The 143,083-nt window shown below is 46.2% G+C and overlaps 9 protein-coding genes and 1 long non-coding RNA gene across 10 annotated transcripts; 7 read left to right on the forward strand and 3 right to left on the reverse strand.

Moving 5' to 3' along the window:
- The first annotated feature begins 3,866 nt into the window (after window positions 1–3,866).
- On the forward strand, window positions 3,867–9,570 carry LOC126374729 (tafazzin). The gene is made up of 4 exons (XM_050021463.1): window positions 3,867–4,139; window positions 6,103–6,228; window positions 7,321–7,744; window positions 7,812–9,570. Exons 1-4 carry the CDS (start codon window positions 4,025–4,027, stop codon window positions 8,050–8,052), a joined length of 906 nt encoding a protein of 301 aa, XP_049877420.1. The 5' UTR covers window positions 3,867–4,024; the 3' UTR covers window positions 8,053–9,570.
- A 67-nt stretch (window positions 9,571–9,637) lies between these two features.
- On the reverse strand, window positions 9,638–12,805 carry LOC126374721 (enhancer of mRNA-decapping protein 3). The gene is made up of 5 exons (XM_050021455.1): window positions 12,501–12,805; window positions 12,271–12,419; window positions 11,751–11,867; window positions 11,329–11,522; window positions 9,638–11,245 (listed from the first exon to the last, which is right to left on the reverse strand). The coding sequence occupies exons 1-5, from the start codon at window positions 12,653–12,655 to the stop codon at window positions 10,439–10,441; spliced, it is 1,422 nt and encodes a 473-aa protein (XP_049877412.1). The 5' UTR covers window positions 12,656–12,805; the 3' UTR covers window positions 9,638–10,438.
- A 633-nt stretch (window positions 12,806–13,438) lies between these two features.
- Window positions 13,439–20,392, forward strand: LOC126374703 (uncharacterized). Its single transcript, XM_050021420.1, has 8 exons — window positions 13,439–13,851; window positions 15,144–15,290; window positions 15,389–15,493; window positions 15,582–16,003; window positions 16,096–16,489; window positions 16,712–16,944; window positions 17,328–17,394; window positions 19,284–20,392. Exons 1-8 carry the CDS (start codon window positions 13,569–13,571, stop codon window positions 20,390–20,392), a joined length of 2,760 nt encoding a protein of 919 aa, XP_049877377.1. The 5' UTR covers window positions 13,439–13,568.
- Window positions 20,393–22,375: 1,983 nt separating this feature from the next.
- LOC126374649 (endoplasmic reticulum metallopeptidase 1-like) lies at window positions 22,376–35,865 on the forward strand (the record flags this gene model as incomplete). Its single annotated transcript, XM_050021340.1, has 12 exons — window positions 22,376–22,649; window positions 22,813–22,935; window positions 25,178–25,558; window positions 25,689–25,808; window positions 26,010–26,195; window positions 26,436–26,849; window positions 27,284–27,417; window positions 31,424–31,547; window positions 32,005–32,184; window positions 32,505–32,708; window positions 33,261–33,436; window positions 33,504–35,865. Coding segments are annotated over 12 exons (2,478 nt in total), but the record flags the coding sequence as incomplete, so codon positions are not given.
- Window positions 35,866–41,261: 5,396 nt separating this feature from the next.
- On the forward strand, window positions 41,262–43,997 carry LOC126374658 (transmembrane protein 209). Its single transcript, XM_050021349.1, has 6 exons — window positions 41,262–41,378; window positions 41,447–41,578; window positions 42,200–42,369; window positions 42,445–42,670; window positions 42,738–42,945; window positions 43,030–43,997. Coding segments are annotated over exons 1-6 (1,365 nt in total). The 5' UTR covers window positions 41,262–41,376; the 3' UTR covers window positions 43,657–43,997.
- Window positions 43,998–49,021: 5,024 nt separating this feature from the next.
- Window positions 49,022–50,832, reverse strand: LOC126374135 (pachytene checkpoint protein 2 homolog). Its single transcript, XM_050020588.1, has 2 exons — window positions 49,871–50,832; window positions 49,022–49,779 (listed from the first exon to the last, which is right to left on the reverse strand). Exons 1-2 carry the CDS (start codon window positions 50,594–50,596, stop codon window positions 49,234–49,236), a joined length of 1,272 nt encoding a protein of 423 aa, XP_049876545.1. The 5' UTR covers window positions 50,597–50,832; the 3' UTR covers window positions 49,022–49,233.
- Window positions 50,833–52,062: 1,230 nt separating this feature from the next.
- LOC126374588 (uncharacterized) lies at window positions 52,063–52,778 on the reverse strand. Its single transcript, XR_007567467.1, has 2 exons — window positions 52,587–52,778; window positions 52,063–52,209 (listed from the first exon to the last, which is right to left on the reverse strand). It is a non-coding gene; the product is annotated as an uncharacterized LOC126374588 (long non-coding RNA).
- A 4,473-nt stretch (window positions 52,779–57,251) lies between these two features.
- Window positions 57,252–63,316, forward strand: LOC126374578 (guanine nucleotide-binding protein subunit beta-5). The gene is made up of 6 exons (XM_050021269.1): window positions 57,252–57,344; window positions 57,457–57,674; window positions 61,686–61,822; window positions 62,121–62,239; window positions 62,356–63,028; window positions 63,111–63,316. Exons 2-6 carry the CDS (start codon window positions 57,539–57,541, stop codon window positions 63,120–63,122), a joined length of 1,077 nt encoding a protein of 358 aa, XP_049877226.1. The 5' UTR covers window positions 57,252–57,344; window positions 57,457–57,538; the 3' UTR covers window positions 63,123–63,316.
- Window positions 63,317–68,257: 4,941 nt separating this feature from the next.
- On the forward strand, window positions 68,258–73,159 carry LOC126374572 (neuroplastin). Its single transcript, XM_050021259.1, has 4 exons — window positions 68,258–68,512; window positions 71,304–71,445; window positions 71,839–72,453; window positions 72,572–73,159. Exons 1-4 carry the CDS (start codon window positions 68,440–68,442, stop codon window positions 72,582–72,584), a joined length of 843 nt encoding a protein of 280 aa, XP_049877216.1. The 5' UTR covers window positions 68,258–68,439; the 3' UTR covers window positions 72,585–73,159.
- Window positions 73,160–138,810: 65,651 nt separating this feature from the next.
- On the forward strand, window positions 138,811–141,279 carry LOC126374651 (uncharacterized). The gene has a single exon (XM_050021342.1). It carries the CDS (start codon window positions 138,811–138,813, stop codon window positions 141,277–141,279), a length of 2,469 nt encoding a protein of 822 aa, XP_049877299.1.
- Window positions 141,280–143,083: the final 1,804 nt, after the last annotated feature.

The raw sequence follows: 143,083 nt of genomic DNA on the forward strand, positions 1-143,083 counted from the left end.
TAAAACAATACACTCAATAGAATGCATGCTATTTAGAGTGGTTCACAGAGTTAATTATGTGTAACAGCTGGTAAATACCGAAACAAGTAATATAATATCACAAGGCTGTATGGTGCAAGGAAACCCGCATATTTCGTGTTATCTGTGGAAGTGTGCGGCGGGGGACGTCCACCGCAGACCATCTCCCCGGCTGACGCACAGCAGCCGTCGGAAACGAACCTCCAATCATGGGGAATTACGCTCTCCACTCCAATTTTAAGATTAGCGAATTTTGCATAACCAGTTGAAAACGGACTCACCGGCCCCGCGGTCGTGAACTTACCGCACGCAGTTTTTATGACAATATTATGATGTCATCGAAATACTCCACACCATTGCACCTGCCGAGAATCATTATTGGTCCGTGAGTTTTCCCCGCCAACATACCTACACATGTTATAATCGAATGAGGAAATCTAAGTGAATCAGTTAGTGTGGCGCGCGTAGTACCGCGTGCTGTTCATATAAGTGTGTCTCGAATGTGAGGGTTGTAGTGCTCCGACAGCTTCCCAACATGGCACACACGACACACGCCGCTTGCTTGTTGCTGCTGGTGTGCGCGGGCCACTGCCTGCCCGCGCCCTCACCGGACCACGCGCCTGGACCTCTCCTTGAACACAACCAGGAATATCCAGCAGTTAACTTCAGAACTCTATTCCCATCGGACAACCTTCCTAAAACAAAAGAGACCGGGGTTGGAGTTTCCTCGACAGAACTTCGCGCTCGAAGACCAAGTGATGTGAAGCTGGAATCCAGCACGAAAGTGGTAGTAACGGCTCCGTGCAGGGATAAGACGAGCAAGTGCCTGCGAGCTGAGGTGTACGAGTTTGTACTGTTAAATGAACCCTCGGCGCGACACGCGTACGTCGCCGACGACGCCGCGCCAGCAGCGTGGTGACAGTCAGCACGGAACAGAAAAGATTAATTAGTTTACCTATAAGTTCCTAGTGCTTTATTGGTCATTTGCCTCATAACCCACACAAGAGAAGAACGTAATACTTATTCGTAGGGGCTAGATATTCTAAATATCCATCAACAGTGATTATAAATATTACCATAAGTAATTATCTAGATGTAAAAATCTTAGTTAGTGAACAAACTGGCTGTGATAAATAAATGTACGTAGGCTAATGTACACAAATATTAACGACGATAATTTCGTTATGTTTTACGGCCTCCGTAGTCCAGTGGTTGAGCGTTGGGCTCACGATCCGGAGGTCCCGGGTTCGAATCCCCGTGCGGAAATATCACAAAAAAATTCTACGTGATCCCTAGTCTGGTTAGGGCATTACAGGCTGATCACCTGATTGTCCGAAAGTAAGATGATCCATGCTTCGGAAGGCACGTTAAGCCGTTGGTCCCGGTTACTACTTACTGATGTCAGTAGTCGTTACATGAGTCATGTCAGGGGCCTTTGGCGGCTCAGTAGTAACCCTGACGCCAGGGTTGATGAGGTTGGTAATCCGCACCTCACAACCCACACGAGAGAAGAAGAACGAATAATGTACTTAGGTAGTCTGAAATGTGTATTTATACCTAGAACAAAACATTAAGGTTCGATTAGAACGAGCGAATAAATCATTATTCCTATTGCAATATATCTGTGTTGTCGTTTCATTAATTTATTTTCTACGTAGGTAATTGCCCCCTGTGCGGAGTGAAACTAACTACATGTACACTTTACACTTCTGCTCACTACTTCGAGGATACAGACGTGAAGTTATATTATGTTATTGATGTAAGTTAGGTATTAAACTCTATTTGTTATAGTATACCTACTTACTTTGAATTTGTTACAATCTCCAAAGTGATTATTATAATATACTAAGTAGGTAGTACTTATTACAATTTTGTATTTACAAGTAAAATGCCATACAATAAAGTCTAATACAAAATCGTTGAAACAAAAAATCAATGTTACTTATGTACTATGTATTATACATAGTATATTGAACTCAGAACTAGAACAAGACCTGCAGCTTTCAATCCCTCCAAAACCGGTAACAACACGGTAGGTCTGAAATACTTACCATCAAATATCTAAAAGACAGAAAAGCACCTGGCTTTGACCTCATTAGGTACCAAAAAAGTGCTGATACACTTACCTAAAAAAGCTGTAGTTCTGATCATTCTCTTAAACGGCATTTCAGAGTTCGATACGTCTCACGTTACAAGTATGGAAGGTGACACAGATACTGATGGTGCACAAAGCTGGCAACCAGCTAATGAAGTCACTCCCTGCAGACCTAGCAGCTTATGACCAATTCTGTCTAAAATCCTCGAAAAGTTGCTTTTGAGTAGAAATCTGCCAATTTTGGAAGAAAATAATACAATACCTAATTACCAATTTGGATTCAGACAAGATCACTTTACAGTAGGACAGTGCATAGAGTATGCGACACCATAAGAAATACCTAGAACAAAAGGAGTTCTGTTCATCTGCAATCCTGGATATTCAGCAAGCTAAAAACTAATCTCCCACATAGTTATTTAGGGATCTTCAAATCATACCTACTTGTCAGAAAGGCTGTTCCAAATAAAATAACGATGAGGCAACATCCTCACTGTGTGAAAATAACGCTGGAGTGCCACAGTCGACGGTGTAACGACTAATACATTTGCCGACGATACAGCAATTCTCTCCAGTGATAAAGTTCCTGTAAATGCAACACAAAAGCTACAGAGAAGCCTTATCCAAATCACAAAGTGCAATAGTGCAAAGAAATCTGTGCATTGCACCTTCACTTCACAAAACTTTGACCAACGATAGACTCATCTACTTAAGAAAAAGATAAAGATCATTAGATAAAGTTATCCTGAAACCAGTCGTAATGTATCCAACTAAGTACTTATGAAGAAGTGCCTGCAGCTGAAACATCTCAATTATACAGAGAATGCAAAACAAGATCCTGAGAACCATTTAACGCTCCTTGGTTATGAATTTCAAACGCTGAAATTCATAACAACCTGAAAATGAATACAGTGAAGAAAGAAATCAAAGGTTCAATCTTAAACTATCAAGTAATGATGAAAAAACATTCCAATGAATTGGCAATCCAGCTTACCAAACAAACATAAGTATAGGAAAATAAAAGAAAATATATAATAAAATATACAGTATTCAAAGAATGAGTGGTCATACACTCTACCCGAAACAACTGTTCATGATTAAGTAGTAAAAAGAAAAAAACAGTGAAATGTTTGAAAAATATTTTTTATTTGTTAATTGATCATTTCTGAACTGAATTTTTTTAGGCAACCCGCTTGCAATAAAATTGACATATTTAATTGAATATAAAATACTTTTCATCCATTAACCAGCTCGGTGAAGGTCGTTTTGTGGTGGGATCCTATACTATGAGTGCAGATATAGCAAACACAAAAAATATATTCAACTCATAACAATAGTAACAAACCGCTTATAGGTATTATTTAAACTCGTGCCGCCGGTACTGCAACTCGATCACGCTCACGCCTCTTTCACGGTCTAGCAAATATGTTGAACTAAACAATCAAGATAAGGACCAGGCAGGACTCAGAATAAGGCAAAATATGTGGAGTGGCTATATTTTAAGGAGACTCTTCACTCTACCCACTCCGATGGGAATACGAGTGTGGCTTTATGGCAAGAAAGTAATTATATAATAATTATATAGGTACTTACTTAATTCCATGCTTTTGGCATGTAGAACCCATTGGTAGGAATCACAGATAGGTAGGAATACTCGCGCAAGTTGTATATTATTCAGTTTCATTACTATAAAGTTTATTAGTATTTCTTGTATGGGCTCAAAATAACTGTACTCAAAGCCGTAACAGTTATTTAGTAAAAAAAAGCAGTTGTCATTTTTGTCAGTCAGCTGTCAATTTCGTAACTAAGACACACGGGTGTCTTGTTGCGTATTGAAAAATTGATTTTTATTCAAGTTAATCACAGTAATGATGTCGGTTTAACACGGGGGGGTATTGGAGCGTTCCCGCAGCCATGGGCTACGACATCGGATGGATCATCCCGCGGCTGCGCAGCACGGGCCGGCTGTGGTGGTGCGCCAGCTCCATCACCGTCGCCGTCGTCGGCCTCTTCAGCAAGCTCATCGTAGGTGAGGCTCGGCCCCAGCTGCGGGCTCATCTTCCACCCGCTCCACTACCACATTCCTTTCATAAAAAGCAGGTGGAGCCCGACAACGTCTGCTATTGGGCAATATCGCTCCGTGACGAGAACTGGTTGCGAGTTGCTCGCATCAGCGCAACATGAAACGAGCGCGGCCACCGCCTTGTTTGTCCCTACTCAGCAGTTTCTCTCTTTTGCGTCATGACTCCTAATTCCGAATTTCGTAATCCATTACTGTAGTAGGCATCAGAATATTTATTAACTAGGTAAGAAAATACAAATTTTATTATTGACTGTTCACTGTTAGAGGTACACCTGTAGTCTTCATGTTCATTGATTACATTCAAGATTTGTCTGATAGGAAGGAAATGTCTATGAAGTAGGTTATAAGGGTAAACTTTAGCTACTTTGTCATATTTAAGGAAAATTATTACTTTATTTTTAATAAGGTACTATTTCTTTATAAAATATGAAGAATACATTAGGTGTGACTACAAAAATGTACAGTCATCAGTTACATCATTACATTGCTTATTCTATCACTACTGTGAACTGTACAATGCCCAACAACAATACCTCTGCTCTCCAAACGTACAGTACACACGGAACTACAATTGAAATCAACTGTCTCATCAAGTGCAAGGTTACCAGGACATTGTGTATAAATACAATTTTTAAATGTATTTTTAATTACTTGAACATAGTATGTACAATTTTACTTATCAAATCTGTAAAAACCTTGAAAGTGTGAAGTTCATTTAATGAAAAAAAATAATTTACATATTTAACACAACAATATATTATTGATGAGGACCACAAGTAAGTACCGGTAATTTGTGTCATGGTCTAAAGTTCAATATTATTTCCCGATCTAGCTGTCTGTGTCTGTGTGCTCTCCCCGACCCCGCAGTGGCGTGAGGGCCCTCCTTGAGCCACTGCTTCAATAAGTACGATTGACCAAGCTTATTGAAAATATAAAATTATTTTAACATTTTTGAATGTTTAAAGTTGTTTCATTGTGCAGGCGGCATTGGGGGCGGTAATTATTAGATTGTATGCAACTACAAGTTTATGCTCTCAACACCGCTTTATCGGAACACTTTATTCGCCTGTAGTGTGTTTGAGAATCTTCAGCAACTAAGTATACCTTATGTTAGCTTGTATTAGTGCAGAGTGTTCTACTATTTGTTGTATTGTTAGTTTGATATCTCTCTTAGTTAACACACCAATCATTTAAGTTGCACTTTATCAATAGCTTATTGACTTATTTTTTAAATCTTTGATGGTATCCTTATCAAACCAAATTTGACCATACAGCAATATAAAGAATTACTGGTTTGTTATCAAACAATATTTATTTGTAGTATAGAGCAATTTGTAACGTATTTTGCTAGCAAATTATTGTTCTGACTTTTTATAACAAAGCAAAATTTAATTACCTTCTTGAAAGTATAAAGAAAATGACATTAAAACATTTACTGGCTTGGTAGTGTGACTTTGCAGACATTATTATCATTCACTAGTTTTTAATAAATTTTAATAGTGTAAGTAGTTTTATCTCATTGAAGAAATAAATATCGGATGTCGATATCGCACCCCCCAGCGGCGGCGTGAGGTGGATCGGCACCTCAGGCGGTTTTCTATTAAGCACCCCTCAAAATTAAAATGACTATAGTTGGGATGTATTTCATAATAATGATATTTCATACCTGTTTAAAAACTAGGAGCTAGCTACAAGAATAGGTAGTTATTTATTGATATGTCTTTATAGAGGGAGGTTTTTTTATGCATTTTATAGTTGTATGGGTGAGTGGGCTTGGCTTGGCACCCGAGGCGCACCGAAACTCAACCCCGCCCCCCCACCCTTTACGCCGCCGCTAGCTCCCCCTCATCAACGGGAAGTACAAGTGGCACAAGGGGAGTGTGTAACCGCGGTTCCGTGTACGTTCCAGAGCTGCTGAACAAGACGACGGTGTACAACCGCGAGGCGCTGGCGCGGGCCGTGCGCCGCCCGCCCGGCGTGCCGCTGCTCACCGTCTCCAACCACCACTCCTGCTTCGACGACCCCGGCCTCTGGGGTACACCACCCACCTTACGCCCTGCACCATACACTACGCGCACTTCGCACACACCCACACACACTAGCTCATACCATACACCCATATAATGCACACACACTTAGCAGGAATACCTATAAAACATTGCGAAGACACATGCATGGTGCTTTTTACTTTCGTAACAAAAAGTCATTCTTGAAAATTGACGAATCATCTAAATATTCATTGAACCAAGTTAACTGATTATTTATTATAATGTACCGATGTCCGTGTAGCTATTTTATTGATACGAGGTATGACCTACATTTGCCCCATAGAATCGTACATTCAAACTTATGCTTAACGCGTGCAATTACACTGATAAATATAATATGTATATACGAAAGAACAAAAAGTATCAGTTATCAGGCGATGCCCTGATATGCGATAAATAAAATGTTTTGTATGTAAGTTACGCTGCATGCATCTTGCTTATGACATTATTAGGATTAAGGTCAGTTGATAAGAAATTATTTTATAATATTATACACAGAGACCCTCGGGCGGCCTGTGCCGCGAGCTGTATGTTATAATCTGGACAAATGATTTACGTCATACTTATTGTATTTGTACCATTATTTACATTCCTATAAGGAAGATGAGTTTGCTTCTCGGAAGTAGGTGGTCACTGTCGTTCAAGAGCAAGACCTCTATTAGGCAGTAACATAAGCGGCGGCGCTCGGTTAGCATACAGCGTAATGAACGTAACATCGCAACGGGGAGCCGCGTGCGGCTGCCTCGCTAGATCGCTATTGGAGCGGCGCGAGTCGCACTTGCCAACTGGAACGTACTATTTTTTTATGCCGATATTTATTATTTACTATTACCTGATATGAATACTATGAGTAATGTTCAGTACCTACGTAATTTGGCATATCATGAAAACTTAGATAGGTAGGATGATTTCGCACATTGCTCTGCCAGCCTGAGATGATGAAGGTATATTTCGTCATTCAAGTATTTTCTTTCTGGTAGCATTCCCATCATGACGATTATGTTTTTTTTCCCACACCAACAGCTATATGCGGCTAGAATATAAATATTTAGTTGCGCTGAGAGCAGTGTCGCTTGCAGGCGTGCTGGACATGGGCGTGCTGGTGCGCGGCTCGCGCATGCGCTGGTCGCTGGCGGCGCACGACATCTGCTTCACGCGGGCGCTGCACAGCTGCTTCTTCGCGCTGGGCAAGTGTGTGCCCGTGCGGCGCGGCGCCGGCGTGTACCAGCCCGCCATGGACTTCTGTGTGGAGCGCCTGTCGCGCGGGGACTGGGTGCACATCTTCCCCGAGGGGCGCGTCAACGTCGACAAGGAGCACATCCGCTTCAAATGGGGCGTCGGCCGCCTCGTGGCCGACTGCGGCCCACCTCCCCTCGTGCTGCCCGTCTGGCACGAGGGCATGGACCGCATCCTGCCCAACCGCGAGCCCTACCTGCTCAAGTTCCGCAAGCGGGTCTTCATGAACGTCGGCGAGCCCATCCAACTGGACACGCTGCTGCACCGGTAAGTGTCCCCCACCGCCCCGCCCCGCCCCTTATGCTGTGCCCCACTGACGCCGTGCCCCCCGCAGGCTGCGCGCGTCCAACGCGAGCGAGGAGGAGACCCGCAAGGCCATCACGGACCGCATCCAGGACGAGCTGCTGCGGCTGCGCGAGCGCACGCACGCGCTCATCCGCCGCGCCGTGGGCGCGCACGCCGACGGGCTGCTGGACGCGCGCACCGACATCCTGGTGCGGCCCGCGCCCGACCCGGCGCCCGACCCCGCGCCCGAGCGCCTGCCCAACGGCCGCGACAAGGAGAAGGACTTATAATACGGCGTTTTTATAAGTTTTACTTTTACTTATATTTTTTCTACTGGTTTTAACTTTAGAGTCGCGTTTTAACCGCCTCGGTGGAGCCCGGCGCGTGCCGCCTCGTCGTCGTAGGCGAGGCGAGCTCTGCGTGATATGTTCGCTTCAGTATAACCGTCGTAGCGCCGCCCGCCGCCGCGACCCTCGGCTGCAGGGCGGCGCGGCCGGCGGATGCTCGTGTTTACATGTACGACAATCATATCAATTTAGAAACGTAATGACGTCTTCGAAGAGAACGATTTTCAAAATGGTAACATTTTAAAATAGAAGAGATTTTATATGAATATTTATATTGTTATCGATCTTCAAGTAGGTACCCGTAAAGACATGCGCACGATGCTCCCGCGCCGCGGCGCGAGGCGGGGCCGTGCATTTATTCCAGAGCAAATGGCACAATAAGCTTGTTTTAAGTATTATTAGTTAATGGAGGCCGCGGGCCCGCCCTTGAGCACTCCACGCGGCCCTGGGGCCTCGCACGTTCCATGTTACATTACACTGTTCTTTTACACTTTGTTAAATTTTATCGCAAGATGTTTATAAGTATCGCGAGTGGTCGTCGCGACCTCGTGTCGCAACTCGCACCCTATTCCGAAGCAGCTGGTTTTTATATCAATTTTAAATATTTTTACTCGAGTTTACCCTAGTTGTATCGCTCTCACGCTGCGTGAACGATCACACTAAATTACTTATAGGGAATAATGTTATATGAATCCGCCATGTCTACGACCAAAGACTGCACTCAAAGTGTTTTATATCCAAAATATTTTATCAACCCCTTTTGAAATTTAAATCTATTTCATTAAATCATGTTTAAAGAATATATTTTCTCAAAAAGCAAAAAATGGACGATGCGCGAATTGAATACATGTGTTAATAATTGTGTGTACTCGGAGCAGGCATAACAGTGTGTTCCCTTGTCTATCTGTCGGTGGGCTTACCTGTAATTACCTACATAAATGACAGTGTACAGATTTGATGAAATGATCCATTTATTAAGTAATGCTTCTGCGAGATTGCCAAGAGGACTTAACAGCGTACCTAACCTCTCCTACATTCAGCGACATTGAGTAGGTAACCCCATGCAGTATACACCTACCTGCCTCGTGGTTGTACCTGCTCGCGAGTACATACGTTTAGAAATTATGGATTGCCATGTGTTAGTGGAGTAGTAAAGTTTATTTAAGTGACGTGTCGCCTGTGACGTCATCGCCCGTCAGCTGTTACCTTATCGAGTCTTCCGTACGGTTACGGTGTATTATTAGTTAATTTGTACATTTATATAATTATAAGTGTGTACAGACGGGCAGCGCAACCTGTGTATATAATGTTTAGTTAGAAGTGTTCGCGTCTTGTGTTGTAAGCCATAACGTTCATAATAACTTGATTATTGTTGTTCTGTTATCCGGGATTATATGTCGTGGTGTGCTTTTTGAGGAACTAAGTCTGTTTTATTTCCACAAATAAATTGATGGACCTCGAGTTGTGGTTTCACTGTACCCCGCCCCCCGCTCAACCCGTATGCGTGTCTCAATAAAATATGCCATAATCAATTTCAACATTTTATTTGATCGAGTTCATTGTCAATGTAGCGCGAGTCGAGTTTTTTAATAACAAAATCCCGCGCTTTATGTTAGTGGTGATTCCTGCAGACACCTCTTGTCCGATTTGTACTTTCGTTTACTCATCAGCAGATAAAAAAATGACAAGTATAACTCTAGAAAGTGTCTATTGGAATCAGTACCGTCTGTTAGCAGATAGCAGACGACACAGATAACCTGTTCAAAAATAATACTTAATTCTTCAAATATACATTATATCCATATAAAAATAGAATAATTCTTAATTTGGGGAGGTTAAGGCATTGACTCACTGCGTCCGATACGATATTGCCGCACGCGATCTCCGTTGTGTAGAACCGAGCCAGAAGGATGAAGTGAATGCGTTTCATCATTGAGCTTCACTTTAAAGTGATAGAAGAGGTATGATAGGAAAATATAGCGAATAAGAGACAGATCGAGAGCCGCGCTCCCGGATCGTGCCGGACGCTGGCGGTGCAGGCCTGTACAGACGGGAGGCGGGAGGACACTTGTATGGCACGTGGCGCTCCACGCATCAACTTACATACAACATTACACATAGAGATATTACGGTCATTGTCGACCGTAACGAGGACACGGTCACTTCATTCAATTAATAAAATACAGAAATCATTCGAGATACAGGCCACTGTACAAGGTGTTCGCTACAGGCGAGAGTTCAACACGCAGCGCAGCGGCGTCAAAATAGTCCGATTCAGCCCAACTGTCAGTCGTCACTCTGCGACGGGCCACGAGCGCTGGCCCCGCGGTCAGTCGTCGGCGGGGTGCAGCGCCAGCAGCGAGTGCGCGCCGAAGGGCGGGCGGTAGTGCACGCGCAGCTCCTGGAACACGCGCAGCGGCGGCGCCACGTCGGCCAGGAACACGCGGCCCAGCGCGGCGCCCGCGCCCGGCAGCAGCGCGAACACGCTGGCGCGGCACGGCACGTCCCAGCCCGGCGCCGGCTCCAGCGCCACGGCGCCGGCCCGCGCCGCCCGCGCCCACTCCGCCACGGCCGCGTAGTGCGCCGCCGGCTCGTCCAGCGCCGGGTCGTGCAGCGCCAGCAGCAGCAGGTCGGCCCGCGGCAGCAGCGCCAGGCGGCCGCACACGGCCACGTCGGCCAACGCCAGCGCCGCCACCTCCTGCGCCACGGCGGCCGACGCGCCCGCCAGCGGCGGGTGCACGTACACGGCCACGCGCGCGCCGTGCGACGCCAGCAGGCGCGCGGCCAGCAGGCCGGCGGCGCCCGCGTCGTGGTGGCCGGCCAGCACGGCGGCGGCGGGCGCCTGGTGCGCGTTGCGCGGCTCCAGGCGCCGCCCGCCGCCCACCAGCCGCACGCACACGTCGGCGCCGGCGCGCGCCAGCAGCACCCGCGCCGTGTGCGCCTGCCCCGCGCGCGCCAGCGCCGCCCACAGCCGGCGCCGCGCGCCCGCCGCCGCCGCCGGCACCACGCAGCCGTCGTCGCTCACGTAGTCGAGCGGGCCGCGCAGCTCGTCCGGCACCACGATGGCGCGCCGCGGCCCGCCGCCGCCGCCGCCGCCGCCGAGCACGTTCTCGTCGTGCCGGAACTTGCCGTGCGCCTCGTCCGTCTGACAACAGACACATCAGTATCCCGTGCGCACAGAGAGCGTCGTCAAACGACAAAACGCCGTACCTGTCTAACGAGGTCCGGCTTCTGATTGTTGATCTGCTCCCAGAGCGCGCGCTTGTCGAAGAGCGCGAGGTTGCCCTCGAAGTCGAAGTCGCGGTCGAGCGCGGGGTCTGCCGCGTCGCCGAAGCACGCCTCGTTGCGGCGCCGCTGCTTGTCCGCGCCGCCGCCGCGACCCTTCGGCGTCGACCCCGACTGCCCGTAGCTGCCTGCACGTTTCAATTTCAGTAAGGAAAGTTGTTCCTTCTAATGGTCTAGTTCCTAATGAATGCTTTTCTTTGTTTGTCTGTGCCTATTGAAAAATATATTCTCAACAATTCCCTTTTTACAATAAAACATGTAAACGATTGAAATGTAATATTTTCTTTTACAAATAGTTTAAAAATATTATTAAATTTAATATTGGAAGCTGTGTGATGCTGGCCCAGATGGCAGACCTGCATGGTTGTTGCTCTTGCCGCTGCGTGACGGCTGGATGTCGATGGGCTTGCTGCGCGCCGCCCGGCCGCCCCCGCCCCCGCCACCGCCACCCCCGCTGCCTCCAGCCTGATTGCCTGCAAAAAAAGCACCAACCAACACCCTTTTAATACAACAGAATAAAGGTACTATAAACCTGAAGTAACAACACAAAAAAATAATATTACTATAATTTACCACACACTTGACAGTAGACATGATCTAAATTAAAATCAAATCATTACCGACTAATAATGACACAATACACATTTTTCTCTTGGTAGTATTAAGGTTTAATATAAAAAAACTTCTGTTTTTTTTAAAAAAACCTTTGAAAAAAGGCATTATAATTAAATAAATAAATTAAAATTTATTTTGTCTTTTTTTTCATCATTTAAAATTAGTATTATTTTAAGGATGAGGGTAGTAAGTATACCATATTTTTCATTTGTATTGACCCTCAATAGAACGTGCAATAAGTGCAACATATGTATAGAGTACCGGAGCTGGAGGGGTTGGCCTGCAGGTTCTCACAGACTGTGGCCCGCGCCGCCTTCTTGTTGGACTTGGCCACGGCCACCGTGCTGTGCGTCTGCTCTGCCGGCTCCGCGCGCGCCTCAATGATCTTCAGCTCCTTTATATCTGCCGCACTGGAAGGAAACAGTACATTGTACATTTACTATCAGTATTCGCTTCACTTCGACCCTCGCTTGTTAAACGACGCAACTTACTTTAAAGTGACTTGTGACTTAGGGTAAGGGAATCCATTACGGAAAGCTTTAGTCAGGGTGATGGTGGTGCCGTCAGCGTTCAGGATGGTGCCCTGGTAGCAGCCCAGCGGCTCGCCGCAGTTCACGGACACCGCGTAACCTACCCAGTTCGCCATCGCAGTATTCTATCTTATAACTTGCTTTCGCTGTTAACTACGACAATATTTGCAATGAAACTCTGTCACCATGTTAATCATGCAAAAAAAGCAACCACATTTCAGTTGATTTCACTTATTTTATTTATTGACTTGACAGTCAGTCCTATACATTCATTCGTTCGATTGACGAATGAAACATATCTATCAAACATATTCGACTGCGTTCAAAATATTGGAGACCCGTCCCTTCGCCGCCCGCTGTTTCGGGTTTCGGTGCTCCTTCTAGATTGCCTCAGAGAAAGATAGAGACGCATGACATCTACACTTTCTTCATCTATCGTGTTCAAGAGCCGTAAACCGTAAAATATTAGACTTATTATCATCACTCACTAATTTACGAGCCACGCTCTTGTCGGTTTAGCATTTTCCGGAAGATCTAAGATCAAATCATAAGAGATAAGATCTTATCATAAGGTTCCGTCTTTCTTTTTACCAAAAACCGTATATATAAAAGTACTCTGTGCCAAAAACTCAGTTCCTTTGGATATAGACAAAAATAGGTTTACCAGTCAGTCACTCAAATTTCCTATCTCTATGCACTCAACTCACTCACTCACAATCAGTCAGACACATGTCAGTGTCAGACACACAGTGTCAATTACTTGCACGCCGCGTAATCTGCGTAGAACGGATGTTGTCGATAGGCGCCATATTTCTTTAATGACGTATGACAATTATGCTGGCCTGTGATTGGTTAGCGGTGACAGCCATGTTTTCCGGCCGGCCATTAAAAAAAAAATCTCATCTCAAACTTTTTATCATTACAAGGTACTGTGTGATCGAGTGAAGTGTATTTGTGCTTATCCTCTCCACTTTATCTTGTAATACAAAGCCCAGTGAATCTTTTGGCATACGTTTTCTTTCGTTGAAAATGTATTACAAGTGCTGTGTTTGCAAAAGTTCGCGACAGGACGCTGTTTTGCATCATTTTCCATGCACTGAGAAAAGACTCAATAAGTGGTTAAAGTGCCTCGAAGACCAGGTTAATTTAAAAGATACACCAAGAATTGAACTTTCGAAGCTCTTTGTGTGTCAAAAGCATTTCGAACGTAAATTCGTTACTGCAAAATCCCATCTACTAGGCAAGGCGTACCCATCTCTATTCACTGAAGAAGAGATTGTTAGTGGAATACCATCCAACAAGAATCTTACTGGTAAGTATTTACAACCAATAAGCTCATCATCATCAGCCGTATGACGCCCACTGCTGGGCATAGGCCTCCCCCAAGGATCTCCACGACGATCGGTCCTGCGCTGCCCGCATCCAGCGGCTTCCCGCGACCTTCACCAGATCGTCGGTCCACCTTAAGCCCTACCACCAATAAGCTAGATAGGTATATTTAAATGAAAGCCAATTTAGGTATATTTGAATGATTTGAATAAATAACTAGTTTTTGCCCGCAACTTCATCGACCACGAAAAGACTATTACTTCACATTTTAATCTGTTTAGGCATTCACACATGTAGTAAAGACTACATGCTAACCACTCTGCACTGTATTTTAGCGAATTTAAACTTTCTTTTATATAATGTAGGGTATCCTCATATTGCCTTCTTTCATTCTTCTTCATAACTTCTTTCATTTAATTTTGGTTAAGATTTGAGTTGACCAAAATTGTAAATTTCCCTAGTTTTATTGGGTTCAAATAGAAGGGTGGGTGGGATATTATGTCTTCGCACAAAATGCCTTTTATAATTATGATAAAACTTACGTTTACATTTAATTATCAATTAGTAGGATGTTATGTTAAACAAAACAGACAGAGCCCCACCCACCAAACTGCATTAATTTTGTTTGATATACCTAACACAACTTTGCAGTTACATATTGTTTTATATTATATTGATATATGTTTCAGAAAATAAAGATCCCCGGATTGAGCATAATTACTCTCGAGAACAGCTAGTTTTTTTCTTGTTAGTTTTTTTTAGATATAATTAATTATATTTTTTCACATGTTCTGCGGTGAAGGAAAACATTGTGAGGAAACCCACATTCCCGAGAAATGCATTTTCGGAGGTATGTGACGTAACCTGTATTGGGCTGGTTTTCCCTTCGCGGGTTGGAATGTCAGACAGGCAGTCGCTTCTGTAAAAACCGGATCTGTAAAAATCTTCAGGTTAGGTAGCGGACCCTGTGAAAAAAACGGGATAATTTTATGAGACTGTCCTTTGTTTGGTAAGGACTTTTCAGGCTTGAATCACCTGATTGTCCGAAAAAGTAAGATGATTCCGTGCTTCGGAGGGCATGCTAAGCCGTTGGTCCCGGCTATTAGTCGTAAAAACACCTCCACCAACCCGCAGTGGAGCAGCATGGTGGAGTATGCTCCATACCCCCTCCGGTTGATTGAGGGGAGGCCTGTGCCCAGCTGTGAGACGTATATAGGCTGTTTATGTATATGTTATGTATTACATTATTTATTAAAATGTGTTTCTTGTGTACAGAGATACCGTTGAATCAAGTCCATAAAGAGGATGGGTTGGGTGGCATTAGCTACGAGCCTATACCAAGACAGAGTGAAGGCTCTATAAAAATGAGCAAAGACAACTTAAGCGGAAATACATCAGTCCAAGCCAGAGTTAAAATCTCGGGTAAGTAAATAGTTTTTTCTAGCACAAAGATTTCAAGGAACATGTAAAAGATTTTTAAAATCATCTTATTAATACAGTTTTTATATTTTTGTGAATAGATATTAAAGAAGACAGATTAGGGTGCATTACCCTAGAGCCTATACCAGGACCTAGTGGTGGATGCACTGTAAATACACCAGTCCAAACCACATTACAAGTCTCGGGTAAGAAAATAGATTTTCTTGTACATTGAATATTTTTTTAATACCCTTATTTTGTCCAGCATTACTAAAAGGTAATAATGAATTTCAGGATCAGTAAAACTAAGAAAGCGAGTGATTTCGAAAGTAAAAGATTTGACGCCTATGGGGCAAAAAATTTATGATGCTTACCAAAAAGCAAAAAGGCAAGCAGACTATTTTCAAAGAGCCAAAGATGCAGCAAAATTCAGTAAAGGGCAGGCTTTTGAAGAATTGACTAAAAACTTAAATCCATATGCTACAAAGATAATATTAATGCAAACAAGACTTTGCACTAAGAGAAAAAAAGGACGCCGGTTTACAACTGAAGAAAAAATGATTGCCTTAGCAATCATGAAACAAAGTCCAAAGGGTTACCGATTTTTACATCGTATATTTATTTTGCCTTCAAAAACAACATTAAATAAAATGATTGAAAAGCTTTCGATTCATACGGGAATTAGTTCGCAAGTCACTGGGTTAATCAAGAAGGAGGTTTGTATTTAACACAATCTTACAGCTAAACTCCAGTATAAATAATAAAGTTTGCTTTGTGTTGCAATAATTAAACATGTATGTGTTTGCAGGTTGGGACATGGAATGAACGCAAGAAGTTGTGTACAGTCATTTTCGATGAAATGTCATTAGACACAGCCCTTATTTACAACAGAAAACAGGATACCATCACAGGCTTTGTAGAGCTGAAAGAAAAAAAGCGCCAATTTGCTGACCACGCACTAGTGTTTATGTTGCGTGGAGCAGTCTACAAGTGGCAGCAACCAATATCTTTCTACTTTTGCCAAGGCGCCACCTCGGGGGTAGAGCTGAAAATTATTTTGAAAGACATAATTGCTGCAGTTGTGGAATGCGGATTAAAGCCGATAGCAATATCATGTGACCAAGGCTCTACATTCCAGTCTACATTATCTTCTTTAAGGCAGGATACTAGGCGGGATCAGCTTTTGGCAGATGTACCTCCAGGTTGGTACTCAGTTACTTCTTCACTCCTACACGGTCGGGATGCATTGAGACAAAAGGAATGGAGATAGTTTAAAGTCTAACTTATCGAGTGAAGCCGCAAGTGGATGCAAAGAATAGTTATTTCCTGACTTACGCTACATACTATATAATAACATATTTGTGTTAGCCAACTATATGGGAATTTACAGGTAAAATCAATAATTGTTTATTTTACGTTTTCAGATGGCACAGTCACAATCAATGATGTCAAGCTGAGCATCATTTATGACCCTCCACACCTGATAAAGGGCATAAGAAATAATTTTCTGAATAAAAATATCACCATTGATGGCAAAATATCAAAGTGGAGTGATATTGTAGATGTATACAAAACTGACTGTGAACACACCGAAGCCAGGCTGCTCCACAATTTGACGGACCAACATGTAATTCCAGAAAAAATAAAGAAAATGAAGGTAATTACTTTTAATCAAAACCTACTACAGAAACTGCAGTTGACAGGGGTGAACTAAGAATCTATAGTATGCTAAAGTTTGCTATTAGAGTTCTGTACCTAAAAGGTAAAAAACGGTACCCAATTACTAAGACTTTGTTTCGTGATTGGGTACCTTTTGTTACCAGACGTCTGTTACCAGGCTGTATTTCATGAACCGTAAGAGCTACAGACTTATTTTTTTTTATAGATGATGTATTTCTGTTGCCGCTATAAGAACAAAAACTACTAAAAATATAATTAAATCAAGCGGTGCTCCCATACAACAATAATGTCTCATTAGATAGTGTTGTGGAACTCTGCGCGCGAGTTGCCGGTTTATTATTATTTTCTTTTCGTTTCTAGGTCAAAAACTGTGTAAAGGTGTTCAGCAGTACAGTATCTGCGGCCCTGTCCTATACTGCAAAATTTTGTAAGTAAATAAATTAACCCTTAGTTTCAATATGTTAGTGTCTCTGTTCAAGACATAGCTGTTCGTACCTGAAATCTGTAATTTTGCATGGATGGAAAAAATAGATAGAGGCTTATTGGCTACCAGAAACACCCCCATATATGTTCAACGATTATTTGGGTGAATATCAAAATGTGCCAAGTTTGGTACTATTAGGTTAAGGAACCTAAATTAAGTTAAGTAAGTAGTAAGTTAAGTAATTAAAAAAGGAACCTAAGTTCGCCACCAAACATGGCACATTTTGATATTCACCTATTTACGGTTTAGGAGACATGACACATTTTGTACTTTTTTCTAGATTTTCTACCTTACATCAAAAATCATTGCTTTGTCGCTATCTCTTTCTTAATAATTCTCTTATTCTACATCATATCTAATCCTAAGAAAGTGGACCACTAGCTGAAAGATAAAAAAAGCCAAATCAAAGATAAAAATATAAATATTGGAAGTCAAAGTGAGAATTCGAGCAAAATTCTTACTGTTGTTAAAACTTTGCAGAAGAATAATAACCACATGAGGTTGTCATGCAGTTCCTTTTAACGTTCTTAAAGGTGGTAAATAACACATTTTAAGTAAAAACATACATATCTTCTAAAGTGTGAGTTGTGATTGTGAGGTGGATTACCAACCCCATCAACCCTGGTGTCAGGGTTACTATTGAGTCGCCAAAGGCCCCTGACATGGCTCATGTAACGACTACTTACTTACATCACTAAGTACCCGGGACCAACAGCTTAACGTGCCTTCCGAAGCACGGATCATCTTACTTTCGGAAAATCAGGTGATCAGCCTGTAATGTCCTAACCAAACTAGGGATCACAAAATGATTTTTGTGATATGTCCCCACCGGGATTTGAACCCGGGCCTCTGGATCGACATACATAAATTATCACGCTCCTAATTCCCAACAGGGTAGACATAGCAACAAGCTGAAGACAAAACTTGCAGTCACTTTTGGTGTTTGTAAGTATTTTAAACTTGCATAAGTCCATTGACACAAAGGATTTCTACGATATACCCAGGAGGATCAGCATCGTGGTGCATTCTAATATTGTCAAGTAAATTTTGTAACTTAAAGTAAGCGTAAGCACAGTTATACCAAAGTGATTGTGAGTTTGTCTTCAGACCGTTGCCACTACCCTGTTAGCGATTATGAGCGTGTTTTTTTTTAAGAAATGTGTCATTGAGCACCTTTAACAACTTTAGAAAGAAGCAGCTACAATGTATGAGAATGTCAATTTTTCCTTCAAATCTGTTTTGCAATCTTTGAGGGCCAATTACTTAGTTTCTTGCTCCTATTAAGGGTACTTTTTCAGGATATTTCTAAAAGCGTATTAAATGGAGCAGTTTTTAGAAATACCTTTAGGGTCCATGACAACCTCAAGTGTTTATTATTCGTCGGCGAAGTTTTAACAACTGTAACAATTTTGGTCGAATTCTCACTTTGACATCCAATAACTATTTTTCTTTCATTTGGCTGTTTTTTTTTTAATTTTTCAGCTAGTGATTCACTTTCTTAGGATTAGGTATTATGTAAAATAAAATAATTATTAAGAAAGAGATAGCTACAAAACAATGATTTCTGAAGTAAGGAAGAAAATCTTGAAAAAGGTTCAAAATGGATCATATCTCCTAAACCGTAAATAATCGCTGAAGATAGGTACATGGGGTGTTTCTGTTAGCCAATGAGCCTCTCTATCTAATTTTTCTCATCATTTTTTAAATTGATCTCATATTATTATTATTATTATTAACTCAGGCAGGCAGTTTTCACTGATAAGTGCCTGTATTCAACTATTCAGTTACAACTATTCAGTTCAGTTGTTATATTGTGGCGAATTTATTTTCAGCTCACTACGCTGATGGCAAGCCAGTAAGTGACACATTGAAAAATACGGCAGAAACTGTGTTGTTTTTGGATAAATTATTTGACAGCGTCAATGGAGCTGCCACTGGTGCCAAAGCAGCGAAAAAGCCACTGCGGTTAGCTGTTACTGAAAACTCTCAGCACCACGATTTTTGGCGAGAAGCCATTCAACATTTAAAGAAAATGAAATTTGTGGATGGAAGTGGTAAGGAAAAATCAGTGCCTTCTATAAAAAACTTTATAACCACATTAGAGTCCTACATGAGACTGTGGCAGATTTTAAAAGGTCAGGGTGTAAAACTTCTGAGGCCAAGATTTTTTAGTTCTGATCCTATTGAAAACTTCTTTGGCCAGGTAAGGGCCTATAATTATAGAAATAATGACCCTAACTGCCACAGTTTCCAAAGCACATTCAAATCATTATTGATTACCAGGTTTCTACAATTCCACAAAGATACATTTAATTGTGAAGATGACCCGGCAAACCCAATATTAAATTTAAAACAATTATTCAACGAAAAAGAAAGTAGCGGTCCGGGTCATTCGGTTTCAAGCATAGAAAAAATAGTGGAGCAGGCCCGTAGAGAACGTATTAATATGCACTCTTGGGCCTTCACTGCAGGATGGGTAGTGCGGAAATTGCAATTGTCATGTGATGTCTGCAAAAAATCCTTTACAAGTGACGAAAATGACCTACATGAATGGATCAGTCACAGAGAATTCTCTAAAAACAAAAACCGTTTATGCTACCCATCTGAAGGTGCTGTAAGGTGTTTCGGTGCAGTTATCTCTGAAACAAATGAATACTTGGAAAACAATGGTCATAACAACAATATTTTACAAAATATCAAATCATTAATAGTATCCAAGTATTCATTTGATTTTATTAACTGTACCGAACACAGATCAAGGGTGCTTGAAAAATTTATAATTATTACCATCAGGTTCTCAGTAATGAATTGGTGCAATGTAATAAATCGTATATTAAAAGGCACTGATTTATCTCGACTAAAAAAAAATTTACCGCCCATGCAAGAAATGGCACTTAAAAAATATTGTAAAAAATTGAAAAATAAATCATTTAATAAATAACTTCTCACATTTTTTTTAACCCTACGAAACAAGCCCTAACTTATTGAGGTCAGTAGGTCTTGTTTCCGGGTTCGGTATTATTTTCTACAGATTGTACGTTTATCTGAGACTTTGAAATAGGTACTTTCTTGTTTTAAAGTCGAATTAAAATCTGTAAAATAATACCGATCCCGGTAACAAGACTCTATCTTTTGAATATCCCGCTCCAGTACATAAGGCCGTCTAACGCGTAGTCCTTTGCCAAGTGAAATTCGATTATTAAAAAAAAAACAACTGTCATGTATCATTAAAACCAATCAAACAAAACCTAAGTACTAGAGATGTTCGTCTGATACGTAGTATCTCTTATTAGTCTGTGATTACTTGAGAGGAGGTTGTTTGCCGTTATTCGTTGTGATAGTTGTGATAAAAATATTACACAAAAAATATGATTTAAATGGTTTTTCATACAAAAGTATTCTTTCGTAATAAACAAAACATATTATTATAAAACGTAATGGTGAGTATCCTAAACTTAATATCTAATAGGATATTTTTTTTTTATTATCATTAACATCAATTTCCATGATGTGAAACATAAAAAACGAGTTCTTTATCTTTGTAACTTCGTACTATAACTTTTTGTGAATTAAAAATATACAATATAATATTATGGAAAAATAAGATTAAGTAAACTAGTTATTTTAATTTATTATTTCTGTTTTTTATAATTATATTGTATTATCACTAAATTGTATAAATCTTGAATTCAAATAATTTATCTGCCGAATAAGTCTCTGATGGCAGTACCTACTACCATCTACCAGTTAATTTTTGGTTGGTGGTCATCTGATCAGACTCTTATCAACAAATGGTGAAGCAGGCCCTTAATCTTTTTTTTCCATTAGGTATTATTGTACTTATTAATCAATCAATCAATCAATAATACTTATTAATGCTTTGTTGTTTCATTTCAACATTTTAGCTAACAATCATAGTTAAACAAGATGTAAAATCACGTAAACTAGGGGTCACCAAATGGCAACAGTAATCTGCATCTGGACTGCCAAACTATTTAATGTAGATCCCGAAGAATCTAAAAAAGTATTCAATTTATCTCGTCTCTGTCATTCATCAGATAGCCACATGACAAAAGACGGACAATGTGAACAAGACAACAGCTCGTCATGGTAGTATTGTATTTGTTGGGGGTGGAATTGATATTGTAAAACAGACTGTGAAAGATGTACATTTTTAAACAGACCCACAAGAGAATTAATTGGTGACCCGTGACTTAGACTATCCATTAGATAATATAACAAATAGCACAAAAGCTCAAACTTACTCAAAATATTGATTCTCTTTTGTGCATACTTTATTCATAACTTGCTGTAACTTTTTATAACAGACACTGTTTCAAAATATTTTTTTCAGAATGATAATATTACATGTTGTCTTACAGTGGAAACCACATACTTACCTAAGTGTCTTTTTGAAATATCTCATATTGGTGAGATTTTCTTAACAACCCTAGGTTTCTGTTAATTCATTTCACTCTAGGTAAAAATGACCAAATTGCAAATGTGAGTTCAAAAGTGGAATTTAGTATAATATTGAATATTAAATAATAATAATTATATGTTCTTTAATTCAGACATCACAGGGCCATATTTCGACGTACTTACAAAAAAACATCAACGTCAAAATTCAAATGAAGGATACTGTATCACAATAATAATATTAAACAATTTGTGTTACACGTGTGGAGGAATGGAGGTAGGTAGGATGTCTTGTAATATATCAGATGATAGCCTGAAGATTGGGTTGTGTATAAATAAACATATTTCCTTACAATTTGGTGGTTCGTTTTGATGGTAGGAAGTGTGTTTCGGGCAGGAGGGGCGGGAGGACGCGGTGGGCGTGGTGAAGGAGAACACGCCCCGGCGGCGGCCGCTGGGCGCGCGTTGGGCGTGGGCGGCGGCGGCGGCGGCGGTGGCCGCGCTGCTGCTGGTGCGCGCGCGCCACGACGCGCTGCCCGCGCCGCGCGACGAGCGCCTGGCGCCCGCCACGGCCTTCGTGGCGGCGCGGGCGCAGCGCCACCTGGGCGCGCTCACGGCGCTGGGCCCGCGCGTGGCCGGCAGCTACGAGAACGAGGTGGCGGCCGTGGCCGTGCTGCTGCGCGCTGTCAAGGACATCGCGCGCGCCGCCTCGCCGCACAACACCGTCGAGGTGGACCTGCACCGCGCCAGCGGCGCCTTTCCTCTCTCGTTCTTCGACGGTGCGTCTCTTGTAGTCCTTTTCGGTCGGTCCCTATTCGCCATCGACACGATAATCGTCGGCGTTATCGTAGTAATAAATATCGGGGTGAAATGAGGAAGCTCGGGCGGAGAGTGTCCGTTGTATGCGTATGTGGCATGATTGGCTGGAGCACGTGGTTGCAGGCATGACCAACGTGTACCGCGACGTGCAGTCGCTGGTGGTCCGCGTGGGCGGCGCGGGCGGCGGGGGCGGCGATAGTGCGCTGCTGCTCAACTGCCACTTCGACACGGTGCCCGGCAGCCCCGGTAACTATACTACGCGCACATTTATTTTACATTTGGGAGACCAACAACTCTAAAACAGTCTTACTAAAAATCTATAAAAACAATAAAATAATTTAAACTAAAAACTTACGTGCACAAAAGATTGAGATCAATTTTATTACACACCCCGGACACTTCGTACAAAACACTTCGTTTTACACAGACACTACATGTTGACGTACATCTGTGTATGTGACGTCTGAGGGACGCATACTACAATAGGGACCTAATTTAGCAAGCATGTCTTAGGTAGGTACTACTACCTACACAAGAAGCTTTTATAATTATCAGTTTATATAAATATGTTTTTAACACCGAACGGGTGTTATACAAGGTTCACAATAAAATGAATAAATAGGCACTACACTTCACTTAAATATTCACTGAACTAATTAATACAGTCATATTATTAAACCTAGTTCAGCCGCTGGTGGGGAACGGAGAGTTGCCGTTCTATACGTAGTATTAGTGCTTATTCTATGCTGCTGGCTAGCCAAATAAATACATTCTGCCAGTAGTCAACTTCATTTGCACATGCTAACTAAACAATAGTCGGCCTTATCGCTAAACGTCAATAAATAGGTCGGCGGTAAACGGCCCAGTTGTTGAGCGTTGGGCTCACGATCCGGAGATCCCGGGTTTGAAACCCGGTGGGGACATACCTATCACAAAGATCACCTGATTGTCCGAAAGTAAAATGATTCGTGTTTCGGCACGTTGAGCCGTTAGTGCCGGTTACTACTTACTCATGTAAGTAAGTAATCGTTACATGAGCCATGTCAGGGGCCTTTGGCGGCTCTAATTGTTACGAAATTTAGTATTACACTGCTATTGTGAAATTACTTTCATGACAGCCATTAAAATGACAACTTATAAATGCTGGAAACAGGTGTGAGACTAATTGCAATTTGTAATCAGCATGTGAAAGGCGTACTAAGTATAATAAAATCGAATGTGGTAGAACACCTAAGTACACCGTACAAAAAGAGTGATAATAAATAACCGGTTGAATTTCTTTTAGAGCGATCGGTGCGCGCCGAGCGTTCATTTCGTGGCCTAAATAATTGCACCCCGGGCATATTCATAGTGTTGATAACAGTTGAACACCAACACACGAATACACGAATACCAGTTGAAGTTAACGAATGTCACAGTAAAACATCGATTATAAACTAGGCAGTGATAAATGGCCCCGTCGGTTGTATTTGATCGTGGTGCTGCGAGCTGCGGCCCGGCAGCCGCGTTATCACCGGCCAGTGCCGCGCTGATAGCAGTAGCTTCATTTCATTCATTGTATGTACCTATAACAGCCGGGTACGGCTCGTTGTTACACAGTTGTATTCCAAAGATAAACGACTCTTTATAAAATTTTAGACAAAGTAGGGATTCTTTTAGTCGACACGTTTGATGACGGAATGCATCTTGTTGGTAGATGCCCTAGGCAGGAAGGTGATTCTCGTGGGTGTAAATTAGTAGGATACCAATGTAGTGCCGTCGGAGAATAGTGGGTCAATTATACGTGGTACAGCGAGCTGCGCTAACTGCTCAAATTGGAAGTAGATCGACTGCGAGGCACGCGCCGCTCATTAGCGACTGCGAATCATCGTTGCTTGATTGCAGAGTAGGTAATATGCGTTAACAATTATCTAATTATGTAGCGAGGAAATAGGCCAGGCCGGGTCATTCAGCGCGCCGGCGCTGCGACGCGGACGTGCATACAATCGCCGGAGGACGCTGCGGCCACGTCGACACACGTCACATACACACTTCTCTTACTGCTCTCCTAAGTATACATAATCTCACAAATCCAGTAAAATCTATTTCCCCAAAAATCCCTAATTAGTTCAATCCGCAGACGGCCAGACAAGCAGTGCCCCTCAAATATGTAGGTACCTAGGGATTAAGGCAGTCGAGTTATTTGTTTATACTGATCTTAGCTTAAGACCTGTTACCTGCCGCTAAATACCTGTTTGAGGTCACGATGTAAATTACATAGTGGTCCGTGGAATGCACGGGACTGTTGGCGACATATTGTAATAATGTGATACAAACCTTTGCAAGGATGTGGCCCGGAACCAATTAGGCGGAAATGTCCTACGTTCATAATTAGCTGAGGGTTTTATAAAAACTCGACATGCGTGTCACCGCGTATAATATGTCGGCCCTGGTACTGCGTGCCAACGTCGCCGGGGCCAGGTACAGCGTGTAACGCGTCCCGCGGCAGGCGCCAGCGACGACGGGGCGGGCTGCGCCGTGATGCTGGAGGTGCTCCGCGCGCTGGCGGCCAGCCCGCGGCCGCTGCGGCACCGCGCCGTGTTCCTGTTCAACGGCGCCGAGGAGAACATCATGCAGGGCTCGCACGCCTTCATCACGCAGCACCCGTGGGCGCGCTCCGTGCGGGCCTTCGTCAACATCGAGGCGTGCGGCGCCGGCGGCCGCGAGGTGCTGTTCCAGGCCGGCCCGCGCCAGCCCTGGATCATGGAGGTGTACGCCGCCACCGTGCCGCGCCCCTACGCCTCCTCCGTCGCGCAGGAGCTCTTCGAGAGCGGCACCATCCCCGCCGACACCGACTTCCGCATCTTCCGCGACTTCGGCAAGCTCTCCGGTGAGAACCCTCTAATCTAATATTTTTTTCGGGAGTTGTTCTTTTTTGATCTGATCAGTCACTAGAGATTTTTTTAGAGCATAACGTAAAATATGAACTTGTCTTTTTATGATTAAAAATGTTCCCCCAGGCGTGGACCTGGCGTGGAGCACCAACGGCTACGTGTACCACACGCACCTGGACACGGCGGACCGCGTGCCGCTGGGCGCGCTGCAGCACACCGGCGACAACGTGCTGGCGCTCACGCACGGTGCGGCCTGCCTCGCCTGCCTCGCCTCCCTGACGAACAATTGGCGGCAGGGAGAGGAACACCTAATTCGAAATATGGCGACAATATTTGACCAAATTATGTTTCAAGTAGTTTCAATCAACAGTAACATATTATTATACGTCGATAGTGTTTGAATGAATACTTGCTTACAATGTTTTATTTTACGTGCATAATACGCAGGTCTGCTGGCGAGTGAAAAGCTGGAGTTCTCCGGGGACGAGGACGAGGGTCAGCCGGTGTTCTTCGACGTGCTGGGGCTGTTCGTGGTGTGTGTACGGCCGCCGGCGGCCGCGGCTGCGGTGGCGGCCACGCTGCTGCTGCTGCTGCTGCGGACGCGGGCTGACGCCCACGACGCCCGGCGACAGCGTGAGTAGCAATGGCTTCACGTCCGTTAGAGGGGCGCGAGCCTTTCTCGCGGTTGCATCTCGCAAAAACGACTGGACGGATTCAAATGAAGTCTTTCAGTTTTATACATTAGGTGCTCGTCGATCAACATCTGCAATGGAAACCATCACGCTATACCTGTTCAGTGTTACCTCGGATTTACACAGGCGCGGGAATCACTAGCGTGATTTGAGTAAATGAATATATTGGCGCGTGCCGCAGTGTACGTGCCGGCGTCGGCGTGGCTGCGCGCGCTGGGCGCCATGGGCGCGCGGCTGGCGCTGGCGGTGGGCGCGGGGCTGGCGGCGGGCGCGGCGCCGGCGCTGCTGCTGCACGCGGCGGGCGCGCGGCTGAGCTACTACTCGCGGCCGTGGCTGCTGGCGCCGCTGTACGCGCTGCCGGCGCTGGGCGCGGCGGCGCTGGCGCTGCGGCGGCTGGCGCGGGCCGTGCGCCTGGGCGGCGCCGCGGCGGGCGGCTGGTGGGCGGCGCGCCTGGCCGCGGCCGCGCTGGCGCTGCTGTGGGCCGCGCTGCTGCTGCTGTGCGCCGCCAAAGGGCTGCGCTCCGGCTTCGTGGCGCTGCACTGGGCGCTGCTGCCCGCGCTGCTGGCGCAGCCCGCGCTCGTGCTGAGGGCCTCGGGTGAGCCGCCGCTATTGCCGTAGGAGGCGGGACGAATCCACTTACCCTCCTTGTCCGAGCACGCCCACACGTACGCACGGGGACACGCATACACACATACAATACGACACAAACACACATCAGCGCTCGTAAAAAGTGTCAAGTGTTAAACTCCTAACATTAACATTTAGTTTAGTCTATTGCAGTAGGTATGTTAAGAGTGAAGAAAGAGCTGAGCCTCCTGACACAGACTTTCTTACATTTTATGCAACGTGTACTAAACTGAAGTGAAGAATTTTCATTTTATTGTTTTTAGTATTATGTTTAAATAAATCGATTATTTCCGAAGGTGGTTTCCTAGAACACAGGTTACCCTGGTGTAGTTTCAGACCTCTACATTTTACGTCTCTTTGAAACGTATTGCATTATACGTATAACCATATGCGTCGTTGCAGAGGGCTGCAAGCTGGCGTGGTGGTGCGTGGGGTCGGTGGTGCCGATGCTGCAGACGTGGTACCTGGCGCTGGGCTCGCTGCACATGTTCGTGCCCATCACGGGCCGCGCCGGCACCGCGCCGCTGCCGCCCGACGTAATACTTGCTCGCACCACACTAGCCTCATACATATGAACACTATACACCTCACCGGGTTTAACAATATACTAACATCTCTACTGCCCAAGTAGTCGTTATCACATCACTTCTGGTGTTTAGTATAACATCCATCTCCCTATGACTCTACAAAGTTAGTATGTATAAGACGAGCCTGGATTTATTAGGGAGACTACCTATACGTTCAGGTTGCACACTTTTTTCTTTGATAAAATAATGACAAAAGCCCAAGCTATCTTCGATCTGTCTTGGGTTTCGTAGATAACCGATTAGATTGGTCGTCGAATGCGTGAGTGTTCGGCGTGCGGCGAAATGTCTGCGAGTATAGAAGGCGCGTTAGGAGTGTTACTGGTGAATACTACACTCGTTGAATCCTAACATATATAAAAAAATGATATTTGAGATGACGACTCTTCACACAAAAAACCTCATTTTTCTCAGACACTATACACTTTGACGTTATGGTACACTTTGTATGTGACGTCGCAGGCGTCGCAGGGCTGGCAATACCTAATTTAACCTGACATACTTAGATATGTACTTACTACAATTTACACAATAAGCTTTTATAATCGTCAGTCGATATCACAAATTATTTTCGAACAGTCTGGACGGGTTTTATAGGTTCACAATATACTTAAATAAATATAAGTTTAAAAACTGAAACTCGACTACGGAAAAATCACACTCTAAAAAGTATGAAACAAGAAAATAGGTACATAGCGGTCAAACACATCACCCTCCTTTTGAATCGCCGCAATCGGGTAATAGACACTCTCTTTATTTAAGAGCGCTCTGGTCGGTGGAGTAATCGCCTCCATTTTCATTACTCCATAGACACTACACTTCCCTTATCATCATCAGCCGTACGACGCCCACTGCTGGGCATAGGCCTCCCCCAAGGATCTCCACGACGATCGGTCCTGCGCTGCCCGCATTCAGCGGCTTCCCGCGACCTTCACCAGATCGTCGGTCCACCTTGTAGCGGGCCTACCCACTGAGCGTCGTCCGACACGTGGTCGCCATTCCAGAACCCTTCCGCCCCAGCGGCCATCGGTTCTCCTCGCTATGTGTCCTGCCCACTGCCACTTCAGCTTTGCAATTCTCCGAGCTATGTCGGTGACTTCAGTTCTCCTGCGGATCTCCTCATTTCTGATTCGATCCGGCAGGGAAATACCGAGCATAGCTCTCTCCATTGCCCGCTGAGCGACACCGAGCCTCCTCACGAGACCCATAGTAAGCGGCCACGTCTCACTGCCGTAGGTCATCACTGGCAACACGCACTGGTCAAAGACTTTCGTCTTGAGACACTGAGGTATTTTGGACGAGAAGATATTCCGCAGCTTCCCGAACGCTGCCCATCCGAGTTGGATCCGACGAGAGATCTCTTTCTCGAAGTTGGACTTACCTAACTGGATTATTTGTCCTAGGTAAATGTACTGGTCTACAACTTCGAGTGTAACGTTCCCAACCTGAACTGGAGTGGGTGCGACATGGTCGTTGGACATAATTTTTGTCTTTGCCATGTTCATGCTAAGACCCACTCGTTGGGATGCGTTACTGAGATGCTCGAGCATGGTGTTCAGGTCTTCCAGGGTCTCAGCCATTAGAACTATATCATCGGCAAATCGAAGGTTCGTCAGGTACTCGCCGTTGATGTTGATGCCAAATCCTTTCCAGTCCAGAAGCTTAAAAATATCCTCCAATGCAGCAGTGAACAGTTTCGGAGAGATGACATCTCCCTGTCTCACTCCTCGCTGCAGTTGGATCGGATTAGAGGTCTGGTTCTGTACTCGAACTGACATAGTGGCATTTTGGTAGAGGTCCCTTAGCACTTCGATGTACCTATGGTCCACTTGGCAAAAGAGTTGATATCTCGAGACATCGGTAATAGATATACTTAAGTACCTAAACAATGAATATGGATGTTTACAGTTTTTTCCTAACGTGTCTGTTTCTCGAAGATATACTTAAATGTAGCGATAATAATTTTACCATAATACATAACCGAGGAATATCCGTCGGGGGCTGCCTTTTCTATATGAAATTTAATAATATTGCAATATAATATTAATTTTAATAATATTGCAATATAAACGTTTCACACTAATATAGCAGCGCCTCCTAGTGAGTTAATATCATAAGACTTATCTTAGACCATGCACCATTCAACTACGAACCCATTGCTGAAAACCGCATTGAAATTGGACAATGCGTTTTAATATTATTGCAATACTATTTTTCACTAATATTGTAGCACCCTCTAGAAAGACGTAATTTTTATATTATTTGGGAACATGCAATAAGCTACCACGTACACATTGCCGAAAACAGAATTGTAATCGGACATTTCGTTTTGATTATATTGCAACATTGTTTTGCACTAATATTGTGGCACCGCCTAGTGAGTTACAGCCATGACACCTGTCTAAGAACATGAACTCATCAAACACAATCCCGTTATTGAAAACCGCCTTAAAATCGGATCATTAGTTTAAAAGATAGGTGGTAACGTTACTTTGCACAAACGCACACACAAACATATCTCACCCTAAACGCATATACCTGCTCCGTTCCGTCGTGGGTAATAAATGTAATTAAAATTATACTAACCGTAATTAACAACACTTTGCTTTACTTAATACATAACACACATAAACTGCCTATATACGTCCCACTGCTGGGCACAGGCCTCCCCTCAATCAACCGGAGGGGGTATGGAGCATACTCCACCACGCTGCTCCACTGCGGGTTGGTGGAGATATTTTTACGGCTAATAGCCGGGACCAACGGCTTAACGTGCCCTCCGAAGCACGGAATCATCTTACTTTTTCGGACAATCAGGTGATTCAAGCCTGAAAAGTCCTTACCAAACCAAGGACAGTCTCACAAAGTGATTTCGACAATGTCCCCATCGGGAATCGAACCCGGACCACCAGATCGTGAGCCTAACGCTCTAACCACTAGACCACGGAGGCTGTTTACTTAATACTACCTGATTATTGAGTGATGGGTACAACTTTATGAATTAAATGAGGATTAATTGGATGAATTTGATTCACTTGACCACACAATCCACGAGCCACTTATAGTCGATCTTGATTTTTCTTTAATCTTCGCCAATCACTTCGTATTAATTTAACTACAATTTATTGATTGTGATCTTCTCTGAAATCTGGCTCGAAGGACCATGAATATGCCTGATATGCCTTTTTACTGATTTTTAAGGGATTTAGGTAGCAATGAAACAGCACCGTGTTCGACGTAATTACGTGTAATCAATGGAACCGAAAAAAAAACGCCTGTCAAAAACAATTAACTAATAAAAACTATTGCAAATAAATTGCTATTATAAATTGAAGAGGCGTTTCGAATAATATTGACTCTAAACACTAATATTGTGGCGCCCCCTAGTGAGTTACAGACATGACACCTGTCTAATAACATGAATTTATCAAACACAAACCCGTTATTGAAAACCGCATCAAAATCGGATTATTAGTTTAGAAGATAATTAGTAACATTTCTTTGCACAAATGCACACACAAACATCTCTCACCCTAAACGCATATACCTGCTCCGTTCCGTCGTGGGTAAAAACACTGAAATTATTAATTTCATTCACATTATTTTTATATTAAGCCTAGGTAATATTATACTCCAAATTAATAGAACAAATATTCGTATCAGACAGTTGGCGTCCAATTTCAAAATTCGAACATATTTAAAATATTACTAATAAAAAATAAAACAAAGGTCCGCGCCTAGCTCTCACTATTAAAGAAAAAAGTAACACCGCTGGTGGAGTGCGAAGAGTTATCGTTTTATACGTATAGCTATTATATCCCAATTGAAGTAGTCTAGAAGTACACTCATCTTAAGTTAATACGCTCGTTGCTTCCTGAGATATAACTGTTTTAATGATATTTGGAATGCTTCTTTCGTACAGTAAAATACTTCCTTTTATACTGTTCCCACTGTCCAGGTGATGATGGCGCTGCTGACGGCGGCGCTGTCGCTGGCGGCGTGCTCGTGGCTGCTGCCGCTGCTGCTGGCGGTGCGCGGCGCCGGCACGCTCGCGCGCGCCGCGCTCGCCGTGGGCGCGCTCGGTGCGTCACTACACTACACTACACTACACTACACACTGTCACACCACACGGCGGGCTCGTGGCTGCTGCCGCTGCTGCTGGCGGTCGCTACACTACACACTCTACACTCTGTACACTAATATTGTGTTACACATTTTGTATTACGGCCTCCGTGGTTCAGTAGTTGGGTGTTGTGCTCATGATGTAGAGGTCCTGGGTTCGAATCCTGGTAGGGCAAATCACAAATATTTCTTTGTGATCCCTAGTTTGGTTAGGACATTGCAAAAATGGATACTGCATTCATCTGTTATGTCCGTTCGTTGAAATTAAGTTGGGTGCTATAAAGTGTATTCGATTTGATTATTTACAAAAGACCCTTGTGTGAAAATATTTTACTGGAATCGCTTTCTTTTCCCGGGTGTACCCATGTGGTATCATTCGGTGCTCACAATCCAAATAAATAAGGCGTGTGACGCAGCCGTGGCGCTGGTGCTGTGCACCCCGCTGGGCGCGCCGTACTCGGCGACGACCCCGCAGCGGTACATGGTGTTCCACACGCGGCGCACCACGCACCACGCGCCCGGCAACGTGACGCACGAGGACCTCTACTGGGTGCCGCACCTCGACGCCAACACGCCCAGCTCGCTGAAGGACCACGGTACGAGTCGCCGTAGAGAGGTGGAGCTTCCCGTAGAGTGTGTGACGTGCTAACACACAAAATAACAACAAAAAATAAATAACAACAAATGTGTCTGTTTTTAAGTGTAAATGGCCTAAGCTGTGCAAGCGTGATGCGCTTTTAGCCTTCTTTTTTTTCTCATTTAAGATATCTTTGCTGCAGTTAATTTTGCATGCCGTTGTCACCTATAATTAGGGTAACAATTACTCTTGTTTATGTATAAGTAACTTGTAATGTATTTATTGTTGTTAACTCTGTTGGTGACGATGAATAAATAAATAACCCGCCCCCGCCCGCAGTGCCGCTGCTGGCGCAGGCGGCGTGGCGCCCGCAGGAGTGCGGCGCGTGGCCGTACTGCGGCGCGCCCTACTGCCTGCCCGTGGCGGCGCTGGTGGCGCGCGGCTACTGGGCCGCGGCCGGCCCGCCGCCGCTGGCCGCCGCCGTGGCGGCGCGCCTGCAGCCGCTGGGCCCGCGCCTGGCCGCGCTGCATCTGCACATCACAGGTACCGTGGCGCGCTCGCGCTCCTACGCTGTGGGGCCCCGTAGTCGGCTCGAAGCATGTCAAGTCGAAAGAGTCCGTCCGTTGAATGAAACTTCATAAAATTTTCTTTCTTATGCCACTCTGAATTCCCGCCCGTTTTCGAGCTCCGAGCTTCGGAAAGGTGACGACACGAGAATGATTTTTTTCGATCGCAAATGCTGCCGAGCTGAGCCTGGACGACCTTCCGTTAAGAGGCGTCCATTACGGCTCGGCGTCCCAAATAATTCCCAAAAAAGCGACAGGATCCGTCAGATCCAGTTCCTTATTTTTTACAATAACAAAATCTACACACTGGACAGCATAAAATAAACCCATTTTGTTTCATTTTCATTCGGTAGCAGGGGCCCCACCGGGTAAGAGCAGGTACTCTTTCAATTTAGTTCAGTCGACGAGAACTGCGAATTGGAGTGAAACTTTTTCGATTTCACGTAGACTTGAATGTTTTTCGGGCGCACGTCTAAAGCGTGACGTCCCGTGCCGCCGCACGAGCCGTAACTAGCGAGGGCGCCCGCAGGCCCGTCGCACGTGGTGGTGGTGGTGGCGCCGGCCGAGGGCGCCGAGGTGTCGTGGGCCAGCGCGCTGGGCGGCCCGCCGCAGCCGGGCGCGGCCTGGGGCCGGCGCCGCACCTACTTCCTGGCGCTGCACGACGCGCTGCGGCCCCGGGCCTGGAACCTCACGCTGCACATACAGGTACGCGGCGGCCTGCCCCGCCTCGCCGGCCCGACCGCGCCTGCCCTGATACATGCTGTGTCCCCAGCACTCGTTCGAGACCCCGCCGGCGGAGTGGGCGGCGCTGTCGGTGGCGGGCCACGGCATGTCTGCGCCGCGGGCGCCGGAGCACGAGGCGCTGCTGGCCCGCATGCCCGCCTGGACCGCGCCCTCGGGCTGGCCCGTACACCTGCACCTGCTGCGCGTGTGACTCGCGGCCCTTCCCTAAACTACCGCACTGTTTAGCGTACGTAAACTCCCGATTCGAATCCTTACGTGTTTATAAATTACACGTTCTAGTCGCACGGTTGTTTCTGTATGCGCCAGATGAATACCGGTCTAACCTCTTGCTGATAAATATGACGTTGTAAGTGAGTAGTGATGTAGTATAATCCGCTGGAAACTTCCAAAGAAGTTAGATGCACTTAGAAAGAAACAATAAATTGTGATTATTACATGATTGATAGTGGCGACGTGAGGTTTACTCATAATTAAATAAAATAACTCGAGGTTTGCGTTAGTCTATTGTGTCAACACAGCGATGCCTTATTTACATTAAGCATGTGTTGTACATGGTGTACATAAACATATCTCTGAATATTAAAATATAACGTATGTGCGCGTTTCGGACAGCTGGAGAGCAGCTATAGTTGTGTTTACCTCATTCTTATTCTTAGCTGGGCAAGATCGTTAATCCGTTAACAGTTAATTGACGAAGTTCATATTTCCAGTAACGGATGAATTATACTTTAAAGATTGTTAACGAACTCATTAATTTCCATTAATTAATGGTGCGGCCTTCCTTGCAGGATATATACGTATTAGTAAACATGTTCATTAGATGTAATATCGATGTACCTTTACGTGCTGTAGTCGAACGTCCTTGTTCGATGGCCAAAGATGTTTTACACGCAAGCGAGCCTCCCGCCCACGCGAATATGTTGATAATTATGAAGGGAAATATTTATTTTCAGTCAGATAAGAAGTCACATATGAAGATAGGCGAATGACTGTATTAATTTATAATTTTGTTTAGAAATATTGTAATATAAAAATTATAAGTTATAAAGTTAAGTTTATCACTATTAATTACAATCCGTAAATAAATATCAATTTATTTAAAAAATATATTACGAACTCTAATGAAAACCCCTTCTTGTATTATTTTATCAAGTCTGGCGTAAATTAATACTTAATAATCATTAACGTTAAGTTGCGTTAAATCTTCCAAAGTTAACTAACTCTTTTATTAACGGATTAGCGATTAACAAAGCTACTTGATTAACGGTGCCCAGCTTTTTCATAAAAATGATATATAGTTATTAATGTTATTATATAGTAGTGCGTGCGCGGTATGACGGCGCACCGTGTGTGAGGCTACAGCCTCGAGTTGACATGTACGTGTAGGTATAGCGCCGCACTTCGCGACACTTGTGGGGTCCATTTTTTGGACCTGACGAAAGTTGTGACAGTAGTTAAGTATTATTATACAATATAATAAATACATCACTCAAAGAGTCTTAAATCAGGGCATACACAAAAGTCAATTTAAATGGCGACAGTAACTTAGCGAGCGCGATATCGCTGTAGACAAACAATGGTGTTTGCCGTTTTAACCCCCAAAAAATAGTTTTAAACTGTTGAAAACTCGCCTACAACGATAAAAGAAGTCTGTCTTAAACTTCATTTTGGGAAATTTTTGGTCACCTGACGTCATGTTTCGTTTTAATTAGTTTATAGAATATCAATAGAAAGTACCCACGACGGACCAACTAGAACTAAACACGCGAAGTATATTATTATCAATAACAGTATATTACACATTCAAAAATTCTTTACGAGTGTAAAGCTCACTTGTGCCTTTGACGTAATTACACATTATTGGAAGGATCTGGGAATATAAAACAGACATCGTTTTAAGGTTGGGGCATTAGTTCTATAAGGAAAAACATATCGTTAAGTAGGTAGCTACAATCCCTTTTAATTTTTATTTAACCAAAGCGCAAGATCAGGCTTCAGACAAGGCAGATTGTTTTGTATTAATGTTTTCTTAGGTAAATACTTGGGTAAATACCCAATAACATATATTAGACAATTTATGTTTATAAGAAAAAATAATACTATTATTATAATGTGATGTCGTTCTGCTATTTTATGTGTGTTGTATTTAGAAACTTATGGCAGACTATCGTGTCGATGAATTTTCGAACAGTAAGAAATGTTTCGTAGTACTCCGTCCGGCGTGCACTGCACGGTCAGTTCCGCGGTACATGTCAGCGCTAATACAACAATAGGCCTTACCAAGTGACAAGTTACATTATGCATAAGAGCATATTATGCCGTTTTATTTTCTGTGATGTAACCAACGCTTTTTTGTTACGTTATGTAATAAAAAAATAAATCGTTACAATTGTTTCATTTACTTAAATACCTATTCTATCTATCTAAAATGATTGATATCACGTGGTTTCCAGGATTTACCCGGTGGATTTTTGCCCGGTGAACAAGCCCCAAAAAAGGTTTTGGATATGACTAAAATAAAATCAATGTTTCGGTAAATCAGACAAAAGGGGTATGAACCTTTCTGGCATATCTCAGTGGCGCCACCTGGCGGACGTTTCAAAACTGCGGCGCACGGTGAAACCTGTGCAAATCGATAGGGGACACTTGTCTGAACAAAAAAGCTTTAATGGACCTATGCTCTAAAGTGTCACGTTTTCAAGATATCTAGCTTGAAAGTTACGAAAAGTGTCGTATGGATAAATCGATTTTACTCTTTATCTATATACAATCGTAATATAGTGACAAAGTGATTGATTATACATGAAACATTATTTAATATACAACATATTTATCTTATTGAAAAATTGAAATTAATAAATACTTGCAACAACAGTAATGGTTTTTGTCTTTGCTACATTATTATAGAAAGTACATAGGTACTTAACTGTGCACACCTTATCTAACGTTACTAATTGCAAACTGAGTTTATCAGTTTGTGTTATGTATGATATAGGCGTCATTTACTCCTTAACTTGATTTTACTTGACACAACGACAGGATCTAATGAAATATAAAATAAAGTTTTCATTTTTATATACGCAATGCGCTTAGTGCGGCATCATTAGTACTCGTTAAAAAGCAAAATAAATTCTCGAAGTTTAAGAAATCTGTGTAAGAGAAACAAAATGGTGAACTTATTAACTGCCATTTTGCTTTCTCGTTTAATTCCAGGAACTACGAAAATGGAGGTCCTTTGTTTAAAGTTGCACGAATTTCTATTGTTTCGGCGGAATCAACAAGGATAGCGAATAGCCATACAATAAGTGTGAGTGAGACAACATCATAAAATAAATACAATAGGACGATTGGCAGCCGGGTGAACTTTCAGTCAGTTTGCCACTTTCATCTTCAACGTGCGCACGCGCTTTTCTCTGTTCTGAGACTTTATCCTGTTCATTCTGTTGTATTTGTTACCACTGTTGAGTTTGTTAATATTCCTCTTGAGTTTGTTAGTATTTTTGTTGACTTTGTTAGTGTTATTGTTGAATTTGTTGTTGTTGTCTTGGCAAGATGTCCAGTCATGTTGGTGCCAGGCAATGTTTTTTTTTTATGGTGTAAGCACTGTTCGTGGCCCGCGCCGAAGATCTCGGCGTCCTATACAGTCTTACTTGACAACTGAAGATTATATTGCTAGGCACCCCAACATCCTGAATTATGCAAGTACCTAATCTTATTTGAACATTGAAAAATTAAAAATCTCAGTATGCAGTGTATCTGGTATCTATATTATAGTCCCTGGTCAGTATAATACATAAAATGACAATGTATAATTCGGCTCGTTTCTCAATCGTGCTTTTCATAATCGAAATGTCATATGAAAAAAATTCGTGTATGGAAATAATATATCCTACTTTATCGAAGCTCTTTCATTATGTAGCGTCTTAGACGAAGTAATCAAAGCAAAACATTAGATAGGTCACCAGAGATAGGTCTTACGCCAAGCGTATCACTTGTGTTCAAGACTTACGCTTTCAATAGATTTTATAGCCAACTATTACCACTTAATTATGTATAATAAATGATATTTGCATTTTTTTGTAACAGTAGAGAGTGATCAGTTCATATTAATGCAAGCACAACGGTCAGGCTGTTTTTTCATCTGACATGTGCTACGTTGCTAGGTTTAATATCCACCAATCAGATAATTGGGTCTGATTCTGATCGGCACAATGAACCCGATTTTAGGGTATGCAACGTAGCATCTAGCATGTTACTGGTGGAAACGCAGTCTAAATGTGACGTACTTACTTCATTATTGATGGAACAGTATTATTATCGTTTCCAGCTAACGACGCAATACCGAATATGCCACATTTAAAAGAGGAAGTGAGGATTGCTTGCGCCCTAATAAATGCCTTCGGAAAACGGGTGACAGATCACCCACTCGTAAATGAAATAATCAACGATATATACCTTAAGCACGACGCCCCAAACTATCTGTGCGAGTTAGTAATACAAAACAATTTAAATCAACGCAGAGCCGCTTTCCAAGCTATAAACTCAAGTGAAGGCTTTCAACAGTTTCCCATCTTATCATATGAGGATCTGTTGATAATGTCTCTGGGACCGTATCAAGTGACGCAGGCAAGAAGCTACTATGGCGAACACCTAAAAGAAAACGGAAGGTTTTTCATTGAAGTGTATGAAGATTTTGCAGTTGAGTATAATTTAAATCAATACAACATAGTAGTCTGTGATCCTTGGCTGACAAGAGCTAAAATACACTCGAGGCACCAGAGCAACAGAATTTATTTTGTATATATCTTGCTAAATAATAGTTGGAAAACAGAAATAAACTTGTCGGTCACTATTGCAGCTGTATAGTTGGAAAACGGACACTCGGGTGCTGTGCTCATGTCATGTGCATAGTTTGTTATATGCGATGGGCTCGGCACCAAGAAATCCCCATTCAACCCCCTGCTGCCTTTTTAGATCAAGTTATTATATCTGATGAAGAAGAAGATTGATTATTCAAGAAGACTGATTCATTATCCTAATAGGTACGAATTTGTATAAACTAGGTGTGTTCCATACACTGCTGTAAAGTAGTCCTAAAAGCGAATTTTCACACCCCACCTGCTTTCACTGTGATTAGACATTTAAGCTGGCTTTCATTCAATAAACATAAAAACTCAAAAAGTGTGAAATTGTTAGACAGTCATAGCAAATAACTTTGAGCGTGATTACCACGAGAATAAGTCATGAGCTGTACATCTCACGACTCGTTTCTGGATTTCTTTTAAGTTACACATAAAAGTAAGTTATAAATATTTATTTCATCTATTTTCTATTTATTTATTTTTCAATAAAGTAAATATGTGGTATATTAAACACTAATATTCCATGCATAATCACTTAGTCACTATATTCCAATTGCATATAAAAGTAAAATCGATTTGTTCATACAACACTTTTCGGAACTTTCAAGCTAAATATCTTGAAAACGTGACGCTTTAGAGCATAGGTTCATTAAAGCTTTTTTGTGCAGAAAAGTGCCCCCTATCGATATGCACAGGTTTCATCGTGCGCCGCAGTTTTAAAAATCCGCTAGGTGGCGCCACCAGGTTATGCCAGCCTCCATCCATAGTGAAATGTTCAATGCCCTTTATTGGTCATTAAATCTAAAATATAAGTTCCTTATGAACATCTCGATACCGCGTTTTAATTCGGTACAGCGCCATCTAGCGATCGTCTTACGGACTAATTATAAGTTAATAAGTTTAACCTTTTACAAACTTAGACACCCGATTAATGACAATCAATGGGACTTAAACATAGACGCGTCTAGGAGAGGAGGTCCTCTACCTACCCCTTCAGGGATACAGACGTGATGCCATGTAAAAATATAGATTTTCCTGTGGATTGGAGGCACCTATATTGTATATCTCCAAATGGTCCGACTTATCAAAGTCCAGTTCTGATAATAAAGGGATCCTTGGGGAATTAATGAAATCAAAAAAATAATTTAACGGCAGGATCAAATATGTATAGAAATCAAAACCTATATTGCGTCTCTTTATATTGATCAGCATAATAATGGGTGAAAGATGTATTATGCCTGGGTGTAATAACAAGGATCATCATTTATATCCAAAAACAAAGATAAAAGATGCATACTATGAAAGGACCAAGTATTATATTATGTCTGTTATCCAACGAACTCAGCGCCATTTATATTGTTTTTGGAAAGTCCCTCTTCATTAGCATAGACCAAAAACATAGCCACCACCAAAACACACGTGGCAGTCTTGCTGTTCTTGTGCTGTTCACTCATTTTTTATAGACGAGACTGTAATCCGTGGAGAGCCTTTGCCGATTATTATTGTAAAAAAGAAAAATAATAACAATGACAGGTGTCACATTGACAAGTTAACCATAACCAGGCTTTTTGGCGGGATACGGGAACGGGACAGTTGCTTTCTTCATTGAATAATTTAAATAATTAATACGAAGTGGTGTTTTGTGGTTTATGATCGCATTAAGTTAGTCGGAAAATATTCGCGACAGTGTTATTATATCGGAGTATTCAGTATTCAATAAACAAAGTGTATCTACCTATTTTCGCTTCGTGCCAACAAGCCGCTTCATAACTCGAAAGTTTATGCGGACTCTTGAGTTAATTCGTCTGGGGTTCGGAGTAGGAGTCTGCTCCGAGGGTGGGGGCTTAGGTTTCATCATCATCACCTTGCATCATTTCATTAATCATCAAGAAAAAAATACCTAAGACATGGCTGTATGGGCATAGTTCCCTTTGCCTTACCCTTCGGGAAAACCAAAACAAAAAAAAAACTTACAATCCCATATTGGTTTTGCAGAAGTCGTCAATTCGTCATTTTGTTGACAGAAAATTTTATTCCATTATTAGTCGCCTTCGTTTTGGTCATTCTAGACTTAATTCACACCTTTATCGTATGAGGATGGCAGACCATGCCCACTGTGATTTTTGTGACTCACACGAAGAACAAACTTTGTCTCATATCATCTTTAATTGCTCATCCTTTGGCATTCAGCGCCTTCTGCTAATGGATGAATTGATTAGTTTGTATGAAAATCCTGAATCAGTCCCGCGTCTTCTTCAGGATTTATTAAGAAATCCATCTTCGTATTTGGGTTTGTACAGATTTATCACAAGTACAGTAAAAGACCTGTGAATATGTAAATGACTCGCGACTCGCTTGTAAAAGACAAGTTCTTTGCGAATATTTTCTTTGTAAATATTTCTTTGTAAATAATAGACATTGATTTGACATTCTTTGATGTATAAGTTGTATTGTGAATATAACTGAAGACATTAATGAAGATTACCTACTGAAGACGTTACTACTCAAAAATGACAAAAGCAAAATGATATCACTGAAGACATTATTTATCGGATTATACTTGAAGCTTTTGCATACAACTTTTGGATGGTAGCTGGTATCCTTAACTCAGTTTTAAAACTTTTAGGGATAACAGCTGACTCATAGCAATTATCTCACAGCCTGTAACTACATATTTATAAATGTAAACATATATTGTCATATATTTAAGGCTTTAATGGTACAAAATAAAGATATTATTATTATTATATTATTATTATAAAATTGAAAACTAAGGACGTTACCTGACACCTGAAGAGTGAAGACTGAAGACATTTTCTGGGTGCTTCTCCAAAAAAGATCAAGATCACCAAAGACTAGGCTGTATGGGCTAAGTTCCCTTTGCCTGCCAGAATGGGCAAATAATCAAAAAAAAAAACCAACAATAAAATTCTAACCTCAAACGCGCGCGATTCGCGAAACCGACCCCCCAAACAGACAAATAGACAGATGAAGTGTTTAGCCTGGTTTAAAAGCAATAACCTCTTGTCCAGTTAAGAAATGTAAGGTATTTAGAGTAGCAAACTTGACAATAACCTGTTAGAGCTCGTGAGCAAGAGTATGTTTGCAGGTGTTTGCCGGCGCCGGACGGCGAGCTGCTGCGGCGCGCGTTGGATCTGGAGGCGGCGGCGCGGCTGAGAGCTCGCTGGCTGCGCGGCGCCGCGCTCAACGCCGCCTTGCTGCTGGCGCTCGCTGCAGACCTGTAAGTAACTCATAAACTGAATGATTCTTGATCTAAACTTGACTGTTGTATAAGACTATTGAGATGTTGCTTGCCTTCTGTATGCTGGTGTAATGTATAGGTGATCTTTTATCCATTGTATAAACAATGTAAATAGGCAAGGATGTTTTTAAAATAGCTATACCTGTGTAACTCTTAACTACATAAGTAGGTATCTTTCTTACAAACACTACATACCTTTTTTTAATTATTTGTATTTTCAGACATGCAAGCAATAAATTATATGTTTGTCCAAAAATAAATTGAATGCTTAGCATTCTGGGCATGTAGTGCAAGTTGACTATCTTATGACATTTCTAAAATGCCAGTTTACCTCTGGTTACATATGCTGTGCCTTATTATGTATTTTGTATCATAATTATATTTTTTAGTTATTGGTCAATATAAAAACTAGGGAGGTTTTTTAGCATTCCTGCTTAAAATTGATGTGTTTTCTATAAAATTTATGCCTGTCAATTATTCGTCACTTTCCTTTTCGGCAGATAAGAAAATGACAGGTATAACTTAAAATAAAATTGCATAGTGTCTACAGTAATCAGCACCAATAGTATAATAACTTGAACTGTAGTATTTGTATGGCAGGTCGTGCAAGTGCGCGGGCTACACGTCGGCGCTGCACTGGGTGGAGCTGGCGGCGGCGGGCGTGGCGGGCGCCAACCTGCTGCGCCTGGCGCTGGCGCTGCTGCGGCCCGCGCCGCCGCCGCTGCCGCTGCGCGCCGCCCAGCGCCGCCTGCTGGCCCGCGCCCGCGACGGTGCGTACCCGCTCACCGGCCCAGCTGGCGCCGCCCATCTCCCGACTGACCCCATCTCCCTCTTCTCTCCCGCAGATTCCTTCCCGGCGGTGGAGGAGAGCTTCGCCCCGGAGAGCGCGCACTCGGCGTCGAGCGCGTCGTGCCCGTCGGACGAGCTGTCGCTGTCGCTGTCCCCGCGCCGCGAGTGGCGCCCGCCGCCCTCGCCGCCCTCCCCGCCGCCCGCGCACGACGCGCTGGCGCCCGAGCGGCCGCCGCGCGACCGCTTCATCGCCGACCGCCGCTCGCTCGCCGACTACCTGCAGTGAGTGTCGCCCGGCCGGACGCCCGGCGCGGCGCCGGCCTGGCGCTGACTTGTGTTCTCCTCGCAGGGCCTATTCGGAGCGGCAGGAGCCGCCCGCCGCGCCCGGCGCCGGCTGCTGGGTGCCGGCCGCGGCGCCTGCGTACCAGCTGGCGGCCGTGGACGCGGAGGCGGGCGCCGACGAGGGCGCGGCGGGCGCCGACGCCCTGGCCGCCGCCTGGGCGCGCCTGCACCTCGACCCGCAGCGCCTCACGCAGTTCAACCTCAACCTGCGCCTCGTGAGTACCTGCCGTCAGTATCGCGTTCGGTAGACGCTCGCGTTCGGCAGATTTAATATAATCGAACTGAACATCGTACGGCAGTGGCTGCACGTGACGATCCTGTCGCGGCTGGTGCGCGAGATGGCGGCGGTGGACGTGGCGCTGGCGCGGCTGGGGCTGGGCGCCACGCTGGGCGAGCTGGCGCCGGAGCGGCTGCGGGTGCTGGCGCGAGCCCCGCAGGCGCCGCCCTCGCTGGCGCAGCTGCTGCCCTTCCTCGAACCCTTCCCGAACCAGCGCTACGTGGTGCGCCGCATCCGCGAGCTGGCCAGCGGCGGCTGCCTCAGCGAGTACCGCTGGAACGGGGGCGGGGCCGACTGGGACGAGGGCGAGCCGTGCGACGCCGAGCTGGTGCTGCACCTGTTGGCCACGTACCTGGACTCGCAGCTGCCGGCGGCGGCGCCGGGGCTGCGGCCCTTCAGCGCGGCGCACATCTCGGCGGCCCCGGCCCCGCCGGCGCGGCCGCTGGCGCTGCACCGCGTGTCGCTGCGGCCGCCGCACTACGTGCTGGCGCTGGGCGCCGACACGCTGGAGCTGGCCCGCGGCCGCAACAACCTGCTGCACTCGCTGCTGGTGTTCCTGGCGGCCGCGGCCCGCGCGGAGCCCCCGGCGCTGCGCCGCGTGCACCTGGGCCCCGCCGGCCTCAACATGCTGTGGATCATCGGCCGGTGATCGCTCCGCCGCTACTCGATTGTGTAACAACTTGTCGATCCTTCCCATAAGACTGAATTAAAATAAATATTCTTTTTCTGACGACCCGACAAACTCGTTTTTGTCTCTAAGCTATATTTTGTAAAAGCAAATTCATGCAAATGTAAATATGATTCAAAAGAAAATGTCAAACTATACTATCCTGCAACAGAGAGCTGTTCAACTATTAGGTACACTAAGCACGCCTCTCCGTGACGTGATAGTAACAAAGAGTATACAAATCTCTATGTTTTCGAATTTGCGACAAATCTGCAATAAGTCACGTCAAGAAACAAAAATAAACCTAAGTATTAATTAAGTATGTTATATAACTGTATAATTAATCTGTAATATTTGATAAACATTAAAAGCGTCATAAAATTTTGTATTTTATTTTAACCTTTTTAGGTAAAGAAACATGTTGACTTTTTGAAGTGATGCTGGAATAAAGATTTTGTAGGCGCTGGCACAAAAAATCTCTTGCAGGCGTGTCGAGGAGTTCTGATATTTGGCGACAAAAGAGATCATTGGATTTCGGCCCAGAAGTGCCGGCCAAAATATAATTTTGCTATATTCCGTTAGATCTTATCCGTCTGAGCATTTATTACTATGGCGCCAAAGCTGTAGGAACAAAATATTCTCGGTTTTATTCGAATTAAAAAAACCCTGAATTTTTCATACATTTTTGGTGAAAATGTGAAGTGACTGCCAAGAAACAATATTGGTACTTATTCGTTTGATCATTATTATTGGACTTTACGTTTTTAGTTTTTATGTGAAAAGTGCCGGTCAGCAAAAAACACATTCAAAGCTATCGAGAAGATACCTGTAAACATTATTCACTATGACAATAAAACTGTAATTTGGCGTTTGTTGGATTAAAAAAATCTCGATTTTTGACTTATTTTGTTAAAAAATAAAACATATTCAAATTCAAAAATATCTTTATTCAATAGGTAACACTTTACTTACACTTTGAATCGTCATTTTTTACATAACGAACGACTCATCAGTCTTAAACTACTGCAGCTTCTTACAACCAGAATAGCCGGGGAAAAGAAGCTGCAAGAAAAACCTCGGCACAGGGCTCTTTACTTTCAAAAACATAAAATATTGTTATAGAATTGAGTGCCCATTGTCATTTCGACAATTATTTTTTTACTGTGTAGTCTGAATCCCGATCCGTGATGGTGGCAGAGCCAGGATAAGGGACACGATTGATTTAGGTGTATTTATGTGTGAAGAGATTTTACTCCCCGCGACCGCACTGTGTGCGCGTCGCCGAACCGAATGTATCTACCACCTACTGATGATGTATTATCGGTGTAAAGTTTAATTTTTTTTTCGGTAGTATTTGCGATAATTAGTAACAAACATCTACACGTATAACAAATATTCGCGTTTATAATATTAGTAGGAATAGGATTATAAGAAAGTGTCTTTTTAAAGGTTTAATGGCATAATGTTACTTGTCCTATTATTAGTTACGCATAATATTTGTCATAACTTTTTAAGCATAATTTTGAAACTCATAACTACCATAAGCATAATAATTAATGACAATTGACATATAAGCATAAGTATTATAAGCATAAAAACTATACTCCGAATAAGAAAAGTTTTGGCACAACTTTGAACATTTCCGAAACTTACTTTTTCCTTGGTTGCATTTGGTTCATGATTGTGACTTTTAAAATTTTTTGACTCTCTTTCATGCTGTTGGTGATCATTCAGTATACTTTTCGTGTGTAAGATAAACATACTGGTGGCGTAGGGGTGGCCCAAGGGCCACCCCCGCCGCACCCTAACCTACTGTTATGCCTTGTAAAAATTATGTCAAAACACTATTATTCTAAAAAAGAATTATGGATACCTATTTATATGCGAATCAAAGGGCTATGAACCTTTCTGGCATATCTCAGTGGCGCCACCTGGCGGACGTTTCAAAACTGCGGCGCACGGTGAAACCTGTGCAAATCGATAGGGGACACTTGTCTGAACAAAAAAGCTTTAATGGACCTATGCTCTAAAGTGTCACGTTTTCAAGATATCTAGCTTGAAAGTTGCGAAAAGTGTCGTATGAATAAATCGATTTTACTCTTTATCTATATACAATCGTAATATAGTGACAAAGTGATTGATTATACATGAAACATTATTTAATATACAACATATTTATCTTATTGAAAAAATGAAATTAATAAATACTTGCAACAACATTAATGGTTTTTGTCTTTGCTACATTATATAGAAAGTACATAGGTACTTAACTGTGCACACCTTATCTAACGTTACTAATTGCAAACTGAGTTAATCAGTTTGTGTTATGTATGATATAGGCGTCATTTACTCCTTAACTTGATTTTACTTGACACAACGACAGGATCTAATGAAATATAAAAAAAAGTTTACATTTTTATATACGCAATGCGCTTAGTGCGGCATCATTAGTACTCGTTAAAAAGCAGAATAAATTCTCGAAGTTTAAGAAATAAGAGAAACAAAATGGTGTACTTATTAACTGCCATTTTGCTTTCTCGTTTAATTCCAGGAACTACGAAAATGGAGGTCCTTTGTTTAAAGTTGCACGAATTTCTATTGTTTCGGCGGAATCAACAAGGATAGCGAATAGCCATACAATAAGTGGGAGTGAGACAACATCATAAAATAAATACAATACGACGATTGACAGCCGGGTGAACTTTCAGTCAGTTTGCCACTTTCATCTTCAACGTGCGCACGCGCTTTTCTCTGTTCTGAGACTCTATCCTGTTCATTCTGTTGTATTTGTTACCACTGTTGAGTTTGTTAATATTCCTCTTGAGTTTGTTAGTATTTTTGTTGACTTTGTTAGTGTTATTGTTGAATTTGTTGTTGTTGTCTTAGCAAGATGTCCAGTCATGTTGGTGCCAGGCAATGTTTTTTTTTATGGTGTAAGCACTGTTCGTGGCCCGCGCCGAAGATCTCGGCGTCCTATACAGTCTTACTTGACAACTGAAGATTATATTGCTAGGCACCCCAACACCCTGAATTATGCTCGCCACTTATTTGACGATCGAGAGCTAAGTAATCTTATTTGAACATTGAAAAATTAAAAATCTCAGTATGCAGTGTATCTGGTATCTATATTATAGTCCCTGGTCAGTATAATACATACAATGACAATGTATAAATCGGCTCGTTTCTCAATCGTGCTTTTCATAATCGAAATGTCATATGAAAAAAATTCGTGTATGGAAATAATATATCCTACTTTATCGAAGCTCTTTCATTATGTAGCGTCTTAGACGAAGTAATCAAAGCAAAACATTTTTAACAGAAAGTCGTGAACTTATCTCTATTATAATTAGCCAAAGATGGGTCTTACGCCAAGCGTATCACTTGTGTACCAGACTTACGCTTTCAATAGATTTTATAGCCAACTATTACCACTTAATTATGTATAATAAATGATATTTGCATTATTTTGTAACAGTAGAGAGTGATCAGTTCATATTAATGCAAGCACAACGGTAAGGCTGTTTTTTCATCTGACATGTGCTACGTTGCTAGGTTTAATATCCACCAATCAGATAATTGGGTCTGATTCTGATCGGCACAATGAACCCGATTTTAGGGTATGCAACGTAGCATCTAGCATGTTACTGGTGGAAACGCAGTCTAAATGTAACGTTCTTACTTCATTATTGATGGAACAGTATTATTATCGTTTCCAGCTAACTACGCAATACCGAATATGCCACATTTAAAAGAGGAAGTGAGGATTGCTTGCGCCCTAATAAATGCCTTCGGAAAACGGGTGACAGATCACCCACTCGTAAATGAAATAATCAACGATATATACCTTAAGCACGACGCCCCAAACTATCTGTGCGAGTTAGTAATACAAAACAATTTAAATCAACGCAGAGCCGCTTTCCAAGCTATAAACTCAAGTGAAGGCTTTCAACAGTTTCCCATCTTATCATATGAGGATCTGTTGATAATGTCTCTGGGACCGTATCAAGTGACGCAGGCAAGAAGCTACTATGGCGAACACCTAAAAGAAAACGGAACGTTTTTCATTGAAGTGTATGAAGATTTTGAAGTTGACTATAATTTAAATCAATACAACATAGTAGTTTGTGATCCTTGGCTGACAAGAGCTAAAATACGCTCGAGGCACCAGAGCAACAGAATTTATTTTGTATATATCTTGCTAAATAATAGTTTGGAAAACAGAAATAAACTTGTCGGTCACTATTGCAGCTGTATAGTTGGAAAACGGACACTCGGGTGCTGTGCTCATGTCATGTGCATAGTTTGTTATATGGGATGGGCTCGGCACCAAGAAATCCCCATTCAACCCCCTGCTGCCTTTTTAGATCAAGTTATTATATCTAATGAAGAAGAATATTGATTATTCAAGAAGACTGATATTCATTATCCTAATAGGTACGAATTTGTATAAACTAGGTATGTTCCATACACTGCTGTAAAGTACCTAGTCCTAAAAGCGAATTTTCACACCCCACCTGCTTTCACTGTGATTAGACATTTAAGCTGCCTTTCATTCAATAAACATAAAAACTCAAAAAGTGTGAAATTGTTAGACAGTCATAGCAAATAACTTTGAGCGTGATTACCACGAGAATAATCAAGAGCTGTACATCTCACGACTCGTTTCTGGATTTCTTTTAAGTTACACATAAAAGTAAGTTATAGATATTTATTTTATCTATTTTCTATTTATTTATTTTTCAATAAAGTAAATATGTGGTATATTAAACACTAATATTCCATGCATAATCACTTAGTCACTATATTCTAATTGCATATAAAAGTAAAATCGATTTGTTCATACAACACTTTTCGGAACTTTCAAGCTAAATATCTTGAAAACGTGACGCTTTAGAGCATAGGTTCATTAAAGCTTTTTTGTGCAGAAAAGTGCCCCCTATTGATATGCACAGGTTTCATCGTGCGCCGCAGTTTTAAAAAATCCGCTAGGTGGCGCCACCAGGCTATGCCAGCCTCCATAGTGAAATGTTCAATGCCCTTTATACCAACAAATATTAGTCCAAAAATAAGTTATACCTAACAAACCAGTATTCTTAGATGTTATTATGGGAAAGTACTATTATGCTTAAAAACGTTATGCGAAAAGGATTATGATAATTAAAATGATGACAAAACCATTTATGCATTTTAAGAGAATCCCCTTTTTAAATCATCCAAAATGACTTTAGTTCCGTTATAGAACCCAGAGATTGTGGTGATCTTATCTTTTTTCTGGTCGCAGAACCCTCGGTGGCCGACTCGCATTTCTCTATAATAAACTCGTGAGCAGAAAATAACATTAAAAACATTGTTCTAATAAGGGATATAATAAATAAAAACATGTCGTCGTGAATAAACTTACAATAACATTACTTAAGAGCACTTAATACATTTACACATATAGATTCTTATCCAAGTAATCACAGGTTCTCGCACACAGCACGGCGAGTGCAAAATCAGAGTCAGGTTTATCTTATTATCTAACGATATCACAGCGAAGACGAGGGCGCGGCCCGGCAGTCAGTGGTCGACGGCCAGGTCGGCGCGGTCGCGCAGGTACTGGCGCAGCGCCTCGCCCAGCGCCTCCACGAAGTCCGGCAGCGGCGGCGGCGCGCCCCGCGCGTGCAGCGCCCGCGCCAGGAAGGGCAGGCGGCGCAGCGCGCGGCCCGACACGGCCGCGGCCGCCGCGTCGCGCGCCAGCGCCCACAGGCGCAGCGAGGCGCGCGCGCCGCGGCCCTCGGCGTAGCCCGCCGCCGCCAGCACGCGCTCCGCGAACAGCGGCTCCCGCGGCGCCACCACGCCGCGCGCCATCAGCTCGCCCAGCGCGCCGCGCAGCACGGCGTACGCGGCGCGGGCGCCCGGCGGGCCCACGCGGCGGGCCAGGTCGGCGCGGTCCAGGAAGGCGCAGTCGATGGCGGCCGTCACGTTGGACGTGGCCAGCACCAGCGCGTTGGGCGCGCGCCGCAGGCGGTCCAGCGCGCCCAGCACGGCGTTGACGGCGCGGATCGAGTCCGACGGCTCCAGGCCCGCCGCCGCCGCACGCCGCGCCGCCGCCAGCGACTCCACCTTCAAACACATCACCGATCATTGAATATGTTTCATTGTATACCTACTATTGTATGACCAAGAATGAAGTATTATTAACATGATGACTCACCTCATCCACCAGAACACAGACAAGCATTCGTGGATCTTCTAAAATTTCCTGGATGCGGTCGAATAGACGCGCGACTATCTTGCCGCTTTCCGAGAACCATTTGGAAAACAGTCCGTGCGCATTGATCTCGAGCAGGCGGGCGCGCGGGAAGCGCGGCGCCAGGCGCACGGCCAGCTTGTGCGCGAGCGCGCGGCACAGCGACGTCTTGCCGGTGCCGGGCGGCCCGTGCAGCAGCACCACACGACTCCACGCCACCTGGCGTGCGTCCACGCCGCGAGCTTCGAACTCGAACGCGGTCTCCACAAACCGCAGCGCATCCGCCTTCAACGAATCCTCGAACACGAGGCTCTCCCATACGCCATGCAGGTCGGCGGCCGGCAGCGCCCACACGTCGACGGCTGCCGGCTCATCGTCTCCGCTGCCGCCCAGTGCGTCCCGTGCGCCGCCTGCGCCGGCGCCCACCACGCACACGCGCAGCTCTACATCGGCTGCGCGCAGCTCGTCCCCCGCTTCGTGTTCGGCGTCGCACAGCGCCACGCTAGCGGCGTGCTGCCACACCTCACCGTCAGCGCCTGCCGCGCTAGCGTCCAACTCGTCTCCGTGCAGCACCGCGCCCGGCGACAAAGTCGCAAAGTTCGATAAGTATGACCGCACTAATCGCTCCACATACTCTGTACTCGCCCGGCTTTCTCGTTTCTGTAGAACTTCTACGTGAAGAACGTTCATGGCTATTTTATTCAATTTAAGAAATACAACAACAGCAAAGTCCACAGACGTTTCAAAACAAATTAATTATTCAAAATAACGGAAATAAGGAAGATTGTCAAAAATCCCAAAATGACAGTAACGTTCTGAAACCAAAACAGTTATTTTGCGGGAATTCATGATGGCTGGATTTCCCAGAAAGATTTTCTAAATAAATTATAATTTTGCAAAATACTCACTTCGCCTACAGACCATGTCATGTGCTGTGTGATTCTTTTTTTTTTTTTTTTTTTGGTTTGGTTTTCCCCGAAGGGTAAGGCAAAGGGAACTATGCCCATACAGCCATGTCTGACGTATTTTTTTTCTTGATGATTAATGAAATGATGAAAGGTGATGATGATGAAACCTAAGCCCCCACCCTCGGAGTAGACTCCTACTCCGAACCCCAAACGAATTAACTCAAAAGTCCGCATAAACTTTTGAGTTATGAAGCGGCTTCCTGACACGAAGCGAAAATAGGCAGATACACTTTGTTTATTGAATACTCCAATATAATAACACTCGCGAATGTCTTCCGACTAACTTAATGCGATCATTAACCACAAAACACCACTTCGTATTAATTATTTAGATTATTCAATGAAGAAAGCAACTGTCCCGTTCCCGCCTCCCGCCAAAAAGCCGCTGTGTGATTCTTTTGAACAACTCGCACATCTAGTTCTTTAAGGTCATAAATGTAATTTTTTAAATTTTACAGTACAGCCAAAGACCTTGTAGAGAATAGACGGAGCTTATTTTAGACGAAAGAAAAACATAGGTTTTGTCTTTCGCACAATGTGAGCCATCATAAGTTAAAAAGAGATAAATATACTATCGTCGTAACGTCTTTTGTACTCGCGTGGCGGGTTTGTTATAGAAACGTACCTATTGTATATGTTTTTTATCAGGACCACTAGTGCCGTTCCATGTCTTTATCGACATTATTATCGGCTAAATATTTCATGTTAGTCCAAGATCTAAACAATTATACATTACAAATTGAATGATTAATTAAATACAGAAATAACGACCTAGTATCCATACCTGAGTGGGGAGAACCACAAGTAAATTAGTTAAAACGATACCTATTTGTTCCCTGATAGAAAGATACCTATGAAGAACCGTACGTTGCGGTGACAGATTCAGCACCACTTATTCAACGTAATTATCATGGACAAACTTGTTAAAGGTCAATTTATCATTTTTGAATCTATGTCATTTCGCAAGGTGTTATGGCCGAGGACGGTCCATCTAGTCCATATATACTATAGTATCATTTTAATACGACATTGCGGCCACCCTTTGGTTGCTATAAATCACATACCTACCCTTTTATAAAAATTAAATACACGTTTTTCATTGACTTGACCGGAAATCGAATCGGCTCTCGATACAAGTAGACGACCTTCTAGTATATCTCAACGCGATTAAAGAATAAAAGCAAATACTTCTTTATAATATTTTTATTCAATATAGTTAGAATACAATGACCACGAAGCACTTAAAAATTCCGATTTTTGGTGGTAAAAAAATTTTTCCTCATGTTCACTTTCTTTAGAAGTGTATAGTGTCGGCTCTGGTCGTCATAACTTTACCTGCAAGAATGGCACATATTAACGTGGAGCATACAAATATACAAGAATTACATGTTTACACATTGCACGTAGAAGGAATAATCACAGGTACTTACAAAAATAGTTATTCATACTAATTATTTTGTGCAATAGAGAATATTTGTATTGTATTTTTCCATGCTTGTCAGAGACAAACGCCATCTAGCGGAAACGGGATGTAAAAAATAATATAGAAACAAAATGGAGTAAAAGGAACGACGCGTTTTATTTTCCCGCTCCTTATATTTAATTTATACAACCAAATATAAACATATTTTTACCTATTTCTTCAATGCTAATGTAGAATACAAAAATAGCTGCAAATTCATCTACAAACTTATAACTAAACTTAAACTCACCTTATGTGAGATATGTGAGTGAATATTGTTGGTACTGCATCTCTATGTAATATTTTTGTTTGGTATCCTGCTCGATAGAAAGCAAGATACATCGAAATGTAATTAGCACAGGCTTAAATAAGGAGAAGGCGTCCTTCAGAAGAGAGAATCATCTCGTTTCATGGTCTGAATCCAATTGTTTCTTAATTTCAGGTTTCGTAAATTAGGATATTTAGAAAATCTGGAAAATACAATATATTTATGTAATCTTCATACAAATCGGAAACAGGTCGAAAAATAAATTAAACGAGAATAGAATAACACAACATGTAGATGTTACATTAAAACATAATATTATGTTATCGACATGAAAGAACAACACTACTTATAATACTTTGGGTACATGATCTGTCAAAGCTGATTAACGTAAAATGTGAAATCAATTATTTGTACAAATGTGACGGCTTTGCTGAAAATATGCGTCTGCATCGTGTTTAGGGCTCAATAAACTTTACAAAAACCAGACCAGGTAATGTATTTCTTGCACACAAACATGTATTATGTGGTTATTATCATCATTAAAGCACATAATAACGGGTTCTTACCGCGTTTAAATGGGGATATGAACCCGCGGTAAGAACCCGTTATTATGTGCTTTAATGTATTATGTGGTCGATAACTTACCCATGGTAAGACATTATTTGATCGTTCTCCATTATAACACCCATTCTACTCTCACAACCAATAGCTACGCAAGCCATGGTTCATAATGAATAACTATTTCACAGATTTTTTATATAAAAAGTTAAAATAGACGCATATTTTCAGCAAAGCCGTCACATTTGTACAAATAATTGATTTCACATTTTACGTTAATCAGCTTTGACAGATCATGTACCCAAAGTATTATAAGTAGTGTTGTCCTTTGATGTCGATAACATAATATTATGTTTTAATGTAACATCTACATGTTGTGTTATTCTATTCACGTTTAATTTATTTTTCGACCTGTTTCCGATTTGTATGAAGATTACATAAATATATTGTATTTTCCAGATTTTCTAAATATCCTAATTTACGAAACCAGAAATTAAGAAACAATTGGATTCAGACCATGAAACGAGATGATTCTCTCTTCTGAAGGACGCCTTCTCCTTATTTTAAGCCTGTGCTAATTACATTTCGATGTATCTTGCTTTCTATCGAGCAGGATACCAAACAAAAATATTACATAGAGATGCAGTACCAACAATATTCACTCACATACCTCACATAGGGTGAGTTTAAGTTTAGTTATAAGTTTGTAGATGAATTTGCAGCTATTTCGTTTTTGTATTCTACATTAGCATGGAAAAAATAATTCAATACAATACAAATATTCTCTATTGCACAAAATAATTAGTATGAATAACTATTTTTGTAAGTACCTGTGCGTAAACATGTAATTCTTGTGTATTTGTGTGCTCCACGTTAATATGTGCCATTCTTGCTGGTAAAGTTATGACGACCAGAGCCGACACTATACACTTCTAAAGTAAGTGAACATGAGGAAAAATTTTTTTACCACCAAAAATCGGAATTGTTAAGTGCATCGTGGTCATTGTATTCTAACTATATTGAATAAAAATATTATAAAGAAGTATTTGCTTTTATTCTTTAATCGCATTGAGATAATCCCCGAAATATACTAGAAGGTCGTCTACTTCTTGTATCGAGAGCCGATTCGATTTCCGGTCAAGTCAATGAAAAACGTGTATTTAATTTTTTACAAAAGGGTAGGTATGTGATTTATAGCAACCAAAGGGTGGCCGTAATGTCGTATTAAAATGATACTATAGTATATTTGGACTAGATGGACCGTCCTGATCTCCTCGGCCATAATACCTTGCAAAATGACATAGATTCAAAAATGTAAAATTGACCTTTAACAAGTTTGTCCATGATAATTACGTTGAATAAGTGGTTCTGAATCTGTCACCGCAACGTACGGTTCTTCATAGATATCTTTCTATCAGGGAAAAAATAGATGCCGTTTTAACTAATTTACTTGTGGTTTTACCCACCCAGGTATGGATACTAGGTCGTTATTTCTGTATTTAATTAATCATTCAATTTGTAATGTATAATTGTTTAGATCTTGGACTAACATGAAATATTTAGCCGATAATAATGTCGATAAAGACATGGAACGGCACTAGTAGTCCTGATACAAAAACATATACTATAGGTATGTTTCTATAACAAACCCGCCACGCGAGTACAAAAGACGTTACGACAATAGTATATTTATCTCTTTTTAACTTATGACGGCTCACATGAGTGCGAAAGACAAAACCTATGTTTTTCTTTCGTCTTAAATACGCTCCGTCTATTCTATACAAAGTCTTTGACTTGGTCTTAGAGTACAGCGCTTTAACGATTTTTGTTTTGCCATATCTACGTTAATTACTAAGTTAAATCAATTTCAGTTTTTTTTTGACATTTAAAATGGCTTTTAAGAACTAGATGTGCGAACTTTTGAAGAACATAACCTTTGAATTTAGGCAGGTTATATCCTGGGCACTGCAACTGTCTCCTGTGTGACCATCTCGTCCACACTTAAGGCATCGGGGATTTAACCTGCACTTAGATTTAGTGTGGCCAAATCTGCAGCATTTGTAGCATTGCACTGTAGGGTATGTATATAATTCAACAGGTAAGGAGTTGAAACAGAGAAAAATGTTACGTGGGAGGTACTGGCCATCAAAAGTAATAAGTACTGATTCTGACTCACACCAAGAAAAGGAGCCATCTGGTGAGTTTTTTGAAAATTAAGTCGTCTCATTTTGATAGGAGGACCACAACCTTCGGGGACTTTAATAAGTTGGATAATTTCCTCATCTGGTAAATCTTTTGGGACTCCTCGTACAAGGCCCATGCGGGTGATGTTGAAAGATGGGATATATGCTCTGAGTTTATTGGCGATTAGGGTAGGAGACTCAATAAAAGAATTTGCATCAAATGCAGAGTGGAATGCCAGTGCCATTTGGTTTCTACCAACTCTTTTGACCGAGCCTTCGATAATGTTTGGAAATTCTCTTATTCTTTTATAAAGGAAATGTCCAAACGTTACAGGGTGGAGAGTCTCACCCGAGTTCAGGGAACTGGATTCTCGAGAGACACATGCACGACGAAAGGGCCACGATCATTGTTCCCATATTTGGAACGACCTATTTGGGAAAGGAGGAAATCCTGGGATTGGGATGGTTGGGAGCCGGGTTGTGTTGAGACTTGAGATTGGATCAACGCTGGGTGTGGAGTTGAATTCAACAAGGTCGGTTTGCTAGCTGGGAGGGGAGGGAAATCCTGGGAGTCCATTAAACGGGAGTCTGGGAGTACTTGTTGTCCCGCCGGGATTGGAGTGTCAGCAATAGAGTGGTTTGCAAGGGAATTCAAAGATCCGGATGACAATCGGTCAGAAATATTAGCGTCCATTTCAATTAGCGAGCGAGAGCGGGAGGTAGATCGAGAACGATTTGTTGAACGGCGGTCCGATGATTCATTATGATGTCTAGAACATTTACCCTTACATTTTTTCCTCCTATTAGACTTACAGTCCGAGATCATACCCTGTGAGTTCCCCTGAGTATCCAGGATTGCAAAAGATCCATGGTACCCACCACCCGGATCATCGGGTGGCGGCATGTCCGCCATAGTGGCGGGACGCCGAACACAAAATTATAATTATAAAATATTAATAAAAAATACAGATAGGATGTACACAACACTAACCCAACACCAAATATTAAACTAACTACAATATGAAAGTGATTCTTGACAAAAAGAAAAGATAATTGCTAATAAAATTGAAATAACGGAATCTCACGACCGACGCGCATCGACGCTCAACCAGAAACACGTCTTTCATCATTTCATTAATCAAGAAAAAAAATACGTAAGACATGGCTGTATGGGTATAGTTCCCTTTGCCTTACCCTTCGGGGAAAACAAAAAAAAAAGTCTGTGGATATTTTTTGATATTTTGCCACCAGTGTTGCCAACTTAGTGGATTTTCCACTAGATCTGGTGGTTTAGACATGTGGTTCGGCGAAAAAATATTAGTTTTAGTGGCTAGTGGATTTTTTAGTGGATTAGAGTCCTTCCAGTTAGCGGTAAGTGACGAATTTAACCACTAACACAACCGAAAATGGTTTATGAGTTACTTGAGCGAAAGAACCAACATAAAGTTTATTTATTAGTAATACATACAATAAGTTTCATATTGAGTAAGATCAAGATGCCTAAGCCACAGTACACCCAAAAGTTTCGTGATTGTTGGTTACGTGACCCAGTTTTAAGGGATTGGTTGCAAATAGTCGAAAGCACTGGTGGTCCAGTTGCTAAGTGCAAATTATGCGGTATATTATTAAGGAATCATTATTAATAATAATTGAATAATTTACCCTGTCTCTAGCACGTCTTTACCTACGACGCGGCGCTAAAGAGGGGGAAAAAACATCCCACGATCTGATTGCACTGATTCGGCTTTGGGTTGTCTAGTGATTCTATAGTCTCTGCTTACCCCGGTGGGAAATAGGCGTGAGTTTATGTATGTATTTTATCTAGTGAAATTCTGGTGGTTTGAGAGACCGCTCAGTTTTAGTGGTTTCTGGTGGTTTGCACGGCCGCATTTGGTGGGCTGGTGAAAATAAAGTTGGCAACACTGTTTGCCACAGACCACAGATTAGAAAGTATTCCGCCGCTGACTGGTGCTGAGTTTCTCTCACGTCCCACCCCTCTGTGATTATCGATTTCAATATTATTTCGTTCATTGTAACAAGTTGCAGACAAAATTAGTCTACAAATAAAACAACAATCGCCTACAAAAGTAACAAGTGTCGTGATGGTGTAGGTGCGACCGACAACGAGAAGGTGCGTAGCAGGATGCAGCAGCGCTAGCGGGGCTGGGTATAGCGACAGAGCGCGGCGGCGGTATGGCTGCCGAGACCGCGGGCAGCACCACGAGCGCAGGCAGTGCCCCCGAGGACACGCTGGAGGCACTGCTGCGCGAGGCCGAAGCACTTAAGCAGCGGCTCGAGGAAGAACGCCAGAAACTTAACGACGTCACGCGTAAGTGCCACCACCTAGTCTCACAATTAACACAGTTACCAATTACTTGAAACTGTATTATGTCCTATTGGCGTACATTGCTATATAATTACTGGTTATTAATAGCAGATAAGTACTAGGAAATTGAATGTTTCAGTTTGATCCAGTTTGTAATCTCCATAAAACAATGAAATATTTGTGATGTTCTATGGGAAAAGTGCTAACTTTTGTCATTGTGGACTCACATCCTCTCTGTTTTTTATTACTTTACAATATATTGTTTTGTTAGTAGCTAAAAGGATGTAATTGCCCATGAAAGATTATTTTCCCACAGAATGACAGTTGGATAATAAAAGAATTATTTTTGTGGGTTTCACTGTATCAATCGAATACATTTTCTGAGTGTATTTATTTATTTAAGTGCTTTTACAGTGACTTATAGATACATAGTACAGGGTATTTCGAAAATAATGGATAATAGGATGTGTAAACAGCTCACCTAATTATAAAAAAAAAAGTCATTTGTGTCCCAAAAAAATTTGCACCAACTTCAAAATCTGTCTAATAAAAAATAAGAAAAATAAATTCTGCAGTTGGCACACCAGCAACCTTCTTTACTTGCAAACCCTGCTAATGCTCCATCATAGTTACTTATGACAGCTACAATAGAATACATTTTTTGTTAGATATAAGTAGGTATAGGTACACAGTAGGAGTGAACATAATAATAAAACCTTATCTCTAAAAAGATTGAGGTAGTACCACAATGCTGATTTTCAGCTGTGCCCCAAAAATAACATAACATAAAAAGCTTAAATATAAACAATAATCAAACAAATTAATTTAACAGTGTTAATAAAGTGTTATACCTAATATAAAAATGTGTGGATTATGATACAATGCATGTAGTGCATATGTTTGTTAGGATGTGTGTATGTTTGTTAAATGAGGGTTTGTGATAGTGTGTGTAACTTTTTGTTAGTCTGAGATCCTAACATTGTATTCAACAAAACATTTTGCTTATTTTAAACTCTAGGTAACACTGAAAAGATTATTACGTCAGTTGTCAGGTACATACATTATCAAAACACTGAAAATACTGGAATATTTACAGGTCTTATAATTTGTTTATAATCTACATCCCACACACCCTTGACCATTACCCATTTTTATTAATTTATGCTTAAACCATTAGACCACTGTTTGAATCTACTCTCTTAGGATATCTTGTATCTTGTTTTATCAAAATGGGTTTAGAATTTTGAATTAAGTATTAATGATACTTGTGTATACTATGAAATGACCTCTAAGCTTCTGTTAATATGGTTGAAACACGTGATTCCTTATAATATCAGAATTAGGTCTTCATCTTTAACACTTTCTTGACCATAACTTGAAAATTCTAAACCCATTTTGATAAAACAAGATACAAGATATCCTAAGAGAGTAGATTCAAACATGTATTCATACATAGGTATAATCATTCATGCATATACCTGAGTACTATGGCACATGTGTTTGAAACACATTCAAAAAATATTACAGCTCAAGATTGCTGTAGGTCCCTGTGGTAGATCCCAAGTATTTATTTGTCTAATCTAATCAATACAAATGATTCAAAAATCAAATTGAATATACTTTATTGTACATTAACCAACGCACATAACTTTCAAAACACAACAATGACAGTACTACAAATACATAATAACAGCAAAAGCTACCTCTGTCTTTTCCTTAAGGTCACTATTAGAACTTAGGTCAAGTATAGAAAAGCCACTTGTCCATAGAGAATGTCTGATAAATTTATCCAAAGTCAATTCCAGGGATAAGTATTGTATTACCTGAAATAGGAGAACACGATATTAAGCACACAGACAGACAAAACAAAACGTCACAAATGCACACTTAATAACAGTATTTTTTTTTTTTTTTTTTATATACACTTCTCATCAAAAAAATCGAAACACCTTGCAAGTTTACGTTTTGTCAGGATTATCAGAAAAATGTGTACATTTAGGAATAAATGTAAAATGTCGTTTAATAGTGAGTAATATGAGCTTATCAAATCTTAATGTTAATGTTCTAAATTTAAATGAATTTTTCATAGGTTTCGTATTTTGTTAAATGAGTCATTTTTATTCCGTATGGAGTATAAAGGAAATGGATAAAACAACACACGTAAATGAAAAAAAAAGCTAAAAAACGTTTATTTAATAACTTGTATTCCCTCCCTGAGCTCTAATTACTGCTTCCATACGGTTCTTCATCGATCGGATGAGAGTCACGATCACATGCTGTGGTATATTTTCCCATTCCTCTTGGATTGCATCTTGCAGCTGGCTAAGTGTTTCTGGGGCAGGATCTCTTGCTCGAATTCGTCTCTTTAATTCATCCCACAGATGTTCAATGGGATTCATGTCCGGGCTTCTTGCTGGCCATTCCATAATAGAGATATCGACTTCGTTAAGATAATCTCGTACGACGCCCGCGGTGTGAGCCCTAGCATTGTCGTGGAATGAATATGAAGCCGTTGCCAATAAAATGTGCATAGGGCATCACATGAGGCTCGAGACACTCTTCGACGTACCGATGACAGTTTAGTGCAGGCAGACGTGGCCCAGACACGAAAGCAAGCTCTGTCTTACCGTCGGCGCTGATTCCTCCCCAAACCGTCCACGAACCGCCACCATAGCTGACCTTTTCTTCAATGCAGCATTGTGCATAGCGTTCTCCGTCTCTTCTGTAGACCTTGTTCCTTCCGTCGTTACCATACAGCATAATTTTACACTCATCAGAAAAGAGAACTTTGCTCCACTGTAGGTATGACCAATTTAGGTGCTCACGTGCAAAGTTAAGGCGCGCTCTTCGATGGTCTGCAGTTAATTTCGGCCCATTTGCTGGCTTATGCGGTACCAGTCCACGATCCTTCAACCTTCTTCTAATTGTAGAGTCACTTACAGCCACCCTTCGTACAACACGAAGCCGCTGCTGCAGTTGAAAAGCGTTAAGGCGTCGATTTCTTAAAGAAGTTGTTACAATAAATCGATCATCTCGCTCAGAAGTGACCCGATTCCTGCCAGATCCTGAACGGCGCGTGAACAAACCAGTCTCCCGATAACGTTTATAGACTCTATGAACAGATGACAGGCTTAGATGCAGTCTTGCAGCCACAACACGCTGACTAAGGCCAGAATCCAGCAATGCCACAACTTGGGCGGCTTCTGTGGGCGAAGTATCCATACGTTTTAGAAAAAAAACCTTTTTTCAGACGTCCCAAAGTCACAGTATTGAAATAAAAAACAAAAAGTTTAAGGATAGGCGCCAATTTTTAGTTTTTAAACGCTAAATGTACTCCAACCCTAAACACACATTTGTCTCAAAACAGTGATTCATTTCGTTTATAAGATAAACAAATGAAATTCTAATTTTGAATTTAGAATTTTCGCTTATTACTGTAATGGCCAAACTGCCAGCAATACATTTATGTATTTTTTTTCATCGTATGAATTCTTTTTTGTGTTAAATTCGGACAGAAACAATGAAAACGGAAGTGTTTCGATTTTTTTGATGAGAAGTGTATTTACAAAATAGTCTAATGAAAGGCGTGTTAGTGTATAAAAGCAGGGATTTCATATTTATGGGTCTGGGAATTTTCGATGGCAGGATATCATACAAAGAGATAGGTCTGTGGAGCCTTCTTCAGTTCCGCAGTCACACATGGGAGAATTTCGTATCTTCAGTTTAAATAAATTTAGTGGGGTGCACGCGTGGCCGATACGGAGCCGGCATATAACCGATGTGGTTTGTTTGTCCGCCGAGCGATAACGGAAAAACCATGGTTTTGTGGGAATTTCAGGTTGGTTCCGTAACTTCCTGTATGCAATAAAGTATTTGTTATGTGATGTTACAGCTGTCAATGATACAAAAATAACATTATTTGTAAAGAGGATTTAATAAAAAAATTCGAGATTGAATAAATAAATAATATTTTGATAAAATACCAAATCTAAGTTTATACCATGTTATTGGCAGTGTCATGTGTAGCGGAGCGGCTGGAACCAGTGAACTTCCCCAACCTGAAGCTGCGGCGCGTGCTGAAGGGGCACCAGTCCAAGGTGCTGTGCTCGGACTGGGCTCCCGACAAGCGGCACATCGTGTCCTCCTCGCAGGTGAGGACACTACAGAGAATACTGCATCCCATACAATCCTAGAAGCACAGACACCACGTAGGATTCACGTAGGCTTGCAGAGGTCAATGGGGCTTGTTTAGCAAGAACCTTGAATGGACAGGGTGGCAACATAATCAGTGAATGTCTCAGAAGACTTCTGGAGTTATGCTTCCTAACATAACCAGCAATGGAAACACAACATTACTTGGGTTGATGTTTGTTATACATATAATTATGAACATGTGTGTATACGCGTACATGAGCTATGCCTGTTACATGACCGCGCTGTGTGTTGCAGGACGGCAAGCTGATCATCTGGGACGCGTTTACGGCCACCAAGGAGCTGACAATCCCCATGCCCAGCACGTGGGTGATGGCCTGCGCCTACGCGCCCTCCGGGAACATGGTCGCCGCTGGGTCAGTTGCTATTAATAATTGGAGAACCATAATGATTCCGGCAATTGGTTGTTAAAGTATTTTTTATTTAATCTTTGGAAAACCAACTTTAATATCTGATATCGTTCCGTGTGTAGGGGCCTGGACAACAAGCTGACGGTGTTCCCGCTGGGCGAGGAGGAGCCGGCGGCGCGCAAGCGCACCGTGGCTACGCACACGTCGTACATCTCGTGCTGCCTGTTCCCCAACTCGGACCGGCAGATCCTGACGGGGTCCGGCGACGGCACCTGCGCTCTGTGGGACATCGAATCAGGCCAGCTGCTGCAGAGCTTTCAGGCGCACGCGGCCGACGTGATGTGCGTGGACCTGGCGCCCTGCGACATGGGCGACACCTTCGTGTCCGGCGCCTGCGACCGCCAGCTGCTCGTGTGGGACATGCGCACCGGCCAGGCCGTGCAGGCTTTCGACACGCACGACTCGGACGTGACCGCCGTGCGCTTCCACCCCTCCGGGGACTCGCTGGCCTCGGGCTCCGACGACTCGTGCTGCCGCCTGTTCGACCTGCGCGCCGACCGCGAGGTGGCGCGCTACACCAAGGAGAGCATCCTGTTCGGCGTCAACTCGGTGGAGTGGTCGGTGAGCGGCCGCCTGCTGTTCGCCGGCTACTCCGACTACACGGCGTGCGCCTGGGACGCGCTGCGGGCCGCGCGCGTGTGCGTGCTGTGCGGCCACGAGCACCGCGTGCAGCGCGTGCAGCTGGCGCCCGACGGCACGGCGCTGTCCACGGCCTCCTGGGACGCCACCATCCGGGTGCGTGCCCCCCGCCCGCCCCCCGCCCCCGCCCCCGCCCCCGCCCGGCCACACGACACTCACGCGCCGCTTCTTGTTTCAGATCTGGGCGTAGTGCGGCCGCAGCACGACGACGTCGCCGCTATTCCAATATTAGTTATGAACGGTAATTATGACGTAGTATTCCAAAGAACCCGTACCTAATATAGTGTAACCTTAGTTTAAGTTAGTTGTGTTGAATCCGTTATGCGGAGAGTGCAGGCGACGCCCACTTGTGTATAGTATTTATCAATAAATTTTAATGTTGAATATTTTGTTTCATTTATCTCCTGACGCAGAGCAGGGAACCATACTATTTTTTAAAACTCACGACAACTATTACCACGCTGGTCCATGACAGGTTGCTTTTCTGAGGTTTTGTGTTGTGAAATAAATAAACTACGATCCCCTCTTGTATTTTTCCGTTTTGAACCTCAAGCAAAGTATAATGATAAATTATAGTGATATGTATATAATATTTCATGTTTATTTTTAGTAGTTTAGTTCTAGTTAGTTGTTAGTAACTGCCAGCACTATTATATAGAGGCGGAGGACAAGAGTCCTATACGGCTTTGAAAATAGACTACTCTGGGAGTAGTGTTGGGTTCTTACCCGGAAAATTCCCGCGTTTTGGGAATTTTCCCAATTCTGAGGGAAAAAACCCGAAAAATTCCCATTTCAAGGGAAAATATTTTTTATCGCATATATTTGTATTAAAAGTAAGGATTTCCAACAAAGACCATTTAAATATAATGTATGCCTACTTATGCCCAATTTATTTTCTGTCGTAGTGTCGTATGAACTCTTAAAAAACTTAAAGGAGATCATCGGATTTCGGCCCAGAAGTCAAAGTGCCGGCCATAAAATAATTTTGCTATATTCCGTTAGATCTTATCCGTATGAGCATTTATTACTATGGCACCAAAGCTGTAGGGTCAATATATTCGGTTTTATTCGATTTTAAAAAACTGTATTTTTCATACATTTTTGGTGAAAATGTAAAGTCCCGGCCAAGTAACAATAATGGTATTATCCTTAGAACTTATCCGTCTGAGCATTTATTACTATGGCACCAAAGCTGTAGGGTCAATATTTTCGGTTTTATTCGAATTAAAAAAAAACTGAATTTTCATACATTTTTGGTGAAAATGTGAAGTGCCGGCCATGGAACAATATTTGTATATCCCGTTAGAACTTATCCATTTGACCATTTATTATTAGGGCACCAAACGTCTATGACCATTAATTAGTTTGGCTTTTGTTGGATTTAAAAAAAAACTTGAATTTTGTTTCATTTTGTATAAAAATAAAATATAACAGGCGCGTTATTTAAAGGATCGTCAGAATGTTTATTACTATGGCATTAAACGACTATGACCAATATTTTGAACTTAATTCGATTTTTCAAAAATCAAAAAAAAGTTTTATCTAGTGATAATGGAACTATCTTGCTAAAGGCGTAATATGGTGGTCGTCTTTTGAAAAATAGGTTTGCGTTTGACCACTACCTTACCTGATGGTGATACACGCTTAAGAAGCTACTTTTTTTTAAAGAAAAGTGTATACAAGGAATAAACAGTGGGGTGATAGAGGTACTATGTTATCGGCCGAGTAGCACCATGACATTGTGATAGGCATACTTGCAAAGTACAACTACCCGACTCCTGTTTTCCCTAACAGATACTTCAGACGTCATGCCAAAATACGAGTTTCGTCACTAGATGGCAAGCTTATCTTTGGAGGGTGGTAACCATTTACGGTCAAGGTGAATCAATACCATAATTCAACCTAAACTTAGGCCGTAATGTTGAGTCGAATGCAAAAACTACAGCCAACGTCATATCTAAAATCAGATAGTATTAATATAGAAGTTCACCTAACAACACACAAAACAAAAACACAAAGTATTTATCTGACTAATAACTAGTCATTGGGAAAGCTCTACTTGTTGTCATTGTTAAAATGTATAAAAAAAAGATTTTTTTAAAAGTCCAATAAAAGCCAAAGTCGACATTTGGTAGTATAGTAAAAATACGTTTCAAGTCGTTTACCAAAAGATTTGACTTATTTCGTTTCGCTGGCTGACATTTTCCCATTTGAACCAAAACGGAAAGAGAGACGAATAAAAAGTCAAGATAACGGTCAAAAATGTTTTGCACCAGATTATTAAATGTTCTAAAGGTCCTTTTTGTAATACGCCTGTATACCTCTTTTTCCCAACGGACATAATATTATTTTTTACAAAATGTATGAAAAATCGAGATTTTTAAAATCCAATTAAAGCCAAACTAATGGTCATACACGTCTGGTGTCATAGTAAAAAATGTTCAGAACAATCTACTCGAAAAGTTTGACACATTTTTTTTTCTCTGACCGGCACTTTCAAATTTGGGCCGGCCAAAGTATGGAAAGCCGATGATCTCCTTTGTAATATATTTTGAATGGAATGTTCGATTTTAATAATTCCATGCAAAGATATCTATATATTATAGGATATATAGGATGCTTTTGGCACGAGAGAATGTCATCATCGAGGAGCAACATGGTTTTGTGCAAGAAATTGGGAGGCACGAATACCTACAGATATTATTTACTTGGACTATGAACAAGCTTTTGATCGAGTTCCTGTCACACGATTGATTGCTAAATTAGAGCCCTTTGGAATCAGAGACAATGTCGTGAAGTGGATTGAAGACTTCCTGTCAAATCGCACATTCTCTGTGCGCATCGGAGAATCATACTCTGTTCCCAGAAAAGTCCTCAGCGGTGTGCCGCAGGGATCGGTGTTAGGACCTATTTTATTCAGTATCTACCTTACAAATCTTAAACATGGTATCATGTCTGATATATCACTCTTTGCAGATGACACGAAAATAACGGGGAATCCACTTATTAGCCATAATATAATCCAAGATGATCTTGATAGAGTAATTGCTTGGACCCGAGATTGGCTAATCACATTAAAAGTAGACAAATGCACTGTGTTGCATGTTGGCAGTAACCACCCCACGTTGAGTTACACCATTGACTCAAAACCTCTCGAGTGTGTTAAATAACAAAATGACCTTGGCATAACGATAACACATAATCTAAAGTGGGACGAACACATTATTGGAATCACTAAGAAGGATAACTCCCTCGTATACATAATTAGAAAAGCTTTTTATCATATAGATACGGAATTGTTTCTTAGGCTTTACAAAACTTACTTACGTCAGATGGCTGTTAGAACATGGGTTTCATCTATGGAGACTTTACTATAGGAAGGACATTGCACTACTAGAGAGAGTCCAAAGAAGAGCAACAAAGATGGTGACAGTACTGGCTGGCCGGAGTGGATCTTAGCGGGGGCCGCAGGACTCTCACCTCTGGCTTGCCTTCATTGGCCAGCCAGAGTGGGGCGTTAGAGCTATACGCTCGCAAGGTGGAAGTGAAAGATGCATAAGTCGCGAGTTGGTAAGGCGGGTAAACCGCCTCGCAGAAAGCGGTGTACACCTCTTGACACCCTGAGATGCTCACAACCATGTTGCTGCCTTGCCGTCCAGTCGCGTCGGCTAGATAGGTGGCCCAACCAGTGAGTGACGAGTCACCGCCTGCCCAATATATCTCTGTAATTAACATTGGTCGAGCAGGCGCCATAGTCCCCCATAGCCCCAGTATCCCGGTTCACTAACCCCCAACCCAATAGCCCAGTTCCTTTTGTTCCCATAATCTGCAATAGTCCTACACGAACCAGGAATTGTCTTTGGGTGCACTCCCATAGTGCATACAGGGATAATCGCCGGTTGGTGTCACAACACATTTAGAGTAAATTGTCTTAAGGGGCCTCTACGTGTTAGCTTCGGCCCCACGCACGCCTTCCAAAAGTCCGGGACTCCATGACAGACCCGACCCGAGACATGGAAACGAGATACAAATAATAATAAGATTAAAAATAATTGAATAAAAAATATTTTCCCATGATTCGGGAATTTTTCGGGTGTTTATTTTATTTTCCCATATTTTCCCGATATTTTTTCTTTCCCACCCAATTTTTTCTTTCCCTGCCCATCACTATCTGGGAGCCATCCCACTCGCGGCAGACGGAGTACTGCGTGGCGGAAGGCAAAAGATATACTACCCTATTTTCCTTAAAAAAGTAGCATGGAGAATACTACACCGAGAAAGCGTTAATTTCTAGTTCTATACATAGTATGACCATCATAAAGCCCAGTTTTCCAGACGCATAATAGTTAAACAATGAGGTTTGGGTTATAAAAGGACATTGGGTTACGTACGACTTTATTAGTAGCATTACTTTATCGACTCTATAATGGGTATGGGTTATCATGCTTATGATAACTTGTGTTATACTGCCCACCCCGATAGGGATGTAAAAAATAGTAACAATAGTATTATAATAGGATTATGTTTGCCTTTATTTTTTTCATCTGGCAATCCCAGATATCTATGTTTTAGGGATGTGATTCGCAGATGTTACGATTCGAGTAATTATTTTATCAAAATATCAAATTCAGCCCAGTAAGAGACATACCAGGAAAATCTACTTATCTGACATCTGTTCTATCCGCCACGTCATTACATAAAAGATATCCATAAAATAAAAAACGTATATTAAGCAGTCAGGTGTTTTTATTTATAAAATAATACTAATTTAGTGTAGCTATACTATATTCCTTTCCTTGGTGGAGTGGTGTATGCTTTTTTCAGTTCCTTTCCTGCATTCCCCTCATTTGTTCCTTCCTTTTGAGTAGCTGAAAAACGCCGACATACGATGAGGGACAATAAATATCATGCTCTGTTTCTTTTTGTCATACGAAACTAGCAATTATTTTTCTTTTTTCTGTGCGAGTGAATAGGATATCCAGTCTTCTGTAGTACCTATACTCTTTCTACGATTCGAAATTTCGAATACTTCCATAACTCAAGTGCGAATCGTATATCCGTTGTAGTCAAAGGCGCATATATATATAACCACTACGTTTTATAAACCCGTCAGCGAATGACTTATCTATCTTAGGTTTGATCAACCCTTTCGGGCTAACCCTAATCAAAATAGATTCGGCCTTTAACTGATGTATTTTTAAACATTTAAAGAAAGTCATGTATTGTTGAACAAAACATCGAAAGTGTTTCGGAATTTTTGGACGATTTTGGCGTTTGTTACGAGTAGACTCAAGTTTACCGCAAGCAAGAGTTCGCGAACAACACTATTTGCTATCTGTCAGCCGTTCACTCACTGCGCCATTTTGCTGCATTGTTCTAGTGTTCGTAACGTTGATTAGTCATTTGGAAGTCCTTCTTCCGTTGTGGTTGACTGTTTAGTGAGCATTGCGCTCATCTGATAAGAATAATATCTTTAAGTGATTAGTATCCATCTAATAGCAATCACCATGCGGCGAGTACTATCCTGTTTGCCAGTGGCACTGCTATTTTTAGCCACTGTGGTTCCCTCAAACGGACAAAGTAAGTGAATTTAATATACATAATGGTGACATATGAAAATTAAATTATTGTTTTGGTAGCAATTAGGTGTGTAAGGGACGAAATTGCTAGTATATGGGTCAAGCATAGACATTCGGGGACAGGTCGCAGCTGATCGATCGTGGCCGCGACGGTGATGTCACTAGCAGTCGGGGCTGGTGTCGCATCACACCACGCATGCCTTGTCGGTGTCAGACGTGCGGCTGTTCCTGCTAGTGTCTCGGTAGATAGCGCGACTAGTCGGGAGTAGCGTAGCGGGCGCCCTTGTCGCCGAGGTCAGAGACTCCACATCGTTTACCTAGTGCATTAATACTACATCACACACACATACTTCGACAGGCCCAGTCCATCACGCTATACCATCTATACTATGCTTCTTATGAAGAGCCTTTCACAAACAACCAAGTATCAGGCAGGAATTCAATTTGAGAAAGATACCTTATAGGTAATGGGTTCTTTTAGAAAAAAGTTTCAAGAATAAAACAAATAATAATATTACTGAAATGATTGCGATAATGTATCAAACATTATCTCAATCAATTTGACTTATTTTGTCATAAAACAACTTTTATTTACATATGGAAAATACCCACATTTTATTATGTTGACTAAGGTGTAGTACTTATACAGTATACACACACCAAGATTTTGTGTAAGAGTGATATTACATCTTTCAATCAATCATCACTAAAGATTCAAAGATAATTCAACCTTTTTATAACTGCTGTATTACTGTTTATCAAAAGATTGACCACAAACCATGGTTTTTTGGCAACAGGATATGGCCCATAATTATGAACATAGTGGAGTCATAATGAAGTTTATTTTTCACTAATTGGCACTAATTTTGTTGATGCTTGTTTGAAAGATGTACCTGTGCTCTACAAACAAAAGTAAAACTATTTATATGTACTATTTATATAAGTAATATGTTGTTACATGAGCCATGTCAGGGGCCTTTCGTGGTTTAATAATAACCCTGACACCAGGGTTGATGTTTGGTAATTCACCTCACAACCCACACAATTGTCGAAGAAGAATATATGAGTATAATATAATAAAGGTAGCTGTTGGAGTTTTTGTAAAACTGGGAAACTACAGTCATATACTTAACAAATAAAATGTAATGATAACGGTTGTCATGTAGGTAGGTATGTGTACACAGTAATGAAGTTAAAACAGTCATTCCATTTCTGTTTGATTAAAATATTAGCTTGTTTACAGCCATATTTTTTCTATATAGAACAAGCTTGTTCAGTGGAGAAGGGGGCTAAAAAGGCCACATTGAAGCAGTTCATCTAAAAAAGCAATATTGCAATATGCCATTTGTCCAATAGCAATATTGTTTTTAGATGAAATGCTTCCATGTGGTAAATAATTAAATAAATTACCTATTACTTTATAGATTTGGTGAAATAGAAAAAAAATATATACATATAGATAACCTAAATAACCTAAATAAATAACCTATATACGTCCCATTGCTGGGCACAGGCCTCCCCTCAATAAACTGGAGGGGGTATGTATATATATACTCCTTCTTATCTTATACCCCTATTTATATTTATTATATTTATTTAATTGATAAAACAAAGTAATTAGGTATACATAATATGTTGGGTAATGGGAAAACTGTTAGTAAAACTATAAGCAAATAAATGTTATCTATTTAATTAGTTTAATGTGCGTAAGCTAGTCATCGAGATATCTTCTTAGACAATGTTTGAGAACACAGATCTGGCAATGAGCACATACACACTGATACTGAACATTTGTTTTTACAACTGCCGGTGATAGCGGCCGATCTCCGCAGCGTAATCTGTGACGTCCGCGTCGCTAGCGCTGGCTAGAGACGCGGACGGTGCGTGGCGTCCGCAGAGGCGGCGGCGGCCGAGCGCGAGCTGGTGGTGGGCGCGGGCGCGCCGCTCGTGGTGGAGTGCGCGCTGCGGCCCGAGCAGCGCGCCGACTGGCGCCTGGACGGCGGGCCGCCGCCGGCCGACATGGCGGCGGGCGAGGCGGCGGCGGCCGGCGCGGCGGCGGCGGCCGGCGCCGCGCTCACGGCGCGCCTGGCGGCGCCGGCGGCGCGGCCGCACCACGCCGGCGTGTACGAGTGCGCGCGCAGCTCGCCGCGCGTGCGCGTGCGCCTGTCCGGTACCGCCCGCCGCCGCCCGCCCATATATGTTTTCTTTGCTCCGTAGCCGCCCGTTTTCTGTTCTTTCTATTTGGATTCGATAGCGTTAGTCGCTAGTTGTCGTTGCACCGTATGATTTGTCTCCGTCCCGTAGGCCTCTCCGTCTTCGGCGAGAGGAGTCGCTCCGTCGGTGGCCTCGATGTGATCTCTGTGCAGTAGTGAGCGGCGGAGGGCCGCTCCTCGCTACCTCGTCCTCGGATGTTTGACGTTTTGTTCGTTATTTAGATTTTAGACGCTTCCTTATTTTCTGTACACGTAGATAAGACATAAGACGGTAGTAGATTTCACAATTCGCTTATAGATATCGCCGTTCGTATCGCTCGAGTAGACAGTAGATTAGTTTTTATCCTAATTAAAATTAAATGATAAGGTACCGCCACGGCACCTAGTCGCCACCCGGCTCCGCCCGCGTCCTGCAATCGGATTGCCAACGCTAGCGTTACTCGCACGGGTCCGACGCTGGTCAGATCGACTCATGCTGGATAGCTCTACATGACTTCTTCGCCCAGTGTAAGTTGGCACCGCGTGGCGCGCGCGCGAGGCGGCCGCGGGCCGGCTCTGACCTCGAGTGTGTGTGTGCAGGCGCGGCGCCGACCACAGACGCCGCGGAGGCCGCGGGCGGCGCCGACGACGGGGCCGACGCCGGCAAGGTGGAGTACTTCGACCTGCGCGGGAACTTCTCCCTCGACTGCAGCAGTCTCGGCAGCGCGGAGCCGCTCGTCTGGTGAGTACCTTCGTGCACGACCGACTGACCGACTTTATTTTGACTGGAAGCTTGTGGTAAATGAAAGTTTGTTCAATTATGGTTGACACATGATACTTCAGAAACAATCGGGTCGATCGCTCATTAAGCTAACTCGGCAACTGAAATGCCGACGAGCGGACGGTGCTCGGACTCTGCGCATGGTTATTGTCGTCGTAGCAATTAATTAAAGCTTCTCTATACCTTTCGATAGGAGTATGTACAGTCATGTGGCAATTTAACTATTTATAGCGACTAAACGTTGAGTGTTTATATTCATTTTCACATACATAACTGCGTAGGGTATTGGCTTTGGTTAGGTTTGGCTTTATATCTAGGAATCACCGTGTAATAGCATGCGGACGTGTGTTGCAGGAGGAAGAACGGCACGGTGCTGGAGCTGTCGGAGCGGGGCCACCTGGTGCTGCTGCCGGCGGCGGGCGGGCCGCGCTCGCTGCTGACGCTGGGCGAGCGCGCCGTGGAGGCCGACTTCGGCAACTACAGCTGCAGCGCCGGCGCCGCCCAGCTGGCCTGGCAGCTGCGCGTGCGGCCCCACGCCAAGCTGCCCGCCGACACCAGCGTCGTCGAGGGCCAGAAGCTGAAGTTGGTGTGCAAGCTGGTGGGCCGGCCGTACCCGGCCGTCGTGTGGACCTTCAGCAACTCGTCGGAGACGGTGGAGAACGGCACGGAGGTGACGGCGGCCATGGGGCCGCGCGCGGCGCTGCGGGCCAGCGAGCAGGGCGTGGAGGCGGGCGAGCTGGTGCTGGAGCCGGCCGAGCGCGGCGACGCGGGCTGGTTCCGCTGCGCCGCGGCCGGCGGCCAGGGCACGGCGGCCGTCACGCGCCTGCGCGTCAAGGACATGTACGCCGCGCTCTGGCCCTTCCTCGGCATCTGCGCCGAGGTGTTCGTGCTCTGCGCCATCATCCTGGTGTACGAGAAGCGCCGCACCAAGACCGAGCTGGAGGACTCGGACACCGACAACCACGACCAGTGAGTGCCCTCTGCCATGTCCTAGTAGCTTGCCCTACGTCCCGTTGCTGGTGTGTTTGACAGTGTTTGCGAGTGGCGGTCAGAGGAGCTAACGCGCCGCTGTTGTTATGTATTGCAGGAAGAAGTCGTAAGCAGCGCGGGCCGCCGCCCAGCCCCGTGGTCGCCGCCGCGCGCACCATTGTGATTTTGGAGTTTTTGTTTTTCAAATCTTTAACCAAATATATTGTTAATTAATTAATTAGGGATAGTGACACGATTGTAGTAGGCCGCCCGCTTCACTTTACGCTCGCGTTCGATGCGGGACGTTGTGGGACGAGACGGTGCCGCGCCCCGTCGAGGTAAGTTTAACGCAAGTAGGTACTTAAATACTACGGACGTCCTTTTGTATCACTTGTACCGCTCCGCGTTACCGAGTTAATTTACAAAAACGAATATGTTTAGAACCCCCGCCGCTAACGTATCCCTGTGCGCTTTAAACGTTTCCACTCGTAGAGCATCGATATTATAAGCGGAATTATACCGAATTAACATTTTGATATATTAATATTATGTTGAGTCTTCTATCGTTTATGTTGTAAATAATGGGTGTACAATTGTACATAGTTGCCTGTAGCGCGAGTAGACGCGCCCTGTGACGTGGGCCGCCGCCGCCGCCGCCGCCTGCTCGGGTACAACCAGTAACAAATAAATTATGTATTCAGTTATACACTTGTCTTTTCTTTGCAACCATCTCTTGTGCCATCCTCAGTTTCATACCTAATCATTGTCTGCCAATACAAAGAATTTTGAGAGGATTTATTTGAACCAAGAGCCAGCGGCCGCCTTGCGCCAGTCTCGTTATTTTATACGAGCTGAAAGTCCCAGAAGTACAAACTAAGTAGCGACGCTTCACAGATTTATAAAGGACATGCTCTATTTTGTCTAAACCAACCAACGAAAAAGATATTTCTTAGCTATTGCTAGTAGCACCCAATAGCCTATTCTTCTTCTTGTCGTGTCGATGGCAAACTAAATTGTATCGGCCCAAAACTATTAGATTTATAGGATGAAAAACTATGACAACAAGATGTCATCCGTCAAAATGATTTGAAGATTTGAACCGTTGAGAGCGAAACACTTCAACCCATCTTAGCTGTAGAGTTGGCATCGATAGTTGACGAAATTATACTAATGTTCAGTAGGTACTATTGGGTAGTTTCCTAGGCTCGTTTTTGTATAACGTCATAGCTTAGGGTTGCTTTTACATACAATCTAGTAATCTCGTGATTTGACTAGTTGGAAACTACTCTATGGGCCGACGACAAGTCTGGTCGGTGCAGTTCTCCATTTCTAAAATACTTGACTGCTGAAGGGAAACAGTGGTCCTGAATAGGGTTGCTTTTTCGGCAGATTTCCTCCCGAGCCTGTTATGCCTGAGCCGGAGACAAGAATAATCCCTCTCCACCCACCACCTGATCCGGAGACAAGAGGAATCCTGCATCTTCCTGAGATAACAGTAATCCCTCTTCAACCTCCTGATCCTGAAACAACAACAACAACCCCACTCCATATTCTTAATCCTCAGACAAGAGGAAACGCCCTCCATTCTCAGAATCCTGATACAAAACGTATCCCACATTCTTCTTATACTGAGACACAAACAGCGGTAATACCTCTCCATGTTAACTCTGACACAACAGCGGCCGCAATTCATCTTTCTAATCATGAGACGAATCCTGCAGTATATCTTCGATTAAATTCTGACAAAGAGAGAAATAACTGTCCATCCTCCCAGTCGAAGTCCTGAGACTAATACACCTATAGAGGAGACGACCGCAGCCACCACCACGAATATAAAGGAGACGTCTTAAATACGTTTACCTACCTAATAAATCATAATGTTCAAGGAAAAAATTGTTTTATTTTTAACCGATTCGTGGCCAATGACACGCCTGGCGTGTCACGCAAAACTTTCACAGGGGGCCAGTGACACGCGAGGCGTGTCACGAAGAAAAAATGCAAAATCAGCCAAAAATGCGATAATTAATTAATGAAATAGACCAATATTTTTGAAATTAAACACAGATCTCCATATATAGCTTGGTTTCTAGTTTAATGCCCAAAGCCCATACTTTCAGGGGTTGTAAACATTTTAAGAGTAATCAATATTACGCACCTAAGATACAAAAAAATATAGTAATAAGTCATTCGACCGGTTACGGCCAGGGCGGCGCATAATTATAGCATCGATTTAGACTTATGTGTAATGAAAGCTTATGCTTTCCCTATGAATCTGGCAAAGTTCTATCAGATTCTGTCCCGGGGTTCTTTTTTTACGGCATGTTTGTCCTGGCTAAATACGAGATAAAATACAATTTGAGCTAAAATCGACTCAAGATTTGTTCCTGAATAATTAAGTCTACAATAATTATGTATCATCTAAATATATAAAAGGAGAAACTAACTGACTCACTGACTGACATATCAACGCACAGCCTAAACGGCTAAACGTAGGTACTTGAAATTTGGAAGGGACGTAGCTTAGGTACCCTAGAGGTGCACTAAGAAATGAATTCCCGAAATTCCCACGGGAACGGGAATTAGCGGGAAAATCCTTTTGTATGAAAAATCTAAACCGCTTAAGTTAGACGATTGAAATTTGGCATGCATGTACCTTAGTAAACTTAAAGCTTAGTTGCAACAGGATATTGCAAAATTCCCACGGGAACGAGAGTTAGCAGGAAAAAAACATTTGTATGAAAAAATCGAAACCGCGTAAGATAGATGTTTTCAATCTAGCATGCATGCATACCTTAATAAATATAAAGTTTAGTTATGGCTGTATTTTGAAAAACGGGAGTTAACGGGAAAAAATTGTTGTATGAAAAAATCTAAACTGCATAAGTTAGATGCTAGAAATTTGACATGCATATACCTTAGTGAATGCAAAGTTAAAAATTCCCCTAGGAACGGGAAGCGAGTTAGAGCGAATGGGGCGGCGACCGTGGTGGCGAGGCGCGGAGGGGGGGCAGATACCCGAGTGAGCAACCGGAATGCGGCAGACGCGTGAGGCAGACGTCGTTGATGGTCGTATTAAATATTGAATTATGCGGGCGACTTTTCACTATTCTTGGATGGTTCAAATCTTTAGTAGGTAGTTTTCTGTTGAATTTTCCAGGCGGACGTTCACGGCTATTGAATTATGTATAAGTAATATTCTGTTGTAATTTCTAAATTTTGTTCAAATAATTGTAGGTTATAAGTCTTTTTAAGTTATTTTAATTTTGTTCTTAGGCATTTCGCCGTTAAATAAAATTAAGAATTTTTTAACCTTTCTCCCACACACACAAATATCTCTATTTTATGACACGCCACGCGGACGAAGTCGCGGGCTTTATCTAGTAATGTATAAAATTTCGTCTCTTTCGCATAAGGCGATGTACTACATGGCCGTAGAAAAAGAACCCCGGGACAGAATCTGATAGAACTTTGCCAGAAAGCATAAGCTTTCATTACATATAAGTCTCATCAGTGGAGGTTCTTGGACCAGATTTGCCCAATTTCCTTTAGGATTTTCATTATAATTTTACTGTAAAATAAAAAGTAAAGTTCTATATTTTATATTTTTTTTTTCAAAAAGACTTAAAAGTTTCGGAGACAGTCAATTTTCGTAATTATTCTGATGGAATCTCTTTAAAACGATGGATTAAAAAAATGTAAGTGGAATTATTTCAAAAACAAAAGACCCGACTACATGAGAATTTTTTTTTTATAATTTTGACGTATCAATGTCTTACAAATCTCACAATCAAGACGAATCTAACGACAAGCCGTTTACTACAGAGCGACACAAAGAAATATACGTATTTACATATACTCGAAAACCATAATCCTCCTTCTTGCGAAGTCGGTTAAAAAACCATTTTCATTTCCATTCTCCGTAAAAGTTCTTTTATTTGATATTAGTATTACAAGATGCACTTGCGAAAAGTTCAATTTTTTTTAGTTTCCCCTCCGAAAACAACCCAAAACTTAGGAATTTGTTTATCTACTACCGCGCCTTCGTGTTTGAGCCACCAAATCCTAAATAGGTACCTATGTACTAAATTTCAACGTTTTCCATACAGACGGACAGACAGACAAATACATGAGTGGATTCTATAGTATAGTATAGTGTAGGAGGGTATGGGTGTAGTATGGTACAGGGTTTCTCTTTTATGGAACCCTAAAAATCAAATCAAAATGGGCTATCTGCTTGAGTCAAGTCTACGTCTGTATCTTGGACAAATTTTTTTTGTAGGTCCTAAATATTAAAAATGACTTATTAAAATCTTGCAAAATGTTTACAACCACTTATCAATTTATAATAAAACTTACTTTTTAGCTCATCAACCTTCTTAGAATGCATTCTAAATAATTGAAACTCTCAATCACCACCGCACAGTTTAGGAAGTAAACACGAAATAGCGTCAGTGGCGCCGCATCAGCGAAAATGAATGTAAATCTTTACGTGTGGCCAATGACACGCCAGGCGTGTCATCATTAAGCGGGGCCGATGACACGCCAGGCGTGTCACGCTCGTTTTGTATGTGGCCCTTGGTAGTATGTTGGTTTTTAGAACGCGGCCACTTATCTTATATGTATTGAAGAATTTTAGATGTTTAACGACGGCATAAAATACACTTATGAGTATGATTAAATTTTTGTTGAAATTTTATATAGAAAAGGCAGCCCCCGACGGATATTCCTGGGTTATGTATTATGGTAAAATTATTATCGCTACATTTAAGTATATCTTCGAGAAACAGACACGTTAGGAAAAAACTGTAAACATCCATATTCATTGTTTAGGTACTTAAGTATATCTGATCTATTACCAATGTCTCGAGATATCAACTCTTTTTTAGAAAGTATAATATTATAATATAATAATATAATATTTCGTTACATAATGATTGGGTTAAGTCGGAGATTTTCAGTTATTTGATTCTTTTTCGATGAGATTTATACCGTCGTGGGTTTTTTTCAAAATTTTTAATTTTGCTTAATTTTGAACAATTATGTACCCCAGCAATGAGAAAATAGGTAATAATCACGTGTTAAAAGTGAACAACGCCATCTATCGTGTGTTTGGGGAACAACGATTGGAAAGTCTCTCATTAGCTGGACCGCTGTACAAACATTCAGAAATAATGAGCGCCATCTATTGAATACGGAACGAACTAGCTGGTCAAATAGTTGAGTCCGCTACAAGATTTTGTCCTGAGCAAGCAACATTGCCCATGTAGTGTAGGCACCATCGCTGAATCGCTGACATACTCGCTGTCTACGTAAGCTTAAGTACATAAGCAAATAAATAAATGAGTATGCATGGAAATAAGCAAAATGTATAAAAATAAATCTATATCTAAACGTATTAATTAAAAGTAATTAACCGCATAAGTAATTAAAAACGTAAATAAGTACATAATATAAAAAGGAGGTATATAAAAAATAATACAAGCACGAAAGTAAATAAGAATTCTAGGTATTTATAACAATGCGAGTGGATTTCCCTGCGGGTATGTGACCTCGTCTGCCTAATAAATCGCCAGAGGGTGGGCGGGAGGGCAAAATTTTTGCATTCCCGGCGTCCTAGAGACGCGGGAGTGGTCTTAAAATTTTCGGGGAGACAAGGACTACCCTATGAAGCAATAAAAAAGAAAAGCGTCTATGATATTTTGATGCAGTAGAGTGATATTACGAATTTTCATGGATAATAATATGAAATAACGAACTGAATCCAAACAATACCTAAACCTATCCTAACCCAACCCTAACATGAACTAAACCTAACATGAACTAAACCTAACACAACACAAACCTAACACTACCCAAACCTAACACCACCCAAACCTAATACCACCCAAACCTAACACCACCCAAACCTAACAAAACCCAAACCTAACAAAACCCAAACCTAACAAAACCCAAACCTAACAAAACCCAAACCTAACCTAACCTAACCTAACACTACCCAAACCTAACACCACCCAAACCTAATACCACCCAAACCTAACAAAACCCAAACCTAACAAAACCCAAACCTAACAAAACCCAAACCTAACAAAACCCAAACCTAACAAAACCCAAACCTAACAAAACCCAAACCTAACAAAACCCAAACCTAACAAAACCCAAACCTAACAAAACCCAAACCTAACAAAACCCAAACCTAAACAAACCCAAACCTAACCCAAATCTGACCCAAGCCTAAACCAAACCCAAACCTAAGCCCAACCTAACCCAAAACTAAACAAACACAAACCTAACACAAACCTAACTCAAACCTAACCCAAACCAAACTCAAACCTAACCCATACCAAACCCAAACACAAACCTAACAAAACCCAAAACTAACAAAACCCAAACCTAATAAAACACAAACCTAACACAAATTTAAACGAAACCTAACCCAAACCTAATCAAACCCAAACCTAACAAAATTCAAACCAAACCCAAATCTAACCCATACCCGAACCCAACCCAAACCTAACAAAAAACAAATCTAACAAACCCCAAACGTAAAAAAACCCAAACTTAACCCACACCTAAACCAAACCCCAACCTAACCCAAACCTAACACAAACCTAACCCAAACCAAACTCAAACCTAACCCATACCAAACCCAAACACAAACCTAACAAAACCCAAACCTAACAAAACCCAAACCTAACAAAACCCAAACCTAACAAAACCCAAACCTAACAAAACCCAAACCTAAAAAAACCCAAACCTAACAAAACCCAAACCTAACAAAACCCAAACCTAACAAAACCCAAACCTAAACAAACACAAACCTTACCCAAATCTGACCCAAGCCTAAACCAAACCCAAACCTAAGCCCAACCTAACCCAAACCTAAACAAACACAAACCTAACTCAAACCTAACCCAAACCAAACTCAAACCTAACCCATACCAAACCCAAACACAAACCTAACAAAACCCAAAACTAACAAAACTCAAACCTAATAAAACACAAACCTAACACAAATTTAAACGAAACCTAACCCAAACCTAATCAAACCCAAACCTAACAAAATTCAAACCAAACCCAAACCTAACCCATACCCGAACCCAACCCAAACCTAACAAAAAACAAATCTAACAAACCCCAAACGTAAAAAAACCCAAACTTAACCCACACCTAAACCAAACCCAAACCTAACCCAAACCTAACACAAACCTAACCCAAACCAAACTCAAACCTAACCCATACCAAACCCAAACACAAACCTAACAAAACCCAAACCTAACAAAACCCAAACCTAACAAAACCCAAACCTAACAAAACCCAAACCTAACCCAAATCTGACCCAAGCCTAAACCAAACCCAAACCTAAGCCCAACCTAACCCAAAACTAAACAAACACAAACCTAACTCAAACCTAACCCAAACCAAACTCAAACCTAACCCATACCAAACCCAAACACAAACCTAACAAAACCCAAAACTAACAAAACCCAAACCTAATAAAACACAAACCTAACACAAATTTAAACGAAACCTAACCCAAACCTAATCAAACCCAAACCTAACAAAATTCAAACCAAACCCAAACCTAACCCATACCCGAACCCAACCCAAACCTAACAAAAAACAAATCTAACAAACCCCAAACGTAAAAAAACCCAAACTTAACCCACACCTAAACCAAACCCAAACCTAACCCAAACCTAACACAAACCTAACCCAAACCAAACTCAAACCTAACCCATACCAAACCCAAACACAAACCTAACAAAACCCAAACCTAACAAAACCCAAACCTAACAAAACCCAAACCTAACAAAACCCAAACCTAACAAAACCCAAACCTAACAAAACCCAAACCTAAAAAAACCCAAACATAACAAAACCCAAACCTAACAAAACCCAAACCTAACAAAACCCAAACCTAACAAAACCCAAACCTAAACAAACACAAACCTAACCCAAATCTGACCCAAGCCTAAACCAAACCCAAACCTAAGCCCAACCTAACCCAAACCTAAACAAACACAAACCTAACTCAAACCTAACCCAAACCAAACTCAAACCTAACCCATACCAAACCCAAACACAAACCTAACAAAACCCAAAACTAACAAAACTCAAACCTAATAAAACACAAACCTAACACAAATTTAAACGAAACCTAACCCAAACCTAATCAAACCCAAACCTAACAAAATTCAAACCAAACCCAAACCTAACCCATACCCGAACCCAACCCAAACCTAACAAAAAACAAATCTAACAAACCCCAAACGTAAAAAAACCCAAACTTAACCCACACCTAAACCAAACCCAAACCTAACCCAAACCTAACACAAACCTAACCCAAACCAAACTCAAACCTAACCCATACCAAACCCAAACACAAACCTAACAAAACCCAAACCTAACAAAACCCAAACCTAACAAAACCCAAACCTAACAAAACCCAAACCTAACAAAACCCAAACCTAACAAAACCCAAACCTAAAAAAACCCAAACCTAACCCAAATCTGACCCAAGCCTAAACCAAACCCAAACCTAAGCCCAACCTAACCCAAAACTAAACAAATACAAACCTAACACAAACCTAACTCTAACCTAACCCAAACCAAACTCAAACCTAACACATACCAAACCCAAACACAAACCTAACAAAACCCAAAACTAACAAAACCCAAACCTAATAAAACACAAACCTAACACAAATTTAAACGAAACCTAACCCAAAACTAATCAAACCCAAACCTAACAAAATTCAAACCAAACCCAAACCTAACCCATACCCGAACCCAACCCAAACCTAACAAAAAACAAATCTAACAAACCCCAAACGTAAAAAAACCCAAACTTAACCCACACCTAAACCAAACCCAAACCTAACCCAAACCTAACACAAACCTAACCCAAACCAAACTCAAACCTAACCCATACCAAACCCAAACACAAACCTAACAAAACCCAAACCTAACAAAACCCAAACCTAACAAAACACAAACCTAACACAAATTTAAACGAAACCTAACCCAAACCTAACCCAAATCTAACACAAACCTAACCACAACCTAAACCAAATCAAACCCAAACCTCAAAACCCAAATCTAACAAAACCCAAACATAACAAAACGCAAACCTAAGCCCAACCAAACACAAACCTAAACGAACACAAACCTAACCCAAACCTAACCCAAACCTGACCCAAACCTAACCCAAATCTAACACAAACCTAACCACAACCTAAAACCTAACAAAATTCAAACCAAACCCAAACCTAACCCATACCCGAACCCAACCCAAACCTAACAAAAAACAAATCTAACAAATCCCAAACGTAAAAAAACCCAAACTTAACCCACACCTAAACCAAACCCAAACCTAACCCAAACCTAACACAAACCTAACCCAAACCAAACTCAAACCTAACCCATACCAAACCCAAACACAAACCTAACAAAACCCAAACCTAACAAAACCCAAACCTAACAAAACCCAAACCTAACAAAACCCAAACCTAACAAAACCCAAACCTAACAAAACCCAAACCTAAAAAAACCCAAACCTAACAAAACCCAAACCTAACAAAACCCAAACCTAACAAAACCCAAACCTAAACAAACCCAAACCTAACCCAAATCTGACCCAAGCCTAAACCAAACCCAAACCTAAGCCCAACCTAACCCAAAACTAAACAAACACAAACCTAACACAAACCTAACACAAACCTAACTCAAACCTAACCCATACCAAACCCAAACACAAACCTAACAAAACCCAAAACTAACAAAACCCAAACCTAATAAAACACAAACCTAACACAAATTTAAACGAAACCTAACCCAAACCTAATCAAACCCAAACCTAACAAAATTCAAACCAAACCCAAACCTAACCCATACCCGAACCCAACCCAAACCTAACAAAAAACAAATCTAACAAACCACAAACGTAAAAAAACCCAAACTTAACCCACACCTAAACCAAACCCAAACCTAACCCAAACCTAACACAAACCTAACCCAAACCAAACTCAAACCTAACCCATACCAAACCCAAACACAAACCTAACAAAACCCAAACCTAACAAAACCCAAACCTAACAAAACCCAAACCTAACAAAACCCAAACCTAACAAAACCCAAACCTAACAAAATCCAAACCTAAAAAAACCCAAACCTAACAAAACCCAAACCTAACAAAACCCAAACCTAACAAAACCCAAACCTAAACAAACACAAACCTTACCCAAATCTGACCCAAGCCTAAACCAAACCCAAACCTAAGCCCAACCTAACCCAAACCTAAACAAACACAAACCTAACTCAAACCTAACCCAAACCAAACTCAAACCTAACCCATACCAAACCCAAACACAAACCTAACAAAACCCAAAACTAACAAAACTCAAACCTAATAAAACACAAACCTAACACAAATTTAAACGAAACCTAACCCAAACCTAATCAAACCCAAACCTAACAAAATTCAAACAAAACCCAAACCTAACCCATACCCGAACCCAACCCAAACCTAACAAAAAACAAATCTAACAAACCCCAAACGTAAAAAAACCCAAACTTAACCCACACCTAAACCAAACCCAAACCTAACCCAAACCTAACACAAACCTAACACAAACCAAACTCAAACCTAACCCATACCAAACCCAAACACAAACCTAACAAAACCCAAACCTAACAAAACCCAAACCTAACAAAACCCAAACCTAACAAAACCCAAACCTAACCCAAATCTGACCCAAGCCTAAACCAAACCCAAACCTAAGCCCAACCTAACCCAAAACTAAACAAACACAAACCTAACTCAAACCTAACCCAAACCAAACTCAAACCTAACCCATACCAAACCCAAACACAAACCTAACAAAACCCAAAACTAACAAAACCCAAACCTAATAAAACACAAACCTAACACAAATTTAAACGAAACCTAACCCAAACCTAATCAAACCCAAACCTAACAAAATTCAAACCAAACCCAAACCTAACCCATACCCGAACCCAACCCAAACCTAACAAAAAACAAATCTAACAAACCCCAAACGTAAAAAAACCCAAACTTAACCCACACCTAAACCAAACCCAAACCTAACCCAAACCTAACACAAACCTAACCCAAACCAAACTCAAACCTAACCCATACCAAACCCAAACACAAACCTAACAAAACCCAAACCTAACAAAACCCAAACCTAACAAAACCCAAACCTAACAAAACCCAAACCTAACAAAACCCAAACCTAACAAAACCCAAACCTAAAAAAACCCAAACCTAACAAAACCCAAACCTAACAAAACCCAAACCTAACAAAACCCAAACCTAACAAAACCCAAACCTAAACAAACACAAACCTAACCCAAATCTGACCCAAGCCTAAACCAAACCCAAACCTAAGCCCAACCTAACCCAAACCTAAACAAACACAAACCTAACTCAAACCTAACCCAAACCAAACTCAAACCTAACCCATACCAAACCCAAACACAAACCTAACAAAACCCAAAACTAACAAAACTCAAACCTAATAAAACACAAACCTAACACAAATTTAAACGAAACCTAACCCAAACCTAATCAAACCCAAACCTAACAAAATTCAAACCAAACCCAAACCTAACCCATACCCGAACCCAACCCAAACCTAACAAAAAACAAATCTAACAAACCCCAAACGTAAAAAAACCCAAACTTAACCCACACCTAAACCAAACCCAAACCTAACCCAAACCTAACACAAACCTAACCCAAACCAAACTCAAACCTAACCCATACCAAACCCAAACACAAACCTAACAAAACCCAAACCTAACAAAACCCAAACCTAACAAAACCCAAACCTAACAAAACCCAAACCTAACAAAACCCAAACCTAACAAAACCCAAACCTAACAAAACCCAAACCTAACAAAACCCAAACCTAAAAAAACCCAAACCTAACCCAAATCTGACCCAAGCCTAAACCAAACCCAAACCTAAGCCCAACCTAACCCAAAACTAAACAAATACAAACCTAACACAAACCTAACACAAACCTAACTCTAACCTAACCCAAACCAAACTCAAACCTAACCCATACCCGAACCCAACCCAAACCTAACAAAAAACAAATCTAACAAACCCCAAACGTAAAAAAACCCAAACTTAACCCACACCTAAACCAAACCCAAACCTAACCCAAACCTAACACAAACCTAACCCAAACCAAACTCAAACCTAACCCATACCAAACCCAAACACAAACCTAACAAAACCCAAACCTAACAAAACCCAAACCTAACAAAACACAAACCTAACACAAATTTAAACGAAACCTAACCCAAACCTAACCCAAATCTAACACAAACCTAACCACAACCTAAACCAAATCAAACCCAAACCTCAAAACCCAAATCTAACAAAACCCAAACATAACAAAACCCAAACCTAAGCCCAACCAAACACAAACCTAAACGAACACAAACCTAACCCAAACCTAACCCAAACGTGACCCAAACCTAACCCAAATCTAACACAAACCTAACCACAACCTAAAACCTAACAAAATTCAAACCAAACCCAAACCTAACCCATACCCGAACCCAACCCAAACCTAACAAAAAACAAATCTAACAAATCCCAAACGTAAAAAAACCCAAACTTAACCCACACCTAAACCAAACCCAAACCTAACCCAAACCTAACACAAACCTAACCCAAACCAAACTCAAACCTAACCCATACCAAACCCAAACACAAACCTAACAAAACCCAAACCTAACAAAACCCAAACCTAACAAAACCCAAACCTAACAAAACCCAAACCTAACAAAACCCAAACCTAAAAAAACCCAAACCTAACAAAACCCAAACCTAACAAAACCCAAACCTAACAAAACCCAAACCTAAACAAACCCAAACCTAACCCAAATCTGACCCAAGCCTAAACCAAACCCAAACCTAAGCCCAACCTAACCCAAAACTAAACAAACACAAACCTAACACAAACCTAACTCAAACCTAACCCAAACCAAACTCAAACCTAACCCATACCAAACCCAAACACAAACCTAACAAAACCCAAAACTAACAAAACCCAAACCTAATAAAACACAAACCTAACACAAATTTAAACGAAACCTAACCCAAACCTAATCAAACCCAAACCTAACAAAATTCAAACCAAACCCAAATCTAACCCATACCCGAACCCAACCCAAACCTAACAAAAAACAAATCTAACAAACCCCAAACGTAAAAAAACCCAAACTTAACCCACACCTAAACCAAACCCCAACCTAACCCAAACCTAACACAAACCTAACCCAAACCAAACTCAAACCTAACCCATACCAAACCCAAACACAAACCTAACAAAACCCAAACCTAACAAAACCCAAACCTAACAAAACCCAAACCTAACAAAACCCAAACCTAACAAAACCCAAACCTAAAAAAACCCAAACCTAACAAAACCCAAACCTAACAAAACCCAAACCTAACAAAACCCAAACCTAAACAAACACAAACCTTACCCAAATCTGACCCAAGCCTAAACCAAACCCAAACCTAAGCCCAACCTAACCCAAACCTAAACAAACACAAACCTAACTCAAACCTAACCCAAACCAAACTCAAACCTAACCCATACCAAACCCAAACACAAACCTAACAAAACCCAAAACTAACAAAACTCAAACCTAATAAAACACAAACCTAACACAAATTTAAACGAAACCTAACCCAAACCTAATCAAACCCAAACCTAACAAAATTCAAACCAAACCCAAACCTAACCCATACCCGAACCCAACCCAAACCTAACAAAAAACAAATCTAACAAACCCCAAACGTAAAAAAACCCAAACTTAACCCACACCTAAACCAAACCCAAACCTAACCCAAACCTAACACAAACCTAACCCAAACCAAACTCAAACCTAACCCATACCAAACCCAAACACAAACCTAACAAAACCCAAACCTAACAAAACCCAAACCTAACAAAACCCAAACCTAACAAAACCCAAACCTAACCCAAATCTGACCCAAGCCTAAACCAAACCCAAACCTAAGCCCAACCTAACCCAAAACTAAACAAACACAAACCTAACTCAAACCTAACCCAAACCAAACTCAAACCTAACCCATACCAAACCCAAACACAAACCTAACAAAACCCAAAACTAACAAAACCCAAACCTAATAAAACACAAACCTAACACAAATTTAAACGAAACCTAACCCAAACCTAATCAAACCCAAACCTAACAAAATTCAAACCAAACCCAAACCTAACCCATACCCGAACCCAACCCAAACCTAACAAAAAACAAATCTAACAAACCCCAAACGTAAAAAAACCCAAACTTAACCCACACCTAAACCAAACCCAAACCTAACCCAAACCTAACACAAACCTAACCCAAACCAAACTCAAACCTAACCCATACCAAACCCAAACACAAACCTAACAAAACCCAAACCTAACAAAACCCAAACCTAACAAAACCCAAACCTAACAAAACCCAAACCTAACAAAACCCAAACCTAAAAAAACCCAAACCTAACAAAACCCAAACCTAACAAAACCCAAACCTAACAAAACCCAAACCTAACAAAACCCAAACCTAAACAAACACAAACCTAACCCAAATCTGACCCAAGCCTAAACCAAACCCAAACCTAAGCCCAACCTAACCCAAACCTAAACAAACACAAACCTAACTCAAACCTAACCCAAACCAAACTCAAACCTAACCCATACCAAACCCAAACACAAACCTAACAAAACCCAAAACTAACAAAACTCAAACCTAATAAAACACAAACCTAACACAAATTTAAACGAAACCTAACCCAAACCTAATCAAACCCAAACCTAACAAAATTCAAACCAAACCCAAACCTAACCCATACCCGAACCCAACCCAAACCTAACAAAAAACAAATCTAACAAACCCCAAACGTAAAAAAACCCAAACTTAACCCACACCTAAACCAAACCCAAACCTAACCCAAACCTAACACAAACCTAACCCAAACCAAACTCAAACCTAACCCATACCAAACCCAAACACAAACCTAACAAAACCCAAACCTAACAAAACCCAAACCTAACAAAACCCAAACCTAACAAAACCCAAACCTAACAAAACCCAAACCTAACAAAACCCAAACCTAAAAAAACCCAAACCTAACCCAAATCTGACCCAAGCCTAAACCAAACCCAAACCTAAGCCCAACCTAACCCAAAACTAAACAAATACAAACCTAACACAAACCTAACTCTAACCTAACCCAAACCAAACTCAAACCTAACACATACCAAACCCAAACACAAACCTAACAAAACCCAAAACTAACAAAACCCAAACCTAATAAAACACAAACCTAACACAAATTTAAACGAAACCTAACCCAAAACTAATCAAACCCAAACCTAACAAAATTCAAACCAAACCCAAACCTAACCCATACCCGAACCCAACCCAAACCTAACAAAAAACAAATCTAACAAACCCCAAACGTAAAAAAACCCAAACTTAACCCACACCTAAACCAAACCCAAACCTAACCCAAACCTAACACAAACCTAACCCAAACCAAACTCAAACCTAACCCATACCAAACCCAAACACAAACCTAACAAAACCCAAACCTAACAAAACCCAAACCTAACAAAACACAAACCTAACACAAATTTAAACGAAACCTAACCCAAACCTAACCCAAATCTAACACAAACCTAACCACAACCTAAACCAAATCAAACCCAAACCTCAAAACCCAAATCTAACAAAACCCAAACATAACAAAACGCAAACCTAAGCCCAACCAAACACAAACCTAAACGAACACAAACCTAACCCAAACCTAACCCAAACCTGACCCAAACCTAACCCAAATCTAACACAAACCTAACCACAACCTAAAACCTAACAAAATTCAAACCAAACCCAAACCTAACCCATACCCGAACCCAACCCAAACCTAACAAAAAACAAATCTAACAAATCCCAAACGTAAAAAAACCCAAACTTAACCCACACCTAAACCAAACCCAAACCTAACCCAAACCTAACACAAACCTAACCCAAACCAAACTCAAACCTAACCCATACCAAACCCAAACACAAACCTAACAAAACCCAAACCTAACAAAACCCAAACCTAACAAAACCCAAACCTAACAAAACCCAAACCTAACAAAACCCAAACCTAACAAAACCCAAACCTAAAAAAACCCAAACCTAACAAAACCCAAACCTAACAAAACCCAAACCTAACAAAACCCAAACCTAAACAAACCCAAACCTAACCCAAATCTGACCCAAGCCTAAACCAAACCCAAACCTAAGCCCAACCTAACCCAAAACTAAACAAACACAAACCTAACACAAACCTAACACAAACCTAACTCAAACCTAACCCAAACAAAACTCAAACCTAACCCATACCAAACCCAAACCTAACAAAACCCAAAACTAACAAAACCCAAACCTAATAAAACACAAACCTAACACAAATTTAAACGAAACCTAATTCTGTTGATAATCATTGTAATAACATAGACAATGTCTAGCGGTCGCTTTCTATTATTTTTTGTCTGTGGTTTAATGGCGTTTGATAATTGTTAGTTAAAATATAGATACTTTAAGAGTACTGTGGGTTGGGTGTTTTTTACTTAATAAATAAAAGACTATTAATAATAAATAAGCCTATTGTTGGGAGTTACTCGTCGTTAACGGTACTCCGGTTGTTGTAGGGTAGTTGTTATAAGTTAACACCAAACCATCACTTAAATGTTCAAAGAGTTTATTTATAAAAGTTATAGTTAAGTTTATTTATCTGAGCGTCACTTTCCGAGATATTGTTAATAAGTAACGAGATACACACACGCGTTGCGATTGTGTAGCGACTACGTGACGACTGACTCTAATTAGGTCAATTAGGTAAAAACGCGCTGTTAGCAAAAATGCCTGTACGATGGCTCGTACATGCTCCCGAGGGAATAGTTCAGATAAGTAAACTTGCGTTGGTATATAAAATTCCAATATGACATAATATATAAAGAAAATCTTATAAAATTCAAAGTTTAAATTCTCTTCTAAATGCTGGTTTCGGTTGCTGTTGGTTGCTCGAAGACTTATGTGTTGCTTCTTGATTAGATGTTATCTCCTGTAATTCTATCTCTTCTACTTGTTTATCTTCTCTCTTGGGTGTTGTTGCAATGTGCCTTTTATTTTTCTTGCACTTGAAGATACGTTGTTTATATCGCCATAAGATTGCAATGGCAATTCCTGCCACCAACAAAGTGCTCATGCTGTAGTTGCTGACGTCATGAATAGAAAGGACATTGGGGAGGTGTTCACGTTGTTTCTGATTAGTTATCTGTTTCTCGATCAGTCTGTGTTGTTCTGAGGTGTTGAATCGAGTTAATAGTATATTCTTACTTTCATAGGTATCCAGCAAGTCGTTTGGTGAGTCAATGCTAGGTATTTCCAGAGTCATACTCTTCTTGATTTTGCTCCCAAAGACGTTGTATGGTTTCGAATTGCCTGTTGACAAAATCTTCATTTTTCTTTATAAGATTGTTTTCGGCCTCAACTATAAGCGTTTGGTTTCTTATCAGCTCCAATAAATACTGTTCATTCTCTTTGACCTTCAGTATGTCTTGAGAGTATTTTTGGGCGAAATCGTCATCTAAAACCCCAAATAATGCTCGGGCAAGGTTGCCTACGCCATTGACGTACCCTCGTCGTTTCCTTTGTTGATGTTGTGATAATAAAAGTTTGTTATACTCGTCCAGCTGACTTGTTTCGTATTTCAGTTGCTTTATAGTCGAGTGGCATGGTTCATTGGGCATCGTGTTACATATTTTCTCTAAATGATTAACGAATTGTTCGACTTTCGATGTACTTTGCCAGAATGTTGTTAAGTTATAATATACAAGTAGCTTCCATTCTTCATGTATCAGTTGCATATTTCCTACATAATCAAAATAGATCGGGTGATTTTCGTTTAACGGCGTAATCTTGAAGTTTTGCGATAAGGTTGCAGCTTGAACTGGAATAAGTGTTGTGCAGGCTACAAGTAACATCACAAATAAACTGTTGAGCTTGTTGAGTGATATCCTTTTCTTGTTATCATTTTCCAGTTCCGGTTTCTTTGGCTCCGTGACGTCATCACTTTCCCTTACGGGTAATGGAGCTAGTTTAGTTATAGGCCTCTTTAGCACACCGTTTTGTGTCTTGAGCGTCACTACCCGTACTAAATCGTCGCTTCCTGGGTGCAGCTCGGTTATTCTTCCCATAGCCCATTTACTAGGCGGAAGGTTGTTTTCTTTAACTAGGACTAGTTGTCCTTTCGTTATGTTTTGTTTCGCATGTTGCCACTTGCCTCTGGTTTGTAGTAAGTGAAGGTACTCTTGTGACCAACGCTTCCAGTAATGTCTGTACATTAGTTCTATGAGTTTCCAATTATTTTTCAGGTCAACTGATTTCATTTCTTCAGGTTCATCTATGGGTAAGTTCATCGCCGGCCCTCCAGATAGAAAATGGCCAGGGGTTAAATAATCTAGATCTTCTATATCCTCTGTTAAAGGACACAGTGGCCTGCTGTTCATGCTTGCCTCTATTTGTGTCAGTAGAGTCGCAAATTGTTCGTAGGTAAGCTTCTGTTGTCCAATCACCCGTTTCAGATGATTTTTCATAGAGCGCACAGCTGCTTCCCACAGGCCACCCGCCGATGGCCAGGCGGGGGCGTTGAAATGCCACTCGATCTTCATGGTGTTTATCTCTTTAAAGAACTCTGAAGATAGCATTGTTTCGTATTGCTTGAACTCGTCATTTAGTACTTTAGCGGCTCCCGAGAAATTGGTTCCATTGTCCGAATATATGTGTTGCGGGGCGCCTCTTCTAGCGCACATACGTTTCAGTGCCGCTATGAAAGTTTGTGTCGTTAAATCAGAGACGAGCTCAATATGCACTGCCTTTGTAGACATGCATATAAATATGGCTATATAGCCTTTACATGTTTTGATACCGCGGCCTTTGTTAATCTTGACTTCCACATGGCCTGTAAAGTCAATGCCCGTGTGCCTAAAAGGTCTTGATGGTGTAATCCTTTCCTTAGGTAGGTTACCCATTAGTTGTTCTGTTTTGTTTATCGAATACCGACGACACTTGACGCAGTTTCGAAGTATCTTTTTCACGGCTCTGTTACCGCTGACTATCCAATACTGATTCCTTGTGGCAGCCAATGTTAGTCGAGCTCCGCCGTGCAAAGTTTTCTGATGAGCGTTATCTACAATAAGTTGAGTCAATTTACCCTCATAGGGTATGATAGCAGGATGCTTCATTTCAGGTGGTAGATACGCATGTTCTAACCGTCCTCCGACGCGTAAGATGCCGTTGCTATCTAAGAACGGATGCAGTTTCAAAATGTTGCTCTTGTTAGGAAGTTTTCCTTTGTTTTTGAGAGAACTTATCTCATCTTCAAAACAATCATGTTGGATTGACTTTACGATTATACGGTTCGCTTCTTGTAATTCAGCTAAAGTAAGTTGATCACGTCGGCTTGATATTGACTTGTTTCGCAATGCCTTTACAAAGCGCATTACCCATCCAAGTATGCACGTAATACGATCTATGTCGTTGTATCGTTCGAGCAAATGCTTAATTAAGTTGTTCGTGTTTCGTACGGGTTCCGTAGTGTAACAGGTTTTTAATAACCCTTCGTTTGTTGTAAAGGTTTTCTTGGTTGCTTCAGTTGTTTCCTTATGTTCCACCCTAATCTTCAGCCATTCAGGACCTTCAAACCAGAGGGAAAAGGTTACCAGCTTAGATGGTGATAGTCCGCGCGTTGCGCAATCTGCGGGATTTTCATTCGTTTTGACGTAACCCCAGTTTGAAGCAGGTACTATACTTGTTATGAGCGAAGTTCTGTTTGCAATGTATTTTTCCCACTTCGATTGCTTTCCTTGAAGCCATGCTAGGACGACTTTAGAGTCCGTCCAGCACGTTATCTTCAGCTGGTAGTCTGCAAGAGCTGTCTTGACTTTATCAAGTAGTTTAGCCAATAACAAAGCACCACACAGTTCCAGCCTAGGTAGCGTTGTTTTGTTTTTCAACGGAGAGACTTTTGTTTTAGCCGCTACGATCGTCGTGACGTAATCGCCGGTCTGTGACGTGGTGCGACTATATACAACGCATGCGTATGCGCGCTCGCTTGCGTCACAGAATCCTTGCAGTTCTATGCAATTGTTTGAGTTGTTTATCCATCTTGGTAATGTGATACTATTAATATTATGTAGTTCGGATTTTATCTTAATCCACTCTTCAGTTATGTTATCGGGTAGAGTTTCATCCCAGCTGATGTTTTGGAATCGATCTGTCCACAGTTTTTGAAAAATTAGCTTGGCTTTTATCGTCATAGGAGCCAGCCAGCCTAGCGGATCGTAGATCCTGCTTATCTCCGAGAGTAGTTCCCGCTTGGTGTACGGTTTCAGTTCGTTTGTAGATGGTACTTCGCAGGTAAAATTAAAAGTGTCGTTGTTTTTGTTCCATGCGAGTCCGAGTGTTTTGCTGAATTCTTCTTGTTTGAAGTTGAAGTTATTGTTTTGGTTTTTATCGTTATCTTGCAGTTCTGTTAGAATAGACGGCTCGTTGCTAGCCCATTTACACAGCACGAAACCTCCTTTCTTTAACAACTCGTAAAGTTGTTGTTGTAGTAATTTTGTTGTTTCGATATTATGGTGACCGGTGATGACGTCATCCATGTAAAAATCGTTTATCAGCGCCTTTTGAGCCAGTGGATACGCATGGCCTTCGTCTGTTGCCAGCTGCAACAATGTACGCATAGCGATGAAAGGTGCGGCTTTTGTGCCGTACGTTAGAGTACAAAGCTGCATTTCTTGCAGTTGATCTCTCATAGAGTTCCTCCATATTATTTTTTGGAGACTTTGTTGGTCTGAACGGATAAGGATTTGGCGGTACATTTTCTCTATATCCGCCGTTAAGACGTATTTATAACTTCGCCACTTCGTTATAAGTGCTAGGACGTTCTTTTGTAAGTTAGGTCCCTTTTCCATCAAGTCGTTTAGGCTATAGCCAGAGTCTGTTTTCAGTGAGGCATTGAAAACAGCTCTCAGTTTTGTGGTTGTTGAATTTTCTCTTAACACTCCGTGATGCGGAAGGTAGGATGAAGGTTCGGTTTCAGATGACGTTGCAGGTTTCATGTGACCCAGATCAATGTAGTCTTTTATAAATTGTTTATATAGACTTGCAAAATGGTTTTGCCTCGATATCTTCTTTTCTAATTGAAGAAATTGTGCGATGGCTTGACGTTTCGAGTTACCAAGTTTTTGTTCATAGTTTTCGATCATTGGCATCGTTACCACGTAGCGTCCGTTGTTTGTTCGTTCTGTGGTTTCAATGTAGTTGTTTTCACAGTAAGCGTTGTTTGAGCTATGCTCGGGGTCAGGTTCCGTTGAAACCTCTTCCGACTCCCAAAAATGATTTAAACTATCCAGGTCATTTAGTGTGACTAGACAGTTAAATTGCTTCGTGGCGCCGCATAGTATCCAGCCCAACTTTGTTTGTTGAGCTACTGGTGAGTATTGGTCTTGTTTTAACACACCTTCTAGTATTACTTCCGAGTAGATGTCGGCCCCTAGTAGCAGGTCGACGGGCCCCGAAATATGAAAATCTGGGTCAGCTAATTTTATGTTGTCAAGATGTTTCCAGTTCTCCGTATTTATTGGCGAGTTAGGCAGGTTGTTGATAAGTTTACGCATCACTAGCGCATCGGTGCTAAAAGTGTAATCGGAGTGGATTGATTTGCACTCCAGTTTTATAATGCCTTTACTTTTGCCAATTATAGAGCCTACTCCTGATACTGCAGCGTTCATCTTGCTCCTCGGTAAGTTTAACCGTTGAGCGGCATTTTCTGTGATCAAGGTAACTTGTGATCCTTGATCCAGTAATGCGCGTAGAGTGACGTAATCACTTTCTTTGTTTTTTACTTTAAGTTGTAGTGTAGTTAGAAGTATCTCTTGATCTTCGCTGTTGATGTGATTGGATGAGCGTTCCCCTGATGATAAGGTCGCTGGTCGTATATTTTGGTGTTGTTGTTTTAGGGTATCATCGTGTAATAAAGAATGGTGTTTATAATTACACGTGATGCATCGTTTTGTTGAAGTACATTTATTTCCACCATGGCTAAATAAACAGTTTTTACATAGTTGTAGTTTATTAGCCGTTTGGTTTCGCGTTGCGACATTCATGTCAAGAAATGCCGCGCACTGCCGGAGAACATGATCGCCTTTGCAGAGTGGACAGTTTCGAAGTGAAGCATGGTAGGTTCTTGTCCACTTTTCCGATCGATTAAAGTTCGTTGGTTTCGATTCGAAATTATTTTTAAAGGATGTTGTTTGATAAGTCGGCTTTTGGCCGCCTTTTTTGATGCGGGCGGTTTCCAATGACATGAACTTTACCTCTAAGAAGCCCATGAACTCTTCCAGGTCTGGCAGCTTTCTCGAGTTTCCCATACTCGTTATATAGTCGCTGTAAGTGACGTCATCCAGTTTAGCTGTGAGTAGGTGTACGATGAGCGGACCCCATTCTGTTATTTTGATGTCAATATTTTCAAGGGCGTTCAGACATTCCCTGGTGGTGTCATGTAACTTTTTCAAGTTGATGGCGTTTGCTTTCTCAATAGATGGTTGATTGAGAAGTGTATCTGTGTATGACGTAAAAAGTAAACGCTTGTTATCGTAGCGGTTTTGTATAATTTCAAGACACGAATCATAGTTGTCTGCGCACACAGATAAATGTTTTATAAGTTTCTCAGCTTCACCTTTCAATTTAGATTTTAGGTATTTCATTTTCTGTGTCTTATTTAAGGTCGGGTTATTGTGGATTGTCTCAAAGAATAGGTCTCTAAAAGACACCCAGTTGTTATAAGCGCCATTAAAATCCGGTAGCTCAATTTTTGGCGTTGACTTTTCATAATGAGAACTTTCCCACATTTTCCTGCTTAGTTCTTCTTTTAATTTATCGTATGCTCTCTCCCAGTGAGCAAAGTTATTCTCGTATGCTTCATCGCTGCCTTGTAATAGATAACTCAGCTCCCAGTGAATTTTGTCAATCGATTCCCACTTTGATTGTAATATGTTAAGTTGATCTTGTAGTTGCCATTTTTCATTAAGATGCTGTACATTTACCTTTGACACGGCACGCTCAAGCGCATGGAAGTTACATGTCTGGGTTCGTAGTAGCGTTGAAATATGTTTATCGTTTTCTTCAATGACGATTTCCTTGGGTTTTTGTGCTCTCACTGAAGATTCACTCTGGATCGTTTGAGGTGTTTTTGAACTTGAGGGTTGACCTAAGCGTTCAATTCGTAAGTTGGTCATCGATTGCAAGGTTTCGTTAAACATGGTTTTAGTTATACCATAGACGTTCTTTTGAAAGTAGTCGGTATCAGCACGTGTTGTTTCAAATTGTTTCAGTAGTTCATGATTGCAGCTAAATTCACTCCAATGTGATTCTAGAGCAGTGATCCGTTTATTTAGATATTCCAAAGTCTTTCTTGATTGGCTATCTTTTTTGTAATTAGTCGCGATGTCCTTTATAGACTCGTAACTATTTTCTTGTTTTCTAATTAGCTCGTTGAATAATTCTTCATCGGCCATTGTTCTTAGTTAGTACCTACAAATGTTGCACGTAAGTTTAGTTGTTGTAGTAGCAGTAGACGTTGTCCGTGCTGGTTACACACTCCACAGATTACGAAGTTGAAAACAAAGATTTGCTCTTCTGTTGCCACGTTATGGTCGTTGACGAATCTTCTTGATGTTGTTGATAAGCGAGTTGCGAGCACAAAATATAGCGCTGTATTACCTTACGGGCGATGCACCTTCTCAATGCTGCTGGTGAGACCTGCTTGTAGGAGGCCAGCAACACCGATTTGCAACCGTAAGAGAAACACTACAATAATGCTCCAAATCCGCACAAAGCTCGAAGGACCAAAATTATGTTGGGAGTTACTCGTCGTTAACGGTACTCCGTGGTACTTATAACAACTACCCTACAACAACCGGAGTACCGTTAACGACGAGTAACTCCCAACACCTATATTTCATTTATCTTCTGGTTATGGGCCCAGGCCACTAGCTGGATTGAGAGGTGAATGTAGGCTTATTGTGAGTGAAATACTGTGCACGTGTCGATCGACCTCTTTTGGTGGTTATACACATCTCGCCAGGAAGGAATTTTGAAATTACTTGTTCGGAGGCAAGGCAGGACAACCTACAGGAGGGATACTATTATGGATACACAGAATGTGATGAAGCTAGAGGGTTCCAAGAACTGGAATATTTGGAAATTTCAAACATCAGTATTGTTGCGTGGGCAAGGATTGTTTAAGTTAGTGGAAGGTACAACGGTAAAACCTGAAAATGAAACACTACACTCTCAATGGGAAGCTCAGGATGCGAAGGCCCAATCGCTGATAGTAACAAGAATGACGGAGGATGTCATGCTTCACATCATCACGTGTGATACTGCGGCAAAGATGTGGCAAAAGTTATTAAGTGTTTACGAACAAAAATCTGAAACTAGTATACACATTGTACAGCAACGGTTCTTTCAGTTCAAGTATGAGGAAGGGTCAGATATGTCTGTGTTTTTGTCTAAAATACAGGAGTTACAGAGTCAATTGAAACAGATGGGGGAAGAAATATCTGACAAATTTGTAATAACAAAGGTTTTAATGTCGTTGCCGGAAGATTATAAACATTTTATATCAGCTTGGGAGTCTGCTCCAGACGAGAAACAAACTTTTGAAAACCTAGTTGCAAGATTGCTAATAGAACAGGAAAGAATTAAAGGAAAAGTGGAAAGTGTGCAAACATCTACAGCTTTCGTAGCTAAGAAAACAAACCAGAAAACTGTAAAGTGTTTCAATTGTAACAGAATAGGACATTATAAAAGTGAGTGTACGGACAAAACATTGAAAGACAGTCGTCAAGATATGAGATGTTATTATTGTAAGAAACCAGGACATTTTAAATATCAGTGTCGTTTTAGAAAGAATAAAGAAAACAGTGAGCAAAAAGAAAGTAACGCTTTTGTAGTAGACAGTGCATTTGGTGAACATTTTCAAAAAACAAAATGGTTGGTGGATTCGGGTGCAAGCGAACATATGTGTTGTGATTACGAACTATTTACATCTTACTCTATGGTAAAAAATAAATCTGTAATTGTGGGAAACGGAACGCAAATTACTGTCCGAGGCTGTGGACAGGTGGTGGTATATGTTTGGAATGGTAGTGAATGGGTGGATACAACCATAGACAATGTACTTCATGTTCCGGAATTAAAAACAAACTTATTCTCTGTCAACTGTGCAATAGACAAAGGTTATGTTTTGGTAACTGGTGATAAAATGTGCAAATTTTATAAGCAAAATAAAGTGATGGCAGTGGCTGAGCGTTGCGGCAGCATGTATTACCTGGATTTTCGCTATAATAAGACAGGCGCCGCAAATGTCGCTGATGTTAGAACGACAGATTTGAATGAATGGCACGAAAAAATGGCACATCAAAACATGGGTTACGTGAAAGACGCGCTCAAGAAAAACAATATAATTCCGAGCAGTGCCCAATCCTCTACGTGCGAAAGTTGTTTAAAGGGCAAAATGCATCGTCTGCCCTACCCAAGGAGCGAAAACGTCTGCACAAAGACTGGTGAAATGATTCATGTTGATACTTGTGGACCAATGCAAACAATGTCTGTTGGAGGTTCTAGATACTTTGTCGCGTTTAAAGATGACTATTCAAAGTATAGAAAGGTGTATTTTGTGAAAGGAAAACATGAAATCAAGTTGTGCATCAAGAAATTTATTGCCCTGGCCGAGAACGAGACTGGAAATAAGGTAAAGATTGTCAGAAGTGACAATGGCACAGAATTTATAAACAAAGAGGTTCAAGATATGTTCCAGGAAAAGGGCATAGTACATCAAACGTCGGTACCTTACACTCCAGAGCAAAACGGGAGAGCCGAGCGTGAAAACCGAATTTTAGTGGAGGCAGCCAGAACAATGCTTTGTGCTAAAAACTTACCGATCAATTTATGGGCTGAAGCTGTTAATACAGCGGCCTATGTCATCAATAGGACTGGGAAGAGCTCTGTTGAAGGAAAGACGCCCTATGAATTGTGGGCAAATAAGATTTATGATATTCATAACCTACAAATATTTGGTACCCCAGTATATGTTCATATCCCTAAAGAGAAGCGTATGAAATGGGATCCTAAGGGAGAAAAAGGAGTGATGGTGGGGTATGGTGAAACTACTAAAGGATACAGAGTGTATTTTCCAGATAAGAAAGAAGTGGAAATTAAAAGGGATATAGTATTTATTAAAGAAGAGAGGATGAGACCAAGAGCGACAAGTGAAGAGGAAGTTCTGACTGACACATGCGCTGAAAAAGAAGAGGCTGTTCAAGAAACCCAAGTATGTGAAGATCATCAGTCACCACACACCAATTCTACATCGGACTTGGAGTCTAGTGCTCATAGCGAGTCTGAAGGCAGTCTGTATGAACCAAGTGACAGCGACGAGCTTGGTGATATTGGAGAATGCTCTGTAAGTCCTAAGGAGAAGCGTGTAAGAAAACAAACAAAATTCTACAACTGCAACAATGTGATGGTGGATGACCAAGAGCCTAAGACATATGAGGAGGCCATGAGAAGCCCGAATGCCTGTAAGTGGCAAAAGGCCGTACAAAGGGAACTTCAAACTCTTCAAGAGACTGACACGTGGTATGTATGTGAACCACCATGTAATGAAAAAGTGATTAGTAGTAAGTGGGTGTTTAAGGTCAAACAAAGCAATGGTTCTATACAGTATAAAGCTAGATTAGTTGCCAGGGGATTTGAACAAAATGATATATTAAATATTGACGAAATTTATGCACCTGTAGCAAAATTAGCAACTTTTAGACTATTTATGGCTGTAGCATCTAAATTAAACTTACCTGTTTTTCAGATGGATGTGACAGGGGCCTTTTTGTATGGAGATATAGATGAAAATGTATACTTAGAACTACCAGAAGGTGCTTATAATGGGGACAAGAGAATTGTTAAATTGAATAAATCCTTGTATGGCTTAAAAAAGTCTCCCAAATATTGGAATGAAAAATTTAATTCTGTTATTACAAAAGAAAACTTTGTTAGGTCACAAAGTGATTGTTGTTTGTATACAAAATGTATAGGTGGTAGTAAGACATATGTTTTGTTATATGTTGATGATTTATTAATCTTTGGAAATGATGAAACAGTAATATGTGACCTTAAGTCATTGTTAAACAAGGAATTTAAAATGAAGGATATGGGATTAGTATCAATTTTCTTAGGTATACATGTAAAACAGGATTTTGAAAATAAAATTACTGAATTAAGTCAAAAGGAATATCTTGAAAATGTTTTACATAAATTTAAAATGTATAATTGTAAAGAAATGTGTACCCCTATGGATGTAAACTTTAATGCTAAAATATTGTTAGAGGTAAATAATGGGTCTGTAATTAACAAAGAAATTGAAAAGACATGTAGACAAATTATAGGTTGTCTGTCATATGCAGCATTAGGAACAAGACCAGATATCTGTGTTGTTTTATCTATTTTGAGCAGATATCAGAATAAAGCTAATAATATGTTATTAACAGCCTTAAAAAGAGTTTTAAGGTATGTTAAACACACTCTTAATTATAAATTAGTATATAGATGTAATAGTGACATGTTAATTGGTTTTTGTGATGCAAATTGGGGAGGAGACCTAAGTGATAGAAAGTCCACTACGGGCTATTGTTTTAAGTTTGCTAATTGTTTAATTTCTTGGTGTTCAAAAAGGCAGGCCAGTGTTAGTCTGTCTTCAACAGAATCTGAATATATAGCCGCTAGTATGGCGTCAAGCGAAGCTTGTTGGCTTATTAATGTTTTAAAAGATTTTAACATTGAAAATGTTTGCCCGGTTACAATGTTTTGCGATAACCAATGTGCAATAATGGTTGCAAATACTGATAGTGTTAAGCGTTTGAAGCATGTTGATATTAGATATCATTTCATTAAGGATTTAGTTAAGAAAGGAACTTTGTGTTTAAAATATTTAAAAACTGAAGATCAAACTGCAGATATGTTCACAAAGCCGTTAAATAAGCATTTACTGTTGAGATTTCTAAATAGTTGTGGGGTGTATGAAAAGTAATTTTGTAGTTCTGTATGTATTACTTAGGTATTTAAGTAACTATTGTTGTTTGGACTGTAGTAATAAGTTTTTTCCTGTTATTACATTGAGGCGGGGTGTTGATAATCATTGTAATAACATAGACAATGTCTAGCGGTCGCTTTCTATTATTTTTTGTCTGTGGTTTAATGGCGTTTGATAATTGTTAGTTAAAATATAGATACTTTAAGAGTACTGTGGGTTGGGTGTTTTTTACTTAATAAATAAAAGACTATTAATAATAAATAAGCCTATATTTCATTTATCTTCTAATTCAAACCTAATCAAACCCAAACCTAACAAAATTCAAACCAAACCCAAACCTAACAAAAAACAAATCTAACAAACCCCAAACGTAAAAAAACCCAAACTTAACCCACACCTAAACCAAACCCAAACCTAACCCAAACCTAACACAAACCTAACCCAAACCAAACTCAAACCTAACCCATACCAAACCCAAACACAAACCTAACAAAACCCAAAACTAACAAAACCCAAACCTAACAAAACACAAACCTAACAAAACCCAAACCTAACAAAACCCAAACCTAACAAAACCCAAACCTAAAAAAACCCAAACCTAACAAAACCCAAACCTAACAAAACCCAAACCTAACAAAACCCAAACCTAACAAAACCCAAACCTAAACAAACACAAACCTAACCCAAATCTGACCCAAGCCTAAACCAAACCCAAACCTAAGCCCAACCTAACCCAAACCTAAACAAACACAAACCTAACTCAAACCTAACCCAAACAAAACTCAAACCTAACCCATACCAAACCCAAACACAAACCTAACAAAACCCAAAACTAACAAAACTCAAACCTAATAAAACACAAACCTAACACAAATTTAAACGAAACCTAACCCAAACCTAATCAAACCCAAACCTAACAAAATTCAAACCAAACCCAAACCTAACCCATACCCGAACCCAACCCAAACCTAACAAAAAACAAATCTAACAAACCCCAAACGTAAAAAAACCCAAACTTAACCCACACCTAAACCAAACCCAAACCTAACCCAAACCTAACACAAACCTAACCCAAACCAAACTCAAACCTAACCCATACCAAACCCAAACACAAACCTAACAAAACCCAAACCTAACAAAACCCAAACCTAACAAAACCCAAACCTAACAAAACCCAAACCTAACAAAACCCAAACCTAACAAAACCCAAACCTAAAAAAACCCAAACCTAACCCAAATCTGACCCAAGCCTAAACCAAACCCAAACCTAAGCCCAACCTAACCCAAAACTAAACAAACACAAACCTAACACAAACCTAACACAAACCTTACTCAAACCTAACCCAAACCAAACTCAAACCTAACCCATACCAAACCCAAACACAAACCTAACAAAACCCAAAACTAACAAAACCCAAACCTAATAAAACACAACTAACCTAACCTAACCTAACCCATACCGGGTTTTGTTAGGTTTGTGTTTGGGTTTGGTATGGGTTAGGTTTGAGTTTGGTTTGGGTTAGGTTTGTGTTAGGTTTGGGTTAGGTTTGGGTTTGGTTTAGGTGTGGGTTAAGTTTGGGTTTTTTTACGTTTGGGGTTTGTTAGATTTGTTTTTTGTTAGGTTTGGGTTGGGTTCGGGTATGGGTTAGGTTTGGGTTTGGTTTGAATTTTGTTAGGTTTGGGTTTGATTAGGTTTGGGTTAGGTTTCGTTTAAATTTGTGTTAGGTTTGTGTTTTATTAGGTTTGGGTTTTGTTAGTTTTGGGTTTTGTTAGGTTAGGTTAGGTTAGGTTAGGTTTTTTTTTTTTTTTTTTTTATTGTATTTTCGTCAGTGTGTCCTCCGGCATTGGGCCAGAGACTTTGTACATCCGAAAACTTATGAGACATTCATATGTTTACTCTGGAGAAGTGAATCCGTAATACACTAGTGGTGTACCACTTCGTTCGCTTCGGGGTGTGCAATGTTTTTTATTATGTTGCAGTTGTGTATGGCGTGGGAATATATAAGTATATAATATATAGACACACATTGTTTCTAGGTATACATTATATACATTACAGAGACTAAGCTTAAGACATATATTTTAGACATTTTTTTTTTTTTTTTTTTTTTTTTTTTCTTTCTTTTTTTTTTTTTTTTTTTTTTCTTTTCTTTTCTTTTCTTTTCCCTATTTCTACGGTGTATGTTTTAACTACTCTTATACATTCTACAGCATGAATATATATTGCAATATATTCTGTTGCAGAGTTTTCTCTACAATATCCTTATACTATTGCTTACATCTAATTTCTTATTTAAACGGCTTAGTTTATTTTATCAACTATCTTATACCTACAATATGCTAGATAGTGTACGCAGTACACTTACCTGCATAGCTTTAATCTTTATTTATTCATCTTCGCAACGTACATTACTAATTTTGTGCAGTATTTAATAAAAGGGACTCTATTTCGTTTATGCATTAGAATGATGTTTAAATTGTCTTTAGTGAGTGTCATGTCTGTTTCCATCTCCAGTTGAAATCTGTCTAGCCCGAATTTCGGGCAGTCTAGCAAAATGTGCCAGATATCCTGGTTTGTATCTGGGTCGCAGAAACATCCCGGGTCCTCCCTCAGCTTGAACCTGTGGAGGTACGCGGCAAAACCCCCGTGTCCCGTGATTGTTTGGACCATAGTTGGCGTAAACCGAGCCTTCCGAACGAAACGGTATGCGGTCACTGCGCTCGGGAGAAACACCTTGGTGACCTCAGCTGTTGTGCTCTCCAGGTACCGGTCATTCCACTTCACGATCGTAGATTGCCTTATCCTGTTCTTCACGAACGAGATAGGGCATCTGTCGTAATGTGGCTTTACCTTGAGCTTCAGTGCCGCCTCTTTAGCCAGCTCATCAGCGCGTTCGTTCCCCATCACCCCAACGTGAGCCCTTATCCAAAAGAGTTTGACCGTTTTGTTTTGTTCGCGAAGCTTCGCTAAGGTTTTCCTTATTTTGATGGCCAATGGGTGGAACTCTTTCTGGTTTTTCAGGAGCTCAAGTGAGGATCGGGAGTCGCTAAAGATGTTGGTGGTCTGGTGAGCTGTCGCCATATCTATGGCCCTCCATAGAGCATACATTTCGGCCTGAAAGACTGTGCAGAAGGGTTCCAGATGGAATTTCCTGCACTCTACCTCTCTGCCTTCCCGCCAGCGAGAGAGTGCTGCCCCCACTTTCCCCTCAATCTTGCTTCCATCGGTGAAGATCATGTCTCCAGCTATTTGATGGTCTAGCAAGGTTTGAGGTTCAGTGTTTTCGAGGCATGTGAATTCCACCGCCTCCTCCCTGGCTGGGTGCAGTGCCTCCAGGAAACAAACTTTTCCCTCTATCTCCCTATCTGCCAGTCCCCCCCCGTCCAAATGCAGCAGGGGTCTGCCTCGTTTAGCCTCGTAGAGCTGAGCCGCTTCTTGTATTCTCAAATCCAAGGGGAGAATTCCCGCAAGGATAAGCGCGGCGTTCAGGGATACTGTGCGGTAGCTTTTCGAGATCTTTTGCGCAAAACCGCGTTGAATCACATTGAGCTGTTTTTGGACCGTGATTTTCGATGCTGCCGTTGCCCAGACACTTGCCGCATATAATATAACCGGTTCGATTACTGCGACGTATATGGTTCTGATAACCTCCGGGTTCAGCCCCCATGATATTTTGGCCGATCTCGCCAAGACTTTATACAGGTTTGTGGCTTTCCGACACACGTTTGTCACGTGAGCGTTGTAGGTTAGCTTTTTGTCTATTGTTAAGCCTAGCAATTTTACCTCTTCCACAAGTTCAATGGCGGTGTCGCCCATGTAGAGCAAAGGGACTTCGTATTTCATTTTATTTGTTATGATCATCGCATTGGTCTTATGTGGCGCGAACTTCAATTTGTTACGATAGCCCCATTTCTGCACATGCGCCAGTGTGTTGTTTGCCTGCTCTTGCAGGTCTGGGACTGAGTGGCCGGAGAATATCAGCACCACATCGTCGGCAAAGGCCTGACAGTACACCCCCCGAGCCTCCAGTTCGTTGAGTAGCGGGTCCAATAGCAGGTTCCAGAATGTGGGGCCACCGATAGAACCCTGCACGCAGCCTTTCGTGGTCTGTCTTGTTACTTCTTCTCCGGCATATCTGACTGTGACTTTCCGGTCACTCAAATAGCTATTTACCAGCCTTCGGAGGTTCGTAGGGCACTTCTTTTCTTTTAGCTGGATTTTTATTGCCGGCCACCATGCGCTGTCGAAAGCCCCCTCTATGTCCAAGGATATTAAGATGTTTATTTTGTGATTGCCCAAGTTCGTTTTTATATGTTGGAGCAAATCGTAGAGGGAGTCTTCCGTGCAGCGCTGGGGTACAAAACCGTATTGTCGGGTGTTCATCCTGGGCAAGGTGTGCCACCTGATCCTTCTGATCAGCATCTTCTCCATCACCTTTCCCAGGACTGACAAAAGCCCTATTGGTCGGTACGACTTTGGATTGGTGAGGTCAGACTTGCCGGGTTTCCGAAGCACCACTACGGTTGCTTCTTTCCAGGGCTCAGGGAAGTGCGAGAGCTCTAAGCACTTGTTCACTAAGTCTAGGAAGATCCGCTCTTCGGCTCTTATTGCCGAGACACAGACGTCGGCGGTGAAGCCGTCTGGACCTGGAGCTTTCTTTGGGTTAAAGCTGTTTATAGCGTATTGGAGTTCGGCTTTGGTAAAGGGAGGGTCCGACTTTTCGCCCGGGTGTTCTGTTTCCTCATTATTTGCTACCTCTCGAATTTGGGCCTGTTCATCACTGTCCCCCTCAGACGTATCTTCGGGAAAGAATGTGGACGCTAACAGTTTTACCGACTCTTCAGGGCTTTGGGTCACTCCCTCCCTCACGAGTAGTTGGTCCTCATGTCTCTGCGATGTTTTCCCTATAACTCTATATATGCTATCCCAAAGGCTCTCTCGGTTCTGCTTGGTGCAGAAATTCTTCCAGCCGTCCGTCTGCGCTCTAGCAGCCTCTATTTCATACTTTTCTTTTATTTTCAGGTACTCTTCAACTGCGTGTCTTCTGCGGCGGGGGGCGGTCCAGGATATTCGCCTCTTCTTCCTAAGGGTGTCCCTCTTCAGGTTCTCCAGCTCTACGGTCCACCACGGTAAGTTAACTTTGTTTTTCTGTTTTATTCTTGGTATATTGCTATCGCATGATTCTTTTATTATTTTTATATATGTATCTATTGTTTTCTTTAATTCATCTATTGTATCTATTTCATTTATCTTTTGTTCTGTTAAGTTTTTTGTGTTTAGAGACTCTACAATATGTTTACCGAATTTTTCCCAGTTAGCTTTTCTAGTGTTGTATATTCGTGTTGATTTACTCTCATTATTTTGTGTGTGTTTTTCCAGTTTTAATGTGAATGTTATGGTGTTATGATCCGAGCTTGTTATTTCCTTGTTAACTTTCCAATTGTTTGTTTTCCCAATTAGGTCTTCGCTACATACCGTGATGTCCACGCAGCTCTGGAATATTTTCCCTCCTCTGAGGGTGTCGAAAGTTGGAGTGTTTCCCGCATTCAATATGTGCAGTTTCAGATCGTCAAGAGTACCCCTGAGCTCCTCTCCTCGACTGTCTTCTCTCACACTTCCCCACCACGTGCTCCATGCATTGAAATCTCCCCCCACAAGGACGTTTTTAGTGTTGAGCTTTTCAATGACTTCCTTGAGCTTTTGTAGGTAGGGTTCAAGAGGTTTGCTGTCTTCGAAGTAAACGGAGACAATTGCAATCTCCCACTTTTCCGTCTTTAGTTTGGCTGCAACCATGTTCTCAGTGTTCAGTGTTGCGTCTTCAATTACCCTCACCTTACCGTTAAATACAATGATTGCAGCTTTCACTGGTCCGTTTCTATTTATAGTGCACTGGATTACTCTTGTCCCCACTTCCTGCTTTAATACACCGCTTGCGCCCGTGTAGGGTTCTTGAACTAGAGCGAAACTCGTCCTTCTCTTACTTGCTTCGATTATTAGCTCTTTTGTGGCGAGGCGTTTTCGCTGGAGATTTGCTTGAAATGCATGATAGTTGTTTGGTTCATCGGTGTCCCCGTTCTGGCCTTTATCAACGTTAGCAATATGCTACACTGGACCTCGCTATCTCGTCCCATTTCTTCCGGATGGGGCAGTTGCCGTCAAAAGCGTTGTGATCCGTTCTGTCGGCTTTTGAGTGGACACAGTTTTTACAAGTGGGGGGGTCCCCAACCGTCCAACTTGGACAGTCTACTTTTAAGTGTGGCTCGGCACAGTGACTGCATAGGTCCTGCGTTTCTTTGCAGTACTTGCGTCCATGCCCGTAGCCCAAACAACGGGAACATTGTACCAGTGGCGACTGATCCGTTACCACGACCCTCTGCAGATCTATATGGGCTCTCCCCGCTTGCACCAGTTTCTGCCACACTTGGGGTGACACTTGTAGGACCACATGGTTGACATATTGATTCCGGGCTCTGCGTCGGTATTTCACCTCCGCTCTATAATGATCCACTGGCAACTCTTCGAACAGGTGTTTATTCTGGTTTTTTAGTGCTGTCTTAATGTCCTCATCTGTATTCACAGTGAGGACGTCCTTCAGGATTACCAGTGGGTCCTTATTTAGCATTGGCTCTACCCGTAGCCTCGAAGCTGTGGCTCTGATTTTGTCGGAGACTTTGTTCACCTCGTCTCTATTGCCGCAGCTTACTATGACTTTTTGGTCTCTTGCCTTCCTAATCCTATCAACTTTAAGGCCGCTTGCTTTTGCGTCAACCGCAGATCTTATTTTGGTGATAACGTCGTTGCTAGTGTCCTGTTCCGTTTCGGAGGACACTATGACTGAAAATACCGGTGTTATCGGTTTGGCTGCTATACTAGCGTATGTGGCTCTAGCATCGATTTTCTTTGGTGCAATCTCGCTCGTTGCAGAAGCTGTGACCGTCAATTTGTCAATCTTCGTATGCAGAGTCGTTATTTGAGAGTTTGACTCCACCAGGAGTTCCCTCTGTTCGTTTAGGGATTTCATGAGCGAAGTCTTGTCCTCGTCCAAGTTGGATTCCTTCGCTACCATTTGGGTTGAGACCCTCAGTGTCGTGTTCGCTTCCCCAAGGCTTTTCTTGAGACTCTCTGTACGCTCTCCGCACTCCTGGACTGCTCTCTCGTGTTGCTCCAGTCTCCTCATGAGTTCTTCCATGAGTCTGGAGTGTTCAGCCAGGTTGGTGGTCGCTGTTGCCGTGTGTAAGGGGCCTACAGGTGTTTCTGAGTGCTCCCTTTCAAGTTTGAGCAGTGCCTCCGCATGACTCAGACGTGATCTCTCAAGGCTACTCTGGAGCGAATCTCTTGACTCCGCTAGACTGAGTACGATGTTGTTGATTTCCGTCATTTTTTTGATAACTCCTTCCTTTATCGTGGTCTTTATATTGCCTGATTGCTCCATCAGGCTCTTCGCCTCCAAGTATAAGCCATTGGCTTTCATCTGGAGATTACCTCCAATAGCGGCAGGTGTTCCGGAGCCCGATGGGGGGTCTGCAATGGGCCTTGGCGACTTCACGAGCGAGACGCCTCCAGTTGAGGGGACTCTTCTACGTGGTGGCGCCAGTACCCCGGCGGATTGCACTGAAAATTTTGTTGTTGTTTTCGCTGTTCCAGCAGCTGCGTCGATTTTAGTGTTCTTTGAACTCATCGTTAATGTCAATAGACACGGTATGTATTACGAGAGGTAATTAATTAAGAGAAAAACGTAAAAGAGTAAAAGTAAAATATAATTATAAAAGTGTAAAGAAGTGTATAAAGTGTATAACAAGTAAATATAACACTAGTCAACTTACAATATAGCAGACTCTAGCTATTTTAGCGTCCCGTTTATGCCCTATTCTAATATCTTTTCTTTTCCAGGTACTCGTAGGTCTGCGTGGATGTCCCGATATGTATGCAGGTAAGTGCACTGGTCTTTATTAAGGTGAGTACTTATCAAGTGTATAAGGTGCTGTCGGCGTCAACGCACGTTCCAGGAGGGTGAGGTAAGTAGTGGTGAGTATGGTATAGAGTATATGTGTGTGTGTGTGTGTGTGTGTGTGTGTGTGTGTGTGTGTGTGTGTGTGTGTGTGTGTGTGTGTGGTCGTACGTACGTGTGTGTAAGTATGCTTGGGGTGTATGTGAGTGTATTGGTGTGTATTAGTCCTAACTAATTCGGTTTTTTATGTTCCAGGTCATCAACCAGCAGAGCGGAGTCAACAGCCAAAACGGTCAACGGTCACAAAATATTGCATTTATGTTCAAAAGAACAACGTACAGGTTAAAATACTGCTAGAAGGAGCTAAAAGAAAAGGGCTCTATAATTCCTCTCTATGTAGAGTTTAGCTGCGAGAACACTTGCTAACCAGTTACTTGAGGCTATTACAACACAATGCCAGCAAAAAATTGGGTTGTGTTAGGATCCGTTAAAAAAGTAGAGCCGAACTCTACCCAGACTCAATGTAGAGTCTCGCAGCTATGCCACACCGAAAGGTCTGTCCCCGCCTATATTGTAGGTGAAAACCGCGTCCCAGTACGAGCCGTAGTTCCGGAGCTACGTCCAGTTAAGTTTCCTTAAATGGCATTTAAGTAAGTGCCGCGGATACTTAAGTGGCTGTATCTCCGGCAATCCTGATCGCACAAAGCTGCGGCTTTCAACGTGGTGATCTGCACAGCCCTCCCCACCTCTCCAGTGGGTCAAAACGTCAAAAAATTTTGACCTTGGTATTTAGGGTTAGAACCCTTATACAGCGATAGGCTGGGTCGGGGGATTAGCTGTGAAGAAAACCCCGTCTCGATTGGCCTCTCCGTTGCCGAGTTATGAAGGCCCAAACTTTTTTGACAGCTGTCAAAGTGCGACTTTGGAGCCCCGTAACTTTGCGGCTATTGGTCGCAGGTATACAGAGTTTGGGCTTTCCCAACTCGGCTTGACCAGAGCTATCCCCTGAAAGCACTTTCAGGCACAAAAATTTTCAGGTCTCCGAATATCCTGAAACTAGGTGAGCACCTTAAGACGCCGTGGGGAAGCCGTAGGAAGAAAACCCCAGCCTCCTAGGACCCGTACTACCGGAGCTATGAAGCCGCAAAGTTGGTTTGACAGCTGTCCCAGCTGTCAAAGTCCAACTTTGAGCAGGAATAACTCCGCGACTATCGCTCCCAAAAATACGGGGTTTTGGATGCTGGGTTCGGCACCACCAAAACTAGCCCCTGAAAGTGCTTTCAGTGAAGAAAAATTTCAGTCGCTGAAAACGACTGAAACTCCCCCCAGCCGAAAAGTATCACAAAGGGCCCCCTTGTGTTCCAAACCTTGTATTTCTCAGACGCTGCGTTCCCGAGATATGGACAGTTAAGTATTCCTGGAAGTTTTCCAAGATGGCGGATTTCGCGCTACTTTTTGTTTATTTGAGTTACAAAGCTGAAATTTGGGTTCTGGGGTACCGAATAGGGTACCTAGACCTATTGGTGGTGAAAAAACTATTGATTTATTGGTATTTTTTAATTAATTTAGAAAAAACATGAAAAATTCAATATCTCCTGAAAGGAACGTCTGAAAAATACAAACTTGGGGTCTAAAAACGTGGAAAATCTAAAGGAAGGTCATATATTACACACAAGCTCATGAAATGAAATACAAAAAAGTTATACCTGAAAAACCAGATTTTTCAGGAATTTCCACTCCTGAGGCTATAATTCCGAAACCATACGTCTGAAAATTTTGAAAAAATATGTTTGTGCTAAGAAAATTAGCGCGCAACAGTATTCACCAAAAAAGTGTGTAAATTAATTCTGGTTTAGGAGATACAGCCGTCACAATTTTCAGCACTTAAATGTAAATAACTCCACTGAAAAGTCTGTAAAAAATCTGAAACTGGCCTTGTATTTTTTGATGTCCTGCGATGCTCCTGCCCGATTTTGAACGAAGTCGCTAGCACGTCTCCTTCTAGTCGGGGGTGATGACCTTGAAGTTGTTTTTTTCAGTTTTTCACGATGTTGGGGTGGTGGTAAAATTCCCGAAAAATTCCAGAAAATAGAACTCGATGAGGGGTTTCTTTTGGTGTATAGTGCTGCAGTGGCGCTTTCCTGGTTCCGGAGCAGTTGATTTTTCAAATGTAGAGCACGTGGTCAAAAACCTTCTTACCCCTTATTAGGGGGTGAAACACTGCAATCCGGATATTGGCGTATCACTCACTTCACAGCGCGCACTAACCCGCACAATTTGACACCTTTCCCGTTAAGTAGAGATCACTTTTTCTATTTTTAATCGATTTTAATCGTGGGAGCTCAACGAAAACGTGGCGTTTCCCTCAGAGGTTAGGTCGGAACTGGGGTTAGGTTAGGTTGGGTTAGGTTAGGTTAGGTTAGGTTAGGTTAGGTTAGGTTAGGTTAGGTTAGGTTAGGTTAGGTTAGGTTAGGTTAGGTTAGGTTAGGTTAGGTTAGGTTCCCCCCCAATGGATTCTCGCCTTGTCGTGGCGGGGGGGCTCAGTAGCTGCATCGGCGGGTGCCGCTTTAGCCCAATGATGAAGTGAAGCTAAGAAGAATCCAGCGCGGCGGTGGCAAAGTCCACCGCTGCGCAACCCGTAACCCTTAGCGCTTTGTGGTGGGGCGCCAAAGGGTCGGGGGCCGCTTCCACATGAGTGGAGGGGGCCGCGAGGAGACAACCTCTGTAAAAAACCGCCGGGAGGAGGCGTTTCGCCTTGCGCGCGGCGGTCGTTCGTATTGCACGGCGGCCGTCGGGCCACCCGCAACCCTCGGTATTCCGAGGCGTGGGGGCCGCTCCCACACAAGTGGGGGGGGCCGCGAGGAGACAACCTCTTTAAAAAATCCAACCCGGAGGAGGAGGCGCGTGGCGCCGTCGGTGACGGGTTCGGCGGCCATGAATACATGCCCGTCGGACAGGCTTCGGCCACCGTCGCCAAACTTGTTACCCTGGTCAGGTGTCGTGGACATGTCTCGCGGCCTACCAGGACCAAGGGGCTTGCCTTGGTCGGCCGGCCCAAGAGGAGCCAACCTCAATAAAAAACCCCCAAAGTCCCGGCGTTGAGGTGCCTTCGGGCCTTCGCGCGGCGTCGGGGCGCCGGAAGGTGGCGGAGGGGGTATTCTCCGCCAGCTAGCGACCAACCCTGGGGCACCTCCCGCACCCCAGCGGTATTAGGGTTATCCGGGTACAGGGGGCACTGCCCGGATGGACCACCCTTTCCCCCATACTCGTGGGACTCATAATGAATATTTCTGCTAACGAAGCCGATGTATCGGAGCTGGAAGTTGGGTGTGAGAAAGTGAGGAAGGGAGGAGTAGGAGTTAAAAATAAGCGTGCTCAGGCACAGACGTTTACCGGCCTTGATGCGGACACCAAGTCCGCGGGGCAACTTGTGGCGCAACCGGGATCCACCACCCCGGAAGCGGCACAGTGCCCTGGCCTAGGCGCTCGCGCCACCCGTCTCCGCAAGGGGACTACGGAGGAGGAGCTCAGCTCCGCGCAGCCGATCCTAAGCGGCAAGGATCTGCTGTGCGGTGTTGAGAAGGATAGACGGCTCAGCGTGGTTCTCTCACGCTGCACCGCACCTGTCACCACGACGCCCGCTGGCCGGGAGGATGAGTCGATGCTAGACTCGGACGACTCCTCCTGCGCCAGCATGGTGACAGTGTCGTCGGAGAATGCGGGCCCGAGAAAACGTTTCCTGAAAAGGAACCGCTCGGACCCTGAGGCGGAGGACTCGGGATCGCCTGCGTCACCCTTCGAGGGGACAGGTCACCGGTCCAAAAGGGGAAGAGGTCGCCCGCCCACCTCCACCGGGAAGTATGTCGGCCTGGCCGCAGCCAGGGCGGCATACAACCAGGAGCTGGCCGAGAGCCTCCGGCTTGAAGCTGAAGCGGAGGTTGCGGGAGTGGCCCGGAACATGAGGGAGGCTAGGGCCTCTTTACAGCCCAGCCCCCTCCTGCCAGCCCAAGAAGAGGAGGCAGAGCAAACCAGTGCAGCTCTAGCCAAAGTTGTGAAGACTTCGCTGGAAACCATTACGATGGTCGCCACGAAGTCTTCACAACTGAAAGGAACGTACGTCCGGGCCCTGAAGGATGCCGTAAAGGGCATCCAAGAGGCGGTGTCCCAGATCAGGGCGCGGACGATGACGGAGGAGGTTGTGCGGCTGGAGGCTGCTAACTCCAAGCTCACGAAGGAGGTCGCCGACCTGCGCCGCGACTTGCAAGAGTTGCGGCAGCGACCATCCCAGCCTGTGAGCTCGGAGCCTAGCCTCCGGCAGCTCCTGGAGGAGACAGCCCGTGCCAACGCCGAGATGTTCGGCAACATGCTGAACGCGCGGTTGGCCGGGATTGAAGACCGTCTCCTCCCAGAGCCACGAAGGAGACCGCCGCTCGCGGCGGACACCAGAAGCGCCAGGGCAGACCCTGCTCAGTCTGCGCCAGCAGGGGCCCCGGTCGCTTCTACGAGAAGTAGTGGCCAGCCTGCCAAGCCCGCAAAGCCCGACAAAAAGGCCACACAAGAGGCTCCCGTAAACAGCCAGGCCTCTTCTGCTCCCACTTCTTCGGGAAAGAAGGGGAAGAGCAAGAAGAAGAGCCTGGCTGCACAGGAGGCGGCAGAGGCTCGGCGCCAGCCTGCCCCTGCACCAACGGCGGAGCCATGGACCGCTGTTGTTGGCCGAAAGGCCAAGAACAAGGCGGCCAAAGCGGCCAAAGCGGCCAAAGCGGCCAAAGAGCCGCCAAAGCCTCGGCCCACGGCCCAGAAGAGGGCAAAGCTCCGGACACCAAGAACGGCAGCGGTATCGCTGACCTTGGTGCCCGGAGTCGAGGAGAGAGGCGTAACATACGCCTCGATCCTCTCCGACGCCAAGCGGCGCGTCTCCCTCGCTGACCTCGGAATCAGCAACATGCGGTTCCGCAGGGCGGCGACGGGTGCGCGCCTGCTTGAGATCGGAGGGGAAGGCTCGGCGGCGAAGGCGGACTCTCTCGCCAAGAAGCTGAGGGAGGTCCTCAGCCCGGACGCGGTCAAGGTCGTCCGCCCAGTGAAGCGCGCGGAAATCCGCGTCACTGGGCTGGACGACTCAGCCGACGCCATTGAGGTGGCCGACGCTGTGGCCAAGGAAGGAGGCTGCGCGGTCGACGACGTGAAGCATGGGCGGATCGTCGTCGGACCGAGAGGTGACGGGTCCCTCTGGATCAGCTGTCCGGTCGCGGCCGCCAAGAGGCTGTCCGACTCTGGCCGACTACTGGTCGGGTGGACGTCGGCCAGAGTAAGGCTTCTCGACTCCAGACCGGCACGGTGCTACCGTTGCCTGGAGCCTGGGCACCTCGGAGTGAAGTGCTCCTGCGAGGTTGACCGCAGCCGACTGTGCTTCCGCTGCGGTCAACCCGACCATCAGGCGAGGGACTGCACGGCTGAGCCCCATTGCCCCGTCTGTGCGACGGCAGGCAAACCGGCGGCTCATTCCATCGGTGGCAGCGGATGCATTTCTGCTGCCAAGCCGGCAGCCAAAAGCCCGCAGGAGAGTGCGCCGAAGCCAAAGCGGCCAAAGCGCAAGGCCAAGAGGGCCGGGGCGGAGCAGATGGACACCGTTCCTTGAATGGACAGAGCTCCGCCCTAACGGGGACCCGTGGACGGTGGTCGGGGGACCGCCGTCCACAACATGGGTCCCGTGCTGTAGGGCTGCCCAAGTGTTCCGGGCAGCCCTCGGCGGTGGGGGAGGCGCTTGATGCGCCCCCATAGGCGCAGGGCCCAAGAGGGCATCCGCCGGCGGGGACGCGGTTGTGTGCAGCTGCGTTCCCGTGTCCCCGCCACATGGCGGCGAGGAGGAACACCGTTGGGTTTTAGTGGGTATACCGGGTGGCGACACCCGGGGAGTCCCACATAACCACGTCGTCCCCCCGGGCGGCGTGGTATGCGTAACGCATTTCCCAACGTTAAAAAAAAAAAAAAAAAAAAAAAAAAAAAAAAAAAAAAAAGGTTAGGTTAGGTTAGGTTAGGTTAGGTTAGGTTAGGTTAGGTTAGGTTAGGTTAGGTTAGGTTAGGTTAGGTTAGGTTCCCCCCCAATACCCAGTGTTTCCGATGCGGCCAAACCGGCCACCAGTCCTCACAGTGCTCCGCTACCCCGCACTGCACAGTGTGCGAGGCGGCGAGAAGACCGGCGGAGCACCGATTGGGCAGTTCAAAATGTACTGCCCAAACGAGGAACAAGCGGAAGGTTCGCGAAGGCCCTCAGGCCTCCTCGCGACCTTCCCGCCCGCAGGCCGCGGGACGAGTTGGTACTGAGCCCATGAATACCAACTGACGGCTCTGTGGGTGTGGTGATGGTCTCGGTTTCGTCCTGGGAGACCGGGGCGGGAGACCAGACCAGCTTGTGTGGAAGCTCACTTCCACCACCGACGCACGCCGCTCAGATGAGCGGAGCGGGGCGGGGATGGCGGGCGGATGTCGGCCATCTTTCGCCCAAACACCGACGCGGGTCTCACCCTGTGTGCACTGGACTAGGGGAGGAGTGCACATAAGGGGGAGACCCAGGGAGCCACGGGCGGCAGACTCGGGGGAGTCTGTCGTTCCAACCTTCAACTGGCTCGAGTAGGCGTTGCGTGCGTGTTCCGCGCACGCCACTCATGACGAGGCGAGGCCTTACAGGCCACCACTGCCGGGTCGCGGAAGAATGCTTCGGCGATTCCCGGGTCCTGGCACCACAGTGGAAAAGTAGGAACACCGTTGGGTTTTAGTGGGTATACCGGGTGGCAACACCCGGGGAGTCCCACATAACCACGTCGCCCCCCCGGGTGGCGTGGTATGCGTAAAGCATTTCCCAACGCTAAAAAAAAAAAAAAAAAAAAAAAAAAAAAAAAAAAAAGGTTCCCCCCCAATGGGTTCTCGCCTTGTCGTGGCGGGGGGGCTCAGTAGCTGTGGAAGTGATTGGAAATGCCGCTTACTCCATATCACTTCCACAGTGAAGCCAAGAAGAACCCAACGCGCGGCGGGTCCGCTCAGATAACTCTGGGCGGGCAACGGCTTCGGCCACCGTCGGGCAACCCGTAAGCCTGCACTTGGTGGGGTCGCAGGAACGGGGGCCGCCTCCACACTGAGTGGAGGGGGCCGCGAGGAGACAACCTCTATAAAAATCCAAGGGGAGGAGGCGGAAACGCCTACGCGCGGCAGGTTCATCGGTCGTCAATGCACGGCTGATGGACAGGCTTCGGCCACTGTCGGGCGAACTTGTTACCCTAACTTGCTGTGGTCATGTCTCGCGGCACAGTTAGGGCCAAGGGTGCTTGCCTTAACCGGCCGGCCCAAGAGGAGTAAACCTCACTAAAAAATCTCCAAAGTTTCACGCTGGGGCGCCTTAGGGCCTTGCGCGGCGTGAAGCGCCTGTTACAGGTGGCGGAGAGGACATCTCCGGCAGCGAGCGGCCAACGCTGGGGTACCGCCCGACCCCCCAGACGGATCAGGGTTACCCGGGTACAGAGGGCACTGCCCGGGTGGACTGTTTATTTCCCTCATTCTCGTGGGATTAAAAAATAGAATGGCCAATAAAAAACCTATTGTTAACCTAGTTGACTTAAAATATACCCAAAATAAACGGACTGATCTTGTAGACGACTTTGGCAACGAACATGGAAGAGATTGCGCGCGATATGGGGAGAATAAGGAACTGCCTGTGGATTCCACCGATCCGGAGGCGGCCCTATTCTCCAGTGTTGATAGAGGTGGCTGCTCTGACGCGGTCGAAGGGCCCCGCAAGGGGATACAGAAGGGTGGGTTAAGTTTAGACCCGGAACCACCGGCTCTTAGCGGCAAGAGCCGAGGGTTGAAGGAATATGCACCCCCCAGAACTTACAAGGCCAGAGCTGGAGGGAGCTTGGCGAAAGGCCCGGAAGGGCAGAGGAAGGAACCGGAGAGGACAGCAGTGCTCATATCGGGGTCGGAATCCGACTGTTCCGGAATGGACACTGCCATCTCGTACTCCGACGGAGGCTCCGTTGCCGGCGGCAGGCGACGAGCCAAGAGATGTGCTCCGGAGGCAGACAGCAGTGGCGAATCGTGCGCCAGCTCCATCATTACTGCTGTATCCTCCGTGAAAAGCACTGCCAAACGCGGCAGAGGAAGACCGCCCACTACCGGGCATTATGTTGGCCTCGCAAAAGCGAAGGAGGAACTGGCCAAGGCCAAACAGGCCGAACTGGACCTGGACTCCGAAATTGAGTTGACGAATACCCTGAAGTCAGCCCTCAAGATCCCAGCTGACTCCCTGCAGAAGCGGGTTGAGAATGGTGTGGAGCTAATACTCCAAGTAGCCACCAAATCTAAAAATCTCAAGGGTACCTACGTCCGCGTCCTTAAAGTGGCTGCGGAACAAATAAAAGAGGCGGCAGCGGCTCTCCAAGGGAGAACTGCTAATGAGGAGACAGCTGCGCTCCAATCGGAGAACGCGCAACTGCGCGAACAACTGGAGACTTTACGGGAGGAAGTGGCTCGCCTGCGTACGGACGTGGACCAGGTTCGCACTCCGACCCGATCTACGGAAGACAGGAGCGTGGAGGAGTTCAAATCTTCCATGATGCTTGACATCGGCTTTATGATCGATGCCAAGCTGAAGAATTTGGAAAACCGACTCTTGCCTGAGAAACGGATGCGCCCTCCGCTGAGGTCGGATCCCGTTCCCTCGACAAGTCGGTCCTCTCTTCCGCCTCCTCCTGTTACGGCTACTCCCAAGCAGGCCAAGCAGGCTGAACCTTCGCAGGGTGCTGTTGCCTCTGCTAAAAGGCAGAAGGGTAAGGGGCCCAAAAAGGCCGCTGTTCCAAACCCGCCGCCTCCTCCGCCGCCGCCCCCATCAACCCAGACTGGGGAGACATGGGCTACGGTGGTGAAGCGTGGAGGGAAAAAGAAGAAGGTCGCAACTACACCTGCGACCCAACCGCCGAAGTCCAACTCTGTCCCCGCACAGGCGAGCACTAAGTTGAAGCCAAAACCCAAGAAGAAGGTGAAGTTGCGCCAACCTCGCTCGGCTGCCGTGGTCATTACGTTGCAGCCTGAGGCTGTGGAGCAGGGCCTCAGCTACGACAAGGTGCTCTCCAGTGCGAGGGACAGAATCCAACTGAAGGACATCGGCATAGCTGGTCTCAAGTTCCGGCAAGCCGCGACGGGGGCACGGGTCCTCGAAATCACTGGGAGTGAGAATGAGGACAAGGCGGATAAGCTGGCGTCCAAACTGAAGGATGTCCTACCAGACACTGTCCGGGTGGCGCGTCCCACAAAGTGTGCGGATCTGCGCATAACAGGTCTCGACGACTCTGTCACCAGAGAGGACATCGCGGCTGCAATCGCCAACACAGGCAAATGCTCATCTGACCATGTTAAGGTGGGCATTATTAAGGTCGGACTGTTCGGCGTTGGCAGCGTCGTAGTACAATGCCCTGTTGCAGCTGCGAAAACTCTGGCGGACAGTGGACATGTTTTGGTTGGGTGGAGTTCGGCCCGGGTGCAGTCGCTAGAGCCAAGGCCTATGCAATGCTTCCGGTGTCTGGAGATTGGGCACACTGGCCGCCAATGCCAATCGGTAGATCGCAGCCAGTTATGCTTCCGGTGCTGCAAACCGGGGCATAAGTCGTTAGACTGCACAGAGGCCCTTCATTGCCAACTGTGCCATGAAGCAGGCAGGCCGGCAGGACACGCTATTGGTGGGAGACAATGCGTGGCCCCGAAGAAGAAGGGACAGAAAGCAGCTGCAAGGACCCCAGCTGCTCCAGTCGCACAACCTCGGCAGCCGCCTGCACGGGCGATGGATACCGATAACTAATGGATCGGTACACCCCATGCCAATTTCTTCAGGCGAATGTCAACCATTCCGCTGGTGCGCAGGATCTCCTTCTGCAATCCATGCTGGAATGGTCAATAGACGTGTCGGTCGTATCAGAGCCCTACTATGTGTCATCCCAACCTAATTGGGCGGGGGACCCTGAGGGCTCTGTCGCCATCATCGCCTCAAGCAATTACCCAGCCCTGCCACTCAACATCAGGCACAGGGAAGCTGGGCTAGTCTCGGCTACCTGGGGCAACCTCACTGTGATCGGTCTATACTTCTCCCCGAATAGGCCGATCTCAGAGTTTGAGGCTTTCTTCGATCGGGTCGGTATGGTGGTGCTTCGTGCTCCTACTGTCAACGTGGTGGTGCTCGGAGACTTCAATGCCAAGAGCACGGCTTGGGGTTCTCCGGCAACCAACGACCGAGGCATGATAGTGGAGGATTGGGCACAAAGATGTGGGCTTGTGCTCGCCAATCAAGGCTCTGTCAACACGTGCGTCAGAGCGCAGGGTGGGTCCATAGTGGACCTGACGTTCACTACCCCTGCGCTCTCATCACGCGTGCGGAATTGGAGGGTCATGGAGGACCTCGAAACGCTATCAGACCATCGATACATTCGGTTCGAGGTATCTCCCTCCTCTTCTGGAGACGTGACAACCCAGGATGTCGTGGCTCAGGCTTTTCCCAGGTGGTCGCAAACTCGCCTCAACGAGGACCTCCTAATAGAGGCCTCTATCGTCCAAGATTGGACGATGCGTTCGTTGGGGCCAGTAGACGCGAACGAGGCCGCCCTTAAATTTCGCAGGGCAATGACCGAAGTTTGCGATGCGAGTATGCCTCGAGCCAGGCGCAGACCTCCAAGACGGCAGGTGTACTGGTGGTCGCAGGAGATTGCTGACCTCCGTACGGTCGCGTCCTCCAGGCGTCGCGCTTACACCAGACATCGCCGGCTGCGCCACCGGGATGAGGAAATGGAGCAGATGCTCCACGACCTCTACTTGGAGGCCAAGAAGGCCCTTCAGCTTGCCATCTATAAAGCCAAGTGTGATGCGCGCAAAGCAATGCTGGATGATCTCAGCAAGGATCCATGGGGACGCCCGTATCGTGCGGTGAGGAATAAACTTCGCCCACAGGCACCCCCCTTGACTGAGACCCTTCAACCTCAGCTGTTGGGGGAGGTGGTTACGGCTCTGTTCCCGGACGGGCCGGAGCACCCTTCCCCAACCATGGCGAACCCTCACAACGAGGATGAGATTGAAGAGGCAGGAGAGGACATCCCTCTGACAACTCCAACTGAGTTGCATCGGGCGGTGCGCAAATTAAGGGCCAAATCCACTGCCCCAGGCCCTGATGGGGTACCTGGCAGAGCCTTAGCAATGGCACTAGACATATTGGGTTCTCACCTAACCGGGATTCTCGATACTTGTCTAGTGGCAAGGGAGTTTCCAAGCTGCTGGAAGGACGGGCGATTAGTGCTGCTGAGAAAAGAGGGACGGCCAGAGGAATCCCCATCAGCCTATCGCCCCATTGTCTTGCTGGATGATGCAGGTAAGATCTTTGAGCGCATCCTTGCTCACCGCATCACCCAGCATCTGAATTCTGTGGGTCCCGATCTGTCCAACCAACAGTTCGGCTTCCGAGAGGGCCGCTCTACCATCGACGCCATTAAGTGCGTCAAAGCCCTCTCGGACCAGTCGGTTGCATCAGGTGGCGTATTGCTAGCAGTGTCCCTGGACATTGCAAATGCTTTCAACACGCTGCCGTTCTCATGCATTGAAGAGGCTCTCCGGTACCACCGAGTGCCTCTGTACCTGAGACGCACAATTGGGGCCTACTTACACAGTAGGCGTATCCTTTATACAGGACGGGACGGCCGTATCCAGAGCAGGACCATGAAATGCGGTGTTCCACAGGGGTCTGTCCTTGGACCGCTCCTGTGGAGCATTGGATATGATTGGGCTCTACGTGGTGCCATACCATCTGGCACCAGTGTCGTCTGCTATGCAGATGACACGCTCGTTACGGCGCGTGGGCGAACCTATGAAGAGGCAGCAGAACTTGCCACTGAGGGTTGTGCTGCTGTTATTCGGCGGATACGAAGGCTGGGTCTGAAGGTGGCCCTCAACAAAACTGAGGCTCTATGCTTTCATGGACCTCGGAGGGGGCCACCTCCAGACTCCAGCATTCTAATTGGAGAGGTCCGTATCCCAGTCAGACCTCAGATGAAATATCTTGGCCTACATCTGGACGGGAGATGGGACTTCCGAGAGCATTTTCGACGGCTAGCTCCCAAGCTCGTCGGAGCCGCATCTGCTCTCGGAAGACTGCTGCCTAATATAGGAGGGCCAAATATGACCTGTAGACGACTGTACGTCAACGTCGTGAGGTCTATGGCGCTCTATGGGGCACCGGTGTGGGTCGAAGCTCTGACGCGCCCAAATCTGACCTTGTTGTTCAGGGCACAACGGGTCATTGCGGTCAGAGCCATTCGAGCATACCGCACCGTGTCACACGAGGCTGCCTGTGTCTTGGCCGGCACTCCCCCATGGGACTTAGATGCCGAGCTGCTGGCTGAGACATACGACAGGAGACAGAGGGCTGTGGAGGAAGATAGGCAAGCCGAAGATCTGGCTGCCGACGATCTGATGAGATGGAGACGACAAGTTCGGCATCGACTCCTACAGAAATGGAGAGAACGGCTTGAAGAGCCTAAGGCTGGCGTAAGAACCATCAGCGCCATCCGTCCAGTCCTACAGGAATGGGTGAACAGGCGCCATGGCTCACTCACCTACCGGCTCGTGCAAATTCTATCTGGGCACGGCAGCTTCGGCAAATACTTGTGCCACGTAGCCGGTAGGGAACCAATGACGATCTGCCACCACTGCACTTGCAGTGAAGATACGGCAGAACATACCTTGGCGGTATGCCCTGCATGGGCTCAGCAGAGGTCTGCTCTCACTGCTGTAGTGGGAGGCGATCTCTCTCTTCCGGCCGTGGTGAGAGCTATGGTCGGAAGCAAGAGATCCTGGGACGCTGTCGTCTCCTTCTGTGAGGACGTGGTGGCACAGAAGGAGACAGCGGAGCGAATAAGGGAGGACGATCCCCTCTCGGCTCCGATCCGCCGGAGAAGGACAGGGAGAAGAAGGAGAGCATACGCTCACCTTCTCCAAACCTAGGTTAGGCCCGCGGGCGGCGAATCGGGGGATTCGCTGTTCGCACATGGGCCTTCCTGGAGGAAGCGGTTTGCGATCGTGTTCCTCGCAAACTGCTTAACAAGTAGTGCACGTGTGACCACACGCACCAAGGCAGGGTCCGGAAACGGACGAGCACCGATGGGTTCGCGGACGAATGCTCGCGCGCCCCCGCGTCCCGTCAAATGGTGCAGGCAGGAACACCGTTGGGTTTTAGTGGGTATACCGGGTGGCGACACCTGGGGAGTCCCACATAACCACGTCGTCCCCCCGGGCGGCGTGGTATGCGTAACGCATTTCCCAACGTTAAAAAAAAAAAAAAAAAAAAAAAAAAAAAAAAAAAAAAGGTTAGGTTAGGTTAGGTTAGGTTAGGTTAGGTTAGGTTAGGTTAGGTTAGGTTAGGTTAGGTTAGGTTAGGTTAGGTTAGGTTGCCCTCCAGACGGCCATAGCGCGGGCCAAACAGGAGTCCTGGGAGGATTGGCTTGCCATCCTAGACCGGGACCCCTGGGGCAGACCATATCGGGCAGTGAGGCGGAAGCTCCGGCCCTGGGCTCCGCCACTCACCACGACTCTCGAACCCCAGTTGGTTGAGAGCGTGGTGCAAACGCTGTTTCCGAGTCGGGCGTGGTCTGCCCGGCCCGTGACTGTCGCGGATGAGCAGGAGGTGAGGCCTGTGTCCGAGGCGGAGTTGCGGTACGCCGCGGCGAAACTCCGCCTCAAAAAGACCGCACCCGGGCTTGACGGTGTGCCAGGGCGAGTGCTAGCCCTAGCGCTCTCGGAGCTGGGGAGCCAAGTTCGGGCCCTATTCACCGGTTGTTTGGTGCAGGGTCGCTTCCCCAGCTCCTGGAAGGAGGGCAAACTCGTCCTCCTGCGCAAGGACGGGCGTCCGGCTGACCAGCCTTCAGCTTACCGGCCCATCGTGCTGCTCGGCGAGATGAGCAAGCTCTTTGAGCGTGTGCTCGTTCACCGTCTCGCCGAGCACATCCAACTGCACGAGACCCAGTATGGGTTCCGGGTCGGCCGGTCAACCATAGACGCCATATCCCGAGTCAGGGAGCAGGCGGAGGAGGCGGTTTCCCAGGGTGACGTGTTGTTGGCGGTCTCGTTGGACATATCCAACGCCTTCAACACGCTCCCCTGGGACGCGGTCATGAATGCCCTGGACCATTTCGGAGTTCCCGGCCACCTACAAAGGTTGGTCCGGGATTACTTCAGCGGACGGGCAGTGGTGTTCCCGACACGAGCTGGATGGGCACGTCGGGAGATGTCGTGCGGTGTTCCACAGGGATCGGTCCTGGGACCGTTCCTGTGGAACATCGGGTACGACTGGGTGTTGCGCGGGGCCACTTTGCGGGGAGTCAGCGTAACTTGTTACGCCGACGACACTCTCGTGTCGGCCCGCGGCAGCACCCACCGGGAGGCCGGCGTTCTCGCCACGGCCGGAGTGGCGCAGGTGGTGAGTCGGATTCGACATCTCGGGCTCGAGGTGGCCCTCCACAAATCGGAGGCGCTGGCGTTCCATGGGCCGCGGAACGCACCACCGCCGAATGCCCACATTGTGGTCGGCGGAACCTCCATCGCCATCGGGTCGACGATGAAGTACCTGGGACTCGTCCTCGATGGCAGATGGAGTTTCCAGGAGCACTTCCGGCGCTTGGCCCCAAAATTGGTGGCTGCAGCCGGAGCGCTCGGAGGTGTGCTCCCCAACATGAGGGGTCCAGGAGGATCATGCCGCCGCCTGTACATGGGGGTCATCCGCTCCATGGCGCTGTACGGTGCGCCTATATGGTCGGAGTCCCTGAGCGCCCGAAATCGGACCCTACTGCGGCGACCGCAGCGGGTCATGGCACTCAGGGTGGCCCGGGCATACCGCACAGTGTCGTACACGGCGGCCTGTCTAATAGCGGGCAGTCCGCCGTGGGAGCTAGAGGCGCGAGTTCTCGCGGCAGTGTACAGGCGGCGCGCTGACGCCAACTCCAACGGCGATCTCCCGCCTCCTCGGGAGGTAGCACAATGGAGGGAGGAGGCCCGCACTATTCTCTTCCAGCAATGGAAGGAGGAGCTGGAGACCCCGGATGCCAGCCGGGATTTGGTTGCGGCAATCCGACCCGTTCTGCGGGATTGGATTGAGTGCCCAGGCGCTCCCACCTACCACCTCACGCAGCTCCTCACCGGGCACGGGTGCTTCGGTGAGTATCTGTTTGGGGTGGTTGGCAGGGAACCCACCGCAGACTGCCATCACTGCGTGGGCAACACCGTGGACACGGCACGGCACACCCGCGAGGAGTGCCCCGCTTGGGCGGTCCCTCGCGCTGCCTTGTCTGCGGTGATAGGGGCGGACCTCTCACTGCCCGCCATGATCATGGCCATGGTGGGCAGTGAAACGGCCTGGAATGCGGTCGTCACCTTCTCAGACGCAGTGTTGTCTGAGAAGGAAGCGGCGGAGCGAGAGCGGGAGAACTCCGCTGACTCACTCCCGATGCGCCGCAGACGACCAGGAAGGCGGCGCCTGGCGCACCTGGTCACTATTGACCGTGCGCCGCCTTGACGGGGACCTGTGGGCGGTGGTCGGGGGACCGCCGTCCACAACATAGGTCCCGTGCCGTAGGGCTCCCCAGTGTTCCGGGGCAGCCCTCGGCGGAGGGGGAGGCGCTAGACGCGCTCCCATGGGCGTTGGGCCCGTATGGGCATCCGCCGGCGGGGACGCGGTTGTGTGCAGCTGCGTTCCCGTGTCCTCGCCACATGGCGGCAAGGAGGAACACCGTTGGTTTTTAGTGGGTATACCGGGTGGCGACACCCGGGGAGTCCCACATAACCACGTCGTCCCCCCGGGCGGCGTGGTATGCGTAACGCATTTTCCAACGAAAAAAAAAAAAAAAAAAAAAAAAAAAGGTTAGGTTAGGTTAGGTTAGGTTCGTTAAAAAAAAAAAAAAAAAAAAAAAAAAAAAAGGTTAGGTTAGGTTACCCCCCCAATGGATTCTCGCCTTGTCGTGGCGGGGGGGCTCAGTAGCTGCATCGGCGGGTGCCGCTTTAGCCCAATGATGCAGTGAAGCTAAGAAGAATCCAGCGCGGCGGTGGCAAAGTCCATCGCTGCGCAACCCGTAACCCCTTAGCGCTTTGTGGTGGGGCGCCAAAGGGGTCGGGGGCCGCTTCCACATTGAGTGGAGGGGGCCGCGAGGAGACAACCTCTGTAAAAAACCGCCGGGAGGAGGCGTTTCGCCTGCGCGCGGCGGTCGTTCGTATTGCACGGCGGCCGTCGGGCCACCCGCAACCCTCGGTATTCCGAGGCGTGGGGGCCGCTCCCACGCAAGTGGGGGGGGCCGCGAGGAGACAACCTCTTTAAAAAATCCACCCGGAGGAGGAGGGCGCTTGGCGCCGTCGGTGACGGGTTCGGCGGCCATGAATACATGCCCGTCGGACAGGCTTCGGCCACCGTCGCCAAACTTGTTATCCTGGTTAGGTGTCGTGGACATGTCTCGCGGCCTACCAGGACCAAGGGGCTTGCCTTGGTCGGCCGGCCCAAGAGGAGCCAACCTCAATAAAAAACCCCCAAAGTCCCGGCGTTGAGGTGCCTTCGGGCCTTCGCGCGGCGTCGGGGCGCCGGAAGGTGGCGGAGGGGGTATTCTCCGCCAGCTAGCGACCAACCCTGGGGCACCTCCCGCACCCCAGTGGTATTAGGGTTATCCGGGTACAGGGGGCACTGCCCGGATGGACCACCCTTTCCCCCACACTCGTGGGACTCAAAATGAATATTTCAAAAATTAATTTAGTCGATGCGTCGGAGCTGGGAGAGATAGGGAGGAACGATGATGGAACGGGAGAAATAAATTGGCGTGCTCAGGCACAGATGTTCACTGGCCGTGAAGCGGACACCAAGTCCGCGGGGCAACTTGTGTCGCAACCGGGATCCACCACCCCGGAAGCGGCACAACGCCCTGGCCTAGGCGCTTGCGCCACTCGTCCCTGTGAAGGGACAGAAGAGGGAGGAAGCGACTCCGAGAGGCAGATCCCAAGCGGCAGGGATCTGGCACTCGGAATCGAGAAGGAACGCCGGCTGAGCGTGGTTCTGTCGCGCTGCGACTCACCCGTCACCACGAAGGCGGCTAGCCAGGGGGAGGAGTCAATGGACTCAGACTCCTCCTGTGCTAGCATGGTGACGGTGACGTCAGAGAGGTCCGACCTAAGAAGACCGTTCCTTAAAAGGAACCGGTCGGACCCCGAGCTGGAGGACGACTCAGGCGACTCTGTTGGGTCGCCCCTCAAAGGGGCGGCTCACAAGTCGAAGAGGGGGAGGGGACGCCCGGTATCAACTGGGATGTATGTTGGCCTGGCCGCAGCCAGGGCAGCATACAACCAGGAGCTCGCCGAGAGCATTCGGCTTAGTGCCGAAGCGGAAGTTGCTGGCGTGGCTCGAGGCGTAAGGGAGGCTAGGGCCTCTTTACAGCCCAGCCCCCTAATGGAGGCACAGTCTCCGGAGGAGGCGGAGAAGACGAGCGCCGCTCTCTCTGGCATCGTCAAGGCCTCGCTGGAGACCATTCTGATGGTCGCCAGCAAATCGTCCCAACTCAAAGGGACTTACGTCCGGGCCTTAAAGGAGGCAGCGAAGGGGATCGAGGAAGCGGTGTCCCTAATTAGATCCCGGAACGCTTCGGAGGAGATCCTGCGGTTGGAGACCGCCAACGCGCAACTGGCGAAGGAGGTTGCAGACCTGCGCCGCGATCTGCAGGAGTTGCGGCAGCGACCGGCCCAGTCTCAGGAGCAGAGTCTCCGACAGCTGCTGGAGGAGTCGGCCCGTGCGAATGCCGAAATGTTCGGCAATATGTTGAACGCACGGATGGCCGGCATCGAGGGCCGGCTCCTCCCAGAGACCCGTGTGCGGCCCCCGCTTGCAGCGGACGCCAGAGCTGGCAGGACAGATCCCGCTCACAAAAAGCCAGCGGAGGCCCCGGTTGCTTCCACTAGCGGTGGTGGCGTCTCTGTTACTGAGCCTAGCCTGGGCCAGCGGTCGAAGAAGAACGGCAAGGAGACAGCCAAGAAGACTGGCAATAGCGGCCAGGCTCCTTCTGATTCTCCCATCGCGGGGAAAAAGGCCAAGAAAGGCAAGAAGAAGAGCCTGGCGGCTAAGGAGGCTGCAGAAGCGCGAGCATCGACAGCCACTGTCCCTGCACCAACGACGGAGCCGTGGGCCGCTGTTGTTGGCCGGAAGGCCAAGAACAAGGCGGCCAAGGCGGTCAAAGAGGCACCAAAACCTCGGCCCACGGCCCAAAAGAAGGCTGCCCTCCGAGCGCCCAGAACAGCGGCAGTGACGCTGACCCTAGTGCCCGGAGCGGAGGAGAGAGGCGTCAGTTACGCGTCCATCCTCTCCGATGCCAAGCAGCGCGTTTCCCTCGCGGACCTCGGGATTAGTAACGTGAGGTTCCGCAGAGCGGCCACGGGTGCGCGTCTGCTTGAGATCGGAGGGGAGGACTCGGCGGCGAAGGCAGACTCGCTCGCCAAGAAGCTGAGGGAAGTTCTCAGTCCCGAGGCGGTAAGAGTTGTCCGCCCAGTGAAATGCGCGGAGATCCGCGTCACTGGGCTGGACGACTCGGCTGACGCCATCGAGGTGGTAGATGCGGTGGCAAGGGAAGGCGGGTGCTCGGCCGACGACATCAAGCATGGCCGGATCGTCGTCGGCCCGAGAGGAGACGGCTCACTGTGGCTCAGTTGCCCGGTCGCGGCCGCCAAGAAGGTGACCGACTCTGGCCGGGTACTGGTCGGGTGGACCTCGGCCAGAGTGAGGCTTCTCGGCTCCAGACCAACGCGGTGCTACCGCTGCCTGGAGTCGGGACATCTAGGGGTGAAGTGTTCGTGCGAGGTTGACCGCAGCAAGCTTTGCTTCCGCTGCGGCCAACCGGACCACAAAGCGCAGGACTGCGGTGCTGAGCCCCACTGCCCCATCTGTGCGGCGGCGGGCAAACCGGCGGCCCATCCTATCGGCGGCGGCGGATGTATTTCCGCTGCCAAAAAGCCGGCATCCAAGGCCCCGAAGAGCAATGTCCCAAAGGCTAAGCAACAAGGGAAGCGCAAGCTGAAGAAGGCTGGGGAGGAACGGATGGACACCAATTCGTAAATGGAACCCATCCGTTTCCTCCAGGCCAATGTCAACCACTCCGCCAGGGCACAGGACCTTCTGGCCCAAACCATGGCGGAGTGGATGATAAACGTGGCGGTGATCTCTGAACCATACGCGGTTCCAAATCGGGACGATTGGGCGAGTGACCACACCAGCTCGGTGGCCATCTTCGTCCCTACCTCCGGTGGCTCCCCTCCCCTCGATAAAGTAGCGAAGGGCAGGGGATGCATTCGGGCAGTCTCTGGCGGGATAGCTATCGTGGGAATTTACTTCCCACCTAGCTGGAGCCTCGCCCAATTTGAACAGGCTCTCGCAGGAGTCAGCGCGCTGATCGCGCAAGTCTCCTCCCTCCCCGTGATCGTCGCGGGGGACTTCAATGCCAAATCCACGGCTTGGGGATCACCCGCGACGGACGCGAAAGGAGAGGAATTGGAGGACTGGGCGGCGACCCAGGGCCTAGAAGTCCTCAACCAAGGCGCAGAGGACACTTGTGTCCGACAGCAGGGGGGGTCCATCGTAGACATCACGTTTGCGACCCCCTCCCTGGCTCGGAGAGTCCGAAGGTGGAGGGTGGAGGTAGACGTGGAGACACTGTCGGATCACCGGTACATCCGGTTCGATGTCTCCACGTCTGCCGCCACAACAGCACCAACGATCCGCCCCTCTGCGGAGGATGGCCCTCGGTGGGTGCTTGGGCGGCTCGATCGTGAGCTGGCGGAGGAAGCCGCCATCGTGGAGAGCTGGGTGGTGGACACCGACCCTCCCGATGACATCGACGCGGGAGCGGGGCTGCTCGGCGCATCGCTTGCGAACATCTGCGATGCGTCGATGCCCAGAGCTAGACCGCTCCCCCCACGCAGGCAAGTGTATTGGTGGCGCGCAGAGCTGCGCCAGTTACGCCAGGTGTGCGTAACAGCTCGGCGCCGATACACGCGCTGCAGGAGGCGTCGCATCCGCGACAGGCCTCTGGAGGATGCCTTGTACGCACAGTACAGGACCGCCTGTAGTGCCCTCCAGACGGCCATAGCGCGGGCCAAACAGGAGTCCTGGGAGGATTGGCTTGCCATCCTAGACCGGGACCCCTGGGGCAGACCATATCGGGCAGTGAGGCGGAAGCTCCGGCCCTGGGCTCCGCCACTCACCACGACTCTCGAACCCCAGTTGGTTGAGAGCGTGGTGCAAACGCTGTTTCCGAGTCGGGCGTGGTCTGCCCGGCCCGTGACTGTCGCGGATGAGCAGGAGGTGAGGCCTGTGTCCGAGGCGGAGTTGCGGTACGCCGCGGCGAAACTCCGCCTCAAAAAGACCGCACCCGGGCTTGACGGTGTGCCAGGGCGAGTGCTAGCCCTAGCGCTCTCGGAGCTGGGGAGCCAAGTTCGGGCCCTATTCACCGGTTGTTTGGTGCAGGGTCGCTTCCCCAGCTCCTGGAAGGAGGGCAAACTCGTTCTCCTGCGGAAGGATGGGCGTCCGGCTGACCAGCCTTCAGCTTACCGGCCCATCGTGCTGCTCGGCGAGATGAGCAAGCTCTTTGAGCGTGTGCTCGTTCACCGTCTCGCCGAGCACATCCAACTGCACGAGACCCAGTATGGGTTCCGGGTCGGCCGGTCAACCATAGACGCCATATCCCGAGTCAGGGAGCAGGCGGAGGAGGCGGTTTCCCAGGGTGACGTGTTGTTGGCGGTCTCGTTGGACATATCCAACGCCTTCAACACGCTCCCCTGGGACGCGGTCATGAATGCCCTGGACCACTTCGGAGTTCCCGGCCACCTGCAAAGGTTGGTCCGGGATTACTTCAGCGGACGGGCAGTGGTGTTCCCGACACGAGCCGGCTGGGCACGTCGGGAGATGTCGTGCGGTGTTCCACAGGGATCGGTCCTGGGACCGTTCCTGTGGAACATCGGGTACGACTGGGTGTTGCGCGGGGCCACGTTGCGGGGGGTCAGCGTAACTTGTTACGCTGACGACACTCTCGTGTCGGCCCGCGGCAGCACCCACCGGGAGGCCGGAGTTCTCGCCACGGCCGGAGTGGCGCAGGTGGTGAGTCGGATTCGACATCTCGGGCTCGAGGTGGCCCTCCACAAATCGGAGGCGCTGGCGTTCCACGGGCCGCGGAACGCACCACCAGCGAATGCCCACATTGTGGTCGGCGGAACCTCCATCTCCATCGGGTCGACGATGAAGTACCTGGGACTCGTCCTCGATGGCAGATGGAGTTTCCAGGAGCACTTCCGGCGCTTGGCCCCAAAATTGGTGGCTGCAGCCGGAGCGCTCGGAGGTGTGCTCCCCAACATGAGGGGTCCAGGAGGATCATGCCGCCGCCTGTACATGGGGGTCATCCGCTCCATGGCGCTGTACGGTGCGCCTATATGGTCGGAGTCCCTGAGCGCCCGAAACCGGACCCTACTGCGGCGACCGCAGCGGGTCATGGCACTCAGGGTGGCCCGGGCATACCGTACAGTGTCGTACACGGCGGCCTGCCTAATAGCGGGCAGTCCGCCGTGGGAGCTAGAGGCGCGAGTTCTCGCGGCAGTGTACAGGCGGCGCGCTGACGCCAACTCCAACGGCGATCTCCCGCCTCCTCGGGAGGTAGCACAATGGAGGGAGGAGGCCCGCACTATCCTCTTCCAGCAATGGAAGGAGGAGCTGGAGACCCCGGATGCCAGCCGGGAGTTGGTTGCGGCAATCCGACCCGTTCTGCGGGATTGGATTGAGTGCCCAGGCGCTCCCACCTACCACCTCACGCAGCTCCTCACCGGGCACGGGTGCTTCGGTGAGTATCTGTTTGGGGTGGTTGGTAGGGAGCCCACCGCAGACTGCCATCACTGCGTGGGCAACACCGTGGACACGGCACGGCACACCCGCGAGGAGTGCCCCGCTTGGGCGGTCCCTCGCGCTGCCTTGTCCGCGGTGATAGGGGCGGACCTCTCACTGCCCGCCATGATCATGGCCATGGTGGGTAGTGAAACGGCCTGGAATGCGGTCGTCACCTTCTCAGACGCAGTGTTGTCTGAGAAGGAAGCGGCGGAGCGAGAGCGGGAGAACTCCGCTGACTCACTCCCGATGCGCCGCAGACGACCAGGAAGGCGGCGCCAGGCGCACCTGATCACTATTGATCGTGCGCCGCCTTGACGGGGACCTGTGGGCGGTGGTCGGGGGACCGCCGTCCACAACATAGGTCCCGTGCCGTAGGGCTCCCCAGTGTTCCGGGGCAGCCCTCGGCGGAGGGGGAGGCGCTAAACGCGCTCCCATGGGCGTTGGGCCCGTATGGGCATCCGCCGGCGGGGACGCGGTTGTGTGCAGTTGCGTTCCCGTGTCCCCGCCACATGGCGGCAAGGAGGAACACCGTTGGTTTTTAGTGGGTATACCGGGTGGCGACACCCGGGGAGTCCCACATAACCACGTCGTCCCCCCGGGCGGCGTGGTATGCGTAATGCATTTTCCAACGTAAAAAAAAAAAAAAAAAAAAAAAAAAAAAAAAAGGTTAGGTTAGGTTAGGTTAGGTTAGGTTAGGTTAGGTTAGGTTAGGTTAGGTTAGGTTAGGTTAGGTTAGGTTAGGTTAGGTTAGGTTAGGTTAGGTTAGGTTAGGTTAGGTTAGGTTAGGTTGCACGGAAGAGTGTGTAAACGTCCCCGCACACCCGCCAATAGGCGGAGGCTGCTGAACACCGAGGAGTTTTAGTGAGTAGGAGTCTCACATAACCCAGTCGCTTTCCCCGGGCGGCTGGGTATCCATGACGGATTTCTCCTCGTTAAAAAAAAAAAAAAAAAAAAAAAGGTTAGGTTAGGTTAGGCCCCCCCAATGGATTCTCGCCTTGTCGTGGCGGGGGGGCTCAATAGCTGCATCGGCGGGTGCCGCTTTAGCCCAATGATGCAGTGAAGCTAAGAGGAATCCAGCGCGGCGGTGGCAAAGTCCACCGCTGCGCAACCCGTAACCCCTTAGCGCTTTGTGGTGGGGCGCCAAAGGGGTCGGGGGCCGCTTCCACATTGAGTGGAGGGGGCCGCGAGGAGACAACCTCTGTAAAAAACCGCCAGGAGGGGGCGTTTCGCCTGCGCGCGGCGGTCGTTCGTATTGCACGGCGGCCGTCGGGCCACCCGCAACCCTCGGTATTCCGAGGCGTGGGGGCCGCTCCCACACAAGTGGGGGGGGCCGCGAGGAGACAACCTCTTTAAAAAATCCACCTGGAGGAGGAGGCGCGTGGCGCCGTCGGTGACGGGTTCGGCGGCCATGAATACATGCCCGTCGAACAGGCTTCGGCCACCGTCGCCAAACTTGTTACCCTGGTTAGGTGTCGTGGACATGTCTCGCGGCCTACCAGGACCAAGGGGCTTGCCTTGGTCGGCCGGCCCAAGAGGAGACAACCTCAATAAAAAACCCCCAAAGTCCCGGCGTTGAGGTGCCTTCGGGCCTTCGCGCGGCGTCGGGGCGCCGGAAGGTGGCGGAGGGGGTATTCTCCGCCAGCTAGCGACCAACCCTGGGGCACCTCCCGCACCCCAGCGGTATTAGGGTTATCCGGGTACAGGGGGCACTGCCCGGATGGACCACCCTTTCCCCCATACTCGTGGGACTCATAATGGATACTTTTGCTAACAAAGCCGACGTTTCGGAGCTGGAAGTTGGGAGTGTAGAGGTGAGGAAGGGAGAAGAGGGAGATAAATATAAGCGTGCTCAGGCACAGTTGTTCACTGGCCGTGAAGCGGACACCAAGTCCGCGGGGCATTCTGTGGCGCAACCGGGATCCACCACCCCGGAAGCGCTGCAGCGCCCTGGCCTAGGCGCTTGCGCCACCCGTCTCCGTAAGGGGACTGTGGAGGAGGATGTCAACTCCGGAGAGCCGATCCTTAGCGGCAAGGATCGGCTATCCGAAGTTGAGAAAGGTCGACGACTAAGCGTGGTGCTAACGCGCTGCGACACACCCGTCACCACAATTTCCGCTGGCCGGGAGGGGGAGTCAATGGACTCGGACTCTTCCTGCGCCAGCATGGTGACGGTGTCGTCCGGGAGGTCAGACCTCAGAAGGCCGTTCCTGAAAAGGAACAGGTCGGATGCAGAGGCGGAGGAATTGGACCTGCTGGGATCACCCCTCAAAGGGGCGGCCCACAAGTCCAAGAGGGGGAGAGGGCGCCCGCCCTCCACCGGCAAATATGTCGGCCTGGCCGCAGCCAGGGCGGCATATAATGAGGAGCTGGCCGAAAGCCTCCGGCTTGAGGCAGAGGCAGAAGTAGCTGGAATGGCCCGGAATATGAGGGAGGCTAGGGCCTCTTTACAGCCCAGCCCCCAACCAGCAACTCAAGCGGAGGAGGAAGAGCAGCAAACATCCGCTGCTCTAGCCAACGTTGTGAGGACATCGTTGGAAACCATTTCAATGGTTGCCACGAAGTCCTCACACCTAAAGGGGACTTATGTCCGGGCCCTGAAGGACGCCGTGAAGTGCATTCAAGAGGCTGTGTCCCTGATCAGAGCCCGGACGATGTCGGAAGAGGTGATGAGGTTGGAAGCCGCCAACTCCCAACTAATGAAGGAGGTTGCTGAACTGCGTCGCGATTTGCAGGAGCTGCGACAGCGACCAGCTCAGCCCTCTGAGCCAGGCCTCCGGCAACTGTTGGAGGAGGTTTCTCGGGCTAACGTCGAAACGTTCGGCACAATGCTGAACGCTAGACTGGCCGGCATTGAGGACCGCCTCCTGCCGGAGACTCGCCGACGGCCGCCGCTTGCAGCGGATGTGAGAGCCGCCAGGGCAGACCCTGCTCGTGAAGAGCCAGCAGGGGCCCCAGTGGCTTCCACCAGCGGAAAGGGCCTCCCCGCTACTGGGTCAAGCTCGGGTCAGCGGGCGAAAAAGGCCCCCAACAGCGGTCAGACTCCTTCTGAGCCCCCTCCTGCGGGGAAGAAGAAGGAGAAGAAAAAGAGTTTGGCTGCAAAGGAAGCGGCCGAGGCGCGGAACCAGTCTGCTCCCGCGCCTAAAGAGGTGCCGTGGACCACAGTCGTCGGCCGAAAGGCCAAGACTAAGGCGACGAAGGCTGCGAAGGAGTCGCAGAAAGCCACGTCCACGGCACCGACCAAGAAGAAGGAAAGGCAGATCCGTGCGCCCAAAACAGCAGCCGTCACACTGACGCTGGCGCCGGGCGCTGAGGAAAGGGGTGTGACGTACGCGTCAATCCTTTCGGACGCAAAAGAGCGTGTCCGTCTTGCGGACCTCAACATTAGTAGTCTGAGGTTCCGTAGGACAGCGACTGGCGCGCGCATGTTGGAAGTCGGCGGAGAAGCTTCGGCCGAGAAAGCGGACTCCTTGGCCACTAAGCTCAAGGAGGTCCTCAGCCCCGAGGCGGTCCGAGTCGCACGGCCTGTGAAGTGCGCGGAAATCCGCGTCGCAGGCCTGGATGACTCGGTCGACACTGCCGAAGTAGTGGAGGCGGTGGCGAAACAAGGAGGGTGCTCGGTCGAGGCGGTTAGGTGCGGCAGAATAGTTGTCGGCCCGCGAGGGGATGGTTCACTCTGGGTGAGCTGTCCTGTCACTGCCGCCATGAAAGTGGCGAACTCTGGCCGAGTACTGGTGGGATGGACCTCGGCCAGAGTGAGGCTCCTCGCCTCCAGACCGATACGGTGTTTCAGATGCCTAGAGTCGGGACACCTAGGTGTAAAATGCACCTGTGAGGTTGACCGCAGCAAACTCTGCTTCCGCTGCGGTCAGCCCGATCACAAGGCACAGGAGTGCGTTGCCGAGCCCAACTGCCCCATTTGTGCGGCGGCGGGCAAGCCTGCAACGCACTCAATTGGTGGTGGTGGCTGCATCTCCGCGGCCAAAAAGCCGAATACGCAGGCCCCGATGAGGAAAAGCGCCCTAAATTCTAAAAAGAAAAAGAAAAAAGGGAAGAGCAAGGCCAAAAAGGCCAGAGAGGAGCGGATGGACACAAATCCATAAATGGAGTCCATCCGCTACCTACAGGCGAATATCAACCACTCCGCCAGGGCACAGGACCTGCTGGCCCAAACCATGGCGGAGTGGTCGATAAATGTGGCGGTGATCGCGGAGCCTTATGTGGTCCCTGCCCGGGACGATTGGATAGCGGACCTCGGCAACTCTGTGGCCATCTTCGCTCCCGCTGCTAGTGGCTCCCCTCCCTTCGAAAAAGTAGCGAAGGGTAGGGGAAGCGTGCTGGCTGTTGTTGGCGGCGTCGCACTCGTGGGGGTGTACTTACCGCCGAGTTGGCACCTTGCCGACTTTGAGCGGGCCCTCACTGAGGTCAGCGCGCTGATTGCGCTGGTTCCCTCTCTCCCCGTGATCGTCGCGGGGGACTTCAATGCCAAGTCATTGGCCTGGGGATCGCCCGCGACGGACGCGAGGGGAGAGGAGCTAGAAGACTGGGCGGCGACTTCGGGCCTGGTGATCCTAAACAGGGGCACCAACGACACCTGTGTCCGCCAACAGGGGGGGTCAATAGTGGACCTCACGTTCGCGACCCCCTCCACGGCCCGGAGAATTCAAGGGTGGAAGGTGGAGGTAGACGTGGAGACACTGTCGGATCACCGATACATCCGCTTCGATGTCTCTACGTCTGCCTCCACAATGGCGCCTGTGGCTCGCGCTACTGAGGAGGGCCCTCGTTGGGTGTTAGGTCGACTGGACCGTGAGCTGGCCGAGGAGGCGGCCATTGTGGAGGGCTGGGTGATGGATGCCGGCCCACCCGAGGATGTGGATGCGGGAGCGGAGCTGCTCGGCGTATCGCTTACGAATGTATGCGATGCGTCGATGCCCAGAGCCAGACCGCTTCCCCCACGTCGGCGGGTGTACTGGTGGCGCGCTGAACTACACCAACTGCGCCAAACCTGTGTCGCTGCGCGCCGCAGGTACACGAGATGCCGAAGGCGCAGCATCCGTGACGGGCCTCTGGAGGTTGCCCTGTACACCGAGTACAGGACCGCCTGTAGTGCCCTCCAGACAGCCATATCGCGGGCCAAACAGGAGTCCTGGGAGGAGTGGCTCGCCCTCCTAAACCGGGACCCCTGGGGCAGACCATATCGGGCAGTAAGGCGGAAGCTCCGGCCCTGGGCTCCGCCACTCACCACAACTCTCGAACCCCAGTTGGTTGAGAGTGTGGTGCAGACGCTGTTCCCGAGTCGGGCGTGGTCTGCCCGGCCTGTGACTGTCGCGGATGAGCAGGAGGTGAGGCCTGTGTCCGAGGCGGAGTTGCGGTACGCCGCGGCGAAACTCCGCCTCAAAAAGACCGCCCCTGGTCTGGACGGGGTGCCAGGGCGAGTGCTAGCCCTAGCACTGTTGGAGCTGGGGAGCCAATTTCGGGCCCTTTTTACCAGATGTTTGGTGCAGGGTCGCTTCCCCAGCTCCTGGAAGGAGGGCAAGCTTGTCCTTCTTAAGAAGGACGGCCGTCCGGCTGACCAGCCGTCCGCCTACCGGCCTATCGTATTGCTCGGCGAGACAAGCAAGCTCTTTGAGCGCGTGCTTGTCCATCGTCTCGCCGAGCACATCGATTTACACGAAACCCAATATGGGTTCCGTGTGGGTCGGTCGACGATCGACGCGATATCCCGCGTCAGGGAGCAGGCGGAGGAGGCGGTTTCACAGGGCGACGTGTTGTTGGCGGTGTCGTTGGACATCTCCAACGCATTCAACACGCTCCCCTGGGACGCGGTCACGGCGGCGCTCGACCACTTTGAGGTTCCCGGCCACCTGCAAAGGTTGGTCCGGGACTACTTTAATGGACGGGCGGTGGTGTTCCCGACACGAGCCGGTTGGGCACGTCGGGAGATGTCGTGCGGTGTTCCACAGGGTTCGGTCTTGGGACCGTTCCTGTGGAACATCGGATACGACTGGGTGTTGCGCGGGGCCACTTTGCGGGGGGTCAGCGTAACTTGTTACGCTGACGACACTCTCGTGTCGGCCCGCGGCAGCACCCACCGGGAAGCCGGTGTCCTCGCCACTGCAGGTGTCGCGCAAGTGGTGCGCCGGATTCGGCAGCTGGGCCTTGAGGTGGCTCTGCACAAATCCGAGGCTCTAACATTCCACGGGCCTCGGAACGGGCCGCCTCCCAACGCCCGCATCGTAGTCGGCGGAACCTCCATCGCCATCGGGTCGACGATGAAATACCTGGGACTCGTCCTCGATGGCAGATGGAGTTTCCAAGAGCACTTCCGGCGCTTGGCCCCAAAATTGGTGGCTGCAGCCGGAGCGCTTGGGGGAGTGCTCCCAAACTTGGGAGGCCCTGGAAGGGCATGCCGCCGCCTCTACATGGGGGTGGTGCGCTCCATGGCGCTGTACGGTGCGCCCATATGGGCGGATTCCCTGAGCGCCCGGAACCGGACCCTGCTGCGACGACCGCAGCGGGTCATGGCGCTCAGAGTGGCCCGGGCGTACCGTACGGTATCCTACACCGCGGCCTGCTTGATTGCGGGCAGTCCGCCGTGGGAACTTGAGGCACGAGTTCTCGCGGCGGTCTACAGGCGGCGTGCGGAAGCCAACAACAACGGCGATTTCCCGCACCCCCGTGAGGTGGCGCAGTGGAGGGAGGACGCCCGAGATGTCCTCCTTAACACTTGGCAGGAGGAGTTGGACACCCCGAATACCAGCCGGGAGTTGGTGGCGGCGATCCGACCGGTCCTTCGGGATTGGATCGAGTGCCAACACGGCGCTCCCACCTACCACCTCACGCAGGTCCTCACCGGGCACGGGTGCTTTGGTGAGTATCTGTTTGGAGTGGTCAGGAGGGAGCCGACCGCCGAATGCCACCACTGTGTGGGAGGCGTGGTGGACACGGCACGGCACACGCGCGAGGCGTGCCCCGCTTGGGCGATCCCTCGCGCTGCCCTGTCCGCCGTGCTGGGCCCGGATATCTCACTGCCGGCCATGATCGTGGCCATGGTCGGCAGTGAAGCGGCCTGGAAAGCGGTCGTCACCTTCTCAGACGCAGTGATGTCTGAGAAGGAAGCAGCGGAGAGAGAGCGGGAGAACTCCGCGGACTCTCTTCCGATGCGCCGCAGACGGCCAGGAAGGCGGCGCCAGGCGCACCTGGTCACTATTGACCGTGCGCCGCCTTGACGGGGACCTGTGGGCGGTGGTCGGGGGACCGCCGTCCACAACACAGGTCCCGTGCCGTAGGGCTCCCCAAGTGTTCCGGGCAGCCCTCGGCGGAGGGGGAGGCGCTTGACGCGCTCCCATGGGCGCTGGGCCCGTAAGGGCATCCGCCGGCGGGGACGCGGTTGTGTGCAACTGCGTTCCCGTGTCCTCGCCACATGGCGGCAAGGAGGAACACCGTTGGGTTTTAGTGGGTATACCGGGTGGCGACACCCGGGGAGTCCCACATAACCACGTCGTCCCCCCGGGCGGCGTGGTATGCGTAACGCATTTCCCAACGTTAAAAAAAAAAAAAAAAAAAAAGGTTAGGTTAGGTTAGGTTAGGTTAGGTTAGGTTAGGTTAGGTTAGGTTAGGTTAGGTTAGGTTAGGTTAGGTTAGGTTAGGTTAGGTTAGGTTAGGTTAGGTTCCCGTGTGGAGTTGCTGATCTCCCATCGGGCGCGTCCCCAGGTGGCGGATAGGGGAATGCCCCCCCAGATATGGGGGGGTACCGGCTTCGGCCGGCGCGGACCAAAACAGCGTGGTGGAGTCACCCTTGCTCGTGGCCCTCTGCAGGGACGAGGTGGTGCGCAGAGTGGACACAGGAGGGTGACCATCCGACGGCGTCTCTGGCTTCGGCCAGACGACAGGGGCTTCGGCTCCACCGTTGGCAGGGGCGGCGGGTCCGGCAGCAATGCCGGGCAATGGCTTCGGCCACCGTCGGCCCGACCCGTAGCCCAGACGCAACGCTGTCTGGAGCGGGGGCCGCCTTCGCACTGAGCGGAGGGGGCCGCGAGGAAGACAACCTCTGTAAAAAATTACCGCAAGCTTAAGTTGGTGGTGTCCGGCGATGGGCTGGATGGTCTGACGGTCAGGCCGCTAGGACTACCCTGGGGAGACAACCCCAGTAAATAAAACCGTCCCAGATGTACTGGACCATGGAAGCGCTCAAAAATTCAACTACCCACGCTGGCAGCCGGGAAACCGGTGAATCCAGCTTAAGGCCCCCAATCGTATGTGGGGGGGGCTGCGATCGCTCCGTAGGCTCCGATAGCCTTCGTAAATCCCCGACTCAAAGGGTAGACTTCTACCCGGCGTTCGACGCCACTACTACCGGACAAGACTCGCGCGCGCCAACACCATCCGCACTTCCCGAAGTGCGGGTGGTGCTGGAGCGCATCCCCACACCGATTTCGAAGTCAGCACCTAATGCTGAAGGAGCTGCTCCTGGGCCTAGTGCTCAGTCAGAGCAGCCAAGGTCACGTCCTTACTCCGCTTCGTCCTCGGACGAAGTGAGTAGTCTAAGGACAGTGTGCTCGATGGAGAGTGTGACCTCCCTTCCGGAGGGCAAGCTGTGGCGAAAGCGGAAGACAGCTTCGCTTTCGGACCCGTCCTCTGACGATGGCAGCCAAGTGCCGGAAACAGCACGCGGCTCGCCCGTCCTCAGGGCTCGGGCCAAGAGGGGTAGGGGACGCCCTCCCACTACCGGCGAATACGTCGGCCTTGCGAAAGCCAAGGCCGAACATAACCGTGCCGTGCGCGAAGCGCTCAGGCTGCAAGCCGAGGAAGAAGTGGCCAAAGCGGCCAAGAGGACTTTCTACCTCCGACGGTCCAACCCATCGTCGGAGACGGAAACCCAGCTGATGGACTCAGGCTCAGAAGCCGTCTCGCTTACGGCTGCAGAGCTGCATGAGAAGGCGAAAGAGGCGATTGGCATCGTTCGCAACGTAGCTGTGAAATCGGGACAACTGAAGGGTACGTTCGTACGTGCCCTGAAGGATGCCGCACAGCTACTCCAAGAGTCTCTGTCTGCCCTGCATGCCACGTCTACCAGCGATGAAACGCGCAAGCTGCAGGAACAGAATGCTCGCCAACAGGCGAAACTTGACGCGCAGCAAAAGGAGATAGACGTGCTCCGTGGCGAGATGCGCCAGCTCAAGGCCTCTTTGAATCCAACTCAGAGAGTGCCGTCGCCTGCTCCCGAACCGCTTGCAGAGAGCCCGCAACCGGAGTCGGCGCCGAGAGCTGTGCGCTCCTTACCAGCAAGACGTGCGAATCCGCCGCCAGCCACGAGCAGTAGAGCCGTGTCTGATAAAGAGGAAGGCCTAGTCGCGCAGATCATAAGCCAAGTTGGCTTCATGATCGATGCGAAGCTGGCAGGCCTGGAGGACCGGCTCCTGCCTCCAAAAGTGACGCGTCCACCGCTGGCGGCGGATCGGAAAAACGCGCTCTCATACGCTGCTGCAGCGAAGGCGTCTGCTGCTGCAGCGAAGGCTCCCGCCACAACTGTGGCTAAGAAAGCGACTGCCACAGCGGCCACGGCCGCTAGCACCTCGCGTGCTGCCCCGTCTGCGGCCTTGCAAGGCCCGACTGCGGCGGCCAGTAGTTCGGCCTCTGCGCCTCCGAAAAAGAGGAAGACGCGAGGGGGGAGGAACAGGAAAAAGAAGGGAGGGACCAATGGCCAGAGTGGGGCCTGTCCCCCACCTTCAGGGCCTGCTGGCGCCGGCTGGACTGTTGTCGGCAAAGGTCGTAAGCAGAAGGTGGCCTCAGCCCAACCGCTGCAACGCCCCAAGGCGCCAAAGCTGCGTCCTCCGCGTTCGGCTGCGGTGGTTGTGCAGCTACAGCCAGCGGCAGCGGAGAGAGGAACAACATACGCGGATATCCTGAGAGAAGCCAAATCCAAGGTTGATATACAGAGCCTTGGTATCACGAGCCTCAGGATTCGCAAGGCAGCAACCGGCGCACGTGTGTTGGAAGTTGCGGGTGCTACAAGCACCGAGAAGGCCGACTCCTTAGCCACAAAGTTGAGAGAGTCGATGAGCGGAGACGTTGTAAAAGTCTCCAGACCCACAAAGTGCGCAAACATGCGCATTGTGGGACTGGATGACTCCGTCTCCACTCAGGAGGTGGTGGAGGCAGTTGCCAAAGCCGGAGGATGCACGGCCGACACAATCAAGGCTGGCGCTATCCGCGAGGGTGCAGGCGGAATGGGTTCAATCCTGCTGAGCTGTCCCATAGCAGCCGCCAAAAAGGTGGCTGATGGCGGTCGCCTCTTGGTGGGCTGGACCTCCGCGCAGGTCAAGGTCCTGGAGCCACGTCCTATGCGGTGTTACAGATGCTTCGAGGTCGGTCATACTCATGCCCTGTGTGACTCCGAAGTGGATCGTAGCACTCAATGCTACCGATGTGGCCAAACCGGCCACCAATCTTCGGAGTGTTCTGCCACCCCGCACTGCACAGTGTGCGAGGCGGCGCGAAGACCGGCAGAGCACCGATTGGGCGGTTCAACATGTACTGCCCAATCCAGAAGTAGAAGGAAGAACCGCAATGGACCAAAGGTTCCCCCGCGTCCTTCCCCCCCGCAAGCTGCGGGACGAGCCGGTGAAGAGCACATGAGCATCAATTGATGGCTCTAAACGCTCTACAGGCCAACATCAACCACTCTGCCAGGGCTCAGGACCTGTTGATCCAGAGCATGGCAGAGTGGCTGATTGACGTGGCGATGGTTTCGGAGCCATACTCAGTCCCTCCTAGGGAGAACTGGGTTGGTGACCGGACCGGAATGGCGGCACTGGTTACACGGACTGGGGCGGGATTGCCTCCATTTGCGCACATTGTGCGGGGTGGGGGCTATGCTGCCGCTGTCCTAGGCGATGTCACACTGGTCAGCGTGTACTTCTCGCCAAACCGCAGCCTGTCCGACTTCGAGCAGTTCTTGCTTGAGGTCGGTGTGCTTGTGGGGCGGAGGCGCACTGTCCGTGTGATAGTCGCTGGCGACTTGAACGCCAAGTCGACGGCCTGGGGCTGCCCGGCGACAGATAGTCGTGGCGAGGCAGTTGAAGAGTGGGCGCTGACCGCCGGATTGACCGTTGTCAACCGTGGATCGGTGAACACGTGCGTGCGGCAACAGGGCGGCTCTATCGTGGACGTTACGTTCGCGGACGCTGCCCTGGCGCGCTGTGTTCAGAGCTGGGAAGTGCAGGAGGGCGTGGAGACGCTGTCGGACCACTTGTACATCCGATTCAGTGTGTCCACGCTCCCTGCTACCCCGACGAGCCCGATCCGAGCCCTGGAAGGCAACGGTCCCAAGTGGGCATTAAAGCGCCTCGATTATGACGCGCTGGAGGAGGCGGTCATCATAGAGGCGTGGCTCCATCCCGGGGTCTCTCAGGATGTCGAGACGGAAGCTGAGGCAATACAGGCGGCTATCGCAAGAGTTTGCGATGCCTGTATGCCGCGAGTCAGAGCGCTTCCTGGTCGGCGAGCGGTGTACTGGTGGTCCGCCGAACTCTCGCAGCTACGCGCGTCCTGCGTAGAGGCGAGGCGCCGGTACACCAGAAGCCGAAGACGTCGCATCCGAGACGAGGTGCTCACAGCACAGGCCGCCGATGCGTATAGAGAGGCCAAGAGGGCCCTGCAGGTGGCTATCGGTGAGGCCAAAGACTTGGCGGAACGAGAGATGCTGGAGTCTCTTGACGCCGATCCGTGGGGCAGGCCGTACAGGATGGTGAGGCGTAAGCTTCGCCCCTGGGCTCCCCCACTGACTCAGAGCCTCCAGCCGGAGCTTGTGAGCCAAGTCGTGTCGGCCCTGTTTCCGAACAGGCCTGAACACACGCCTCCACCGATGGCACTGCGCGGCGAGCCAGACGAAGACGCCACGAACAATGAGGCAGAGGTGCCCCCTGTGACCGAGGCAGAGCTGCGGGTGGCGGTACGCAGGCTTCAGGCCAAAAACACCGCCCCAGGCCCCGATGGTATTCCCGGCCGTGTGTGGGTTGCTGCCCTAAGGGCAGAGGACGCGTTAGAGCCATGGCTGAGGGCTCTTTTTACAGCTTGCCTGGCGAGGGGCCAGTTTCCGCACCGTTGGAAAACGGGGAAACTGGTCCTGATTAAAAAAGACGGTAGGCCGGCAGATGCACCGTCTGCTTATAGGCCCATAGTGCTGCTTGATGAGGCGAGTAAGCTCCTCGAGCGAGTTATCGCCGCTCGGATCATCGAGCACCTTGAGGATGTCGGTCCGGACTTGAGCGCATACCAGTTCGGTTTCCGCCGGGGCAGATCCACCATCGACGCTATTGCGCGGGTGAGGGCCCTAGCGGACGCCGCTGTAGCTCGGGGGGAGGTCGTCTTGGCGGTGTCTCTGGACATCGCCAACGCCTTCAACACCCTGCCCTGGAGCTGCATCCGGGAAGCGCTCAAGTACCACGAGGT

Source organism: Pectinophora gossypiella, chromosome 17 (genome assembly GCF_024362695.1).
Source record: "Pectinophora gossypiella chromosome 17, ilPecGoss1.1, whole genome shotgun sequence".
Taxonomy (NCBI): domain Eukaryota; kingdom Metazoa; phylum Arthropoda; class Insecta; order Lepidoptera; family Gelechiidae; genus Pectinophora; species Pectinophora gossypiella.

Excerpts from the sequence above, each read along its gene's own strand:
- LOC126374729 (XM_050021463.1), top strand. The coding sequence starts at position 4,025 with ATGGGCTACGACATCGGATGGATCATCCCGCGGCTGCGCAGCACGGGC. Across the intron at positions 6,229-7,320 it reads CGACGACCCCGGCCTCTGGG|GCGTGCTGGACATGGGCGTG; the intron begins GTACACCACCCA and ends TGTCGCTTGCAG. Across the intron at positions 7,745-7,811 it reads CTGGACACGCTGCTGCACCG|GCTGCGCGCGTCCAACGCGA; the intron begins GTAAGTGTCCCC and ends TGCCCCCCGCAG.
- LOC126374721 (XM_050021455.1), bottom strand. The coding sequence starts at position 12,655 with ATGGCGAACTGGGTAGGTTACGCGGTGTCCGTGAACTGCGGCGAGCCG. Across the intron at positions 12,420-12,500 it reads AAGTCACAAGTCACTTTAAA|TGCGGCAGATATAAAGGAGC; the intron begins GTAAGTTGCGTC and ends GTTTCCTTCCAG. Across the intron at positions 11,246-11,328 it reads ACAATCAGAAGCCGGACCTC|GCGCACGGCAAGTTCCGGCA; the intron begins GTTAGACAGGTA and ends CAGACGGACGAG.
- LOC126374703 (XM_050021420.1), top strand. The coding sequence starts at position 13,569 with ATGTATTACAAGTGCTGTGTTTGCAAAAGTTCGCGACAGGACGCTGTT. Across the intron at positions 16,945-17,327 it reads AAAAAATAAAGAAAATGAAG|GTCAAAAACTGTGTAAAGGT; the intron begins GTAATTACTTTT and ends TTTCGTTTCTAG. Across the intron at positions 17,395-19,283 it reads GTCCTATACTGCAAAATTTT|CTCACTACGCTGATGGCAAG; the intron begins GTAAGTAAATAA and ends ATTTATTTTCAG.
- LOC126374658 (XM_050021349.1), top strand. Across the intron at positions 41,579-42,199 it reads CTGGCGCTCGCTGCAGACCT|GTCGTGCAAGTGCGCGGGCT; the intron begins GTAAGTAACTCA and ends TTTGTATGGCAG. Across the intron at positions 42,946-43,029 it reads TCAACCTCAACCTGCGCCTC|TGGCTGCACGTGACGATCCT; the intron begins GTGAGTACCTGC and ends ATCGTACGGCAG.
- LOC126374135 (XM_050020588.1), bottom strand. The coding sequence starts at position 50,596 with ATGAACGTTCTTCACGTAGAAGTTCTACAGAAACGAGAAAGCCGGGCG. Across the intron at positions 49,780-49,870 it reads TCTGTGTTCTGGTGGATGAG|GTGGAGTCGCTGGCGGCGGC; the intron begins GTGAGTCATCAT and ends ATGTGTTTGAAG.
- LOC126374578 (XM_050021269.1), top strand. The coding sequence starts at position 57,539 with ATGGCTGCCGAGACCGCGGGCAGCACCACGAGCGCAGGCAGTGCCCCC. Across the intron at positions 57,675-61,685 it reads GAAACTTAACGACGTCACGC|TGTCATGTGTAGCGGAGCGG; the intron begins GTAAGTGCCACC and ends TGTTATTGGCAG. Across the intron at positions 62,240-62,355 it reads GGGAACATGGTCGCCGCTGG|GGGCCTGGACAACAAGCTGA; the intron begins GTCAGTTGCTAT and ends TTCCGTGTGTAG.
- LOC126374572 (XM_050021259.1), top strand. The coding sequence starts at position 68,440 with ATGCGGCGAGTACTATCCTGTTTGCCAGTGGCACTGCTATTTTTAGCC. Across the intron at positions 68,513-71,303 it reads GGTTCCCTCAAACGGACAAA|GCGCGGCGCCGACCACAGAC; the intron begins GTAAGTGAATTT and ends GTGTGTGTGCAG. Across the intron at positions 71,446-71,838 it reads AGCGCGGAGCCGCTCGTCTG|GAGGAAGAACGGCACGGTGC; the intron begins GTGAGTACCTTC and ends CGTGTGTTGCAG.
- LOC126374651 (XM_050021342.1), top strand. The coding sequence starts at position 138,811 with ATGGAAGCGCTCAAAAATTCAACTACCCACGCTGGCAGCCGGGAAACC.